Here is a 144,179-nt window from a genome sequence, read left to right on the forward strand (position 1 = left end):
CTTTCCCATATGCCTTCATGATTTACAGGGTCTTGATTATAGAACATGTATCATGGAAATCCACCCCTTTTTTAATGTCTATTTTTGGAACATGTATTTATAAGTTACCATCACTGGTGTGTATTAAATGATGTTAAAACTGTAATTTGTCTAGGAATTTAATATTTGAAGTGGTCTAGAGTGTTGCTGTTTCAGTTATTGTTTACATTGCTGTTATGGTTGTATCTAATGGTACAATCTAATGTCATTTTAGTTTTTTCCATTTGATTATTATTTTAAGCAACCCTGGATACTACACAATGGGAAATAAAGTACTACTAAATAAAATAAAATGCTACTACGAACTATCAAATAGCATATGAAGTGACTTGTGAAAAAACACACAGTCTGTGTATGTATAATGGGAGCACTGATTTCATCTGCAAATGGCATTTAATTCAGCACAGGAATTCCACTGATGTCCCTCCCAAAAAACCCCTAGAGACTTCTGGGAACATTGTGGAATGTGTCACTAGGATTTGTGAAAGTAGGGATTATGGGGTGGAAATTCGCTATACAGGATGCTTTCAGTAGTTGAAGCAAAATCTGCTTACAAAAGTGTGACTGGTTTTGTAATTTTTTAAACTTATAATAAAGTTTTTTTAAAAAACAATCTTTTGAAAGTGAAGTATTTTTTTTACTGCTCATAGCAAGGTGCCACCACCCTACCCTAATTCATCTATACTTATATACTGTATATGTTGTGCACTCTGAATTCAGTAGATTTAAGCTCATCTCACCCAATTCTGTATGAAACTAGAAAGTTGGCTCCTAGGCTGTTTTCTTTAATACACCCATTGCAAGCTCAGGATTCAATATTTATTGTATACTTTATGTTCTTCTGTTGCCTTTGCTTACATAGACTGGATGGTGACTAGAAGAGTTAGTAATGCCTAAGACAGATTTCAAGCGGAATGAGAGAAATCATCCCAAATGTGCTGAACTGGTAAGGAATATAATATTGAAAGTAATTTTATAACAGTAGCAGTAAAATTTTAAGCTGAAAATAAATAATATGATTTTTTTTATTTGTTCAGTTGTAACAAATTCTAATTAAAAGTAAAAACAGCAGTAACATAAACTGCTGTAAAACCAGGGCAAACTCCAATTATTAAATGAGCACATATACAAACACAAAAGCCCTCATAACCGTCAGAGATATTTGGTATGTTTCAACATATCAAATCAAATCCTAATGTTGTTCTTTTGTCCACTTTAACTAGATTTCAAGAGAGAGATTACCTATGTTCTTATTTTGTGAAATAAAAAATGCATTTTTAAAGTTGCTAAAATAAATAAATTGGCAGTGATGTGCAATCTTCTTTGGATCAGCATGCTAATGCAGGGCTGGGTCAAAGGAATGGATGGAGCTGGGAAATTTGACTAAACTTAATTTTAATGTAAATTTACTTAAAGTTAGCTTAAGTCAATTAAATACAGTTAATCATTTGAACACAATTAATATGCTTACCACTACCCCACCCCCTTTTTAAGCATGTTTCCTGTCACATTAACAATAACTGAAAAATTGCAATTTGGTTAGCAAATTTTGGAGAGTCAATATTTTGGATGGCTTGTTACCTTATAGTCATAGTTATATTTCTCTCACCTAAGAGTTTGTGATTTCACAAGAAGGTATTCATTGACCTCCTTTAAGTCATGGGAGAATAACAAAAATGGTAAATAAATGAAAGCTATTAATATATTCTATAATGAACTCTGTGTCTAGGTGTCACTCCTAGCAGCATATTCTTTACTCCTTGTATTAACTACTGTTATTACTGTTCATTCAAAAGGTATAGAGTTTAATTCACATTTGCACGTGGTCAGACAATCCAATGGCTTAACAAACTACATCAGAGACAGACTATATAAGAGATCAGATGGACAGATACACACACACACTTACCAGAAATTAATAGCCATTTAACTAAACAGGACTCACTTGCAAGGGCATGCATAGGGTTATGCTACTAATATCAATTATTTTTCTATTCCTCAAGGCATCCTAAACAAATTTGGCAAGGTAAGCACAATGTAATGAAAGACCATTGAGTCAAGAAACATAATTGTTACATCATATACTTGCAGAAATGGGTGGTCTAATATTTGGATCATGTATTTATTTATTCGTAAAATTTAAAGTACTACCATCATTAAATTCTATGATACCAAAATATCACTATTGCAAAGTTCTGATGCTAGATGTCTTAAATTATAATACATTCAGGCTTTTTACTATCAAGTTAGTGAGGGGGGAAAAAAATCTAATTAAATTTCATATGACATACTTCAAATGGCTGTGACACCTTTATTCCTGTCCACAACATCTGTTGTGTGTAAGAAGTATCTGAGCAAGGAAGCAGAAAAACATTACATACAATACTGGAGGGGAAGAAAAAGCAAGACACAAAGGCAGATAAAACATTAATCACAAAAGTTGGGATGTTAATCATGTTCCAGACTTCAAGATTTATAGCATTTGGCTCCCTTCCCTCAGGCAAGATTACTGAAAACTGGCTACAGTACATAAAAATGGAATTCTCCTCTGAGCATTATATGTTATTTTCAATGAGCAAACAAGTGTCTTTGTGGGTTCCTCTGTGTGTGTGTGTGTGTCTGTGTGTGTGTGTATGTAATCAGCAACTACATAAGCTAATATACAAATCAGCTGCATTGCTTTTCTGAAATGATGAAACCAAAAAGCCTCAATTTAAGCAATTCATCTAAATCAGCAAACAAGCTGCAGGGGGAAAAAACATCTAGGATACCAAATAATGTTTTGAAGATGATTTTAATATCCTGGTTTATTGAAGGCTGCCAGTTTTATGATTTTATGATTTCTACAGAATGTGAATGTATGGTTAAGTAGAGACTTCTTGATTTGATTGCCTGTGGTGAAAAAAAGAACTGAAAAATGTATGGAAATAGCGGAAAGCATGTTTATATTTCAGCTTATTGTATGATCATGCAAATGTGGTCATTTTCTAATTGACTGTTGATTTCCAAATATTTATTTTTTTGTTGGATAAAGAAGCAAATATTATACTTTCTATCAAGATCTCACTGTTCTAATAAATTGTAGTCATATGAAACAAAAGCATATTATTGCAGTTAATGATAGTAATTTTTTGAGTATCTATCAGAATGATTCTTGCAATCATCTAATATTTTCCTTCCTGAGGGTAAAAAACAGAGGCTTAATTGTTACAATCACTGACGGCATTTTGCATTATTTTGGCATTGGAATACTTATGAAATGGAATAAATGATATTTGTTGATGAAACAATTGATTTATATGTCTGGATCTAATAAGTAATAATAGGATTGTAACCTTCCTTCCATTCTCAAAGTATTACTGTTCAGGAACTTCACAAATAACCATCTTACAATACAGGACTTAGAATACATGCTGAGAAGGATGATGTGATGTGAAAGGTCTCCTGTGCAAGCACCGAGTCATGTCTGACCCTTTGGGGGGATGCCGCTTTCGTGATGTTATCTTTAATTACAATACTAATCACAATTTTGAACCTAAAAAACCCACAAAATTCCAATTCTCTTTAGAGAAATGAGTTAAATGCTGCACCTCAAGACCTTGAACCTTAGGCTCCCCACACTTATTTGAAATTCACAGGATGACACTACAAGCTTCATTAATTCATGCAATGGCAAGCTATATTTATTAATACTGTGAATTCTGGAGTTAAAGCAGCTTGTTGGCCTTGTGGGGTAAACCAGATAGGAATCATAACCATATGCGCTAATTCTACTTTATTGTAAAGCTACATTGACAGAATCCTTTCAAGTCTGAAAGTACAATTCTCCCCCCACCACCGCATCTATCTCCTATACAGTCCAAGACAATAGGAAGGGTCTCTTCTGAGCCTCTTGCCCTGTCCACTATCCAGCTGTGGGTTCTTCTGTCTCTTATCTGACTGTTCCCTTGACAGTGTCTCTTTGCCCATTCTCCCAAGGTCTTTCCCACATACATTACACAGCCTTTGTCTCACATTACTCAAATCTTAGCTATTCTCTCAAACATCCTTCTTAAATCTGGCATCCTTCCTAGTCTCATGCCAGCTCAGTATTCTGAGAGTTACAGTCCTAACATGGTTGGACTAACCTCAGATTGGAAAAGATTGGTTTATACAGACTTTCTAGATTTCTGTTCCATGCCCTCTAATGAATAACTTCTCTGCAATATGAAGAGTTGCCATGAGTTCTTCATATTGCAAACCCTGCTTCTTCTATTTGTAACCTCTTGAACTTCTTTCTGGTGGTAGTGGTGGTGTTCCTAGATTTCCCAGTATCTGCATCTGATCTAGCAAACTCCACCTTGTTTTTCTGTCTCATCTTGATGACTTAATTGCTTGTATTTGTCAGCCAAATTGCAAAAGATCTACAATCTGAGAAATGCAGCCACAAACAATGCTTTTGTATTAATCATGGCTTCCATTATATGCCTTCTGTTTTTTTGCTAAATATGCACAGAGAGTTTAAAGAACTCAAATCAAGATTAAATTGTTGGCTGGTAGGATAGCACAATTGCATCTGGCTATTAGCCTAGTAAAACAAGCCAGCAGCTCCAGAAAACAGTATTTTGGTGCAGAGAGCAGGGAGTAACATCATCCAAATCTACCAGCCATACATTATGAGGACCAGGCTTCACTGGCTTATAGTTTCTGAGCAATGAATGATTAAAAAAAAACACCTATTGGCTTAGTATTTGTACAGATAAAAGGTATTGGACAAAGATCAGTGAACTAGGTTCACATCTACCCTTAGCCATAGAATTTCACTGGAAAGAGTTGGCACAGCTACAACATATCACACAGGATTGTTGTGGGAAGAAACTAGAGGAGGGAGTACCATATATGTCCCTTTTGCTCCTGCAAAAAGGACTGAATATAAATATAATAAATACATTTAAAAGATTAGCTATGTAACTGACAAGGATTGATTGATTGATTACATGCCATCAAGTAGTTTCGACTCCTAGCAACCACATAGGTTTTTCTCCATGATGATCTATCCCTAACCTTCTCTTTCAGGTCTTTCAGGTCTTCCAGCAGTGACAGTAGTTGTAATAATAGCTGACGGTAAATCATTATTATTATTATTATTATTATTATTGACTTAAGCTGTTTTATTGGGGAGTGGTCAATGTAATAAAAAGTGTTGGCAGTTTTAAGAAATTTAAAATGAAAATTGACAGTTCAGTACTATGAATATCTACTAAAATTAAAAGAAACATTTTAGCCCACAAGGGTTTTCCTAAGTCAAAACGTAGAAATAGCTTCTGGCATGTTATGAGGATGGCCATGAAAGCTAAGGAAAATTCCTTTACCTAAGGCTGATAGCACCCCTAAATTGAGAACTGTTGGTGATCATGAAGATTGAGTTACTTTAGGTCTAAAGCCCTTAACATCTGGGTTTTGATTCATGTGCTATATTATTTTTAAGTGTAAAACTGCCCCCAGACCCACCACCACCCAGTTGAAGACCACTGTGAAGGCATAAAATTAAGAGCAGGTAGAGCTATGATGAAGAGCCATTTGTGCAAAGGTTTGAATAATACTTGCTTCAGAAGAGTTATGAAGTATTATAAAAGCTAATTTGGCAACTGTAGAGCAGCTGTGTTTTTTAAGTAAAACAAAAACATAGAAAAGTTTAAATCCAGGTTACATCAGGTAATGTCAACTGACTGAGTAGGCTGTTAAAATAAATAAGCAAAAGTACAGCTTTGTTATGTATTTTACTTTGAGGAGGAAACATGCCTGCATTCTAATATTTAAATTATTTAATTTTTAATTTAGGATAGGTTCATGGGTCACCAGGATTCAGTAGGAACCACACGCATCTATACACATGATCTATCATCATCATCATCATCATCATCATCATCATCATCATCTTTCTCTGCTTTAATGCATTTCAGACCTCATGCACAGATATGAAAGATCTATGTGCATGTGAATATCTAGACAATATCTATTCAGAGAAAAAAATATTCCAATTTTATCATATTCAAAGCATGAGAATTACCTTAGTTAGATAAATGCAATTGCTCAAAGAGATTTGTTTTAGCCTTCCAAGGTTCAGAATGACTTAAAACTGCACAGTAGCAGAACACGTAACAATTCAGTGGTGAAGCACCTACTTTGCACACAGAATCCCTGTCACTTCCAGTTAAAAGATCCAATAGGAGAATATAGGCAGCTGCTGTTAGATAGCAGGCTATAATGACAATAGTCTGAACTTGTATAGACAGTTTCCTATATACGCTTTACTGAGTACTAAAATGTATTCCTAGAAGAAAGAAAAGAAAATAACACTTGAAGCTCTTTCAAAGCCTAATCTCTGGATCAGAGGTTGTTATATAGTGAGGCTTTCTTCACATGAAGTGATGTGATGGCACTCTTCCAAAACAATGATAAAAATAAAAAGCAAACACAAAAACCAGCTCTTGTTCCTTTTTTGCCTGCCTGCCAGAAAGTTTTTGCCTGCCACTGAGTTCTATAAAAGGGCTTCACAGGCATGCTATATGCAAATCTATCTGCTGTTGGGCAAAAACCTTTTGGACATGAGATTTTATCAATAGTGGGTGGACTAAAAGGGAACAAGAGCCCCCAAATCTTTAAGAAAATATGAATACAAAATAACATTTTGCTTCTTCATCAAATGCCTATGTTTGTATATATTTAAAACATGCACAGCATCAAAAACTGCACTATTTGGCATTCAAAAGTAGAGCCACAAATATTGAGAAAAATATATAAGAAAGCAGACAAACTTATCAACATTCAAAATATAGTGGTTAGGTGGAAAAAATGCAAAACTACCCAGTATTATTCTTTACCAATTGTTTTCAAACTCTTAACAGTTTTTTTTTTGTTGTTGTTGTTGTTGTTGTTTTTTTGCTTTTAAGTTCTGTGTTTAATTCTCTTTTATTTTCCAAACAAAACATCTTTGGTGAAAAGAAGGATCTAGAACAAAATGGGGCTAATTTGAGATTTAGATAAGATATTTGTTTACTATGGCATTGCTTGTTTGGCTCATAGAATATATTTTAATGATCAATGGACTATATCAAACACCTATTCCATCTGTAACAATCCATTCAGAGGTGTATGGGTGTTTTAACATGCAGGAGAGTGGTTGTTTTTTTTTCCTGAGATTACAAATATTATTTAAATCCCTACATATACAGTAGCACATGTCTGAATTCCAAGCGAACTCTGTGATGGCAGAGAGCTGGCATAAGATTATGCAACTGGATAATGATTTATAATTCAATTTTCTCAGAAGATATTTTCTGTAAAGATCAAAAGCCTAGGTATTAGCCAAAGTAATTCTCTAGTTTACCTTTCACACAACGGAAAACATTTCTTAATCTGTGTGGTACAGGACACTGAAAAACCATCACAGGCAAAGGTTTCCATTTATAGGATTTACATGGAATTTAATTGAGTTTCAGTTAAGGGACTAGACAAAATTCTTCCTTGCAAGCTTTGGACATTAGCAGTGCAATGGATTATCCATCCTTATACATGCACAGACATACAGTATACAACTTAATGTATTTTGAAACTCTCTGCAAAGGGCAAATAGCCATAAGAAAAAAGTGAAAATGGAGATATGTGCAACTGAATTTTGCCCTGTGTGTTGAGTAGCATGTACGTCTTCCTCTATCTTTGACAGTAGGATCTTTAACAAGGCAGAGTCAAAGGAATCCCAGAAAGAGTTAATACATATGTGGACTTTTGGAATTTTTAAAAGCAACCTGGACTATCTCCCTCATAGCCTGATGAATTGGGTTTGCATATTCACATGTATAAGATAACAGGGTTTTTCATGGAAGTAGAGAAGCGGTAACAAACATATGATGTCAGGTTGGTGTTCTTTTTACATTAATAGTTGTATGCTGTGCTTTACCAGGTGCTATTACTCACATATTAGAAAAGGAACAACTATCTGGAGCAGTTGTGATACAACTATATCAAATTCAGACAATGCAGTTTTATCATCTGTAGTCAATAGGAAGTTAAATTGTCAATTAATTCATAGATCCAAGGTATGGTTGAATCAGTAGGATTGACTCAGAAATACACAGTATTGGTTTATACAAAAAGAGAAGGAAAACTAAGGACTCTAGTAGGGTAATGTTGAATCATCCCACTCCAACTGATCTTGCCTGCTTGCATTTTGTTTGTCTCCTTTATTCCCAATGGCTTCTTCCTCTTCTTCCTCTTCTTCCTCTTCAGTCTCATCTGACTCTGCACTGGATGTATCATCTTCATCTTCAATTTCTTCCTCATCACTTTCTTCTTCTCCACAACAAGGTTCTTCATATTTCTATAATATAAGGAAACATAAAATGGAGCTGCTGATAAGAAGAAGAAAAAACCTTCTGAAATTTATTTATAAACCTTAAAAAGAAAATGAGACTGTGTGTCTGGTACATCTTTATTTTAAAAGGGAGATCAATTATTAAACAGTGAGCATATGTGCTTGTACAGAAATCAGCCTTCAAACGTATAGCCATATTTGATAGCACTAACTACCAACTGGGAAAATTATAGACTGACAGATTTACCGTGAGATAAATGAAAGTGACCTCCATAGTAAAACTCAAGAAAGCTAAAGGATGAAACTAAGTAACAAAAGGAGTTATTCAATCATATATACCTGACATCTTTCCCATAGGATCATATTAAATAATTAATCGGGTAAAACAACCCAACTTGAATGTCATCCACCTATACTTGATTAATCAAGCACTTCTACTCATTTTTTTCAATATACCATTGATACAGAGATATTCTTCAATAATATTTTATTAGATCCAGTGTGTGAAAAAAGGCCATGCTATAAGTACCAAAAGTATATGACCTTTCTGAATGACTGAACAAAGGCATTTTCATTAAAATGTATGCAAAAAATGTATGCAAAGTAATTGCTATAACACAAACATATTATTAATAACAATAGCTTTTGCATCCCTCTAGGTAAAGTTTAAAGTTAACCAAATATGCTTGAATCAAATCTGGTATATTAATTCCACAAAGCATAGAATCCTAAACATCCTATATCTGGATATCTGGATATAACTTTAGATATAGTAGGTGGATGCCTCTTTCAGATCTTCTACCACACATGCCAACATCAGAAATAAGGTCAACCTAAAAGTAGGAAGGAGTTTTCCTTTTCACCAAATACATTTAGTGAATGTTGGGAGGAGGGGCAGAAGATGATTTCTGAAGAAGACTCTTGCACATAAATGAAAAATAGCATTGCTAACAAGGCTATAGCACAGTATGGTTTTGCTACTTACTTCCATAGGGTTGACTGTGATAGTGAGAGCTGAATCATCCCAGTCCATTTCATTTTCTTTACTAGTTTCATGTTCCTTTGAAGTGTGATGGTAAGCTGACTGAATTCTGTATGCCCCCAGAGCTATGATGAAGACTAGGACACTGACACAGATTATTATGATAATGGTAGCCATACTTGGAAGTACTGAAATGAAATAAATTGGGACAATTTAATGTATTCTTCCAGTACCATTCAGGTATATTTAGTGTTGTCTTAACTGTTAAAAGTAGCTGTTGAAAGTAAAAATGAAGCTGTTATATTTGTTGTTATAATTATAGCAATTTACAGCATTTATAATGTTACTTAATTTTAATTGCATATCTTGTTTTATTGTTGAACTTGAAAGTAACCATTTTAAAAAAGGATAACAATACAATTCTCCAATACAGAGTTGAAGAAAAACAATAGAAATTTCACCTGTGGTGAGTGTCCCATTTAAACTGCCTTTTGTGCATAGAATCTCCTAGTATAATTATATAATGCCAGCTCCTGAGTCCCATGATCAGGAACCACCCACACAGTCAGTGAATATGTGAATGGGGAATATGTTTTCCATTAGAATCACATATATAATACAATCATCTATAAAGAGGGACCCTTGATGCACAGAACTATTTATGCAAAAACATCATCCTCAGATACTCACTTTGTATGCATGGATACTAGGAGGCATAACACATGTAAAATCTATGGAGGAGTTTAGTTGTTGCCACCATGCTTCTTGCTCATGCCATGCTCACTGAGCAAGCAAAAAGGAAGAGGTAACAAGAAGTGGGCAAGAAAGTTTAAGGAGGCACCCACAATACATTTTCTTCTCTAAGTCATTGTACTTGGTTAACCCAAAAGCTTGAGAAAGGAAGAAGAATAAATGAAAACTCTGGTGATGCCCTAAGAAGTGAAAGTAAAGATGAATGGGCATGAGTCTATGATTTTCTCCTGCAATGCCAGTGGCAATTTGTTTTCCTGCCAGAAAACAACCTGGCATATATTTGTAACAAATGCATGGACATAACAACATTGAAGAAAAAGTCAAAGGACAGGGGCAGCAAATGGCCACATTTAAGCTGATAAGAAAATATAAGGATTTATCAGTAAAAGGAAAGGAGGTGTCACAACAGAAACTAACGTTAGGAGCAGCTCTGCATATGGACAGAAAAACAGAGGAGAAAGCTCAGTGAATAAAAGATGCCAAAGGTATATACAAAGACAGACAGACAGATAGGTATTAGACTGCTGTAAATAAAAAAGGCTCTGAATATTTAGGGAAGGAAAAAAATTGACACTGCAGAACTGGAGACCAGGATGGTAGGTCCCTGAATGGCAGAGAAAATGCAGCTATTAGAAGACAAAGGAAAAAGTTGGGGGAATTGGGTATTCACTAATATGAAGAAGTGCAACAAGCATATGCTGATAAGACTCAAAAGCTTGTGCCGGTAGCATAGATCAGGAATATAACAGAACAATTTTCAACAGTTACCAAGTCCACTAAAAATTAATCCTTCCTGCCAGTACATATGATGACAAATGATACTTTAGAAAGCAGCTACAAGCATATTGCCACAGATTTTGAAAACCTTGGAAGAAAGCTCAAGGCCGTGAAGATGCAGGCATTATTCTCATGCAGTAGGACAGGAAAAGGAAAGAAAAAATGCTTGCTATGCAAATAGTGCTGATGGGAGAGATACAGTTTCCTGGATCATGGTTTGAGTCATCTAGATGATGAACTGCTGACATTAGGATGGTTATACCTCACAAAATGTGTTTGGACAAAGAAAGGTAAGTTTGATTAGGAAGGCTTTAAACTGAATTCTGCATGTGGCAGAAATTAACACTCTAATCTAAAAATTCTACAATAGTGCATTGTAGAAAGTCAACCTTCTGCAATCCCAAAGTTCAAAAACATTAATACCCTTCCTATCTTGCTTCTTCAAAGTCCTACCTTCACTTCCATAGAGTGTCACAGGGAATACCATGGTTTGCATGATTCTGATCTTTGTAGGTATACATACAACACAGCATCTGAATATCTTTTCCAAGGCCTTCATGGCTGTTCTGCCAAGTGCTAGTCTGTGGAGTATTTCTTGACTGCTTGTTCCTTTACACTTGAATGATTAGAAAATAGTAACTGAAATATACAATTTCTTCAAGAAGAAAGAAATAGAAAAAAAGAATAATTGTACTTATATGACAAATATTGATTTCTGTTCAAAAATTAGATGAATTTGACAATAAAGTTGAAACATCCAGGTTAAAAATAAGCAGAGGAAAACAATAAAAACAAATGTTGTTTGTGCCTACTCACATCTACCCAATGAAGAAAAATAAGTGGATTATGCTTCCCCAAAGAAACTTGCAAATCTTTCAAAGAGGTACAGTTGTACTAATGGGAGACTTCAATTACCCTAAGTTTTTTGGGAAGCCAAGTTGTCAATTGTAGCCCTTCCAGGAAATTCCTGACTTACTTTGCTAACAAGATAAGGAATGCAGAAGACAGTCAGCTATTTTTGACTTGATACTAATCAATGAAGAAAACTTAGTTGAATAAGTGAAGGTAGCAGGAAAACTGGGGGAAAATGGCCACATAATTCTGCAGTTCTTGATTTTAAGAGAAAATAAGTTTGGCATAGTTAAATGCATATCTTGGACTTCAACACCCACCTATTTTTAGTAACAGCAATAATAAGTAGGATATCATGGCAGAAAAAGCAAATGTGAAAAAGACCTGAGGATAGGTGGGAGTTTAAAAGAGGAATATATTAAAAGTATAATTGCCAACAATTCCAATGGGGGTGGGGGGGAATAGAGGACAGCAGAAGTAGCCAGTGTGACTATACAAAAAGCTTAGCAAACCTCTGAAAATAAAAACAAGAAACATTGAAAAAGGAAAGGGGGCCAGGTTATAAAGACAGGAAGTATGGAACGGTTGAGTTGCTCTCAAGAAAGCAAATGCTCAGAATGAGCTGAGGTTAGTGAGAAAAAGGTTATTCAGATAAGTTCTAAATGACTGCAAGTAACAGAAAAGGTAGAGCTACTTAACTCTTATTTTGGTCTTCTCCATAACAGTATGTGATACTAGAAAATTATGAAGAGCAGATAAAGAGGCAGGATTGAAGCATGATTCTGATATAAACATGGTAAGGGAATACCTTGTTATTCTGAATGAATTTAAATTTCCAGGACTAGATGAATTGCATCCCAAGATATCAAACGAAGCAGCTAATAGAAGGTTGAACCCTTATGTTTTATTTTGAGAAATTGTGGAAAACTGGTGAAGAGCTGATAAAAATGGAGAATCCAGAGAAGTACATATGAATCAGTCAGTTTAACAGATACCTGGGAAGGTTCTATGGCACATCTTAAAGAGGTTCAGAGGGTCAAAAGAGCTGTTTGTATTTTACCATCTTCCCAGATGCATGGTGGCATTCTTAACTTAGTTGTTTGACCTCATTACTGAAATATTGAATGCTTTGCCCAGGCTGTTGGTTCTGGGCAATTTTAGTCTTCCCTCAATTGCCTTATAGACCATTGGACTTTCAGACAGCACTTGTGGGGTTCCCCAGCAATGCAGAGGGCAGTTTGGTTGGGTGTCTGGAATATGAATGTTCTAGATAGGATTGCTCCTAAGGGGTCTCTCCCTCTCTCTTTTAGCTGATACTAAGAAGCTACAGGAAACAGCAGATGATTCATTGTGATGCTGGTGAAATAGGAAGAGTGAATGTGACCAGGTGCATATATAAGCTCAAATATGAGCCTACACCATGGCCATATTGATGGTGAAGTGTCAATACTTTTCCATACTTATAATTCATGGAATGCAGCACTTTTTAGAGTGACTTAGACCCTGGTAGGGAAGGATGGGCCAAAAGAACCATTAATGGGCTGATATCTGCATAAAATAATTCATGTTTGCTTTGAGTTGGAAGTTGTGTGCATAGAATCTGAGCAGCTGACAGGAATGACATTTAGGAATGTTATCTGGGAGGTTTTTGAGCCTGTGGATCTCAATGAAGTGAACAGGGTTCTTGGGCTTGATCCCTATCCCAACTATCTGGTAAAAGCTGCTAATTCCTCTACTTTTCTATATGTTTATTAATGATTTAGATGAAGAGGTGAAAGATGTGCATATCAGATTTACTGATGAAACAAGTTTGGGTGTTCGACTTAACTTCACAACTATATTGCTAGGATAGAGAAAATAGGTTGAAAGTAACTAAATCAAATTTAACAGAGTCAGAGTTCCTAGATGAATAGGTAAGGTGAATGCCATGGACAGAGTGTACCTTGATCTCAGCCAAGCATTCAAGAAATTTCTAATGATATATCTATTAATAAAATGGTAAAGTATGAGCTATGTTATATATTGATTCATAATTAGCTGAATGCCTGCAACATGGAAAGAACTCATACATGGCTCCACGTCAGCTTGGAGAGTAGTACTGAGTGGAATACCACCTACTGGGCCCTGTGCTATTCAAAATGTTATTAATGACCTGAATGAAAGGGTTGAAGGGATGATTATCAAATTTGAAGATCACAGAAAGGTAAAACTAACAGCCAGGAAGAGATGATTTTAAAAGATCTAGACAGGCTTGAACAGTGGGCCAAAATGAACTAAATGATGTTTAACAGGGACAAATGAAAACTCCTGCATCTGAGGAGAGAAAATGAAGGACACAAGTATAGGCGCAAGAAAGAGACCTACTACAGGCTTGGTAGTAGTACATGCAAAAAGGATCTGGGTGTTCTAGTGGATCACAGGCTGAAGATGAGCAAACAGTGTGATGCAGATGACAAAAAACAAATGCTATTTTGGGATGTATTAAAAGTCCAAGGGAAGGACAATTGTCCCATTATTCCACTACATTCTCCCTTGTTCAGGCCCTATTTGGAAACTATGTCCAGTTCTGGACACTGCAGTCTAAAAAGGGTATTTATTTTAGTCTGGGCTGACTGATTTTATGTTTTTAGTTGTTTTTATGATTTTTCTAGTTTTATGTGCCACCCAGAGTCCACTGGAGATGGGTGACCAATAAATTTAAAACAACAACAACAACAACAACGAAATATACAAGATTGTGAGAGGACTGGAAACTTAAATCTTATGAGAAATGGTTAAGGGACCAGATATGCTTAGCTTGCATAACACTAAGGGCAGATATAATATCAGACTTCATATAAAGGAGCAGAAAGGAGGGAGCAGATTTATTCCCCTTCACCAGATATATTCAAACAGAGGCTGAAACTGTCTGGAATGCTTTAGCAGATCCTGCACCACTAGAGGACCTCTGAGTTTGCAATTCTAAGGGCAAATTTCTTCAGTTATGAAAGAAAATTCAACACAGAGATATAAGACGGGAGTATCTGGCTTGGTAATGGTATTTGTAAGAAAAGATCTTGGAACAGTAGTGGATTGCAAACTGAATATGAGGCAGCATTAATGTTGCTGCAAAGAAGGCAAATGAAATTTCAGGATGCACCAACAGAAGTATAATTTCAAAATCATGGAAAGTATAAGCATTCCCCTATATTCTGCTTACGTTAGATTTTACTTTGAATACAATGTCCAGTTCTATGCCCAGCATACTAGGAGTGATTCAGTCAAACTGAAACAGGCTGAGGGAAGGATAAGAGGAAAAGTTAGTTGACTTGGGCCAAAGAAGGTAAACTGAAGGAGCTGAGTAGTTTAATTCTGAGGGGAAAAAAAGAACCCACGAGGCTACATCACTCTTTCATATTCTTGAAAAAATATCACTCAAGTCAAGATTTGTTCTCTCACTCCAAGTATAGGATATGAAATAATGGCTTAAATTACAGGAATTCAGATTCCAGCTGAATGTTAGAACAGCTTTTCTAACAATAAGAGATGTTGGGCTCCTCTTTACTGGATGTACTACTACCTCAACAGAAGGTAAGGTTAGGTCAATATTTGTTAAATCCAGCAAAGCAATTCAATGCATATAATACCTGGGCCTTGAATATTGTTTGTGCTTTCCTCTGGGTGATGGACAGATTGGAGAAACTGTGGCTGTATTATCATATGATTTGTATATTCCATGGAATTAGAGTTGGAATTATGTAGAATATTAACCTAGAAGACAACAAAGACCAATGTTACAAATGTGGAAGTATTCATATAATATTAATCAGATTTTGCATAACATTCAAGTGGAAAAATTTAATTCAGGCAGAAGTATTATCAGTTCACGTTTGCATTTGCTCCATATGAGAGCACTTAATCTGGAGCTTGATGATTCCAGATTTACCAACTAAATCAGAGGAAACGGTTGTGAAAAAAACCCTCTCATATGGTTTCAGGGGTGAAAAAGAACTTAGAGAGCAGTTAATCTGGACTTAATCAATTTCATCAGGAACACAGCAAGCCAGTCAATTCATGCTGGAGAGCATGTAAAACTGCTTTTGGAGACAGAGAGATGATATGACCTGCCCAGCTCCTATATAAAGCAACCTATAGCACCTTATCAAGATGACTGCAACCAGAGCCCAGCACAACCTTCCATCGATTTACATTGGATTTCTATACCAAGTATTAATTCGATTTTTAACCCATCTTTCAATGTGACTAACAGAAATTTAAAGCTAAAATCAAAACTACGAACTAAAAGAGCTAAATGAAAATTAGTATTAATATTAATACTACATTGATTTATCTATTTATTTCATTAAATTTGTTACGGCCACCCACTTCAGTGGACTCTGGGCAGCTTACAAAATCCATTATGTAGTTAAAACAGTTAAAAACATAAACAAGCCCAGGCTAAAACCAACCACAATAATAAATTAATAATTTATTAATAATAATTTACTAAACTTACATGTCTAGCAAAAAAAATATGCCTGTTTTCAGAATTTTGAAATACCAAGAAAATGGCAGCCAATCACAGTTGAGAGCATTGCCAGAAAAGTCCCTCTCCTACATGCCAAAAAGGCAAGACTCTGAGACCGGATACATTTTCAAAAGGATTAATAGCTAGATAAGTTTGTAACAGGAAAGTAATCCCTTAGCTAGTCAAGCCCTAAGCCTATAGCTTCTTATTAGTTTGGATATTTTGTACCAGTTTCAAATCAATGTTTAGATTTCTGTATGGACCAAAAAGATTCTTGTTTTATGCTGTTTTTGTCTAACAGCTTTAACAGTGAAATTTTATATATCAGATACCTGCTATTCAGAGGTTCTGCCTCTAAAGACTCATCCACTAACAGTAACAATAGAAGGCTGGAATGGATATGTAGTAGTGATGGTAGTACTTTATTTTTCATGCACCTATAGCTCATCTATTATAAAATACATACAGTTTGGTACAGTAACTCACTACCTTGAAATCACAAGTTACTTCTCTATTTATCTGTAGTAGGTGATAAGCAAATAAGAGGAATGATCCACTACCAAGACACATCTATGAAAAAAGGTGCGTCTCTCCATCTGTTTGTCTGGTTCAGAATGTTCATTAGAGACCACTTTCAAATATGGGCTAATAACAGTAATGGAAATCACAGAAATTCCTTCACTTTCTTTAGAAAGAGAGGCTACAGTGTGATTCTTTCTAAATGCAGTGAATTGGGGAGAAAATGCGTATGATATTATAAGCCAGATCTGAAAGAAATTACTGTGCCGTGTTCCTATTCAGCATGCATTGTTTCATTCCACTCTCACCCACCAAAGAAGACTTCTATGCTTATGAACATATTTGGTCTTCCTTGGGTTATTTTTATCCCCACTTCCATATTTTCTGTATTCTGCAACTTTGGGAAGTTTCTAACCCTGCTTATAGGTACAAATTATTACCTAAGGCCTAACAGTCAGTTAGCTGAACTCACCATTAGTATGGGTTATATGGAAGAGCAGCAATCTAGAAATACAAGGAAGGAAAATGCTGGGCGAGTCCTGTTTCATTGCAAACTGGAAGTGCTATCAAAGCAAAATAGGAGATCTCTAACTGTTAAGAATAGTTTATCATCTCCTTACACTAAGCCAAGCATAGATATTATACATGCAAAGGTGAATTACAGCAAAGAATTACACCAAAAACCATAATCAGGATTTCCTGTAGTGGAATAAGAAAGTCCACTACACTTTTATACCAATGAGGGAATGCTGTGAACATTTAGTGAAACTGATTAAAATGTTAATTTACACAAAAAAAGGATGGCAGGATGATCAAGAAGAAATTGGATGGATTATAAAAGGGCAGTTGCAATTTAGGTTTGTGTTCTCATTGTTTCCTATTCCTTCCTCTGCTTGCTCTCATTCCTGCCCAATTTCACTTACACTGAGGATAATGGCTGCAAAAAAGAGTTGCTACAGTCAGCAGCTATTACTCTTAATGGGAGAAGCTGTCTAGATTGAAAACAGGAAGTCAAGGGACAGAGCTGGGAAGAGCAATCCTGGGTACAGAGGCTTGACATTCACAAGAGGCTTTGGCTTTAGAGTGGATTTGAATGATGAAAAGTTGATTATAGAGACAATGGTAGCCAGCCGTTTTAAAAACTGCAGGGTAGACAAGCTTTCATAAAGGCTGAGAATGGTAGTCGTACCCTGTCAGTTTTCAACCATCTTTACTAGCTCACTTTTCTTTCCAATGCTTACCACCAATCGTGAAGTCCTTCTAAGCTTGGGACTCTGATATCTGAAGGAGTGCCTCTTCCATTCGATTCCTGAGTTATACTAGCACATTTAAGATGTCACTCCAGGAATCTCCTTTCGGTACTTGGGAGCAGGCTTCTTCTGTAGCAGCCCCACCCCCAATCCAGCTATGAAATACCCTGCCTGGAAAGGTCCTCCTTTATTATAGGTGCTAAGCAGACCTAATCCCAGCCCTTTTTATATTTTACATATTTTATACTGCTATATAACATTTTAAAAACGGTTATTGCTATAATACTTTTAGGGTTTGTGGATTTTCTTGTTTTAGTTTCTGTATCTTCTAATTAATGGGTAATTTTAATTGACTCATTACACTGTTTTTGTATTGATTTACATGATTTTAAGTTAATTTCTATTTTTATTGTATCCCTTCCCCCAAACTAGAGGGCAATGAATACATTTTTTCAAAGAAAATACAGTTCACATGATCCAAGATATCTCAGATCCACCATGCATAAGCCAAAGTGTCTAAACAGTTCATGAAAAATGTACCTCTCAAAATCACAACTGTTTCTTCATGGTAAGTAAAATCAGGAAGGAGATTTCAGTGGGTTACAGGCAACAGGGAAACCTCTGGATTCTCATTACTATGCTCGTAAAGCCAAGGAGGGAATCTTTCCTCCCTTACAGAAATTGTACAAATATTCAAGTATATTATATTTTACACTCTTAATGTAAATAAATATCTAACAATTATTGTAATAAATAAAAACAAAACAGCACTTTCTCCAAAGATATCCATGCGCAGCAATGGGAGGTAAGAGATCTTCATAATTCTTGCTTTTTGCTCAGTATAAAACTAGTTATGTAAGAAACTTTAGTCTTTGAGAATGGATATATGTGGTCATGCTATTTTACACAAAAGAAAAATGCTTCTGTATGTTATTTAGAAATATACAATATAGGGATGTATGATTATTGTGCTACATAAATATTTGGCTGGGAAATTATAACTAAAAAATATTCTATTTCAGTCTAGCCTACCCACATTCCATCACAATAACATTAATATTTTAACCTCGATCAAATAAACCAACGTTATATCCCTTCATTTTACTTCTAACAGTCTTAACCCTAGTTCATTCAAATATTGTCATAGGATTTGCTTTCTCTTCATTTCTTCTTTGTTCCATGGCACAGAGTTCTTCAAGGCTTTAACAAGCCTCTTTTGTAAATCCAGCAGGAAAAAAAATATCCAGGTCACTCTCTTGATTTCCATTTTAAATTTTAAAACCTCAGCCAGGTTCCTTTGTAGATCCAGTGGAACATCTTTTTTTAAATCATTCTCTTAGCCTGTCAGTTGTAAATCTACTTTCAATATCATCTCTATCTTGTCAGATAAAATTTGTTCTATATCTGACATTTCTGCAAAAACATCTTTTGGACATAATCTATCCATAGAAGCAAACATCATTACTGACATTGTTGATATTGTGGCTACTATTTTTTGATTCCATTCTTCAAAAGTTTCCTTCAGTATTTTTATTGTCATAACATTTTGCACCATCTTACAGGCCTGTATATCTTTCCTTTACCTAAAATCTTTAGTCTCCTCTAGTGTCCAGATTTTGAAATCATGAAATTATTTATCCATGTTATATCTTGTAAAAATCAGAATAGGATCTATTTCCCGTGAGAAGCTATTTGTACTCTTTGTAATTCCAAAATCCTATTGTAAAAGTCTTAATATTCCAATTTTATCTGGACCCTTAGTTGTTTATAACTTTCTAAGGTAATGTTTTGTTTTGTTTTTTGCTATTTATAACTGTTTATGGCTGAGCTCATTCCACAGAAAACCCTATTTCCTCAGGAGTCATAGCTTAAAGTAATCCCAGATGAAGGTATTACAACTGTCATCTCATGAGTCTGTACCATCCAGCTTAAAACTCACAATGAATGCTAATACTTTTGTTCTCAAAGTGTCCAGCAAACTGCCCATAATAGCAGTCAGGCAGGACTTTTGGGCTTGTACTACCCAGTAGGGGACAGATCACCCTAAACAGGACTGCTGGTTGGCCCTCTGCAGAAATAATACATGGAGAGAAGTATTAATGCTTCCCTGCTCTTACCACCATGGTATACTAGTAGCTCGCTAATAGTCAAGTTACCTTCACTTGTCTTCTGCTAGCATTGCTCCAGGTATCTTCTTAAACCTTTCATCTAACAGAGTACCTCAGTAAAGCAAGGAGGCTCCAGCACTGATGCACTGGGAGAGGCTGCTCAGAGCAACTCTACTATGTAACTTGCTGTCTCCTTATTCCATAGTATAATTAGGTACTGTACTATCAAGCTGCCTGCCAGATTACTGGGACATTCCCCATGGACCTTCTAGAAACATAAAGTGGATGCATAAGCTCCTTGTGGCAGCAAGCTTAATGGATCCATCCCTGCTACAGAGGTCAGTAGTGGCATAAAAGCCCCAAGGTTACCAGTAGTTATCTGATCATGATAAACAACTGGCATTAATGTTCTCCAGCTTCATTTCACAAACTAGCTGCTCTGAGGTGAAAACTTGATGCAGTGTGTGGCCCTCAGTGTAAATCAGAGCTGTAATCATCTGGGACAAGCTCATGGTTGTCAGAGCAACTATTTCTGGACTGTTCCCAAGTCTATCTCAAGGCATTAGCTTAAAAATGTGTCTACTGTACAGAGTTCTGTACATGAGAAGCAAGCCCCCAAGAATGCTGATTATCAGTTTGAAAGAAACAATATTTGCTAGGGAAAGTATTTTCTATGTGAATACTGTACAGATGATAATAAACTCATTTCAACCTCTGGTTTTAAAAATTCATTAATGAAAATTCATTAATCAAATGAATCAAATCAAATGAATTGGTCAGGTTTATGTCTGCACTGGTACATAGTAACATATTTAGAAATAAGTACATGTTCACTAAATTATCTGGAAATATTTTTTCTTGCCTGTGCCCAAGAACTTTTATTCTCTAATATTTAAACAATTGTTAATTATATTTTTAACATGCTACTCACCTCTAAATTAAATTCATTGCTGGTGTAACGCCCATTCAACTCTGAACACTTGATTCTAAACTTTCTATCAGAGATGGAAGATGTGTGCCAATTACGGTAACGAATTTGCCGTAATACCTTTTCGTAGTTTTTCATAGAGTCCACACCTGAACCAGTAAAATCAATATAAAGTATATTAAACGTTAGAAAAAAGAAAAGGCAACTGTGTATGTTTGAAAACACATTATCATGAACATTGATTCAATGCCAACGGTTTTACAGGAGGTTTCACAATCATTTGCAAATGATATGATGATGACCTCACATTCTCTACATCTTGATAAAGTAGAGATATGATGCTTTACTATAGCAAAAAGTATATGGAGAAAATATGGTTCTCCAGATACTGTTGAACTGAACTTCCTAGTGATTCAGCTAACATGGCCAACAGTAAAGGATGCTGGAAGATGTAGTTCAACAAGAAACCATAAGTTCTCTGATCTACTTCTTACTTTCTGTAGTCCTCGTTTTCATTCAGATAAAAACTAGGTTGAATCATCATGTTTGATGGGTCAATAGTCAATGGATTTGGAATTCTTCATATTCAACTGTTTTATAACTTCTGCCATGCATTTTATTCTTTTTTAAAAATAGGTGCAACATAGCCATGTTAATTTAAGATACAGATATTAAAAGTTAGGTTAAGATAAGATACAGAAATGAAAAACAAAACAAAACCACATACCATATATTGAATATCCTGCTGTAGAATTAGTAGCTTCTATGTGTTTCCCTTGAAGATCTTTCTTGTCCAGTTCCAAACATTCTTGCTTGGGATCCAGTTCTGCCCCAATTACCAAAATATCACAAAAATCTAAATTGTGATCCATTTCTTCCAACAGAACTGGTTTATGGACTGTGAACAAAAAAGAGATACCTCAAATAACACACTAAAAATTGTCTAAAAGCATAATTCCTGAATAATATATGATATCTGAAATGCTGCTTTTCAAAATTTAATTCATTTACAGGGCTTATAGGCCACTATATTCAGCTGACACTAAGCAGTGTATAACTCCCAAATAATATTCTATTACTGACAAGGACAAAAAGGGATAACTTATGCAATATTGCCCTTGAAAAGTGCAGAAATGAATTGTTATCTTAGTAAGAGATTAAAAAAAAAAGATTCCTTTCCTTGGGTCAAGCCTGATTCTTGGTGACTAATCTATGTGATTTTACCGAAATCTTCCTCTGGAATTCTCAGGAGGTCTCCCATCCAAGTACTAACCAGACCTTACCCTGCCTGCTTAATGAAGAACAACCAAAGTTGGCTGGTGCTGTCACCTTCTGAGGCAAAAGAGAACTACATATTGATCATTATACTGCTTGTTAGTGAACATGTATTGATACTAACTCAACAGACATAGATCCTTCTGTAGTTGCATATTTCCAGATAGACACACAAAAACACATACACACAGAGAATGAAATGGAAACAGCTACAACATCCATCCATCACTATCACCAAATACAAATACATATACATATACATATATATATATATATACACATTGCTCACTTGGCAGCCATGTATATTTATCTTGTATTTATTTTGTATTTTAACTGTTTTAATTGTAATTTTAAAAATTGTTTTATAGTTTTATTGTTGTAAGCCACCCAGAGTCACTTGCTGAGATGGGCGGCTATAGAAATCAAATAAATAAATAAATAAATAAATGTGTGTGTGTGTGTGTGTGTATTGATCAAATTTATCACCGCCCGTCTCCCAAAAGGGACTCTGGGTGGTTTACAATAAAACATAAATAAAAATATAAAACTATAAAACACTATAATACATAATACAATAAATATAATAAAAACCACGATGGCTGAAAGTTCTTTTTGATTTGCAGGCAGAGCTGGGTCCTGCTAAGAAACTAACCATTTCCAAGAATGGCTACTCTCCCTCCCGCCCCAAGCATAATTACAGAACCAGGTCTTTAGCTGTTTCCTAAAGTCCAGGAGGGAGGGAGCCAATCTCACTTCCGGGGGAAGGATATTCCAAAGGGCAGGTGCTATTGCAGAGAAGGCCCGCCTCCTGGACCCTGCCAGATGGAATTCTCTTGCAGATGGGGTCCATAGCATGCCCTCTCTGCACGACCGGGTGGGACGGGCTGATGTGATGAGGAGGAGATGGTCCCTTAGGTAACCTGGATCCATGCCATGTAGGGCTTTAAAGGTGATAACCAACACCTTGAATTGGACCCGGAAGCATACTGGCAACCAATGCAGCTCGTGCAGCAAAGGAGTGACGTGAGCTGATCTTGGGAAACCCAAGATCGCCCACGCAGCTGCATTTTGGACCAGCTGTAGCTTCCGGATACTCTTCAAGGGTAGCCCCATGTACAGCGCATTGCAGTAGTCTATATGGGAGATAACCAGGGCATGAGTGACCGTTTGAAGGGCCTCTCGCTCCAGGAAGGGGCGTAACTGGCGCACAACATGAAGTTGCACAAAGGCCCTCCTAGCCACAGTTGCCACCTGCTCTTTGAGCAGGAGCCATGAGTCCAGGAGGGCCCCCAAGTTACACACCGGGTCTGTCTGGGGCAGTGCAACCCCATCCAGAACTAAAGATGACAATTTCCCAGAAATTGAGGAGCCATTAATCCACAGCCACTCCGTCTTCCCCAGAGTGGAATACACACACACACACACACACACAAACACACAGTATATACAGTATATACATTATATATATAGATATATACACACACACAAATTATTGTATAACCACATTTTATATATATGTATATATATATATAGTTATAGTTATAGTTATAGTTATACAATAATTTTAAAAACCCTACATACCTTATAGTAATTAAACTAAATATAATTGGGGGGAAAAGAACTAATAAAAATATCCACATAATACCCATTTACTACTAATTTCATCCTTTAGCTTGTCATTAAATACAGACCATGTAGAAGCATATTGCTTCATCTTGTTATTTTTAGAATACAGTATAAAGAATTTTGAAAAACAGATAAGATTCATATCTTTAATCCATTTCTTAATATCAATAGGTTATGTTTCTCTCCATTTATGTTAGCTTATCCTCTTTGCCAAACTCCAGGTAGCAGTAGAGATCTTCATAAAACGAAAAAATCCATATTTTAGAATATAATTTAACACCATATTTATATCATTCACTATTATTATTTTAGGACTTAAAACAAATCAGAGGAGGTCTGGTATCACTTGTGACTTTCATGACCAATGGCATCACTAAGAACATGAATTCTTTTTCTTCACTATGGAAAATTACTATCTTCATTAAATAAATGCATGCAAAGGTTTATATTTTCTGGTCCACTTTGCATCTAATAAGAATATTGACTTTAATTCTACCTCTAATGGGATATCTTTGGACAAGGAGGAGGAGGAGTCATTTCTGTGGCAGAAACATATTTCTAGAATTACTGATTTAAATATTAGGTTCCCAGCTGAGATTATTGAAAAGCCTTCTCCACAGTTGTTTGTACACTCTGGGCCTATTAAGAATTCACAATGAATTGAATGCTGTGCCCACATATCCACTGTGAATATGACTGGCAGCATTGCTGCTAACCTACATATGTAACATGAGTTTTGGATTCTAAAGGATACTATTTACTGAATATGGTGAAACTATAGGGAAGAGCTTCTCAGTTACCTCTATTTGGTATCAAAAATGTTTATCAAATACTCAGAGGATCTTTATATAAATAAAGGAGATAAGAACTGTAAATAAACCATCACTGTATTTTAGATGTAATTGTTTTCATGTTCCCTGAGAAGTAATTCTTGATCAGTTTGGCATTGATTCCTACAACAGCATTATTTATATATTTGCAGATGTTAGGAAGTAAAGTTTAAACATGGGTTTCAATATTAATGAAAATCGATCATGCTGAAAACCAGTTCTCAGGGAAAATATTATACTGATAAAATGCCATCATTCAGTGTTGCTTATTATGAAAGAAGTGTGTGTGTGTGTGTGTGTGTGTGTGTGCAAAATATCTTAAATTTCTTACTATAATTAATAACAACATAGCACAGAGTAGCTTAGAACTATTATCAAATTGCATGTTTATTTGTAATGCAGAGAGAAAGGCTATGGACAAGTGGGTAACAAGTATTTGTAACATGAATTATTCCTGAGCACTACAAGGAACACTGTTTAATGAAAAGTTTAGAAAAACAAAGCTGCTTATCATTAAAGATTTCAGCTTCTCTGAGGTTTTAAAATACATAATGCTGGAAGTAATCCAGAGATTTTCCAACACTAATTCACCAATTGGTCATAAAATGTATTTATACAAAAGTGACTTTTTGTACATCATTCTAAATCAAAATGCAATTTTGTTGAGCATAGCTGAGCATGATGTGTGAATCCAACTAAAATGGTTTCTGCATATCATTAATTAAATGAACTCTTCCCCATTTAGAATGAATTATCTTTTACAATGAAGGCCAGGGATACCTGTTTCTGTCACTTCAGATAGATGACCTCTCTGTGTCAACACACAATAAATCAAGCTTAAATTGATCATTACATTTATGCGCCCATCTCTTTTTGTACACAGAGGAAGTTTTTAGGTGTTATCACTTCTGCACCAGTAAGAATTAGGCTGTAATGATTACAGAAAATTAAATTACTGGGGGTACAGGTTTGGCACCTATCTCTTCCAGACCTAGTAGTCTCTGAGAAGTTGGTTCACATAAACCTTCTTTCACTAATCTGATGCACCAAAGTGCTTAATCATATTCTCCAGCTTCCTTTTCTGCTTTCTACCTGTCCTGAACCACGTGTTTAATTAAAACAACTTGACATAACCAGGAGAAATCAAGATTGTTCAGCAGACCTAACTAGGCAATAAGAGTACAATTTACCTGGTTAACTTTAAAAATCCCTATCTGGCACCTAACAGATAACTACTTAGTCTTACCTTGCTCTATTACATGCTATATGAAGAGTTCCTCTTGAAAGTGATTCGTGGAGTTCCTCATGGTGTATATATAACAACTTTTCAAGCATTGTTGATCATAAACAGTGCAGGACAAGTTCATTTGAGAAACTGCTATCTTCATTACAGACTTATCCAGTTTTTTATAGTTTGGTGTGAATATTAGTTATTAGTTAGTTGTGGGTTTTAATATTTACTATTTTTACTGCCTCATTTCTAATTTTTATGTCATTTATTATAATCAATCACTATTCTTAAAATGAAAATCAGTATATAAATATTATAAATAAATAAAACAACCAAGGTTGCTCTGGTCAGGTTGTTAGTACCCAAGGGAGGAAGGTATGGGAAACTTTAACTACAGCACTTTAATTACAGTAGCTATACATGTTGCACATAACAACATTGCCAGTGCTATCTCTGAATCTTCCTCCCCCTAGTGAGGAAGTTTAGTGACAGAGCAAAAAAGTAACAGCTGTTCTTATATAAAAAGTTTGGTCTCCCCCCCCTAAATCAGTGTTTACCAGTTATTCACCTTGTTGGCTGAAGGGTACCAAGCTGAGGAAGGCTGGAATAAAATATGCTACTGCTTCTCTAATTTATTATGCACTGTATTGAAGGAAAATAATATTTATGAGGCATAGAACATACTACTTTGCCTAAACTAATCTTCTTTTAGATTACAAAAATCTATATAACTGTAGTGAAATCAGAGCCATTTTAGCAGACCCTGTTCCCCTATGTTATTCTTTTCACTGCTATCTGGCATTAAGTTCTACTGTCACAGAAATCATAAGCTTAAAGAAAAACAACAAACCTCTAGTCACAGTTTCCTTCAGATCAGAGGGATGTTCCATTTTAGAGACCGTGCTGACAATTCTGACATCCTGTAAAAGAATCACACCTCTTTCATGTTCAAATTGTGTGGCAGGTCTTGCAAAGTGATCCATTCCAGTTATTGTAATCTTGGGCTCCTTGGCTTGTAACACCATTACATAGGCATCTATATCTGGAATACTAATGCAGGTATCTTCACCAAAACATCTGAAAAAATATATCATTCATTAACTTCATGCAAGATAATGCCTTCATTCTTTCTTCTTAAGAAACACACAGTTGAAAGAGAACATTTATCCCAAAATTTGTTCTACTTGTACACTTACTTTTTAATGCCTACTCACTGACCAGCTTCAGAATTACTCAATCTCAAGTGAGCATTTAAATCCAATTTCTCAAATTATTTATGAGCAGCACAGCATTCCATTGACAGGTACGATCTTTAAAAAGGTCACTGCACCCATACAACTTAAATTCATAAATAACATAACAAACAATCAATGGTTAAATCTGATTAGATGGTGTCTTATGCATTTTTCATTACATACCCCAACTGATACTTAACAGGCTTGATACAGCTATCTTGTTAAATGTGCATCAAGGACCTAATTGCCCATTTTATACTGAATGCATCAGGAGGCCATTTCCTACACATCCCAGAACTCCATCTGAAGTCACTGGGCATGCAGAAATAGTTGAAAACATAGTAACTGTAATGATTAAGCTGCTGGCCAATTTATTAAAGTAATCTTCCAATTTTTTTTTAAAAAAATCCTCAGTATGAGATTTACTGAGGCCTTTCTTATTTAATCAAGCTTAATGAATTTAACTTACTGGACTTTGGATGACACTTTAAGGCGGCGAATACCTGAAGTTGGAAACTGTCTTGAATTGATATAAGAGACCTTTTGGAGAGCTTGATTTATATTCTCAATGTCATCTCCTTCTATAACAAGGACTGACTGGGAAGGATTGAAGTGATACTGCAGAGGTGGGGAGAGGATATAATTAATATTTACGAAGATGATATAGAACAACTCATTATAAAACTTAAGATGTTTCTGAAGCCTATGGTTACACTCTTAACAAAGTAAAGAAAATATGGTTATACCCTTAACAATGTAAAGAAAACCTGTCATTTTATTAGCTAATACTTGTTTCATCCAAAAAAGCCTCTGAGGAATAAGCACTCATAAGTCAATCTCTACCACAAAGTTAGTAATTATTGTGGCTATAATTAACTTGAATTAAAAGCCAAAGCAACTACTATGAATCAAAATAAGTTTCTCTTCAATTCAGATTTAACCAGGGCACTTCATCCTAGCTAAACCTCATGGCTATGTAAATACAAGGTTTAAGTTATCTCTGGATAGTTGGTTTTGTTAGTATGCTGTTGATATGTTTATTGTATTCCAGTGGATTATTATTATGAATATAATATCATCTCCAAAGCAACTTTTTTCCACTGAATCCAAATTGTTACAGCCCTACTGTATATAAAGATAGGGTATTCATCTGAAGTTATCCAGAGGTTGCTGAGAAACAGCTTCCAGTTGTCTGAAAACAGGTTGAAAGCTGTAGTTCAGCAACATCTGGAGACCATTATGTTTCTTATGTCTGGCACAGCTATTTTTATGATGGTTGGGGGCTGTCCTAACAGAAATTGGTATTATAAAAAGCTGCAGCTGCCTATCTCCAAAATCAGTTTGATCTCTATACATTTATTCTAAGGCAAGATAGTAAAGTTTTTAAGCTGAACGTATATCTTCCACTGAATAGACCAAAATTATAAAATAAGATTTTTGAAATACAAGTATGTTACTTCTCATTTAAAGTAGGTGGAATAAATTTTTGATTGGCATGCCTATATTCTTAGTTTCGTCTTTTTTAAAAAAGGAAAAAAATATACAATTTCTATACATTTGTATACACACAGAAACAATTGGTATACAAATATTCTTGAAAGCTAGACACAATCTTTCTTTTTATTGTTCTATTTAAGTCTCATCCCAACTGCAATTTCGCCAAGGCATTTCACTGTCAGGCTAACTCAGAAACACTGCATGAGATGTGTCCCTGACAGCTTGTTTCATTTTTGCCACCTGTTGTCTCATTGGCTCTGAAAATGGCTGAAAAGGTGAAAATGAATGAAGAAACTTGCACCATGCCAGCTTGTAGATCAGAGACTGAAAATGTTTTGAAGCTGAAATATTAAACTCTTGGATTCCTTTCCCCAATCCACAGCTAGTTCACAGAGACAGCTGCTTGTCAATACCAGATCAGCTGCTGGGGACAAAATGGAAAATAAGCAATTCTGGCTCTCTCTAGCAGATTTCAAATAAACATCAGCCTCAGACAGGGCAAGCATAGGCATTCGTAAAGGGTTGGGCAAGTGGTGAACTTGCATTAGATGTTGGGATGCGAGTAGTAAGGATGGATGTTGAATTGTGACATCCCCAAGCATGACTATTCATTATAAACAAACTGTTAAGACTGCTTACAAAACTCTCTCCAGCAGCTGTGGTTTATTCAAAAACTGCCTGAGCTTCAGAGGGTGAAAAGGTATTGCTAATACATAACATACACAACAGCTTCACCTTTTAGATAACATATTCCTTCAGCAAGCAAGAGGAATCTTTCTGAAGAATAGTTTCTGGGTTCAACTGGTAGCTATACAAGATTCAGGGAAATTTCCTTCAGCAACTCCTGAAGGCAAAAAACAATGATTGGTGTAATCTTGAACTAGCTTTGGTGATTTGTCAGGGAATGTAGCAGGGCATCAACTCCAAACTGTTTTGAAAATGATGCTTGTGGTTGCCAACTCACACTGAGAATAATGTATTCTTGATTGATAAATATGACATTGCCACGCCAGCCCATCGGCACATTGAACCTGTTGTTGCGATCTCAGTGACAGTTGGGGAAATCAACTGGGTCTAGCTCCATAGATCCTTCCAAAGACCTCTTCACTTAACATAAATGAATAGAGAATAGGATTAGAGCAGTTTTCCAGTTCTTGTTGTTTTGTAAATCCTCAGATCTGGATGAAGAGTCAACACTAGTTTGTATCCATTACCCCATATGTAATTCACTGGAACTGATTTATGTTTTGAGCAAGGAGTAATGTGTTGTACAAGAAGAAAACTGACTTGACCAGTGTCCTCCAACTTCAGTTAACTTCAGTTAATCCAAGGTTGACTGCATCATCTCTTCAGCCTAGCCATTTGTTTGGTGATGATTGGGAGAGGAGGAACTGTGATAACTTGGATAAGAGTACTGTCCATAAAATCCTTAAACTTCTTTGACATAAACACGGGCACATTGTCTAAGATGATAGTATCAGGCAATCTATGGGTTCCAAATAAGTAGTGCAGTGCCATTATTGCTGCAGACATTTTTGTATAAGAGTATACAATCATCATTAGTTCTTTCTCTGAAATAGTCCCACAAAATCAATCCAAGGTGTCTTGATCATTTCCCAGGGGAATATAGGTGCCATTGGGAATTATACCAAGTAGCCTGGCATATCCTTCATGCATTTACCATTTTACACTGCCCAAATCAGTCCTTGACCACCAAACATAACTTCTTGCCAAAACATTCATAATTGTTTCAGGATGTGTAATGGTTTGATGACCTCCTTATATAACAACACAATTTCCCCACTAGAAACAAACTTTATGAGAATATGTCTCATGTTGCTGGTTTTGAATGATTTAAATTCTTCCAATAGCTTGTCAGCTGGCCAACCCTTCTATACCCAATTTAATGCATGAGTTACTTTGGGGTCTCAAGCAGGCAATTTTGCAACTTGATCGGCCTGAAGTGGTGACGGTAGGAGGGCCTCCAGCATTAAGGCCTCCAATAGTGATGGCAGTACAAAATCTGGCATTTTATGTGGCAGATGAGTCAGAATATCAGCTCTGGTTATTGTTCATTCTGGCTGTAGGCAAGTGAGTAATCATTAGCATTAACCAAGGGACTCTAATGCTGCATACAGATATTAAGGGTATTGTCCTGATCAGACTATGAGGCGGCCAGGCAGATTTAATATCAAAAAATACTCTTTATTAAATAACAATTTACAATAAATAAGTCCTTAGAATCAAGAAGAAAACTGGTTTCCATCAAGACCAACTGGGCAGCAACAAGGAAACTGGCAAGGTTTCCAAGATGGCAACTGGATACTAGATGCCACTCTAGGGTGGGAGATTCCCAATCTTTTTAGATCCTCACCCCCTAATTTTGGCCTCAAGTTGGGGTACTGGGGGAGATTGGAAGAGCTTGGCCCCCATTCTTGATGTGTGGGTGGCGAGAACAGGGAAAACCCTCCCGGACAAAGTGGCGGCAACAGCAGTAGGTGGCAGGGAACCCTGGTTGGGTCCTCTCAACTGCAGTGCGGTAGTTGCTATTGCTAGCACTACCTATGGGCTGTGGGTTGGAACTTCCCACCTTTGCTGGAGCTCTCTCCTCCCTTCCAAGCTGGAGCCTGGTCCTGGCAGCACGACGAATGGTAGAGCAGCAGGCCGGTTCTGCTGGAACTACCCCCGAGTAGCAGTGTGGCTCGGGAGCAAGTCGTTCCTCCCCCCCTGGCAAATTCTGGGATGGAAGATCAATCCCAGTGGCACGGCATGTGGAGGAGCTGGCCCTGGTGGGGCGATGAGTAGCACGAGTGGTGGAGCAGCAGGCTGGCCCTGGTGGAGACAAAGCGGCAGACTGGCCCCGGTGGCCAGGCGAGCTCTGGGATGGCAATTCTGCTAAGCGTGGTGGAAGACAAGGCGGCATATTGGGGCCTTGGAAGCATGAGCTCCAGCTTTGATCCTGGCATTAGCTGGGATTTTGCTGAGACCTTTGGAGGAGTCTGGTGATTACATCAGTGACAACGTTGGGGGGACTACCTGGAGCCACTGACTTCTGGACTATAAAATAACCTTTGATCTCTGGTTTGTAAATCTCCAGAGTAGTTGGACACTGTATGACGTGAGGCCTGAATTAGAGTTTGGCTATCCCCTCCCAATTCCCTTATCCTACCAATAATTGGGTGTGGTAGGGGATTAATAAGGTCCCTCCAAAGTGAATGGGGACTCCTTCCCTGCAGGTGACAGACAAGGGGGGAGCCGGAGTGTGAATGTGGTGTGTTAGAGCTCTCACCCCCTGAGTGAGAGACAGGGGGTAGGGAGGAGTGGATGTGATGCCCCTTGTTGCCTAGTGAGAGAGGCTGGTGGGGGGGCATAGTGAGTATACTGAGCGCCCAGGTGATGGTTGGGCCTATCAGCACTGAGAGCAACAGCTGGTGCGCTGGGGGACTCAGCATCCCCTCGTGGCTGTGGGAAGTATGTATGATTGTATGATTGTATGATTGTATGAGAGGATGGAGGGATCCTTACTTCAAGCCAGGAATTCTGGAGGTCCAGAACTGGAGGCAGCTGGACTGGTGGAGCCTGGGGGATATAGGGCAGGACATTTCATCAAGGTGATGACGGGCAGGGGATGTTATGATGGAAACCAGAGGTTGAGTCATCATAGAGGAACACATTCCAGGTGTTTATTACCTGTAGCATGTTCCGACCCTCCGGACAGCAGACTCATGGGGGCCCTGGCCTCGGACTGCTGCTTAACACCAGGTCAGTTAACAACAAGGCCCCCCTCATATGTGATTTGATCACAGAGGAGGGGGCAGACCTGGTGTGTATTACCGAAACCTGGCTGAGCCTGGAAGGAGGAGTGGCTTTGTTGGAGATCTGCCCAGTTGGGTTTCGGGTGTGGCACCAGCCGAGATGCCAGGGCAGGGGAGGAGGGGTGGCAGTTATCATCAGAGAGTCTCTAGTGGCCTTCAGGAGCCCTGCTCCACAAATGACTGGTTGTGAGACCCTATTTTTCAAGCTGGGTGCCTGAGAGCAGTTGGGAGTGTTGCTGCTGTACCAACCTCCCTGCTACATAGCAACCTCTCTGCCTGAGCTGCTGGAGGCTGTCTCAGGGTTGGCAGTGGAGTTCCCCAGGCTTATGGTTCTGGGGGACTTCAACCTGCCATCCCTGGGGTGGGCCTTGAAGGCAGCCTGGGAGTTCATGGCCACCATGGCAGCCATGGGCCTGACTCAGATTATTTGGGACCTGACTCGAGATAGTGGCCTCACTCCAGACTTGGTTTTCTTGTCAGAGCAGTGGCAATGTGATCTGAGGGGAGAGTTACATCTTTCCCCTTTGTCATGGACAGATCATGCCCTGGTGTCCATGAGATTCTCATATGCCACCCTCCTCCGCAGGGAGGCAGGACCTATTTGATTGGTCCACCTCCGGCAACTGATGGACCCAATGCAGTTTCAGAGGGAGCTGCGGGTTATACCTGAGGACCTGCTGCACGGTCTGGTGGAGTCTCTGGCTGCAGCCTGGAATAGAGAGACAGCCAGGGCACTGGATAGGATTGCACCTGTGCAGCCTCTCTTGCCTCATTCAACCCAACACTCCCCTTGGTTTACGGAGGAGTTGAGGGTTTTGAAGAGGCTTAAGAGATGTCTAGAGCACCGCTGGAGGAAGACAAAGACTGAACCCGACTAAACACAAGCTAGAGCCACAATTAAGGCCTACCTTGTGGCGGTAAGAGCGGCGAAATGTCAGTATTTCTCCACTCTTATTGCATCCACAGAATGCCGCCCAGCAGCCCTGTTTAGGATCACATGATCCCTGCTAGGGAAAGGGGTCCCAGAAAATCATCTACAGGGCCGTGCTGAGGAGTTTTTGGAAAATGGCTCGGCATCGCTCTCAGTTGGATTCCAAGCATGAAACAGGGTCTGGGGAGATGCCTAGGGAGCGTACTTACCCAGTTACCTGGGAACAGTTTGATCCTGTTGGACCTTAGGAAATGGACAAGATCCTCCAGACTGTAAATGTCAATTAGATTCGTGCCCCTCCTGGCTGGTGAAGACAGCTCGGGAGGTGACATGTGGTTGGGCCCAGTTGATGGTAAATGCATCCTTGCGGGAAGCGGTGTTTCTGACAGCCTTTAAGGAAGCGCTGGTGCGCCCCCTCCTCAAGAAACCATCACTGGATCCTACCAAATTTTGTTCAGTCTCCCACCTCCCTTTTATGGGGAAGGTGGTTGAGAAGGTGGTAGCACTGCAGTTCCAGAGGATCCTGGAGGAAGCGGATTATCTAGACCCCTTTCAGTCAGGTTTCAGGCCTGGATATGGTATGGAAACAGCATAGGTCACACTTCTGGATGATCTCTGGCAGGAGCAGGATAGAGGCAGTGCATCCATCCTGGCTCTCCTTGACCTCTCAGTGGCTTTTGATATCATCGACCATGGTATCCTTTTGGGGCGGCTAAGGGAGTTGGGGGTGGGCAGTGTAGTGTTGCGCTGGTTCACCTCCTTCTCCAGGGCCAGTCCCAGTCAGTGTTGATAGGGGAGATCAGCCCCACAGCCCCTCTTTTGTGGGGTGCTGCAGGGATCAGTACTCTCCCCTCTCCTTTTTAACATCTACATGAAACCGCTAGGTGAGATCATCCGTCTCCATGGGATGAGGTATCAACAATATGCTGATGATACTCAACTATACATCTCCATCCTGGGGGAAGTAAGTGATGCTGTGACTGCCCTTTCCAGGTGCCTGGGGGCTGTTGGGGTCTGGATGGGGAACAACAGGCTACAGCTGAACTCTGGTAAGATGGAGTGGCTGTGGGTTAACGGCCCCTTGGCTCCTAGGAATTTGCCATCTTTGGTTCTGGATGGGCTTGCGCTGCCCCAGACAGACCTGGTGCATAACTTGGTAGTCCTCTTGGACTCACGACTCCTGCTCAAAGAGCAGGTGGCAGTCATGGCCAGGAGGGCCTTTGCACAACTTCATGTTGTGTGCCCCTTCCTGGAGTGAGAGGCCCTTTGAATGATCACTCATGCCCTGGTCATCTCCCATATAGACTACTGTAATGTGCTCTACCTGGGGCTACCCTTGAAGAGTATCCCAAAGCTACAGCTGGTCCAAAATGCAGCAGCGTGGACAGTTTTTGGTGCCTCAAGATCAGCACACATTACTCCCTTGCTCCGTGAGCTGCATTGGGTGCCAGTTTGCTTCCAGGTCCAATTTGAAGTGTTGGTTATCACCTTTAAAGCCCTACATGGCATGGATCCAGGTTACCTAAGGGACCCTCTCATCCCTGTTACATCAACCCTTCCCACCTGGTCATGCAGAGAGGGCATGCTACGGACCCTGTCTGCAAGAGAATTCCATCTGGCCGGATTGGCCTCACTTCTGGACTCCAGGAAATGGCTGAAGACCTGGTTTTGTCACCATGCCTGGAGTGGGGAGAGGAAGAGCCACTTTTGGGGCTGGTTGGTTCCCTAGTCCTGCCAGGACCATTCTGGTCTCCTTTGCAGGGAATTAGATCTGCCATCACTTGGATTTTATTATATTTTATATGTATATTTATTGATAATATTCTGTTTTTATTGTATTTTATACTGTTTTATTATGAACCTCCCAGGATCCCCCGACTGGGGGAGATGGGCAGTAATAAAAATATGATAAATAAATAAATAAATAAATAAATAAATAAAAAGTTGCAGGAGGAGACAGTAGCAAAACAGCAGAGCAGGATTCTCTGATAAAGGCTGGAAGGCTGGGAGAAGCTAGGGCACATGTCACTACCGGAATTGGGATCGGATGACCACGAACTGGAGCACCACTTGAACTAAGTTGGCACTGGAATGCTGGGCAAGGCTGGACAGAGCCCTCTGGATAAGTCTTTGTTCTAATGACAGGACTAGACTGGACTCGGTGACTCAGGCTGGACTGGAAACTCGGAACTGGAGACTTGGAACAAGGCTGAGAACTTGAAGCCAGACTGGTCTCAGATGGAGGCACTGGGCTGGGCTGGATACTCTGGATTACAGACTCGAAGCAAGGCTGAGGACTTGGAGCAAGGCTGAACTTGTCTGAAGATTCATGATGAGGCTGGAAGCTAGGCACAAGACAAGACTGGCCTGGAAGTTCTGGACTAGGCAAGGGAGACATGACTGGACTGAACCACCAGATCTAGACAAGGTTGCAAACCTGGTTCACAATGAGATAGGTACAAAACTCCTGAGCAGTGTCGTGCAACCAAGACGCAGCTAGACTGGACTGGAGATCCAAGGCACAACAAAGCTGTATTGGATACTTTGGACTAGGCTGGGAGCTAGAAACGTTGCAAGGCTAGACTGAAGACTTGAGGCAAGGCTGCAGACTTGAAGCATGACGAGACTGGACTGGAGACTCTGGACATGGCTGGAACCTTAAAGCGGGATTGGAAGCACACCTGGAACATGCACAAGGTGAACATGGAGGACCGAGGCTGGAGGTGAGACTGAGATTGCTGGGTCCAGTGAGGAAAAGATCATCAGTGGCAACAGAAGCAGGATCCAAATCCTCTCCAATGGAAAACGCTGGTGCTGATTCCTCTCCGGTAACAGACGCTGTTTCTGATGTGGGTAAGGGCTCTTCTATGGGAGCTGCAAGCTTGAAGGATTGGTTGTCTCTGGCAGCTTGCTCTTCATGCATCTGCCTTTTATGCCAATCCTTTGTGCACCTATTCCCTTCTGCAGCCAATCAAGCTGCTTTCTCCTTCGCACGCTTTTCTGCCCATTGTTGGCGCACGCTGATTGGAGGATTCAAATCCTCCTCTGAAGACTGGCCAATCAGCGTCTGTGACTCTTCACACGCTGCTGACTCATCTCTGGGTTTTGCTTTCCTGGTTTCAGCCCAGTAAGTTTCTATTTCCTCCTCTGACTCAGAAAGAGTTTTGTTTTCTGAGTCAGAGGCTGGCTGGAATCTCACAGGTATAGGCTTTGTATTATGAAAGATTCCCAAAAGTGATCTGAAATCAGTATAAATTTCAGAAGTATGGCCTAGAGACGCTGTGGAACTTCTTGACTCCTGGAATAACAGTTGGGGCTTCTTTGTCAATTAGAACATAGTTCCTTTCAGTAGAAGACAAAGTCCTAGAATAATAATGAACTGGCACCTCTGTGTCACTTGGCATTGTGACTAAACACAGTTCCAATATTATAAGGAAAACCAGAAGTAATTAGCAGCTCTTTTTTTTCCCCTCTCATAATTTATGGCAGAGCAAAGAAGTAAATAATTTCTTAATTTTTGGAAAGCATCCACATGCTGTTGAGTACAATGCCACTGAACCCCTTTTGCAGTAAACAAAAAAGCACTGCAGCCAAAGTTGTCTCTTGTGGAAGGAACATATGGTAAAAATTGAGGAGCAGTAAGAAACCTTGAAGCTCCTTTTTTGTCTTTCTAATAGGTACATCATGGGTTACCCAGCCATCTTTGACTAGATTAATATTCAAAGCATCAGTATGGAAGCTACAGTAAGAATGCACTGTAATACTGAAAATTCTGAAAATTCTGACTTCACATTCTCTTTTAATTGAATACCAGATTTGTCAAAATGCTGCAGAATTTCCTGAAGTCTAGTAGCAAGTTATTCCACTCTTGATTCCATAATCAGGACTTAATCAAATTATAGCATCATGCCCAAGATTTCAGAAAGCAGAATCTCTGTGAAGTATTAGAATATTCCAGACACCACGAAAGTTCCAAACTGGAATCATAGAGCAGATAATATCCCATGATGGCTAATGATAGTTGGACATCTGCTAAAGTATCAGCAGTAGCCAGTCCCTTGTGTATTCATGTTTTCTCAAATGTTGTAATGTCTCCTCCCTATCCCCCCACCCTCAGAGCAGCAATATTAATAGATGCTGTATAGGTGCCTTCTTCACAGTGTATCTATAATCTTCACAAAGCCTAATTTTTATATTATGTTTTACACTGACCAGGGGTATCTATGGGGGTGACAGTGAAATCAAAGCCACACCTCTTTTGTGCATGTGTTAATGTCACATGCATTTACCAAGGAGTGGGGCTTTGATCATGTAGTTGTAACTACAATTTTGACTTTTTCATCTCCCCATGAACACTCCTGGTACTGGCAAAGCACACATAGCCCATTAGACCTCAATAAGTGGTTCAAAAACTCCTCGTTTGATAAAAAAAAAGTCAAACCCTTCTTTGATGTTTCTTCATAAGGCAAAAGGTAACTTTCCTGCTTTAATGTGATTTGGCTTTAATGAATTATCAAAATGGAATAACTATGGCTTCCCTTTGTATACTCTTAGTTTCTTGCAGAACTTTTCTGGATATCTATTAATTGCTTCTGTTACTTGACCAGTGGTAATTATGTATACCCTTCCTATATGGATTCCTAGTGGTAATAAGCAATTCTTTTCTTAAAAAAAATGTTCCTTTTCTGTATAAATGACTGGAATTTTCCCTTGGAAATAACCATATTGCACATCTACATTACAGCTTCCAGCAAGATCAACCTTCTTCCAGTTGTAGTCACAAAAAAAGAATGACTTCAATAACCTGTGAAGAGGTTTTGCTGGTTATATATAGCCCAGACTTAAAGTCAAGATTCACCTCGTATTCCTGAACTTTAATATTCCTACAAACATTCCATCATCTTGAGCTTCTTTGTTACAATATTCTGACCATGGTAGAGCTGCTGATGTTGATTACCCTGTGAATAGTCAAGTTCATGTGAAACAGCTCCAACTCCTTAGAAGATTTTCTTGGATTCATGCTAATATGTTTTGAATGGCATGGTCATTTATATAGCCCCTTTTCTTACCCACATTTCATATCACTGAATTGCACACAGAGCATTGATGTAACCCACTTCAGCCCAAACAGTGATTTTGTATGCTAGGACCTTTCTGAAAGGTGTATTTTATGTATTCAGCTGAAGTCATTACTCTGAATTTTCTGTCTGGTTGATGTGGATAGCATTAACATTAGTTATTATCTTCCTGATTTCTGTGACTTGCAGTGATACTGTTTCACTGGCTAATGTTCTTTCTTGAGCCACTGCAAATGCTTATTTTGGTTCAGACAAGAGCTGAGGTGCTTCTTCATAAATCCCACATACAAGGTGATCCCTTAGCATTTCTTCTAAAAAAATCCCCCAACATGGAAAAGTTAAATTACACAGCTCTGTGATATAACCAGCAATGTATTCTCCAGATTACCAAACTTCCTTGTGAAATTTAATTATCTTTAAATCTATAAATTTAATGACTGATAGTGTAGGTGAGAAATGCTGCTTCAGCATTTTCACAAGTTCATCAAATGTTTTAAACTTTGATGAATCAGGAATAAGTCTGGGCCCACCAATAGACAAAAGGATAGGGTTTTGTTGGTTTGTTTAGGGCTATCTTTTTTATTTACTTCAAGATAAAAGGAAAGCCTATCTGCATATGAATCCCAGGAAGCAGACTAGCTAATCTATTATTATTATTATTATTATTATTATTATTATTATTATTTATTAAAAAAGAAAGTCAGACTATGCTTAGGTTTTCAATTAGACATTATTTCTGACTGCATATCCAAGCACTTGAATAGAGTATTTAACTGTCAGTAAATATTACTTCCATTGCCAGTAATGTTGTGTGGTGATGGAAAGAACTGCAGCAGCACACAGAGGCCTGACAGTCAGTGAGATGTAGAGGTTGAACTGTTGGACTAAGATCGGGGAGTTTGGGGTTCTATGCAAGTTCAGCCATGCAAGTTTGGAAGGTGACTTTGGGCCAGTGACTCTCTCTCAGTCCACAGATTTGCCATGGGAAAACACAGGAGAGGATGGTAGGTTTGCTGATTTGAGCTCCTGAATGAGTGGGAGATAACAATCTAACAAACCAACACAGTATCCTTTATGAATTAACTGCTAAGAGGGCTGACAAAATTCCTTCCAACAGCTACAGCTATTTCAAAACTACTGTACATATGTAAAATGTATTACTAACACCTAGTATCCCAGCTTGTATAACAATGATAATAATGGTACTGTGTTTCCATTGCTAAGGAGTTAAGCAAGGATTAACAAAGGGATGTAAAAATTTTAAATAAATAACTTTTTTATGTGTGCATATTTTATGGTATCTGAACAAAATATCTTTCATTTAAGTTAAAAATGTGATCTTAGCTATTATCTTTCTTATACATGATTATTGTTAAAAATTATAGTTCTACTGAATGTATTTTGAACATTCAGAAAATATTTTAATAATTTGAGAATATTAAATACCATTCCGTTTACTGAGAAACAGCTATATTTCTTAGGGTCTGGACTGCAGTCCCACACATATTTTTCTGAAAGTAAGTCTAACTTATATTGAGCTAATGTTTGAGTAGACACATCAAAGTATTCAATATTTCATAGCATTCTCTTCGTTATTTATATCACAGCCATTCTTTCATTAGGTATTATGCAACCTAATGAGTGGGTAGGTTGATATGAATGGACATCTTGTTCAAATACACAGGAATTATTTACAAAATATCCCAAACTGAATTTAAAGACAGAACAAATTTATAATACAATACAATGCAATACATTTTGGTAAAACTTATTTACAGCTTTTTCAGAGTTTGAGAGTGTTGGTTTGCTGTAGCAAACCCATTGAATGAACTTGTAGAATCTTTAATGACAAACAAAATGAATATTCTGTTTAATTACCATAAGTCTTGTTTTCAATATACTGTATTTTTAATTTAATAGAAAAATAAAATTTGTGAAAAGCATAGCTCTCAGTGATTATGGTATATTGAACACACTTGCAATTAAATAGTCCCTTTTTTTCCCAATACTTTTCTATTGTGTCTTAGTCCATCTGGGTGTGGCTGTAATATGGTTTGTTTGCATGAAGTGTTTTAGAAGTTCTGATGAATTATTCTTAAAAGAAAAAAAAAGTAATTTGTGTCTTCTTAGTGCTGTGCCTAGAACTTGACTGGACATAGAAATCTGAGTAAGTCCTCAACCTTGCAATCTGCACTAGAATAGGAAGCCTTTCTGATCATGCTGATATGTTATGACCTCAAGAATCAGTATGCTGGAATAGACAGGAATTTATCTGCTGAGGACAGTTCTAGTTATGAAATTTTTGTGTTACACTTCCACATCTTGCAGGGTTCTTTTGGTGAAATCTTTCACAAGTAAGGGTTCTGTAATTTTACATCCCTGTAAATACAGTTGTGTGTGTTGCATCTCATGGGAAACTCAACTGCTTCTACACAGAATCATTTCACTGACAGAATTAAATGGAAATCCTTAATGGCTGTAAAACACATATGCCATCTGATTTCTATAGGTTTATACTACAAATAACATAGTCAATGTTCCAATGTTCCACTTCTACTTTGTCTTTGCATGACTTTATGACAAATTAGATTGCTTCTTGGAGTGCTTTTGTACTCTATCTTGTGCTCTACACTTCATAAATCAGTTTTAGATGTTAGCAAAGATGATGTCAGTTCATCCCTCACCTTTATTCCTTGGCCAAGACTCTCCAGGGAATTAATATCCAGACCTTCCTTGCAAGCCTGCAAGCAGGAAATCACTTTCTGACTCTTAATTTTGCCTGGTCGTATGGTAAGGCTGGCAAGACTGCCATGGAAATATTGAGCAAATCTGGGCTTCGTGACTTCTCCTCCTATTAAAAAGGAACCACAAATTCTCATGGATAATAATTCACATATGCAGATTTATTTAGGAATATCAGTATTTTCAGCACTGTCTTATATGTTTGAAATAGGTGGTAACCCAGCTGCTATTTTTATCACAAACAGAATTGTAAGTAAAAAAGATGGCTTATGCACCATTTTCCTGGAGTTAATAATTCTGCTTATAGGTCTATCATCATTTACCACACATATTTTAGGTGTGAAAATATATCCTAGCCTGAAACACAGCATTAAAAAATTCATTTCTGTAGCATATGATAGAAAAAACTGTTCAGTTTAGAAACAGGATAAATTCAACATCTCATCAAGTTAAATATCTGAAGATATTCATGGTTCAATATAGTAAAACAAAAAACTGGAAATAGCATGCCAGATTTAAAAATAACGTATCAGCCAAATTAAATCTAAGCTAGGAATAGGTAATCTCCCTGAAAGCAATACAGAATTAGATATGTTAAATTAATAAAATGTCTACCCATCAAATTTGCTTAGCTTCAACACAAATTTATATAACACTTCTATGCTTCTCTATGATGATTGCTTGAGATATAGATGAAGAAAAAATAAATAGCTGGTTTCAATAATATTGGTATGAAAAAAAATATACATTTTTATAAGCAGTCTGTCATATGCAAGTAGATTGGCAGAGTTTCCATAAATGCACATGATTTTCACTCTGTTTTAACCATCCTTATGTGCAAGTGAATTCTTGCATAGATTTTGAAAGGATCAGGATACTGACCAAGGACCAGAGATTGGTGTGTGCAGGAAGAAAGATATGCAGAATGTTTTTATCTATGAAAAATAATAGTGGCAAAAACTACAGATCTAAAATATGTTAAAATTTTTCACACAGTACCAATTTCATGAGCTACAATTAAATACGTGGTACAGTTCTGCTCCATATCAAAGTATTTTGGCCAAATAATTTCTGAAACTTATCAGAAGCTTCTACAGATAATATACTAAGTTTGTGGGGGTTTTAAATGTTAAAATGCTATATTATGCATATATAAATATTAACAGTGAAATAGTTTTGCTTTGGAGAAAGAGGCTAAGTTCAGAAGAAATATGATTCAGCATATGATGGTATCAGTTATTATAACTGACAACTAAACATCCGTTTGCTTAAGATTGGGTTATACAGTAAGAAAAATGAATGAGAAACAGATATTTTTTCTGGACTTGTGTTTCACAGACTGATTTAAGTATGGGTATTTTTATATTAAAAATATTCACCTTTTTAAAATAACTTTTAGGAATAAACAGGTTAGCATCACTTGTGTGAAAGCATTCCAGATCTTCCCTAAGAAGGAAATAAAGCAAAGTCTACAGCAGTGATAAATGAATTTGAATCCTTATAGCTCAAAATATCATCCAGCTGAACAGTAAGTCTTCTCAAGGAGCTACAAACACTGGTCATATCTGTCAGTGAAAACATCAGCCAGAAAACAAAATTAAACAAAAGAGACAGCCCAAGTGAAACTTATTCATACATCCAGCAAAAAAAGACTGAAACCACCTGCATCATAAAATTAATGATAAACCTTAGTGCCAATGTACCACCTGAGCCCAGCCAAATGCAGCCAAACTTCACAAGCATTTAGTTACTTGCAACAATCAGTACCATGAGTATGACAATTTTTGCAAATCTGAAATGGCAAACACATTACCTTTTTTTCTGTATCTGAATATGCCATGACAAAATTAACCATTTAAGCAGTTATGAGAACAATCTTTTCTTGCCAGTGGAGCGTCAGGACATTGATACAGATATCTGAACTTCCCTCACACTTTCATAGAATCAAAGAGTTAAAAGGGACTCTTTTGGCTTACAATTTCAGTCCCCTATTCAATGCAAGGAATCCCATTTAAAGAATTCATAATAGCTACTGGTCCAGCCTCTCTTTGAACACAGCCAGTAAAAGGAAGCTCACCATTTCCCTCAATAATTAATTCTGTTATGAAGCTGTTCTTACTATTATTGTTAAAATTCATATAACTGTAACTTAAAAACATTCTCTTTTGTTTTGCACTGGACTCATAATTATATTTCAGTTATGATTTGGGCAGGCAGATGTTTAGCTTCCATGTATGAATTAATTTCAATTGTTTTTTAAAAATGAGGAAAATGTAAAGAAAATAAAGGGAAGGATATCTTGGGGATAGATGCCAAGAAAGGTGTCCATGGTACATTAGTACTGATTGGAGACCTAAAGAAATAAGGTCTCAGAGAATTTTGAGTTTTACTCAAAGAATTAGTCCTACCAGGTGCAGTCCTTAGGATGGAAACTGAAAGTCTCATGGCTTCTACTCTCACCTCATTGGATAGAAGGCCAATTGAATTCTAGCTAAATATTCTGGCAGATCTTGATACAGAAAGGTTACTGGTAACTTAAAAAAGAAAAAGGGAGCAGTTATATCTTGGCATTATAGAAGATGTTTTCAGTTTAATAGGAAGCTTGGTTTGCCAAAATTACAGATAAATATTAGTGCAATGAAATGATGTGTTTAGAAGAAAAACAGTATTACTAAAGTTGTTTTGTACTGTTACATAAAACTACAGTATGATCATATTTTTTTCAATTGATGTAACTGTTTGGAAGCTGAAAAAAAGAAGTGCAAACAGTAAAAAGAGGACAATTTATTGTTTTCTTTTGTCCAGCACTACTTTCATTTATCAGTTTGAAACTTTTATCCCAGTAGCATATTTGAGAAAATTTTCTTAAAGATATAAGTTGCTTGCTAATAAGCTGAATAATAGGGAAAACTGCAGAGAAGCTATACACTAGAACAGTTGCATGGAAAAAAGGTTGCAAATTAAAATCCATACATTTCTGGAAAAATCCATAATCCATATAAAATCTGATAGTAGAAAGTATTGTTTCCCTGGCACCATTTTTTAAAAATATTCTATCTGATATTTGATGGAATGAAATAATGTTCAAGTATCTTCAATATGCATATGGATCAAATTTCGACTGATCAGTACATCTGTATTTACAGTATGGGACAGTGATCTATAATCTTACTTTGTTATTCTTTTATGGTTCCCCTTCCATTAATTAAAAATAAATAGGTAACATATTCTGAAAACCATAAGACACAGCTTCAGAATGCTACAGAGATATACTTTCCATAATGATCTTATACCTATGCATACTATCTGATTAACTGACCTTCTATTCATGCATTAGCCAATAGTAACCATGGTCAATTGAGGATATCCATGCCATTTCTGTCTTCCCTGTGTAGGTGGCTGAAATTACTGGTGAGGTTTTTAAACACGTTTCTGTGAATTAAGTCACAGTCATTCAGCCAACCTCAATTAAATATATTATCTATCAATAAGAGATAGTCGGAGAAAAAGAGGGCATATGAAGATTTATATATACACACACACGTACATACACATATACATATATATACATACACTTTTTATTTTATACCGCCAGTAGAAAGTTAAAATTGTTAAAAGTTAAGTTTTAACAATTTGCAAGACAGCATAGTGTATAATAAACGAAGCATAATTTCTAAGGCCAGGTATGAATGAATGGACTAAAATAGAAAAGGCCTAGGAATTTGTAACAAAGATTAATCTGAAGAATTGATTTGAAGGAACAGAAATCAGATAGAGTCATATATATGAAATAGGTGGCTATACAGATCTGAAAAATAAATAAATAAATAAATAAAATACAAGCTCAAAGTACTGTTTTCTCACTCCACTGAAAATTTCTAAATTGTTCAGTGAACTCTTGTTTTCATAAAAATAAAATAAAATAATAATAATAATTATTATTATTATTATTATTGCATATGCACTGCCTGCATTTCTACATCAAACTTTAGGAAGGTCCAAATGCAGTTCTGTTAACTTGTAAGTTAAGTTTGTCTCAGAGAACCACATTTCTCTGGTGGCCTTGTATAAATTATGATTTCATTAAATACATCCCTATATTTAATACAAGTATCAATACCTTTAAATTTCAATTTATGCATTCAAAGGAGTGTAATTACCTTGCCAACAGGCGCCAACAGTGAGTTGCATTGCTATGTGTGATGGATGAATAGGCCAGTCATTAGTTACAAGGTAAGGTTCATATGTTGTACCATCCATATACAAAGTAGCTACTGGGAACTCAATGTTGACAACATAGTAGTGCCATTCTTTATCACAAATCTAAACAACAAAAGAAAAGGGAAGACAATATTACCTGGTTTCATGAACAAAGTTCTGGAGCATGATAAAGCTAAAAAAAAAAAAGAATACTGCTATACTTTAAACTGGAGAAGACTTCAGTGGTCCTGTTATATTTTTATGGATATAACATACAATGTTTATTCCAGAATTCCTTTTTGCATTAAAAATTGTAAAAAAGAGAGATTACATACAAGATTTGACCAAATGCCATGTGATTTAGCCACATATGCACATTTAAATTTAGCCACATATGCACATTTTTGCCAAGTAACTATATGCTATTATAGAATGTAATGCAGCAACTGGAAGAAATAAGTAAGTAGATTTGCTCCTAGGATTTTGGGGGGGGGATTCATTTCCAAACACCAATGGGAAAGAAGAAAGGGTCCATCTCCTCCCCTTCTCAAATATTCAAACATAAATATAAGAACAGATTTCTCAGGGGTAATAATATCTATATTAAGGAGCAGGGATAATTTCACTCTACAAGCTAAGAAATAAATAACAGTACAATTGCCATTTCTGCAATACAACATGAAGATTCTCTGTATTTTCCTTCACAATTGGCAACAGCTGGCTACCTACAGAATCTATTCAGTGGATTTGTTTGGTTATAATGCATAGAATCTATTTGTTTAAAATGCTATAAAATTGTAAGCAGAAGCATGATGAAAATCATAGCTGTCATTACCTGTAAGCTAACAGTTATTACCTATTAGTTATTACTGTAGCTACTGAGTATACTCCATCAATTGCATTTCTTTAAATTCTACTGTGGCCAAACTGTATCTAGGATACTAGGTCCAGTTCTGCGCACTGTATGCTTGGAAGGACTTTATCACACTTGAGTATGTCTAGAAAAGAGCAACTAATATCATAAGTGCCTGGAAGGGAGAAGCTACAAGAAGTTGGGCATGCACAGCCTGAAGAAAAGAAGACTGTGTGGAAACTTAACTATCTTCAAGTATCTGAATGGCTGCCATGTAGAATGTGGTGTAGAATTGTTCAGAGTTGTTTCAAGTGACAAGGCAACATAAAAAGGTTTTAAATGACTATGGTGCAGATTTCAGTTGGGTATCAGGAAAAAATTCTTAACAGTAAGATCTGTTCAGCAATACAACAGACTGCCTCAGCCAGAGGTAGATTCTTCTTTATTGAAAGTATTTAAACAGAGGCCAGATCTATCAGGGATAATATAGTGGTAGATTCCTATACTAGGTAGGGAGTTGGACTCAATGATCTCTGAAGTCCCTTTCAAACTATACATTCTATGATTCTGTTAAACAGTAGCTTGTTTCAGAAGATCATACAGTTTTCATCTAAGATCAGCTGCCTAAGATAAAACAGCTTTATTCAAGATCTAGCTCAGAGTTTCCCCCCCCCCCCATATCAGATCTCTATGTAGTAACCATATTGCTAGAGTTGTGCAGTGGGTTTTTTGCATTGAAATCACAGTGTGATTAAAATAGTTTGCCCCTAAGATCACCTAATGGATCTTGATGGTTTTCAGCAAGCACTTGAGGTTTATCTCAGTGATCTGGTAGGCAATTTCTTCCTGTGCCTTGTGGAACTCAGTGACAGTGAGAAAACAGGAGATTGAGTGGCCTATGTTTGTGAGTTGATCTCTGATGACACTAATCAATACAGGAAAGGAGAAACACTTTTCATCCATTATTCCCCTTTCTCCAAATGTTTGCAATGAATTTCTTTGCTCAAAAATACATCAGAAAGTATTGTACATGTGAAGAGTCCCAAAAATGTGTATTAGGTAATGTCTAATACACATATTATATGAACATATGCTCATTATATGATTTTTTAAAGAAAAATCACCAACTTATACAGAAAGACAGAATTGATAGAAGCTGAAACTGACAGATTCATCTATCCCTTAGTGGAACAAGCATGTTGATCCTTGATTTCCCTCTTTGGGTGTTTGCTATACATTTAATGAGAATGCATTTAATATGCTCTTATCTTTCACATATTTCCTTTCTTTTTTTACTGGAAAATTTGTTAGTCATTTGCACAACTCCTGTGATGCCACTGTAGCTTCACAAAGTTTCAAAACTCTGACAGGAAAGTTCAACATCAATGACTTAAATCATTACAGGTTATATAGGACAAAAAATTAAGGTACAGATGTAAAAATACCATATGCTTTGTTGGCAGGACAAGTTGGAGGGGTGCTAAAAAGAGGTCGCAATCAGGGAGAATCCTGAACTTGGGGTAAGTGAGCAGTAAGAGTGCTAAGGAAGGAAGAACACTGTAGAACACCTGGCAATGCTCAAAGCAGACAATTGATTTAATTACAGCATGAATTACAAAAGCATTTGCTAAAAGAAAACATTTGAATGCAGATATGTAGTCCTATTGCTTGTCAAACTTCTAAATACTCAGTCAGTGGATGTGTTTTTCAAACTATTTATGAACTCTCAGGTATGGGATAAATCCAGGAACTTGGAACATCCAAAATGCACAGGAACAGCATTTTCTGAAGTGACTGAAATAGGTAGAGTAATCCTAAATACACTCAAATCTCTCCAAGAAGCCCAAATTTTGGGAATGCAGTTGCTGAGGCTGGCAGAGAAGAGGAAGAACAGTTCTGATGTCATATTTCATCCTCCTAAGCCCAGAGCCATATGCCTGAGTGGATATACTAGTTTTGCAGCCTTGTAAGAAATAATCCGAAAACTGACTGTACTCACCATAGTGAAGTTATTAAAGATAATGGAACCCATATAGAAGATGTGTTAATTTGTTTAAATGACACTAGAACTTACAAATACAAGTTATTTGGCCAATTTGTGGTGATATTACACACATTTGATTAAAATATACTGTAACATTATAATCTATGGCACTAATGGGAGTTACTTGAAAGCAGAGCAGAGCATCTATAAACATTCATTGATAAAACCGTTTTCTTGAAAGGATTCTAGCAATCTAGTATATTAATAAGGAGTTTCTCCTACTTTATCTGTTTTTAGCAGCTTCTGTCCTTGATTATCCCTTTTTCTAAGAAGTCCTCTTTCAGATTTTCTGAATTTTTGCATTCCTTTTTCAGGAACGCATACGGGCCCTAATAACATATAAGGTAAGTCCAAATGAAAAAAAATAACACTGATGAGTGTTATTTGTTTCACCTATTTCCTCAACAAAGTCACACATGATAAGTCTCTGTGAAAAAAGTAACCGCCTCTATAGATTCAGTACTAGTTGTGACACCTTTAGTTGCAATCACAGCAACTAAAAACTTCTTATTGGTGGTCACTCATGTAGGGATTTTGGTCCATTTTTCCATGACAAATGTGTTTTTCCTCATTCTTTTATACCCTTGTGTATTTAGGATCTTTGCTTAGCAGATGAGTAATTTTGTGCTTCAGTTTCAACTGATAGACAGATGGACTGATAGTCTCTTGTAAAATTCCCTAATACAGAGTATTATTCATGCTTTCTTCAATGGTGGCAAGTTGTCCAAGTCCTGAGGCAGCCAAACATTCCTTAACTATCCTACCATCTTCACACTTGGCAGCTTATGTGAGGCTCTTACTGTAAAAGGCAGTGTTTGATTTCTGTCAGATATAATAATATCCAGACATAACAACACCCAGGTGTGTTATCTAAATTAGGCAAAAATTGGTTCTGATTATAATTCATCCTGACTGGCAACCAGCCATAACATAGTAAGACTGTAAGCAGAGGTATGTCCACATATACACACAAGATGTCAAAAGCTTCAGTAGCCTGGAGTGGGCAAGTAGGCTGAATGCCAGAACCCAATGTGACAACCCTCAGGGAGAAGCCCAAGCAAAGCCAAAAATATTTTACGATTGGATTGCATGTATTAATGAGATAACATCCCTGCTATTGTCAAAACAATTATGCCTCACATAATATAAGCTGTAGAATACAAAAAGAAAAAGTGTTAAAATTGTGTGTCAATGTGATGGTCCCAGTACCAGGATCTTAACTTAGAAATTCTCTAGACAGTTCATCAGGAAGCTTAAAGAATTCTTTATGAATAATCTGATTAACATAGGACAGTATCAAAGCTCTGAGTGAGGATTTTGGCACCAAGCATTCAAAGTGATTCTTTCTCTCTGACCTCAACCCCCATCCCTACTCCCTGTCTTGTCAGCAAGTTTTTTCTCACTCCCGACCTTCCCCCTCCCAGCTCATTAGTCCATTGGGATTGTTAAGAGCCCCAGGTGTCTTATCAGTGGCTGTCCTTGCTCTCACGACTGAAGGAATGTCTGCGAAGCTGCATGAAGTGAGAGATGGAGCAGTTTCTATTCTGCTGAGACAGTGGCAGTACTGCATGTTCCTGCTAGAAAATAATCTCCCAAATGTTATGGAACTCCAGTACAAGGAAAAAAGAGACAGTAATTCTGCTTATGCAGCTTACTTCCCCACCTTTCTTCTTTTTCCCTCCTGAAAACATGTGACATTAGTGGCAAGACAATGGGTGAAATAAGTATGTCTCCCTTTTGGCCTATTTATAGTTTGGGCTGTGTTCCTGTGTATCAACAAAACTCTGACTTTTCATTTAACATCCTTCTTTCTGTTTTTTCCAGTTCTTTCTTCTCATAAGCTCAGCAACACTGCAACCTGTAATACTTTTTTTTTTTTTGCACTTTAAGCCACTATTTATGATCAAGATGATAATGAAAGAGACTATAACAGTCCATTTACGACAAAGTGATATCAAAAGCAAGCACAGACCTCTGACTTTCCTGAATATTAATAGCTGCTTTAAAGGCTCACACCACCTGATGTTACCCTCGAGGCCATGAACGTGAATGAGGCTATTTCAGAAAGTAGCAGTGCCTTGTGACATTGGAGGGGAAAAAGTGATTATATCTTATTTCATCTCTTTCATTTTTAATATATCTGGTACACTTCTGTATATTCATGTGAGGAGCATGGAAATGATGGAAAACCTAAAGTGGGTTTCTTCTTTATGAGAAGCCAGGACTACAGATCTGCCCTCTTTCTAGAATAAATATTACACCTAATGACATAAGCTCATTGCTTTAACTCAGCACATTTACAGAATTTATCACAAAATGCCCCGTACCCTGAACAGCTCATTTGCTTTCAATCCCTTCTAGACTCTGTAGTACAACACAAGTTACAAGGCTGACACATAAATCTTCACCAGTGGTGGAGAATTTCAATTGATGAGTCTGTCTCTGTTGAATTTCAAGATGTCACCATTGTGAAAAGTTGGTTAACTCCGGCTCCACATTTTTAGTTAACTGCAAGGGACTGGACAACACTGTAAGTTAGGACAATTTCCCTCTGATCCTTTGCTGGAGGGCTTTAGAATTATCTTCTCAGCTACAACACTGAGATCAAACATTCTACTCAGCTACTCAAGAAGAACTATGCTCTCTAAATCTGCCTCTGAGCATGACACATCTTTCCAGAGAATATCTTATTTTGTATTTTGTAATGTATCTGAAGTTGTGAAGTTGTTCAACTAACAGGACATGTGCTAGAGAAGGAGACAGATGGCTGGAAAGAACAAGCCTGTGTGTATTTGAGAACCTGAAAAGGGCTTTCTTGTGGATGAAAAGGAGGCTTTTTCTGGTCAGCTCAAGCACTGAAAAAATGTACCCTGTTGAGTCTCTCAATGATAAATACTTGGATGGGGACAGAACTTGCCTTTGGAAAGAGACTGACCAAAGAGATTCTGTAATAAGCTATAGAAAGGGAACTGACCTAATTTTTAAAAATATTTTGGGAGAAGAATTAGTATCTCCATTTATTGATAAAAGGAAGTGTAATAACTAAAGAAAAAATGTCCCCAAGGTACAGTATGGATCAATGTGACATTAATGTGATATATTCTGCAAACCTGCAATGTTAATAGCAAATTAGTGTGATGGGGAGAAGAGATTGGTGAAGAAGGATTACGCACCCTACTTGCTGAAGGCCACATCCTCAGTTCCTGCATGATGCACACTGCAAATTGGAACTTGCGCTCCATAATATGCAGACAGATCTAGTCCCTTTCAGAGAAACAGCTTTGCTTCTTTGGATGACAGATGTTTTATTGGGAGACTATTTCCCGGTATAGCCAAGGAAGAAGTTCTAAAAGCACTGTCATATACAATGCAGACTAGGTAAGAAAACATCGAGAGATATTAAGCTGAAGTAGGGATGATTTGAAAATCAAATGAATGGTGATATGGCAGCCTGATGATACACCTTGTTGTATGAAAAAAGGAGACATTGAAGAAAAGTAAATCAGAGAGAAGGGCACTTGGCAGCATTGCACCAGTGGATGGAAAAATAAGAGGGATTTTGTTTAGGGGAAACAAGGAGATGGTCAGGATAGGCAAGACATTTACATGCTAGTCAGAATTTCTCATCCAGAAACTTCATTGGTAGACAACTAGTAGATGTAGGCTTTATAGCCCAGTGGGAGGAAAGGATATTAAGGCAGTTTTTTAAAACTACAAAATAATATCCTGTACAAAACAGCTTTTTGAATACGATTTCACATTATATCCTTTTATGTTGATGGAAAGCAGCTAAACAGATGTAAAAGACTTCATGGAGAAGACATTTACTGTTAGAACATCCTGCAGAAGCAGCATGCCATCTCCACAACACAGAGTTGTTCCCTCCAAAGGTAACTGAGGCTTCAATTTCTAAAAGCCACTTCATTGGTACCCTCTTCTCTGGAGAAGTTTGTGCTTAGATAATAGAAATGACCTTTGAAAAATAAACTGAACAAAAAAAGGTATGCACTTATCACTTAGAAATTCCTTAGGCTCCAAAATTTAGATTGAAGCTTTGTTCACTTGCCCCCAAACTGTGCGATAACTGTACCTATTCTGTTTGTGAAATGAATCATTGTGTGGGAGATGGATGAGTTTTGCATGGAGGTGAACAGAAGGTGAGAAGGAAAAGATACCCTGTCATGCTTGTAGTGGATTAAACGTATCATTCCTTATGAGTGTACAAATGCTTTATGGAAACTACTTTTAGATTTCATTTCAGAAACAATATTTTTTTCTGATGTTTTTCATTTTGCTGCATGGTACTGTTGCCTATTAGAAAACAGTTAATAACAACTGTTAACAGTAAAAGTAGCTAATAAATAATCAGTATCTCTAGATGACCAGAGTTGAGGAGTCATATACAGTACTTAGTGCTTTCAGTTCACAAGCTTATTCTTTCTGCTATGGATTCACTCTCACTCTCCTCTTAAAAATATGCCTATTTAAATATTATCCACTGGGGTTCAGGGTAAAACACTCAAGTAATTATTCCATGAATTAATCTTTTCTACATTGTTGCCAGATGCTAATGTCTAAGCCGGTTTCAGGGATTCAAGGTCTGAATTCTTATACTTACATTCAGCTTACTATACAAATTGCAACTTAATGTTGTCAAATTTCACACTTCCCTTAATATTGCAACTCTTCAAGCTGGACACCATCCAGATATACTGTACGACTCTCAGAATTCTCAGCAATTACCACGGTGTCTAGAGAATAAGCTGTCCACAACATTGGGCTACAGAGAATTAAAATCAATATGGAAAATTTCAGCTTCTATATAGTCTATATATTCTGAAAGCTGCCAGCAGAGGGTTATTCTGCATAACCAGGTTTTCCCCGCACAAGTACTAACCATTAACTGTTTCACATGGGCAGGAAGGCACACTCTACCTGCCCCCAGCCAGGAAGCCAATCTCCACTCTTTTTTTTTCTCTGAAGTAGTGTTTTCCAACTTGTGCTGCACAAGCAGTACAGTAAAACATCAAGTAAAACATCTTCATAATTGGATAGAACTGCCTGAGGAGTTGCCTGGAGGTTTGGAGGAGGAGTGGACGATTTGGAGATGTTTAAACAGATAGCGCACTGGTTTGGCCAGAACTAAAGATTATATGGAAAAACGGGGGTTTCTCCCTGAGGGCAAGGATATTTGCTACGTATGCAGCAATATTTGAACAACTACCCATCTTTTACAGTGCCCTTTGGGACCGACATGCACACAGAGTGACTTATTGGTTGGAAACACCTCTGCCATCAATGTGGCCCGACATTGGGTTAGAGTCATATAATTTTTATATTTTTATTAAATGTTTTTAACTTTTTGACTTTTTATTAATATTGTCCCCCTTTCTATTTCCTGCATTTCTGACATGAATTGAGACAAGAACAGTACTTTCTGGTCTGGCTGCTCTGCTTCATTTCAATGCATCCACTCCAAATGGCTACTATGTGCTCTGGCAGGAATCCCTCCCTGATCACTGGCTGTTGCCTTCCATGGCCATTTGTTCTAAGGTCCTGGCTGCCTGTCCCCTTCTGAAGGGAACTTCACTGGTGGACAGTGGTAGAATGCTCATAGGTTGAAACCCATAGTCTGGTCATATAGAACATCTGTTCTAGGAAAATTGGCAAGAACAGTAATCAAAGAAAAAATAACTAAGGACTAAGAAAAACATTTGTTGCTACAGGAAAGTCAACACTGATTTACAAAGGAAAATACAACCTTACTAAGCTTCTAGAATTTTTTGAAAGAATCAACAGGTTTATGGATTGGGTCAACACTGGCATTATACACCTGAATTTTCAAAAAGCCTCTGACAGACTTTCTCATCAGAGCATTGAGTAATCTCAGTGCTCATGGGTATTAATTGTTTAAAAGACATAAAGCAAAAAGTAGGATAAAATGGTCATTTTTTTTAATGGAGGTAAGGGAAGTTACAGAGAAAAAGATTGTCAGAGAGCTGTGTTAGGCTGACACTTTCTAACTTCTTCATAAATGTTGTAGAGATGTGTGAGCTGGCCAAGTAGAGAGATGATGCAAAACTATTCAGGGCAGTAAAAACCCGGTGACTGTGAACATCTCCAAAAGGATTGCTTTAAACTGGGAGAACAGTCAACCAAATGGCCGATATGGTTAATTTAAGTAAGTACAAAGAGATGCATTTAAGGGTAAAAAAAACCCAACTTCACATATACACTGATGGAGTCTGTAACAACCCAGGAAAAAGATTTGTTCTATGATTGTTTGTTTTCTTGGCTATCAATGGTATTCTCAGCAGTCTTCTCCAACACCAACATTCAAAAGCATCAATGTTCTTTATATCCTGCTTCTTCAAAATCCAACTTTCACTTCCATAGAGTGCCAGAGTCTTTCCATTGCCTGCACAAATTTGATCTTTGTAGATACAGACATGTTACAGTATCTGAGTATCTTTTCCAAAGCTTTCATTGCTATGCTACCAAATCTATTCTGAGTTGTAATGATTGCTGCCTCCTTTACTATTGACAGTTGATCCTAAAAGGCAGAATCTATCTACCATTGAAATGATCTGCAAGCTCGAGTATTGGAAGTCAAGCAGCACAGTGAAAAAAATGGAACAATGATTAAGTTAAAGGAAGACCAGACTAATTAACAAGTACAGCAACCAGCCTTAGAATTGACAATGAATTTAATTTAATTTAAACATAGTTCCATTTTTTTCACTGTGCTGCTTGACTTTCAATACTCGAGCTTGCAGATCATTTGCAATTCATTCATCTTCTTTCAATCCAACCTCAATCTATATTCAGCATTATAGATTAAGTAAATAGAGAATATTTTATAAAAACAAGATACTATGATAAATTTCTAATAAATAGAATCTTTGAGATCAACTATGTTATCGACCATTTTTATAGTTTTGGGCTGTCTGTCCCCTTCTGAAAGGGTCAAATAGGGGTTAAAATAGTCAAAAAATAAATATCAACATTACTGCTACTTATATTTATAGTATTGATAGAATTAGATGTTGAATCAGTTGAACAAGCTGCAATATCTTTTCAAATTGTGATACCATTCTTTTTTGGTTTGGGGTAATTCATGAAAGCCAATTTATTGGGCACAGGTTAAGGGTTCCAAGCTATATTAAACAATGTAGTAGCAGAGTTATTGCATTTACAGCATCTGGAGTTAACCACAATTGACTCTTCAGACATTAACCTTCACTGACCTGGGACCAATCTGTTTCACCATGTTTCATCCAAACTGTCCTGCACATAACTTTCACATGAGGATAATGAAATGTTCTCGGTTTTCATTTTCTTAAGGATGTTTGTCATGATTGGTACAATCAAAGGACTTTCTATAATCAAAGAAGCACATATTGACTTTGATTCAATTATCTCTTGTCCCTCAGCCTTTTCTAAAATCACTTGAACATCCAAGCATTTCCCTTTCCATGTATGGCTCTAAACTGCATTGAAAGATCCTAAACATACTTTGCTAGCAGGTAAAATTGATGATATTGTGAAATAATTTGCCCATTCTGTTAGGTTTCCATTGTTTGGTTTTCTCCTATTCCAATCTGTTGACTACTTTGTCAATCTCCTGATTTGTTGTTATACTTTGGTTAGAACCTTTATTGATTCTTCTGTTGCCAACCATAGTTCTGTTGATATTCGATCAATTCCTGTCACCCTCCAACTTGATAATGACCAGAGTGCCAGTCTAACCTCGTATTTAACTTGGATGTTGGTCCCTATTGTACAGAAGTTCAGTATATTCCTTCCGTCTTGCTTGATCTTCTTTGAACCAGTTACTATTTGTCCATTTGTGTCCTTTATATACATAATTTGAGATTAAAACTCCTTCTGACTTCAGAGATCATTTGAAATATTTTCCATATTTGTCTTGTGTTTGCTTTTGTCTTCAGTGTTTTAATGCTGCTTTTTGTTTCTTCTAATAGCTCTTTGAAATTCTTGTTAAGTTTATTAACATTTCTTGTTAACATTCCTGGAATGTTGTCTTCTTTTTCTTTTTTTTATAAGAATTTTATTAAGTTTCAAGCAAAGATAAAAACTACAAAAAAAACAAAAAACTACAAAAATAAAAAAAAAGTGAAGAAACAGAAAAAAGAGTTTTCAAGAAATTACAAGATGACTTCCGACTTTCAACAACAAGAATATACAACAATTTCCATAATTAATCCCTTACTCTAGAACTAACCAAAATCATATTATTTCTATAAATCATCCCATAAACATATTATAAAAATCACTAAAGACAATTTCTCTTCCTCCTTATATATAAAGAAAAACAAACAAATATATAAACCTCTAAATCAAATCCCCCCCCCCACAGAGGAACCCATTTATTTATTTAAATATTTCCTTCCTGCCACTATTCTATATATTTCTGGCCACTATAATAAAAATCAGATTATGAAAACATTTAAATTATCTACTTTTATACTTAATAATACTATAGCAACCTTAACCCTAATAAACCTAAAACCACTTATTCTTATACCTTATAAATCTTTTTAAAAAGCAAACTTTAAACCATTAAAGAAAAATGGAATCATACAAGCCTTAATATCAATCCAAATACATATTCTTAATTTCTTATCCTACATTAAAATATACCAGAGTTACTTCTCTCCATCTTGTGCCTAAGGCATTTTTCATAATAAAATTAAAATTAAACAATCCAACTGCCTCCCTTAAAAGAAAATCAAATTGCTCAGTAGAGAAGCTTCCACACAACATAGCTTTGTTCTCAAAATAATTCTTCAGGAAAGCAGCTTGGACAGTATCTTGCAAGTCAAACTTCAACTCCTTCTTCACCAAAGTATGTTAGTCATCTGGCATTTCTTCAAAGAAATCATTCTCCCTCTCAGGAAAAAAAAATCCTCCTCTTGATAAACTTCTTCATCCTCCCACAGAGCGTCTTCAGCCAGTTGACACATTTAGCACTGATATTTTCCACGATATTCGGAATATCTTGCATAATGGCTTGGTGAGCGTCATAGAAAATCTCTTTGAAATCAGAACAAAGCCCAGAATGAAGCTCTGCAAAGATTTCCTTAAGGTTGTCCATGTTTCAGGCAGTAGATAATAGCACCCACTAGATATTTAACTAAAGTAGATCAGAGCTAATGAGTTAATGAAAGGCTTGCGAAGTTATTGAATAAAATTGCCAAAGAAAAAATGTGCTAACCAGCAACTACAAAGAGTGAACAGAAAAATAAAGTCAAAACAGCAATCCAACATGTATTCAAATTGTATTCAAATTAAATACAAAAATAGTAATGGGTAGATGATTAATTATTCTCAGTCCACCTTAAAGTTAAACAGAAAATAAGCCAAAGACTAAACAAGAGGTTTTTTAAAGTTAATCCAGAAATAATGATAGGCACCAAGAAAATCTGCTTTTTCTTGTTGTAGAAAGCCTCTATTAGGGTAAGAAAACTTAAGAATATAAATTGGGTGATTTAGAAGAGGGTGGGGGGCTCAACCTAATGTCCATTAAGGCTATGAACGTGGGCTGGACATGATGGCTTTCCCAGCCTCCTGTTGTCTCTTACCAGGTCTTAGCTGTTTTCAATTCTCAGGCTGCAAGGTGATGTTTTGGAGGACAAAATGGGATGATTCCAAGCTTTTTATTGACTCATAAAATAACTCTGGGCTTCAGGTGAAAGTCTGAGCTCAAAACAAAAAAACCCCTGTGTTGTCAAATCTTGTCTGGAGCTCATGGACAAGGCTGTTCAGTCGACCATGTTCCCCACCAGAAGTCTGGAAAGTTGTCTTCTTTAACTTTGGCTTTTTTTCTCTTCATGGCAATCTGTTCTAATATGCCTATTCTGATATCCCTATCAGCCAGGTTCAGAAATTCCTGATGCTCTTTTTGAAATTGGTAGGTATATGCTGAAGATCATATTGTGGAAACTGTTGGGCTTTGTTCTTCTGCTTTAGCTTGACTTGAAATTTGAACAAGAACAGTTTGTGATCTATTCCATAATAAGCCCCTGGGTACATCTTTGCTGTTATAACTTTAGTCTTCCAACTACTTGTATTGATAATACAATTAATTTTATATGATGATATTCAGAAACATACATACATACATACCTTATTTAGGTTGTTTGAAGAATGTCCTAGCAATGAAGAAATCATTGGGTTGGCAGAAATTGATAGGTTGTTTTCTTGCTTCATTTCTCTTTCCTAGACTATATAGTCAGACTAAGTTTTCCTCCTTGCTATTTCCAACTTTCCAGCATTCCAGTTTCCAACCACGAACAGCATATCTTGCTTGATTTTTCTGCAGTTTTAGACTGAACCTGACATAAAACTTGCTAAGCTCCTCTTCTTCTGCATTAGTGGTTGGAGCATAAACATGGATGACTGCCTTGTTAAAAGGCTGTCCACAAAGTCTCACTGATATTACTTGGTCATTGAGTACATTGTATCTAAGTAGTTTCTTTGCTATTGTCAGGCCTTTGAGGTAGGCCAGGTAGGAAATGGACTCTACAAGATTAACTGGAACTCTATTGATATAGGGTATAGTAATAGAATCTTGAAAGCCTCTCAGCATTTTTTGTCCGTCTTATACCAAAGAAGGTTAAGATGGAGTCAGCTGAAGTTTCTTTTTGTTGTTCGCTTCCTGTCCTGAGCTTAAGTCATGTTTTGCTAATGCCTCCACATACCTTCTCCAATGTCATTTCTATGGTTCTTTACAGCTACGTCCTTCCTGACTATCAAAACAGTGCTATTCCTTCTTTGCTTTTTATGTCCTAAGTAGTAAGCAGTATGATCTCCTAACTGTAAATGTCCAGTTCCAGTCCATTTCAGCTCATTGATAAGACATCAAATTGTAGTCAATTCATTTCAGTTTTCACTGTGTTGAGCTTTCCGATGTTCATGCTTCTTATAGTCTATGTCCCCAGTATGATTCAGTCTTTTCAGCTTCAGATTTCCTTTTCCTGAATGGCAACAACAGTTACCACTAGAAGGCTTTAAACTAACTAAACAATTTCTTCTTGTCCATCTGTGTGGCTTTCTTGGTAAAACAGGAGTAGCTTACCATTGCCTTCTCCCATGGAGTATGAATTTATTCCTTTTCCACTGTCACTACAGTGATCATCTGCTGACAGCATTTTATTATAGTGTTCCCACCTAATATAAGCACCTGTTTGTTTAAGCTGGGCAGATGGGAAGATCTTTACACCTTGAAGTATATACTCTTTGCAAGTACTCCCAGAGTTCTTTGCACATCCATCCCAGGAACCTCATTGCCACCAAAATGTGGCAGCATAGATTTCTGGTCTGCAGTTTTGCAATATATTAAATGTACTGCCTTTTTGATATTTTCATGGTAGTAATCTAAATGAAAATTATTTTGGGGAGGAAAATTATTTCTAGAGGAAAAAGCTTTACTGGTTATGACATTACTGACAGATTCTAAGGAAACTAAATGTGTGAATACCAATTATTCATATATAAACCTGCATTATAAACTTTTAAATTGCCTTTTTTGTGAAGAGCTGCAGGCTAGATCTTACTAGGGAATTATATCTTTGATTTATCGATTGTGCTTTGAGAGTGGCTGCCTTGATCAATGCAAAGGGCCCTATCACTCTGCTTTTGTCTAGTAAACTCCTTTGGCAATGAAGAAAGTAACAAAATGAACTTTTCATTGGTTTTCATTCACTGACATCTTCTTTCCCCACCTTTGAAAATATGATTAGATGACAATGTGTAGAGGAAGGTGCAGATAACTTTGAAGAAAATATGCAGGACAGTTAATGCAAAATAAGAGACAAGGTAGTCCTTAGGAATGAGAAGAAATGAGAAATTAACTCAAAGTAACCCACCATGAGTCTCTTTTGAATAGGAAGAGGCAAAGGGACATTGATTCTGCTATTATACCCTGTTTCCTATCAAGGCCAATCTTGAAAGGTTAACAGAATGTAAGAGAAGGATAGAAAGCTAAACTAAAATTTGTTTTTTGTGCTGACCCTTGAATTATTTATGTACTAATGTTTCCCCATAGTATGCAAAGCAATAGGGCTGTGTAAAACTTCATTTGGAAGATTCAAAGGTGATTCAGCTCAATTATCTCTTAAAATTGAAATGTCTAATTGAACTGCTGAAGTGACTTTGTGTAGTGAATCAAATCAAGTGCCCTCAATTAGATTCAGAGATCTGATGAACTTTTTCACAAGTGAACATGCACTTTTATGAGATCAAATTACTGGATCGCAAAGTTGAATTGGTTTTTGTCCAATTCATAAATACAAAGCAGCTTTCAAAAGAATCAGATTATACACGTATAGACTAATACTTTCTGATAAAATACTGCATGCATTGAGACAACCACAGAAAGGGAATCCAGACAATCCAAGTATCAGAAAAAGGAAGATCTTTCAACCATTTCAGATATTTAATAAGATAGCTTTCCTAACCACAGCATGAAGTTAATTCCATAAGTGAATAGCCATCAGCAAAAAAAAAAAAAGGGTCCCAACTGTTAACTGCTGCCATTCTAAGTGCCATAAATATTAAATGTCAGAGGCCAGACAGCCATCAATCATTTATTTATTTATTTTCTATCCCTCCTTTATTATTTTTATAAATTACTCATGGTGGGGAACATACCTAATACTCCTTCCTCCTCCTATTTTCCCCACAACAGCAACCCTGTGAGGTGAGTTGGGCTGAGAGAGAGGGACTGGCCCAAGGTCACCCAGCCGGCTTTCATGCCTAAGGCAGGACTAGAACTCTTGGGCTCCTGGTTTCTAGCCCAGCACCTTAACCACTAGACCAAACTGGCTTTCAGCTATGTTATAGTTGTGTCCTGAGTGAAGATGCTGTGCTGAAACACACATTCTCTATCCCTTACACAATGGCTTGAACAGCAGTTACTCTTTCTCTAGTTGAAGAAGCACTTTAATGCCAGGAATCCCATTTGGAGGGCAAGTTAAAAATTTTCACTATATTCACTAGTTTATATGCTTACTTCTCTTGGTTTTGTTCCCTATTGCTAAAAGAATAGTTTAATTGTATAATATTGCATTAATTTAGAGGTTTGTTAGCTTTTCTTTTCTTTTCCTTTGTATATAATAAAAATGTTTTTAAAAATCTGAGCAGGGAGTGAGATGATCTCCAAACTCCCTTTTGACCCTATGATAATGTCTACTATGAGTAGGTTCACAAGCAGAGTATGGCATTTGGGACTGCAGAATGCATACAGTTTTGTAGCTTGCCATAGAAATGTCCTTGTTGTCCTTATGCTTTAACTTCGTGGATGGTAATTAAAAAAAATAACTGTATACCATTAAGTGTCCAGTGTTCTTATCTGAGCAAAAGTGAATCCTGTAATTCACATCATTGGGAGAGTAAGAATGGTTTGAAATATCTATACAGTTATTATTCATTAATGGTACTTCTCTTATATTTTAAAATTCAGTCATTATCTTTCATCACAAGTTTTATTTATACCTATTACTGTAAAGTACATTTGATTTGATATTTGAAATCTTAAAAATTGTTAGTTGAATTAAAGAAAACATAATCCATATTTTTTAAAAACATGTCCTAACAATATTTTTCCCTTTAGAAATTGTTGAAAATAAACTAAAAATAGTCTGTTAGGAGAAAATATAGCATATTCCTTTTCAGTCAGAGGAATCATTAATATACTAATCCTTGTATTTCTTCCACAGTAAAACAATTATTTAAATGTTAATTTTGTTATAAGGAATTGCATTTGATCAGAGTCCCTTTAAGCACGTTTGTGTACATGTTTGTGTATACTGTCAGCAGGCAGTAAAAGAACTGGCAGCTTGTTTCGCTTCAAAATGTGATTTATACATATGTAATGAACTAATAATATAACAAATATTTTATTAGAAATACAGAAATGCATTAATTCTTTCTCTTTCCACATGCATTCAATCTGAACACCTAGCATAATAGTCATAGCCTACCAAAGCATTAAATCTCACTGATAGTAATGTTTCACATACACTATATGGGAAACCCAGAAATGCCAATGTTCTATAAACATTACAAAATATAAAGATTAGTAGGTACATTATACCTTCCAATCTCACTCCTTCAGTTATTCCTTCTCTCCTACTGCATATGAACTTTTAAAATCATCTTCATGGTTGGAAAATCAGCAAAATCTTTATATGTGGGCTATGGGTTTCTAGCATTTAAATAGTGAAGATGCTGTTGAACAATGTGTACAGTATGACTGTCCTAATTTGTACAACCAGTTCATTGGCTAGCTGTAAACTCCTTGACTTCAATAAATCCCTAGGAAATACTTGTTTTGTTTTATTTTGTTGTTTTTATATCAATAAAAATGAGCAGAGAGAGATGTTGCAGAATAATGGACAGAAAAGAACGATGATACCAGAATCTGACTCCTCACAATAATAAAGCAAACTCAAAATTCTAAAACACTTGGAAGAAAGATAGAAGCCTAATTCACATAGTAAGAAATTTTTCAGGAAATCTGCAGAGTATTAATATGAGTCAGCGAAAAAGAAGAATCCTTGAGATATTTCATAAATTTAAAGCAGGAACAGAAAGATAGATTATGTGCTCCAGTTCTACTAATTTATTGAGAAGCACACAAATCTGTCACTAGTTAGATCATGTGAGAGCAAAAGGCTGTACTATTCCTGAATATTTTGTCATGTCTTTCACTCCTGTCTCACATTAATTCTACATGAAATTCCCATTCTGAGCTAGGAAAAGGAAGACTGTTTGGTCCAATTCAGTTCCAAAGATCTAACATTCATGAATGTTCTGTGTGGTTGGGCATTTATTTAAATCTGTATTTCAGTTTGGTCATATTGTGACCATCTCCTTCAAAGTACTTGTATTTATTCTAATATGGCTAAAATGAGGAGAATTTCACTGAGTCATGAAATCTGACTTTGATGGATTAGGCTATGCCATGTTCCTTGCATGGGGGCTGTTGTTACATCTCGTTCATCATTATCTTATTACTGACTTTATTTGTATACTGCTATTATTTCCAAAGTAGTTCAGAGAGGTCTACAGGATAAAATCAAAATACAAACAATAAATAACATTTATAAGAAAACAGGAAAAAATCAAATGGAAGTGCAGTTTTTAACCGTACAATTAAAACTATAACTTGTTTCACATGATTCAAGTATAGTTCATGTTCTCTGCCATCGTTTCTTTTTCAGGCACAGCCAATATAAATGTGATTGCTCTTTCCTACATTTTTAACCATTATTTTTATATGTCTATTCTTGACAGTTCTCTAGGAAAAGGAATAATTCAGCTCATGCCAAGTAAAAGCTGCCCATTTTACCTTGAGGCTCAACCTGAAGCAAAGTTCATAAATCCCATTGATTTGCATTAAAAAAAAAACCCACACACAAAAAGTTATAATTTGTTTTGCTTTTTTACTGGAATTGGATGATATTTTCAAGAAGAGTATGAAGACTGCCTAGCTTCAAATCAATATGTGCAGGCAGCTTGAGGCTAATTTAAATTCTGGCTTTTTAAACATAAAATATTTTATCTAATTTTGTTTTTGTGCTTTGCAATGGGTATTCATTGCCCTTACCTTTCTAAGTCTGATGAAAAATCATTCTTCCAAAGTACTATTCTTCTGTTATTGGAAGACTAACCTATCCTTTCTCTCCCTTCCTCCACCACCTGATCTTTATCCCTTTTCTTTACAGAAGTATGAAGCAATGCTTAACAGAGGAATGAAGTGTAGCATTTGCTATTCTTTGTTGCTGCTTGAAGTATAGATTTGCTTTGTTGCTTCAGGGAGATCCTGCTTTGGCTCAGGAAATCACAGAATTGATCTGATACATATGTCAATTAACTGCTCATAACATTTGAATTATGGAGGTTAGGTTCCAATAGCCTACACAATTGGAATTAAGATTAAATCTTTATGCTTTCTTCTATGGGATTCCTGAAGGTGTGCAACAAAAGTCCCTCTCCTGGGAGTCATGAAAAATTATTGCAAGTCATTGTTTGGCTAGATCAGCTTTCCCTCCAAATCCCATTCAATAGGCTATGATGCCCTGATGCCAATAGGAGCTGGGAAAGGCTGATCTAGATGGACTACTGTTTGAAGAGGTATCACAGGTTTTTCCTATGTCCACATTGATTTTTCCAAATATATTGCAGGGTTAGGGTTTTATCATATTTCTCAAGAAATCGGAACAGTAGGTTTTAAACACTATAACTTAATATGAATTTGGAAGTTTATATACTGTTTTTATTTTGAATTAGTCAAATAAAAGTTATTCACTTTTTCTCAATTTAGATAAAATCATAGCATTGTCTAAAGTATCTGCTTCGCATGATGCCAAGTTAAGCAGCAGGTTTTCTTTTGTTAAAATATCTGATATAAAGTTAAAACTGAGAAAGGATAAAAAATATCCAAGCAAGATGCAAAAACTGTATACTGGAAAAAAAAATCAATGACTGTCCAATGGCTGACTTTATTGGCACTAGCATTTAAAGTCTAAAGCAATGAGACTAATTTACAGCTCTTTAAACTGTACTGGAAAATTCCAGATGATTCTGACATGCACTGGCTTTATTTCTCAAAATGTATCTGAAGAGAATGAATGATATACAAGCAATGTATTATTAAATCACCCAAGAGATAGTGTTATCTGTTGTAGGGAACTTGAACAAAACAACAAAACATTGCTGTCTGAAGTAATTTCATAGCTTCACTAACAATACGAACAATGCTGAACTTTAGAGAGGTCTATGGGGAAAACTAAATCACAGAGAGCATAATGTGTGAAATACATGGATTCTCTGAAAGTGTTGGGGCTGGGGAATTCTGGGAGCTGAAGTTCACATATCTTAAAGTTGCCAAGTTTGAAAAACACTGCTCTAGAGTGTGTATGTGTAGGGAGCAGTATGAAATGTCAGGAAAAAGCAAATCATAAAAATGGCTTGTTCCCCTGAAGTACATAACTAGTGGTATCTGGATAGCTAGCCCTTAGAACCTTTTGTACATTTTGTTCTTTTGTTTGTTAAGTTATTTGTTAACTGCCTGTCATCCAATAAGGCTGAAACAATACCTTAGCAGAGATAATAATAAAAGCATACATGACTGCAATATATCAACAGAATCAAAGGTTTCAATGCCACATTAAAAAAAAGTTGTCTAAAGTCAAAAACTGTAATATAGTTGCCACCCACAACTCTTTGTGGGAGGCATTCCGCACCTGGGTGCCACTGCAGAAAGGCTCCTCTTCTTTATAATGGACTAACATAACCTTGATTTTAAAAAAAAGCACCTGGACATTCATTTCAGCTGAACATCTTAAAACATGGGCAAACAAATATAGGAAATACTGAAAAGTTCATGGAAAGGGCATACAATTTTGTGGCATAGAACACTGAAAAAGTAAATGAAAGCAGAACAACTATTTTGGCTCAGCTCTTGTCTTATACTACACTGTGGATTCATGGAATATTCATAGAATGTTAAAGTTTACCTTGAAAGCTAAATTCTACATTTAAATTAGGCGTTTCTACATTCAGGTTTATGTAAGGAAATGTGTAATTTTGCTTCATTTCATACATAAAGTCTTTGAAATGTCCTGCCAATTTAAAACATTGCTTCAAACACCTTAAACTGAGCTGTCTTATATCAGTGATTATCCCCAGGGTTGTTTTTTTTCTTACAGCTATCATCATTATTAGATTTATATATTTTAAATACACGTTTTACTCTTTTAGTAATATAGATTGTCTGCAGGGTTGCTGGTGTTGCTAAGCTATCTTAATACATATTCAAGAGCTGTTGGAGGCATTTATTATTCAGCCAAGAAATTGCATAAGGGACTGAAATGACCTCTGCACTTCCAATATAATATTTTATTTATTTATTTATTTATTTATATATATATATATATATATATATATATATATATATATATATAGTGAACTATAGTGAAATTATAATAGTTATATATAAAATAGGAGTTTTTTCAGGAATGGTCTAATATTCATTTTGAAGTTTTTAAAAATGGGTTAAATACTGCAATTATTTCCTCAAATGCCATCAGTTCTTTTTGGGGGGGCGGGGGGAGAAGACATTTTTCATATTGAGAGGCAAGAGTGAGAACATTCAAGCAGTTCTTTAATATGCAGCATTCATTTTCAGGATAGCTAATTTCAGTTCTCAAGACAAAATAAAATAGAATGTAGAATATACACTGAGAATGAACCTTTGTTGAATCTCTCTAGAGAATTGGCTGTTCTTCTAGCCAAATGCAGTGGCCTCTGGCTAGAAATGAATACCTTTAGTTTATAGATCTGCTCTGGTTGGTCAGTCATGAACTGCCAGATCTTTGACTGTTTCGACCATGTTGAGTCCTGCACATCCATTTAAAGGACCGGTTTTAGGGAAATGTGTTGAGATAATCATCAAATGTCAGTTCTGTGTCATGACATTCTGAATGGTCAACTTGTATTTTGTGATTTTAACATCTCAAAACAAATGAGCAAAAAATACAAGCAAGTGTGATCTTTAAGTCAAAGAAGCCATAATACAAATCTCCTAGAACTAGAAGCAGATTGATTTTGCAAATCTGAAAGTGAAGTCATGAAGATGAATAATTTCTGATTTTTTTTTTCTTTCAAGCTTCAGAAAATAATAAACTCTTAGCATGCACTGACAAGCTGTGTAATAATTAATAATTAGTTATATGTAGGCATATAAATTTAACTATCTGATGCAAGATTAATTAATTAATGTCTGATTAACCCTCTTAAGACAGGGGAGAAATACTTTAGGTTTTAGTAGTGTATAATCTTAATGTACTGTAGTGTTGGCTTGATTAATTTGATATGCTCTGTTTTTTTCTAAGTTTATATACTTATAAAACTACAGAAAAACCATTTGGTTTATCTTATTCTTATCCTTCAAATGCAGGACAAGCTGCCCTATTCCTGAAGTGAAGGCTTTATTTTGGGCCCACAGGGTAGAAGGTGGAAAGTTCTAAACCTCCTCCCATGGAACTCAGTGGACCTACATACTCTGCCCGCATTTTCTGCCTTAGTTTAGCTACTCGGTAGTTACTGCTGCCACAGCCTATCTTCCAGGGGGTATGTGATCTGGCACCTTTCTCCTAACGCTTTTGTGTGAGAGACATAGGGGTTCCCACAACCTGTACTACCCTTCTAGTAAATAAAAGGTAAGAATAGAAAGGGGAAAAAAGGAAATAATTTCTGTAATGCAACTCTTCTTTCCCCACTTGGATAAATCGGTCTTGAAAGAAGGAGAAATTGATCTTGCAAACGTTCAACTTTATTAACAAAAAAAATTCAAAAGATATACCATATGAAGTCCAATTTGCAAACATATATTCTATACCCTCAGGAAACCACAATGAAATCACCATATCAGTGATCCTAGGAGAGAGACAGTTTTCAGGTTATATATTAACTCCTAATAAATGTATAAAGAGAAGAATAAATCTTGAACTCAGTCTGAAACTATGCCTTACATGAACCTTAATGTTAACATCTAATTAGAGCAATTAATTATTCCTTAGAGATAACTTGAATGTCAAAGTCCTCTGCTTCCTTGCCCCCAGCTTCTTGGAGTGATCCCAATTTTTTATCACAGCTGTTGGAGAGATAGCAGTTTCCATTTGTTTTCCAGGTTCAGACACAATGCCTTCTTGTACTGTCCCTAGAGTTCTGTCATTTTCATTAAAGGATTCAAATCTAAACCCAGAAAAGAGGGAAGGGAATGTTAAATCTGTCTTTTCTGTATATCATAGAAAAAAACATATTTTTTTGTGTGTTAAGTTAAATTTAGATTATATCTGGAATTTAGCCTAAATTTAGCCTGAATTTAGACTGGAAGAGAGAGGATGTAGTATCGTGAATGCAGGCTGATCATTCACAGCTGGGGACTTGGAACATGGGAACATCAAAACATAGAACACTTAATGCAGATAAAACATAGAACATTCTCAATAATAGATAGAAATAGACCTAAAATATTTGTTTCTTAGCTCTGGAACAGTTGTGCACTCTAGAGAGTCATGGAGATAACCTTGGAGAAACCATTCGGAAGCTGTTGAGAAAGGTAGGGACAGAGAGGCAGCAGAACAAAACAAAGTGATGGGTGGGAAAGACAGGGTGGGCTGGTGCAGGAGCAGAGAGGAGGTAGGGCTGTGGAGTACCCCCAAACTCATTGGCAGGTTTCATGGGTCCCAGAAGCCAATTTTTTTGACCTTCTGTGTAGTTTCAGTGACCAGAAAGGACAAGGGGAACTTAAGTCTTTTTATGCAAAAGGCAGGGATGTAACACTGATAAGCACATAAGTATGTCTCTGGGGAAAAAAAGGAAAAACAAAAGAAAAAGAAAAAACAAAACATTTCACCTATTTAATATTAAGCACCTGTTTTAAAGTCTGAAGTTGAGAAATAAAGATTAAGTTTTGTTATGCTCATATACCACATGGTTTCTTTTCATGAAGTTCTCTGTAGTGTGGATACCCCAGGCAAATCTCTGTCTAGGCTGCACCATCATTTCTATAGAAGGGATTAATGCTATGACTGGAATTCTCTATTTTATCTGCAGACTGTTATTTGATTTTAGTTACATGATTTCCAATATGTTAAATAGTCAGTAGTTGTGATCCAAGAAAATTAATTTTCTCTTTAAACTCCCACATTATGAACCCTGGTAATATAATAAATATATTTTTAGAAACCATAATATGTGAATTGCTTTACCCTGATTGAAGAAAACAAAGTGTTCCCAGTGGAGAGCTTCTGGCTAACATAATTAGAAATTAGTTGGCATATCACATATCTTCGTGACTATATATAAACCTCCCCTGAATAATTTAAATAATAAATTCTGCCCCAGTGGAAAATAGAGCTCATATCTCTGAATTTGTTAAATGTTTTCATTTCCAGAGACATGTGCTTAGGGATATTACTAATAATTTTTAAACCTTGCCATAATCTCTGCAGGTATTATTTATGTAAATCCTCATCTACAGCATGAATTTATATTTCAGATGCTGCTCAGCTGCTATTTGCATTTACCTTCCTGGCTGGAAGTATAATACATTTCCTTTCCCTTTCTATTTTTTTTTTTAAAAAAACTTTGAAAATGAGATCTACAAATCTGGATGGAGGATTATAAAGGCTTTGGTTATTCTATACTAATATAAGCCACTGAAGCAGGAAGGAAACTACTGGCCAACAGCTAGGGATAAAAATACTAGCAGGATATGAGTGATGCACTTCCTTTAATCCTAATTAGAACTTTCTCATCTACACACCTGTTTCAAAACACCAAAGCCCATTTCGTCTTCATTCAGAAATATGCACATTCTGGCCTCATGCTAGAGCCATGGTGTGATGTTGCAAAAAACTCCACACAGTCGTGACAGTCTTAGATTTCTATATGCTCTTCTCCTTTCCTACTATGGAAAACATTGGGGTTTTTACTCACTGTGCTTTGGTGTTTACATCTGATCTGAGGGTTCTGTCTTAGCTATAGTTTAGTTAAAAACAACAACAAAAGCTTCCAAGTTTTTGACACTGCTTTGTTTAAGCAAAACCAGAGTTAGAATTAACTACAATTAATGGTTCACAGGCAGCACTGAAGTGATCAGTTAAAAAGCAAAGCAAGATCTTTACTTCCTTGTTACAGATAAAATAGACTAGGCCAATGTGCATTCTAACCTTAACCCTAATCCCTTCTAAATCATGGATGGGGCGAAGTTCAATTGCAGCATAATAATTGTGTAGATGCCCTCTTGCTTAAGAACAACACAAAACAGAACTGCTGCATCAAGGTCCACACAGTTCTGTATTTTTGGAATGATTCCAACCACAGACCTTCTATATAATTATTTGAAAATTGCTTAGTAATCCATTGGTAGACAATTGGGAGACTGTTTTCTATTTTGTTGAACAAGGAATTAAAGGAAGTTTGGGTCAGCTTTCCATCTTTCTACTTCTTACTCTCTGTGTTTCTCAACCTTGGCCACTTTAAGATGTGTGGACTCCAACTCCCAGAATTCCCCAGCCAGCCTTGCTCTTTCCCCAGCTACCCTTGCTGGCTGGGAAATTCTGGGAGTTGGAGTCCACCCATCTTAAAGTGGCCAAGGTTGAGAAACAGTGCTCTAACTTTTTAGTAAGGTGCTGGGGACAATACAGGATCTCATATCCAAGAGGTTTTGGAGGATACATTTTAAGCTATTCCAACCTGATGTTGGTTTGGGATAGAAAGAATCTTGGCCACCCTTACAGCAAACATCCCTTTGGGTGCATTGAGAGAAGTGTGGCTGCCATTAAAATTTCTTTTTAATTGCACTACCTTCTTGCTATCTTAAAGGAAAACAAAGGTGCTCCCTCAATTGCTGTATGAAGTCCAAATACGCTTTTATTGAAAGAATGAACAATTGGTGATGATTCAGTTTAAATTTCTGCATTCTATTCTTAACATTCTCAGACTGTGGCAAATGGAGTACTATGCCATGAGACTGGAATAGTTTCAGTAGAAGCACGAGTCTGGCTCTTCTTCAGTCTTTAGTAAAATCTGTCTTTGTTTCATGTGGCTTGTCTCCTTGAAATATGGAAGATCAGTTTAATTCTACCTGGGAAAGAATACACAATAACAGCTCCAGCTCTATGATGTCTAGTTTCTAGGATTTGCTGTAGCATTGGGTTTTGAAAATGCCGAAAGAGCAACCAGACAATATATTTGGGATTCAGCTTTCATAAAAGGACAGGAGTTCAGTTTCTGTCATTAGCATGGCTCACTAATAGCAGCTTTATCTTCCCCATATGAACTTCTGCATACTGTATCACATTTCTGAAACTCTCTTTGCCCAGTATAAGTAGTCTGTGTAATTTTAGTGGTTTATCAGAGTGAATAAATTGAATCGTATTGCAAACAAGATGGAGGTGTCCTGGATTGGGAACCTGGCTGACTCCATTGTAAATGATTCTGGATGAGACTGAACTCTTCCTCAGAGATCAAATATATAGCTTGTTCTATTGAAAACTTGGTTTTCATGGGAGCTAGAAGTGACTTATACCAGTTTAGATGGGTATGCCAGCTACAAATCCAGAAAGAGTAGCATTAGTTGACATATACTAGACATGTGCTAGACAGAAATACATCTTATAACATAAAAGAAGTGTACAATATATTTCCAACTTTGAAGTTTTATCTGATACAGAATACAGGTAGTCCTCACTTAATGACTGTTTGTTTAACAATGGTCCAAAGTTACGACAGCCTCAGAAAAAGTGCTTTACAACCTGTATTCACACTTATGACTGCTGCAAACCATTGGACCACCCCCTGCAGTCACGTGATTGCAGTTTGGGTACTTGGCAGCCAGGTCACATTTACGACTTGTTGCAGCATCCTGAAGTCACATGATCATGATTTGCAACCTTTTTTGCTGGTTTCCAGTAAAAAGTGTCCATTGTGGGAAGCTGGATTCACTTAACAACTGCAGTGATTCATTTAACAGCCCGTGATACGCTTAACAACATCGTAAAAAAGGTTGTAGAATCGAGTCCAGTCATATGGTGACTCACTTAATGACCATGCCGCTTAACAACCAATTTTCCAGTCCCCATTGTGGTTGTTAAGTGACGACTACCTGTATAGCTAAAAAGTATGAATGTGTCACTGTAATATGGTACCACTAGCAATGGGTTATGGACACACTTCTGGGTTGATTACTCTTTCAATCTTTAAAGCATTAAACATTTAGGCTACATTATTTGAAAGACTGCTTACATATACATGGACCTGCCTATAGTATCCACTGTCTCTCAGCACAACTCATCTCACAAGGTTGTTGTGGGGAAAACAGGAAGTGGGAGCATTAGGTATGTAGGCCACCTTGAGTTGATCAAAATAAAGATGGGATAAAAATTAAATAAATAGTGTGCTGTGCAAATTCATACAAGTTACAACTTTCCTTTTTGCTACAGAAGTTCTGAGTAGCAGTGGTTCATGTGCTCCTAGAATGGAATACTTCTAAACATGTTTAATGTTATTTTCCAACCAAAGAATTACATTAAAAAATAGAGGACCAAAGCTTCGAGTGAAGGGACTCGTCCTCATCTATACAGTAAATTATATGCCAATGTTAATCTGGTGCCTATGTTTTTCACTGAGCATAACTGATTGTAAAGCCATTAGATTCCATTATCTGATCTTTTAACAATAGCAGTGCTGCAGCTCTTGTCTACCCAGCCTCTCTAAGACAGAAGGAACCATGAAAAGAGGCACATGACCCCTGGGATCTGAGCCAAATGCATTGCTGAAATTCAGTAGCAAAGGCAAAAAAGCAAACAAACCCCGGCTTGGAAATTGAAATAAAATCCCATTCTGTTCCTTTTGGGACATAATTATATATCACAACTGAATCCACCATGGCCCTTAGCAGCCAAGATTCTTGAAGCATTTTATTTCTGCTCTAAAATCACATTTAGCATGCCATGCAAGGAACATCACGTCCCAGAAAGACAGAGGCAACCATGCAGATCAGAATACATATGAGCTAGCTTTTAATGGTGGTCCAGATGTGAGAGTCATGTGATGTGTGGCCTCCAAGTGACAGCTTTGAAGACTGTTGTTTTTCACTGTTTCTTCTGTGAAGGGAATGCTTTATTATCCAAAGACTAACCACATCTGGAACCAGAGCATCACAGAGTTAGAAGGAGCAATTTAAGCTATCAAGTCCAACCCTAGCTCAGTGCAGGAATCTAAATTAAAGCATCCTCAAGAGATAAGTGTTTCAACTTCTGCTTCAATACATTTGCTCTCCTTCAGAATAACATTCCCCCAGAAACCTGAACAGCCCTTTTCCTTTTGGCTTTAAGAAATTTATGAAAACTTGGTAGTTTTATTAGGTCCTAAGGCTGGGTGGCATGACTGCTCTGTCCAGCAACTGTGTGTTTTAATTATGCACTTGGATTGTGCATTCCCAGTCTTAGATATGTGATTTTATGAATTTATATGAATTATGTACTTTGTTATTGTTTTCATCTGGAATTATAAAGATGGGAATTATGCATTGCTTAGTTCTGATTGGAGCAGGTTACAAACTCTGCAAATAAATGCATATATAACCTACCATCTCCTTAGATAATTTTTTCCATTAACAAATTGCTTTTGCCATTAGTCAATATATAACTAATGACTGACTAGTGCTACAGTGAATTTACTGCTTGCAATATTATATCTCTCAATACTCTTAGCTTTATAAGTGCTATTTCTCTTTAGACATTTTTCATAGTTAATATATAGTGTGATTCTTTCCCTTCTTCCATCCCATCCATCCCATCCAATACAAATGACCTATTGTATTACCAGAGGATAAAGATTAATGCAAAATCTTTTCAAGTCAGTTCGGCCACTAGTAATTTCATAAACACTGTCATGTAGTTTTCCTGTTTACAGTATAGAAGATATTTGCTATTGCCTTCTTGTTTTTTTTTTCCCCGCTTCCCAGTCTAGTATACAGCCCAAGAATTTCCTGGTGTCTCCCATCCAAATACTAATTAGATATGACCTCACTTAGCTTTTTAAGAGCAGCTAAGTTTGTCCTAAGTGCTAAATAAAGCCAGCCATAGGATAAATAAAAGCAAGCAAGCAAAAGAAATATAGGCAGGGAAATAACTAGAAAAGAAAAGATGAAGATTGGATGAACTGATGCTTAGAACTAAGTTTTTTCTACCCAAAATGTAACTTTGTTATTTATTTATTTATATATATACCAAATTTATTCACCACCCATCTCACTCAGAGAGCAACTCTGGGTGGTTTACATAAAATAGGAATAAAACGTTAGTTAAAATACAATAAAACAATACAATAAAAACAATCCTCTTAATAAATAATATGTTCCAAGAGGTAGATGGTGAAAAGTTCTTAATTTAATTTCCAGGGAGTGTCTTTAGGGTGCTAACCACTCCTCTTCATGCCCTAAGTGAGATGGCAGAGCCAGGTCTTCACTCCTTTCTGGAAGGATGAGAGAGTAGGGCCTGCCTCACCTCTGGGGGAAGAGTATTCCATGGGGCAGGGGCAATGGCAAAGAAGGCTCTCTTCCTGGGACCTGCCAGATGACATTCTTTTGGAGACAGGACCTGCAACATGCCCTCTCTGCCTGACCAGGTGTAATAGGGATGAGACAGTCCCTCAGGTAACCTGGACCCGTGCCATGTAGGGCTTTAAAGGTAATAACCAACACCTTGAATTGGACCTGGAAGCAGGCTGGGACCCAATGCAGTTCCCACAGCAAAGGTATTATGTGTGCTACCCTCAGGGCATCCAAAATTGCTTGCATGGCTGCATTTTGAACCAGTTGTAGCTTCCAGAGTCCATTTAAAGCATATGTCATGCTCCAAGATCAAATGTTCCCAGAACATCTGATCCAACTCGCATGAATGAATGGAATCAACACGGGTTGAGACTTGCGAGTCAGTAGAAGTGGGACGGGGGACAAGCCGGGAGCATGGAAGCATTTTGTCTGGATTATCTCTGGCATCCAAGGTCAACTGGCAGAGACATTGCAGACATCTGCACAGAACTGAACAGGCTGGCACGAAAAGGAGGGCTGCATACCGAAGAAGGGGGAGTTGAATTCATTGGGCTGTTTAACTTGGGGAAAGCACGGGAACTTCTATTCGCAACTTTTTCTCTGTACTGCACACTACAATCCATTAAAGAGATTTCTACTTAATGCGTATGAATCGGATTTAATGGTAAGCTGAGTAGGCAGTCATCACAGTGCATTGCAATTGTCTGTACGGGAGAGGATGAGTGACTGATTGGAGGGCCTCTTGATCCAGGAAGGGGCAAAGTTGAGCAAAGGCTCTCCTGGCCATGGCTGCCACCTGCTGGTTGAACAGGAGTTGTGAGTTCAGGAAGATCCCCAGATTCTGCACCGGTCTGTCTAGGGCAGTGCAACCCCATCCAGAACCAAAGATAATAATTTCCTGGATACAGAGAAGCCCCCAACCCACAGCCAGTCTGTCTCACCAGGGTTTAGCCAAAGCCTGTTGTTCCCCATCCAGGCCCTACAGCCTCCAGGCACTGAGAGAGGGTGGTCACAGCATCACTTACGTCACCCAGGATGGAGATGTATAGTAGAGTATCACCTGCATATTGTTGATACCTCATCCCATGGTGGCGGATGATCTCACCCAGCGGTTTCAAGTAAAAAGGAGCGGGGAGAGTAGTGAACAGTTAACTATGGACTTTCAAGAAAAAGCTGTTTTCATACATAAATGGAAGTGCTAATTATGTGAGAGTAATGTACTCAGGCACATTGAAATATCTGAATGCCTCTTTTCCCATTTTATACACAGAATATGTAATGAATACATTTAGGAATGTGATCCTTTGTTTATAATAAGAGATCAATTTGTAAGTTATATACCCCCAACACTAAGCAAAACTACTTTATTTAAATAGTATCTTCTGGCTATTTAATTATATACTATAACAATTTAGAGAGACAGGTTGATTATATAGCATATATCCCAAACAGAGTAATTAGTTATCTGTTAAGCCTATGTGATAATTATTTTGTCAAAATAAACCATTTTATAAGCATGCTAACTCAAAGGAAAGACTGCTGGTATTATTGGAGTTCAATATCCCTGGTACGTTTTCTGAAGTCTAGCTGAAATGTCCTAGACAAATTTAAGCTTTTAAAGAGAATCATACTCTGAATCCAGAAAATGAGCACTAAAAATTCTACTTCTTTCTATTAAAATATGTGTATCTTTGAGTAGCTAGAAGTGTTTAAAGTTGTTTCTTGTTATACAATAACTAAAAATTAAGTGCCAGAACTTCAACATTTTTGTCAGGAGGAATGCACATAAATATAAATATGATGCACATAATTAAAATATTTAACAGATTTATAGACATTTGTATTTAGAAGATACTAATGATCTACACAGGTTTACTGATAATTTACTGGAAAATATAACTGAATTTCAGTACAAAGGATGTCAGTTCTATAAAATAATATGCAGTTTGTAGCTGATAAGATCTATGTTACTAATCTATTAAAATTGAAATTCCCTTGCTTAAAATAATGGAGTTGTACATAACTTAGTAATTTATATTAAACTCAAGTTAATGACAATAATCTTAAATCAAAGAAAGTATACAGGTCAGTTAATTTTATCTATTGTACTTACTAGTAGTAGATCGTTTAAAAGAGGTATGATACACCCCTCTTCAAATTATTAAGCCAGGTATGTCTTTTTTCCTACTCATGCAACTACTTCATAAACTGTTCCTATCCTTAAATGAAAGCCTGGGGATTTGTGCTTTAAGAATTGAAAGATATATGAATTCTACAAGCTTCCATGCATTGTGAAATATGTCTTTCAAAAGATCTGTATAGTCTTTTTGGTTGATGAGGACTTTGAGATACATATTTGGAGCTCTGCTCAATGGAACCTCAAAAGAAGCAGGCCTATAACTAGTAGTGCACATTATGACCTCATCTTTGTTACAAGGTTCATAAGTTCTAGAAACAGCAAACCTTGTTTAGGTTCTCACAAAAGAAAAATTAAGTCTGTCCTTTATAAATAGATTAGAATGAATACTGATGTCTACTTCCATTTCAGAAATGGATGGATGGAAGGAAGGAAGGAAGGAAGGAAGGAAGGAAGGAAGGAAGGAAGGAAGGAAGGAAGGATAATATTAATAAACATACAGTAATATGCATTAAATTCATGTGTTTGGCAATAAACTGTATTATGGCGTAAAACATTCTAGGGACCCAGAATTTTTTTTTAAAATATAGAAATGGATTAGAGAGTGGTCCAAGGCATACTGTTACTCATATTTCCATCTCATTTTTTTTTTTTTTAAATAGCAACTTGAAGTCAGTTAAAAATATAAGGTCAGAACTTCCTTCACAATTAACAAGTCCCTCATTTTGGTCATTGACCAGCAAGTTTTACATTCAGTTCTAAAATTAAAACCATTCTATCAAACCAATAGTTTAACTTGTACTATAAGAATAACTGGGATTTATGGGGCTAGCATAAATGTAAAAGAACACGGCCAGTATTATACGTGTCCATGTGTGTGTGTGTGTGTGTGTGTGTATACAGGATTTAAAAATCCACTACTGTCCTAACAGCCAGGAACCATGCTGAGACAAGGAATAGGTCTCTAGTGTTTTATTACTGCTACATTAGACAGAAAATCCTAACAAACTGAAGAAGCGTGGGAAAAACCCAGACATATAAACCCCAAAAGTCAAGGTGGGTCTGATCTGTGTCTCTTTGAATGGCTGCTTAACTCCTCAGTACTACGCATGCATTTTCCCCCCTGGATAGGGGCCCCCTCCTGCTCACCATCAGTACTCATGACAACTACAAATACAACCATACACATCTATGTAAGAGAAATACAATTATATATAATGCTAAAATGACTAAATACAAATGGCTAAGACAGTATATAAAATCACTAAATTTTTAAGATCTACTAGTATTTCAAACTGATTATTAATAGTGTGGATGTAATTCTATGGGGCAGAAATTGAGGTAGGGCATAGAAATGACAGATAATCTAAAGACTGAATAGGCATCGCTCTAGTCAATCTGAGGGCTCCAATGACCAAGAATGTACATTGTGGCAAATAGCTGTAACATTCTGTATAAAATAGCATAAAATAAAATTAGCACCTAGCTATGTCAATGACATGCATAGTCAAATGGAAAATCATAATACGCCTTTTCTGGCTTATTTTGATCCACAGGCAAGTGCTGCACTTTTTGGCAGTGTCAAACTAGGAGGAGGAGGAGGAGGAGGAGGAGGAGGAGTCACCTTAGTACAGGGATAGATGATGATGATGATGATCATTATTATTGCAGTCATGCTGCACTTTTGAGTTTCAATTTGTCTCTGAAAGACCAAAGAGGGTGTTATAAAATAGATCACTAAAATGGGCAGGGCTGAGAGGTTTTTTTCCTGATCTTTTGCCTTTGGGGCAGTATATGAAAGGATTTAAGGAGCAAAATTTTATTAACAAAATGGAGAAAATCTTGCTAGAAAATCAATGGTTTTGCCTCTGAATTTTGGCACTGTAATCTGCAGTTTCCCTGTGGGCCACCAGAGGGCTGTCAATACTTTGCCTAGTCTTGATTGTCCTTGAAAACCTGTTTCAGATCTCAGTTCATGGCTGGAAGATTCCAGCCAAACTTGGTTGATTCTTCTGAAAGCAAGCGCAGAAATGCAGAAAATGTAAGCAATATTCTGCCACAAATAGACACTATGGAGGCTAGGGATAAGAGAAGAGGGTGGGGCTGCAAAAGATTGTGAAAGGGTTGAAATGACTGGAAATACATTTTGAACCATGATTCCTGGTCTCTCAGAAACAGCAAGCATCTTATATGGCTACCATTTGGGCAGAGACAATAAATATATACTTCCTAGTCATGTTTATCCCTGAGTCAGTGACAGCCTGATCCATACATAGCATAGAGGGAGTTTTTAGGCTGGCACATATTTGAATCTGCCAAATAATTTAGTGGTTTCATCTAAGAAATTTCACTCTAAAGTATGAATTGTATATCAAAGACCTCAGCTGAGAAAGAACACTTACAATGACATCCATTAAGATAACTTGCTATTACTTCTTAAGGATCACATGTAAAGCAACTAGACATCCAGCTGATTCTGTGCCAGAATTGCTCATTTGATATGTTATTTCCCCCCCTTTTAAATTAAATTAAAGTAAGGGATTCATAAAATGTTATTTCACTGCCATACACATTTTCATATCATCTTCATTTACCTGATATCTGTAAGGAATGCCTAAGACCAAATAAAAGACTCAGACTCTAAATCAAGTTTAAGCTCTGGCTTTTATTTAGAATAGAATGCACACCAGTAAAAAGCTGAGAGTGAGGGAAGTGCGCCAAAAGTTGAATTAAATAGTCTCACGCCAAACAGCACTCCACCCCCACACTCCCCGGGTGTGCCCCACGAGTTCCACGGAGTGACAGGCCATCAAGACTTGATAGGTGAGGGGTCATCCAGCCCCATTCGCCCCGGGCATCACCCTGTTTAACTTCCTGTGAGGTAATGGTCCATTACCAGGCAATTAGACCTCGATATTCCTCAAAAGCCCGGACGCGCCTTTCCGGACCTTGCCCTGATCCTTTCTTTATCAGGGGCGTCAATGGCCGATTACCGGGTGATGGGACCTTGTTTGTTCAGTAGATCTCCCAACCCCATTACCTTCTTTGTCCGGTTTATCGCCCGCACCTCTCCAGCCATTGACACGCATCCGTGCTTTGTCATGCGAGCCGTTACGATGCCGCAAACATCGCAACGGTGATCATGACATACCGCCCCCCTGAAGAAAATCAAGCCGAGGGCTTGGAGGGATATGCAACGTGGAATTTGCGGACTAGCTTGGGGGCCTGAATGTCATGGGCAGCGACTCACTTAGGGTGAGGAAAGTGTTTCCAGCGCACTAAGTATTGGAGAGATCCACGAAGCTTGCGGGAGCTGAGAACCTCCTTGACTTCGAAGTGCTGCTGTCCGTCAATCATGACAGATGGAGGGGGGGGAGTGCATGGATGCCACCGGGAGGGGTCACTGGCCGGCTTGAGTAAGCTGCAGTGGAACACAGGGTGCAGCCGCTTCAAATTATGAGGTAGATCCAAACGCACCGTGACCGGGTTCACAATTTGTGTAACCTGAAAGGGGCCAATAAATTTGGGGGCCAGTTTCTTGGAAGGCTGAGGTGACTTGATAAATTTAGTGGAGAGATAAACCAGGTCCCCTACTCGAAAAGGTGGCTGTTGGCACCTGTGCTTGTCAGCCTGAAGTTTGTATGAGGTCTGTGCCTCATTGAGGGCGTCCTTAATGACGGGCCAGGAGTCTGCGAGTTTAGAACCCCAATCACAGGCCACCACTACTGGAGACAGGGGCTGTGGGAGCTCGGGAATGGGGATGAAGTCCTGACCCGATACCACCCTGAAGGGGGTTTGTCCCGTGCTTTGATGCACAGTGTTATTGTATGTAACCTCCGCGAAAGGAAGCAAATCCACCCAGTCGTCCTGGTGGTAGTTGATGTAGGAGCGGAGGAATTGTTCAAGGATGGCATTGAGGATCTCAGTAGATCCGTCAGTCTGGGGATGCCAGGAGGTTGACAATGCTTGCTCGGTGCCAATTAATTTCAAAAAAGCCCGCCAAAACCGTGAGGTAAATTGTGTGCCCCTATTGGTCACCAAGCGAGAGGGGCAGCCATGAAGGCGGTACACATGCACCAAAAAGAGCTTTGCCAGCTGTTGCACCAATGGGATAGAGGCACAGGGGACAAAATGAGCCTGTTTGGAAAAATAGTCTTTGACTACCCAAATGACTGTTTTCTTTTGACTGGGCGGTAAATCCATGATGAAATCCATAGAGATTTCATCCCAAGGGCATGAAGGGTTAGCCACGGGCTGCAGCAGCCCCTGGGGTTTACTGGACGGTCGCTTAGACATTGCGCAAACAGGGCAGGATGCCACATACGTTTTGACATCCTTCCTCAGTGAGGGCCACCAAAATTGGCGTCGGGTCAAGTGGAGGGATTTGAGAAATCCAAAATGACCAGCCTGTTTGCTGTCATGAGACCGGCTGAGGATAGTTGATTGTTGCAAGTCAGGGGCGTATAAACGTCCCTCCACCCAGGCGAGGTCTTGTTCCATGGAAACCTTGTCAGGGTTAGCAAGGAGCCAGGGATCAGACTTTAATGCGAGGGCAAAATCTGCACGCAACCCACCTGGCATCTGTGGTTGCCTGCGGCCTGGAGCAGGCTGCACCGGAGTCGTTCGCAAGGGGGGGGAGGCTGTTCCCGAGCGCGGCTCCGGGTGACAGCGGCCAAACCCAATTGAGACTCAGAGAGCACAGTCCCCACGACGTCGGAGACAGGCTCCACATCCTGGGGCAGTCGGGAAAGTGCATCTGCCAAAAAATTCTTCTTCCCCAGAATAAACTTCAGCTGAAAGTTAAAACGGCTGAAAAATTGAGCCCAGCGAATCTGCTTAGGGCTGAGGTGCCTGGGCTTGCGGAGCACCTCAAGGTTGCGGTGGTCTGTCCAGACCTCAAAAGGGCAAGTTGCCCCTTCTAAAAGGTGACGCCAAGCCTCCAGTGCCGCTTTTACTGCAAATGCCTCTTTTTCCCAGACATGCCAGCGCCTTTCCGTCTTGGAAAATTTCTGGCAGAGATAGGCACAGGGCTTCAAGAGTCCGGCAGAATCCTTTTGTAATAGGATAGCCCCAATTGAAAAATCAGAGGCATCAGCCTGCACGACAAAAGGCCGTTCGGGGTCGGGATGGGATAAAATTGGCTCCGCTGTAAAGAGAGCTTTCAACCGGTCGAAAGCAGCCTGACAGGTGGGAGTCCAATTGAGCACGGCCCCTGGGTTCTTTACCTTGCGCATCTCCCCGACGCCTTTGGTCCGCAACAAATCAGTCAAGGGCAGGGCAATTTCCACGAACCCTTTTGTGAAGGATCTGTAGAAATTTGCGAATCCCAGGAAACTTTGGAGCTGGCGCTGGGTGCGCGGGCGCTCCCAGCTCAAAACAGCCTGAACCTTTGCAGGATCCATTTCGATGCCCTTATCTGAGATTCTGTAGCCTAAGTAATCCAGGCGCGACTTGTGGAATTCACACTTGGAAAGCTTAGCATAAAGTTTAGCGTGCCGGAGCTTGGTGAGAACCTGTCTCACCAATCTTTCGTGTTCTCTCTCAGTTTTGGAGTATATCAGGACATCGTCCAGATAAACCAGTACTCCTTTGAACAAATGGGCATGCAGAACCTCATTAATTCGTTGCATGAAAACCCCCGGGGCCCCTGCAAGACCAAAAGGCAGTACCTTATACTGGAAGGAGCCCAAGGGACAGTTAAAAGCTGTTTTCCATTCGTCCCCCTCCCTGATGCGAATGCGGTAATACGCCTCGCGGAGGTCAAATTTGGAAAAAACCTTTCCAGTCGACAAGTGTGCCAACATATCTTTCACGAGGGGGAGGGGGTACTTGTTTGACAAGGAGGCTGAATTTAACCGCGATATTCTGTACACAGTCTTAGGGTACCGTCCTTCTTCTTGCGGAACAGAACAGGCGCTCCAACTGGCGAGTTTGCTGGTTCGATCAAGCCCCGAGCGAGGTTTCTATTGAGGAAGTCCTGCAACACTGCCAATTCCTTTTGTGTCATTGGATAGATTTTTGGCTTAGGCAATGGGACATGAGGGAGCAGTTCAATGGCACAGTCAGTCTTGTGATGGGGGGGTAACTGGTCTGCCTCCTCCTCCCCGAAGACATCAGTGAAGTCTGTGTATTGTTCCGGCAACCCTCCATGGGGGAAGTGTGAACTTGAGGGTCAACAATCTCAGCCCTCCCTACAGTCAAAGTGAAGGATTTCCCTTTAGCAGGTGCCTGATAGAACCCATCCTCAAACGTTATCATACGGGTCCTCCAGTTAGTGTAGGGATTGTGGCGAGTTAGCCAGGGGATTCCCAGAACCACTATAGGCTTGCCCACTGTGGTGACCACGAATTCTATGGTTTCCCTGTGAGTGCCTATTTGTAGGGTAACATTTCCTGTACCTGGGTGGCCGCCCCCCCGCCCCCACCATGGAACCATCGAGTTGCTGGAAGATCAGCGGCTTCAGGAGAGGGAAACAGGGTAAATTTAGCGCAGCGACTAGGTTGAGGTGGATCAGGCATCTGGAACACCCGGAGTCCACCAAAGCCCCGACTTCGATGGTCTTGGAGCCGTAGCTCAGTTCATTTTTTATGGCCAGGATGGGACAGTCCGCACTCACCCTGGTGGTATTGCGCCCATTCTCCACCACCTGCCCAGCGGTGCTGTTTAGGACAGGTGGAAGGCGTTTTCCGCCGGCTGCTCCGGGGCGGCCAACCTGTCCCCCGCAAGGTAGATGTCCTCTTCTTCATACGGGGTTGCTAGTGCCCCTGTCAGCCATCGGGGAGGGTTGGGTGGTTTCTGCGGAGCCTTCTGCGTCGGTCTAGGTGGGCGATCCACCGTCCTAGCCTTGTGGCATTCTGCCGCATGATGACCTGCCTTACCGCACTTGATGCATTGCCCACGGGCAAAGCGACGTTGTCTTTTGGCATCCCATGTCGGGCCCGAATATGGCACTGGCCCTTTCCCACTGGGAGGATGCCTGTCTCTCTTAGTCGCCAGCATGAAGGTGCGCTGGGCATGTTCAGCCTTCCCGGCAAGACAGATCCAGTCATGCAGTGAGTCCGGATCGTCTCTGTACAGCGCCCATTGCAACACCTCTTGCTTGAGGCTATCCTTAAACATATCGATCAGGGTGGCCTCTGACCATTCAGGGACCTTCCCTGCCAAGACCTTGAATTCTAGGGCATAATCTGCAACCGATTTCTGCCTCTGATTAAGTTCTTTCAGAGCACTTTTAGCCCTCTCCTTTGCCAGGGGGTCTTCAAAGTACCGCTTCAAGGCGGTCAGGAAGGTGTGAAAGGTAGTCAGGGCTGGGGCTCCAGACTCTGACATTTGTACGTACCAGTCCGCGGCTCTGCCCTTAAGTTTTGTGGCAATAGCCGAGATTTTAGCCCCTTCCGATGCAAAACAATGTCCGTATTGCTGTACGTAATTTGTTGCGTTGGTTAAAAAAAATGACAGGTTCATGGGGTCGCCATCAAATTTTACTGGAAAGTCTTTAGCGATCCCACCAACTGGAGAAACCCCAACCTGTGAGTAGGGGTAACCCCCACCAGAATAAAACCACAGGGCCCTGGGAAAAAGTCCTGCGCCTGGCCCCTTCCTCTTGGGGCTGGCGATAGGGTGGGTGGGATGCCGAGGCCCCTCCCTGCACCCTGCACAGCAGCATTCTTCATGAGCTCACTCACCACAGTTGGCATGGATCGCAGCATGTGTTCTAATGATTGCACCTTGGACTCCAGAGCCCTGATCCTGTCCGGTGTGACGGGATCGTCCATCCTCGGTGCTGCCGGTTGTTGCCCGATCGGCAGTCCTGCGAATTCCCTCTCGGGCGTCTGGGGGTATTGAAGACTCCAAGTGGTGTGGGATGTCCCTGGCCAGGGGTCCGCTACGCCGTTCCACCTGAAGTGTTGTTGACTCATGACTCCCTCTTCCATCGGGGCCCTCCACTCCGGGCTGGGGCTCCAGGCTCCAAACTGGGGTGCAGTGTGGGTAGGGAGGGAGCTCATGTCCCATCTTGGGAGCACCGATTCCAGAAGCTGTCTGGTCGCCTCCCCCACTCGTGTTGAGTCCTTCGTGTCTCCGCTCTGAAGCGCCAACTCCAGAATCGTCCCCAGTTCAGTCATCGCTAGTTGCTTCTCTCACACAAAAAAATTCCTGGTAGAGGCTAGTGAGGTTCATTCTTAAAAGACTCTCAGCTTTATGTAAGGAATGCCTAAGACCAAATAAAAGACTCAGACTCTAAATCAAGTTTAAGCTCTGGCTTTTATTTAGAATAGAATGCACACCAGTAAAAAGCTGAGAGTGAGGGAAGCGCGCCAAAGGTTGAATTAAATAGTCTTGTGCCAAACAGAGCTCCACCCCCACACTCTCCGGGTGTGCCCCACGAGTTCCATGGAGTGACAGGCCATCAAGACTTGATAGGTGAGAAGTCGTCCAGCCCCATTTGCCCTGGGCATCGCCCTGTTTATCTTCCTGTGAGGTAATGGTCCATTACCGGGCGATTAGACCTCGATATTCCTCGAAAGCCCGGACATGCCTTTCCGGACCTCGCCCTGATCCTTTCTTTATCAGGGGCGTCAATGGCCGATTACCGGGCGACGGGACCTTGTTTGTTCAGTAGATCTCCCAACCCCATTACCTCCTTTGTCCGGTTTATCGCCCGCACCTCTCCAGCCATTGACATGCATCCGCGCTTTGTCATGCGAGCCGTTACGATGCCGCAAACATCGCAACGGCGATCATGACAATATAATATATAGAAAGTGTTAAGAAAATAAAACTATTAATAGAAGTTTAGATTAGATTTTTCTGAAAATCCTAATTATTCCAATATTCTCTAACTTGCACACTCCTGACCAAATGCTGGTGCCAGAGCAGGAAGCCTAGCTTGATGTTGAATGATCAGCAAGACAAAAGGAAGCAGTATAAACAGATGGAAACTAGAATCCACAGAAAGAATTACAGGCTGTAGATACCATTTTGCTCACTGTTCCTTTCCTGGAAATGTTAATTAGAACTTTAATAATGGAACCTTTTTATCATATTGACTGTGTAAGTTGTAAATTGACTATCATGAACTACAACTGCAGAGTATCCCTCTTTTGTCATGCTGTAATTTTAACATCCAATCTGTTTGTTTCAAAATTGAAAGAGCACCAGCATACCTAATCATCCTGGCCTAATAATATTTAAATGAAGCACACCCCAATTCCCATAGATACCTCTTATAAAGCATTCATCTCTTTATCTGTTATTAGACAATGCCTTTTTCCCTCTGTCTCTTTTTTAGCATAAATCTATCACAAAGGCTTTAGAGTCATTACGTGGGATGTGAAAAAGGGCGTTCACTGCATCTCAGCTTTGGAATCTCCCTTATCTGGAGCTCAGGTGAGCACTAATATTCTGGTATATACCTAAAGATGTTTTTTGTCTCTTAAGGGTATATAAATAACTTGTTTATTATAGTGTGTTTTACATTGTGTGCACTTAGCTAATTTATTTTTGTTTTACTTTGACTGATTTTTTTAAATCCTGTTTTCATACATTGCAACCAGGCATGAGATCCTCTGGATATGGGGAAGACTATAAATATTTTAAATAAATACATTTTAAAAGTGTAGTTTGTTATACGTTGTATGTTGCTGAACTAGAACGTCTAACAGCCCAACCAGCATGCAAATGGTAAAGGATGCCAGAAGTTGTACTTTGGCAACATCTGTAGGGCCATAAGTTCCTCATCTCTGATTTAAGATATTATATTACTTTCAGTATAACAAACATGTACTAAAATTGCTAGCATCACCATCATAGTCTGTGTTAAAGCAAAAATGGCTCTACCAAAATCAGTAAAAGAATAACAGAGAATTATAAGTAATCTACTTTAGGAAACCTAATTCAGAGCTAGAAGGTAAGAAGCTAAGAGGTTTTCAGTGCCAGAGCAGATATAAAATCAGGATCCTTTCTATTAGAATCCCAGTTCAGTTTAGGAACATTGTCACAGCAAAACCTGTTTTACTTTCTAGTTTATTTTGATGTATTGTTGGAATGAGTTACCTTGTGAACTAATAACTACCAGGCCAGCACTGGCTTCAAAAACGATTTGGAAGTGCTTTGGACCTCATGAGAACAACCGCTCTCAGCTATTCATTAAGGCAGACTGACTTTTTTACACTTTGGCATGACCACAAAAAAAGATCTTACTTTAAAAAAAAAGCTACTTATTAAAGTCATAAGGTGATTCTTAAAACAATGACACCTTTTCTTCTGGGTTGTACAAATGTCTGAAAAACATTGGGCTCCTTAATGAATAGCAAAGAGGTATTGTGCTCTCACTCATGCAAGATCCAAAGCATTTCTTTCAATTTACTTGCAAAGTGTTCAAAATCCTAATATCTATCCATTTGAGAAGATTTATTACAATCCACTGTGTTACTTTTCATCTTCTTCAATACCAACTCCCTACCCTCTATGACAGTGTTTCTTAACCTTGGCAACTTTAAGATATGTGGACTTCAACTCTGGACTTCATGCTGGCTGGGGAATTCTGGGAGTTGAAGTCCACATATCTTAAAATTGCCTTGCTTGAGAAACCCTGCTCTATGAGGTCCCATAGCTGTCATAGGCAATCAGCTTGAAATAAACAAACAAACAAATAAATAAATATACATGCGCACGCGCACACGCACACACACACACACACATATATAAATATATAATGTACCACCAAGGCTGGCTGAGTAGACTGACAATATTTTTAGAGCTGCCCTCCCCTTGTTTACTTTGTTTAGTGACAGGAACTCTGTGGAGTAAGTGTGCTGAAGGAGAGGAAAGGTTCAGTAAAATAAAGGAAAAGTCCCTGATAGCACCTACTGTAATCTCAGATCACTTCTACCTGGGTGGGTTGTACCATTCTAGGATCAGTGCTCCAGCCTAAAATTTACAGTATTTGAGGCTCCTGGAGATTGTTCTGGCACTGGGCAGCTTAGCTTCCAATTCAGCTGCTGCTTCAAATTTAAAATTCTGTAAATCTTCTGACACAGAAGATGAAGGAATCTTCAGGGTTGCTTTTCTAAATCACACCTGGTGGTGAATATCTTTTAGCTCCCCAAATATTATTCTCAGTTGAGATATACATCCTGAAAAACTTGGAGGTGAGAAAAAAAGATGGAAGACTGAATTTTGGTAATGACAGGAATATGTTAATTTTTAATCATAGCCTCCAATTCAGTGGTGGAATCTTATTTTCTCTAGTTATTGTTGGATTCTAACTTCCATTAATCGAAATTACCATGGCCAATGTACAGTAGTTTGACAACATCTGGTAGATCACTCATTCAGTCATAATTCATGATTTATGTGAGATTAGATATTGCTATCTGCATTAGAAAACTGCTTAGGCCAGCTGTCCCAAACCTGGTGCTCTCTAGATTATTGAACTTTAAGACCTAGAAATTTCAGGTTGGTAAATGCAAGTTTAAACTTTGCTGTATTGGTACAGTCTTCATGCAACACTATGGAATAAATTTTAGGGAATAATTATAATAAAAGGTAATTTATGTACCTGGTCAAGCTTCCAGTGAAATTCTGCAGGACGGAAGGTATCAGCTTGGTCAAAATCTTTCCGTAACAAAAACACTAGGCGACAATTATGCACATAAAGTGCATAGTGGTGACGATTCATTTCTAAAACAATAAATAGACAAAGATGAAAAATATATCAGCCTGGGTGATAATTTATTAAAATCAGATTATATAATCAATTTATTTGAAATTGAATTTCCCCAAATCAATCCATGATTCAGTGTAAGAAAGACCTTGAGGCTAATTCTTATAGCAGTTTATGTTATTTTTCAATATCTACTTGTATTGAACATTTAAATCTGGGAGAAGGATGAAGGAAGTACAGATTCTGAATTACCTGTCTTATCAGAATTACACAGAATAGTTTCTTTCTCTGCCCTTAATCCTGGACTTGGGCCATGTTTCATCCACATGGTGATGGTAAACTGATCAGTTAGATTCTTTGGTACTATTCCATCAGGAATTTTGGCACCTTGCTTTCCATCAAATTTAAAAATCATGTCATTGCTGTCCATCAGAAGACCAGCTGTCCAGTTATTTGCTGCACTATGTGTTGGTAACAGGTCAATGGCCCCTGATGATGCTCCTGTAGATGATACGTAATGAACAGTTTGATGAGATACTAATGAGAAAGCTGTTATCTGAATTCACTATACGAAAGCCAGAATCACACTTCATTGTCTCATTTAAATTGAGACATTAAATCTATGTAGAGAAAAGTGAAACAAATGCTGGTATTTCCCATTTCCATGTGCAGAGTAGGTCTAATATATTTAGCTTTTTCAGAGCAGCCAAGGTATGTTTAGTAGGTAATATTTTAGGGAATCTGCCTAATCCATTCAGCCCACTGTAGGCAATGATCAATATTTTAAAGTGAGCTCAGAACTGGATCAGGGAGTACAGCAAAATATATGTATAATGTGGTCAAACCACTTCCATTTAAGAATCTATTTGGACATTCTGAAGTGTGCTATTTAAAAGGCAGCCTCATGCAAGATGCATTATAGCAGGGAGGGTAAAAAATTGTTGATTTTTATAGACAACTTTTAATATTTTAAAAGGCCAATTAGAGATGTCAGACTCTGATGTTCTTTTAAAACACAAGAGTCTAAGAGATTTAGGCCATAATCCTGTACAGCCATTTACTTGGAAATAAGTTCCATTGAAGTAAATGGAATTTTATTTTGACTTGGCGTGTACAAATTTGCTCTGTAATCTAATGACAAATTTCACTGTGATAATAATAAATATATACTGGTTAAAATTAATATTTACAAAATGTAAATATGTAAAATAAGTTTCTTGGTATAATAATTTGTTATATAATTGTAACTCTAAAAATGTCCACAATCACAAACAAGTTCAATTTATTTCAAAGTAATTCAAAACATTTACAGCAGGGTTGGAGCTCTACCCCTAATTTCAAAAGCTCTTCTATAGCCAGAGTCCTGGAGGCCCCTGCAGGACACAGGGTCTTTCCATAAAACTCCCTCGGTGCCACCATGCACTTTTCCCCATTCTATGTCTCTGCTGTAAAACTAAGTAGTAGATTCAAGCATAATCTTTATTTCCAGGAATTATTCTGGGCCCTACATGTATCCCAGAAACATTCTCAGAATGAAGAAAAATGATTGCAGGGAGAGTATGCAGAAAAAAATATATGGGGTAGTGAAAATCTTGCATGATTAGAAGGGTGGCAGCCGCTTTGTGGGAATACCCTCAAAATTCCAAGTGTTCCCATTAGATGAAAAGTTTAGGGACTTTGCTTAATGAAATCACTTTAAATTTCTGGCAAATATCTTCTCTTCCTTCCCCAACCCATTCAGAGAGAGAAAGAAAGATCCCGTTCAGGCCTCTGCCTAAGCCTACAGAGAGCACAAAATAGGATGAGCCTGGATCATGAACACAGGAAGGAAGCCTGAAGAGCATTTCATGACTTTTGGAATCTGAATAAAGCAGGATCCAGAATCCTACTGATAGCTGGGCTTACATTCAAACCAATGTGAGCACAATGCTTCCTTCCTGGAAAGAGGCAGGGAAGAGGCTGCATAGCAATTCCACTCCCTCCACCTTTTGAGTTTTCCATATGTTTAGGTCAATACCTGAATGAAGTTAAAAATAAAATAAAATCATACCAAAAAGAGATGAAACTGACAAGCTGCTGTAAGAGAAAAAAAAAATAGTACCTCTACCCACTAATAACATTAGACCCCCTTACTCCTGGCTTCAGCCCTGCTAGCGTCCAACATGTGATCCTTGAACGACTATCCCCAAATAATTGAAGTTCAACAGAAAAGAAATCTGCCTTTCAATTTCTACATAAATACCAGCATTAACACGATCAGCTCAGAACTGCCATTATTATATATAAATTAATTGAAATTCAACATCTATACCGCATAATTTCTGCAGGGATTTCTCTGAGTATGTCTCACGATCACAGCCTTTTCCAATATAGTTGGTTTGAAGCTCAACAGTGGCATGGATAGAAGAAACAAGTCCATCACAAGTCTCCAGGTGAATGATAGGAAATAAAGGTATGCTCCCAGAACCAGGCTTGTACTCCATATGTCTTTTCCAGTCTAAAAATAAGAACCAACAATATAACATGATTTATATCTTCCTAGAGTTATTTATATTTTGTGCATTTTTGCAAACAGGATGCTTGTGTTTTAAGAAACCCAATACCTAGACAGAAGTGTAATTTAAAAACCATGTCATAAAATGAGTGAAATACAACTGCAGACTCCTTTGTTCTCAGTTGTTTATACAATAAATAACTTAATGTCAATCAAACTCAACTGGATTGTTGGGAAGCTGTTCAAAAGCTAACCAGGGTGAGATTTTATAATAAAGAGCTTTGTTTTATTTCCATTGAGGTCAAAAGGGGTACACACTGAAATCACATATACATTTTCAACCTGTTCAGGTGTTGGGAATCACTACATTGCTATAATGACTTTCACTTCCCAGCAGATGTTCATGTGAACGTATGCAGGAGATAAGTTGGGCTGGCTTTTCTCTTGCAGACATTTGTGTTGAATGCTGAAATGCTACAGGGAAACTTTAAACATCTGGGTGATATCTTCAGGGAATAAGAGTCAGGTTTAGATGATGCCTGAATGAGGCTTTACTTTCCTGTTCTTTAGATTCTAGCTCAGACCTTGATTTTTCCAGGAGGCATTTGATATATCCTGTGAATCTACATACCCTACTGCAAACAACCTGCATAGATAAGTTTTAATAAACTTCCTCATGTATTCAAGGCATATGAAAGAATGCTTTGGGGCCAGTCATATCCCCATCAGGAACCCTTTGTGCATTCTATGAAGGAAGACCCTGATTCCTCTAATATTATCTCCACATGTGGAATGCTCTACAAATACAGGACCAGGACTACTTCATGTCTTTAATTATGAAGCAGCAAACACATACATACTCTAGAGAAGCTCATGAACACATTTATATTTCAGCGGGATTGATGAACTTCACTTATGTGTAACTATGCATACCTGTGTATTACTAATTCCATCTCTGCCTCCATTCTTTTGCCCACCCCCACCCCCAGTTATCTTCTTCATTGCAAAAATTTAACCCATGCTCTTCTTACCAAAATACACCAATAAACAAACTATAAATTTCACAAAAGCATTTTATATTAATGACCTTTTGGTTCTGTAATATTCTGATTCTGAGGGACATAAACATTTGCTAACAGTTTGACAATTCTGCTAAAAAATCAACTTTGCCTCTCCCCACCCACAAAAATTCTATTACAAACATTATGGATGAAAGCAGACTCAGAATCACTTGTCACAATGGGTCAAATATAATGATTTGCAATAACAATCACTGCTGTAAGATGAATGTTATCACTCAATGGGCTTGGTCTAAAGATAAGCTTAGTTAGATTTTTCTAACTAAGAATATGGCTATGGACATATGGATTTGTTCATATATTCATGCATATACAGTACTCATAGAAGGGTCTGATGAGAAAGAGCCATATATTTCTATATCTTTTTAAAATTGCTGGGTTCCTAAAATGTTTTTAAATTTATGCCATAATACATTGCTGAATACATGAATTTAATGCACATTATTGTATATTTATTAATGTTATCCTTCCTCCCTCCCACCCTCCCTCCCTCCCTTCCTTCCTCCTCCTTCCTTCAAGGAAGGAAGGAAGGAAGGAAGGAAGGAAGGAAGGAAGGAAGGAAGGAATTATCATATGATAGAGAAAAAAAAACTAATGTACATTCCTAGATTAATATGGATTAATATGATTTAGGGTGCCATATGAAGAAGTTATATGGCAGTTGTTCACAAAATAAAGGAAACCATCTTGTGTTAAAATTGCCATAAATTCTAATATGTTAAAGTATTATTTGCAACCTGAAAATCCAACTCTATTTTAGTTCTGTCCAGTGTTGAACATTAATACTTTTATAGTCCTTGGACAAAAATAACCAGGTCATGTTCAAAGAAAGTCCTCTGAGGATTACTGTACTGTAATCAGAATAACTGAATTGCAATTAAATGATTTCAAATCAAGGCTCAGTCATAAAAGGCTCCTGTTTTTAACAACACTGCCAGCTTTTACCCAAATACTATCTATATTTGTTTGCAAATATATATTAGAGACCTTGCATATTGAAGTCAAAACAACAGTCACTAAAATTAAAGATTCAAAACAATGGTCGCTAAAATTAAAGATTCCTGTTTGCACAGTGAATTTAGCACAAAAATATTGCTTAATTGTCAGAGACACTTAGATGTTGCAGCTCATTCTTTAAAGTAATAGTCCCATTTAAACTGTAATCAGTATACCCAGATATGTCTTATGCAAGATTTTCAAGACAGAGTATGTTGCTGATATGCAAATCTCCATCAATGCTATTCAACTTTGTATACATAAGATGGTGGCAAATGGAATATATTTTGTTTCATTTCAAATATTCAGTCACCTTATGTTTCTAGCTGAGGACAGAAATGATAATTATGCTATATTAAGAAAAAGAGAGTCACATGCTAAGATTATTTCAACCCTTAGAATTTAAATTGCAAATCTTGCTGTGTTTATGGTTAGTACCTTAATTCCATCTTAAAACATTTGCTGAGGTAGCACTCAGCAACACTCATGAAAATAGTGTTCTTTCTTTTAAATGATCCAAAGTGGAATTGTTTTTGTTTTTGCAACAAAGATGATCCCAGAATTTTTTTTTTTAATCCTTTCATTGTAATCCTATATTGGGGTGGTTTACCTATTATAGAGACAAATAAAAGGCCATTTTCCAATAGTTCTAATGGACAGGTCATGTACAAGGAAACCTGGGTAATAAATCAGTGCACACCTCAGGACATTCTAGGATGGAGCAGTGATCAGCTAGCATTTTAAAAGACCACACTGGGAACAGATGCTTCTTCAGTTGGATCTAACAGGGTGGGCAGAAATTATCGGAGAAAGGTGGTCCTGCAAATAATCCAGATGCATGCCATAAAGGGCTTTATGGGTGACCAGCATCTTGAATTGCACTCAAAAGCTTGCTGGAAGCCAGTGCAGCTATGGGAGCAGAGGTGTATCATGGGTGTACCAAGGTTCAGTAGAAGTAACCAGGCATAAGTAACCATAAGCTGCTCTTCCTGACCTGGGAAAGGCATAATTGGCACACAAGATGTAATCGTGCAAAAGTCCCCCTGGCCATGGTTATCACTTGTTCCTCAAACAGGAGCCATGAGTTCAAAAGAACTACCAAATTGTACACCAGTTCTGTCTGGAGCAGTGTCAGCACATCCAGAAGTAGAGATGGCAGATTACCAGTTGCAGAGGCTTTTAAACCCAAAGCCAATCAGTGTTGCTAGGACTAAGTTTAAGCCTGTTCTTCCCCATTCAGACCCTTACAGTCTCCAGATAGAGAAAGGACCTTAACAGCATCATATGGTTGGCCTGGACCAGAGAGGTATAACTGAGTATCATCAGCATATTGATGATACTTCACCCCATGTCAGTAGATGACCTCCCCCCGTGGCTTCATGTGTGATCAATGCTGTCTTGGTCCCATACCCAAGCCTAAAAACTAATTGAAAGGGGTCTAGATAATCTGTTTCCTTCAGGGTTCTTCGGAGTTGCAGCATGAACATCTTCGCAACAACCGTCCCTAAAAAAGGAAGTTTGGAAACAGGATACATATTATTTAATATGGCTGGGCCCAGCAATGACTTCTTGAGAAGGGGGCAGACCATCGTCTTCTTCAATATTGGTGAGACCATTTCCTCTCTCAAGGAAGAATTCAGTACTGTCTGGACCCAGCCACATGTCACCTACTGGAAAGCCTTAGCTAGCCAGGAGGGATATGGATCTAATACACAGGTAGATGAGTTTAATGCATCAAGAACCCTGTCTACTTCCTCAAGTACGATGGGATCAGATTTCATGTGGAATTTTGTGTGGAGCATTGTCTTTGATTTTTAAAATCAAGCCTTTTTTCAGCATTTATACTACAAAGTTTCCCACCTCAAAATGACAGGAAACCCTACTCATATTTCTGGCATTTGTGGTTAGAGGAGTTTACATAGAAGGGGTTGTAAGCCCTGCCCTGGATAAGGAAGTGTTGAAACTCTGTTAAAGAACACTCCAGAGAACAGTATTGTCCCTCAGAGTGTGTGAATTGGGACAATATGCAAAGAAGCAAGATTTAGATATGACAGTCTTAAAATATAATGTGTAAATAATCAAGGAACAGTAGCTATACATTAGTTTGGTGTAGAAAACATACTATTTCTTCATTTTTGAATACTTTACTTAAAGGAATAATGGCACTGCATAGATCAGAAGGTCACACAATTGGTACTGTATATTTGAATCTTCTCTTTCTTTCTTTGCTTCTTTTTTGAAAGTCCTGTATACTTCAGATTCTAAAGTTTAAAGAATTGAAATGAAAGAATACAAACATCCTGCAATAATTTGTCAGTGCTTAACCTGCTCTGAATTTTTAAGGACAAAACTCACTGATTTCAGTCTCAGACAAGCACTTTTGACTTCTATAGCCTTAAGTTGTACATACAATATCAGTATATGTAGTCTTATATTGTACATCATCAGCAAATGCTTTCCAGAGAAAGCTTACTCATTAATTCACAAATGGTAATATGTAAAAGAAACATGCCATATTTATATTTCTATCCATTCAAGATGATACACTTCTTGCTCTCCATAAAAATCCCTTTTAAGCACCTGGGAACATTGGAAAGGAAAGTGACCTAGATATGTTACCTCGGATACTCTTATATTACCTTTGCATTGATCCCAATGGAACATTAAATAGGGCAAACCTGACATCTAATCAGTCACAAAGACAAATGCTAAAAATAAACCCTTGACTGTTATTGGATGCAATGTACAAAACCCAAAACATCCCTAATTATTCTTTCTTTTGAAAAAAAGAGATTTACCTTCGATTTACATGAGAAAATAATTTATTCTCTGTATTTTGAACCAAATATAACTCAGATCCCATGGGCTGAATTAAAACATCATAAGGCTCTATTCTAACTCACCAACTCATAACTTTAAAGACTCAGCCTAAATTCTAGATTCTAATGGGATTACTCTTCATATGTCTTTCTCAATTTACTAAAGCTTAGCACGGATGCAAGAGCTGCCACAATGGGAAAGTTAGAATTTGAAATGACTCTTTGTGCTGAACAGGACACTGCGATTCTGCTCCAATATCTCTGGTGAGAACATTCTAGCACACACCTGTTTTTAAGGCTTTATTACAATTATAATTATTTGGGCTAGTGGCAGCTCAATTGAATTGGCCCTACTTCTACTTTGAGCCTGCCAATTGCTCATTTATGATGATACCCAGAAGAGATTGGAAGGTGGTCAGGGATTGCATTCACCAAGCTTCTGTCTAAAATACTTCAGCCATATCACTAGTGATGTCTTTAAACCAGCAGTAGTGGCAGCATTAGGCATGAATGATTGTTGGTTTTATTAACACCATTGGTGGATCACTTTCCCTGCTGATGCCAGGTGTTTGATTGTACTGCAGCTGATCAGTTAATTATGTATTTACAGCAAGCAGCAATCTCAGATGACCTTGGTTGAAACCAAAAAGCCAACAGGGTTGGGCAGAATAAATACTTGGCTTGAAGCCCACCCCAGGGAATAAGAGAGCTGTAGGGTTAAGTGGTACATTAAAAAAAAAATATATCCTGAAAGAAGGAAACAGCTAAAGGGAGATTTTTTATTTCTTTTCCACCAGCACAGTGGCAGCACATAATGAACAGTAGCTGATTTCAAAAAGCTAAGCATGGTTGGAATGAGTTGATCCTTAGATGGGAGACTATAAGGAAATTCTATGGATATAGGCTCGATGGAAAGTTTTTTTAAAAAATCAGAAGGCAGCAGTGACAAACCATTATCATATTGTTGAGAGGATTACATGGATGTGTCCAGAAGTAATCAGGAAGCTTTGACTTACAGGAAGCTTTCACTTTATCTAAACTTTTTATGCCAGCCCCTACTGTCCTTACTTTACTGTCCATAAAAAATGGACAGATTTATATACTTAGAATAGCAGTGCTAACAATTCCAGGCATTTGGGCATATTCCTCTGCTCAGCCCCTCTGAATTGCTGCTTGGTGAACTTTGCCCCAACATGCCTGCAGCAGCAATGGGCTAATACTAACAGGACTATAGGTTGATGCAGTGAGACTACAAGCACTACTACAGTATTTTCCATCTATCTGTCCTTTGCCTTACTTCCAGCATACATGTCTTTGAGTAGGACTGAGACATGGAGATGGTGAGTTGGTCAGGCACAAAATCTCTGAGACTGGCTGATTATGCTCTCTGTGCAATCAGTAAGTCACAGTACACTAGTTTTTTTCCCCTAAAACTGCAAGCAATTGGGATGCTAACCTCTCATTAGTAAAGTACTATAGATTCTGGATAAAAACTGGTAATGAAGCCCATAGACAAGGGAGTCAGGTGTTTCTTACTGATAGCTTAATTTAGGCAACTTCATAGTTTTTAAATGAGATTAGATTATAACTGGCACTGAACAGATAAATTATACACTCTATTTTTAAAAGTTTAAACTATTGTTAAGCTTTTGCTATTTTCATTTCTGATACTTCTTTATTTCCAGTATAAAATGTATAATTAAATTAACACTAACACTTACAGGTAATAAAGATACACAGTTATTACCTTGCCATCCAGGTTTACACACAGGCTTAACTTCAACGCGTACCAAGACATCTTCAGTTGCACGTTTCTGCCCACAGTCAAAAGCTGTTACCATTATTTCATACTGATGCTCTTTGTCATAACTGAGTTTTTCAGTATTTCTGATATTCCCTGTAGGTACAACACAGAACAGGAAATAGCTATTATTCCATTGCCAACATACTAGACTCATGCAATTTACTATAAGAAAGCCTATAATAATTGCCAGTGGTATACAAAAGGACCTCTATATAAAGGACATGGGGACAAAAAACTAGAAGAAAGGCTGACCTTCACAGAAACTTTTCTTAAATTGTACTTTTTTTCTTTTCCTCAGAATTCTTCAGAACTTGACAATCAAACTATCAGGGTAGGACATGACACTCAGATTAGGTTCATCAGACACAGAGAAAATAGCAAAGTGTGACAGGTATAATTTGAAACAGAAACATACTGAGTGCAGTCCGAGTGGTGAAAATGTGTACTACCCTCTGCATTAAGGTCACACTCCTAGAACAATGCAAGATGAAAGGATATAGGATACAATCTTGCTTTGATGGCTCAACATGACATGTACCACCTTGAAAAAAGTCCAGAATAATTACTTAGAAAATGTTTTATTGGTTAACTAGCATACATCCATCAGATCAATGGCAAACACCAGAAGGGAAACACAATTTCTTTTTCAGATTCCACATGCCATTCACGCACCCAGGTAGTAGCCAAGAAAGGAGTACTTTCTCCCTTATATGTTTTGCATACCATTTTTTTTTGTAAATTGGCTTTTTAATTGTGACATGACAGTGATATCTTTCATATAAGGAATGGCATCTTGCTTCAAGAGGAACAATCAGATTTCAAAAATAGGTGAATATTACATGGGACTCCTGAGATTTGTCCCAGTAAGATGGATTTTGCAAGATCAAGGTTGTCTGATTATTTAATTCACACATAGGGAACCTCACACATTGGGACACAAATGTTGCCTGCCTACCTCCAGAGCTTCTTCATATAGCATATAATATTCTTCCCCTACCAGATCTTCCCTACCACAAGTTTGATAAAAAGAAATAAGCCTGTAATATTTATAAATTATACATATCCATAATCTATAACCAGAAGCATTTGCTGCTATTCCACTAGCTCTAAAATATATTTTTTAAAACTTTAGTGACTTCCAACTCTCAGCATTCTCTACTATTGCCATGATTGCTGGGGAATTCTGGGAGTTGAAGTCCACACATGTAGAAGTTGTCTAGACTGGGAAAACCTACATTAACTTCTGCTGATCTCAAAGGAAATTATTATTTAAAGAAATTGGTGTATGGGATGTCTTTAAGTGATTTCACTACTATAATGCTGTGAAATCCTATAACAAATTGACTTCCCTTACTGCAAACTGAATTTAAATTCTCTCAATCATTATCAGTGGGAGACTATTTTAAGATCTAATGGATGTGTGGGGAATATTGTTGAGGGGATCGTTGAATAGGGAAGGCTAGTTCAGTCAGTCTTGTTTAAAGTCTTGGGAAGAATCTTGTATACTTATGTATTTAAATTTGAATAAATTTGAATAAAACTAAAGTCCATTGGAGTAGGGCGGCCAATAAATTATCAACATCAACAATTCTGTTCTTCCATAATTGACTGGTGTCCAGGAGCACTCTATCATTGTAAGAGTTCCTCAGAGGTGTATTGAAAGTGGCCAAAGATTGGACTAATTATCAGCAACAATGGCAATCTTTCTTGTTGTTCCCTTTCCAGGCTGCTCACCTTTGCATGACTGCAATTTTTATTTTTGGCTAGTAATGGCTTTTGCTAATCTCTATGGCAAATTTGACCAGTACTTAGAAAATAATGCCATTTTGCCCTACTGGATGAAAAATAATGTTCTACAGAAATAACATCAACTTCACCAAAGCATAAATATGAAAGGTAATTTGCCTGGTAACAAAATATAACACTGCTCACACAAACATGAAAGGAAGACAGAGCACAGTGGAAACTTAGTCTAGAAGGACAGAGGGACTTAACACTTAAAGCAGGCTCAGTAATGAATGAATCCAACATTTTAATCCAGGTCCTTTTTACTGAATGGCAAATGCTTTTCAAGCTAAATCTTGATGTGGTTAAAACACTGTCCATTTCATATTATACACATTAATTTGTCTATATTACTGCACTAATTAAGGGCTTGAGATCACTTATACCCACTGCTTGAGATCAGGCTATCCATCATAACAGACTAGCATCCCCAGCGCATATAGTGCTGCAAACAGAATAATATCAGCATATTTCCTAAGGATTTATTAGCATTTATAAACATCTGATATTTCTATTTGCTTCTATACTTACAGAATAACAACAGCAATAATGATATAAGAAATAAGACATAGTTTATCATGATATTTCTCAATTTGTTATTTCACTTTTTGATGACATAAAATGGAAAAAAATAGCTTTCTCAGTTTTTCAGATCACTGAGTCAAAATATAATAGATTTCATGCTGGTCTGTTATTTTGTTGGGTAACAACTGTGTACCTCTAGCTCATGGAAATTTCATGGTATTTCTATCATGTATATTAACCTAAGTACTACCTACAATAAGTTATACCTCCAAAGCCATAGGAGGGAAAATGCCAGCCTGGAAAATGTTAGGGATCTGATCATGAAGTGTATCAAGGTAGATTGAAGATTAACAAATCCTGGATTAGGCTCTACCACTGAGATTTCTACACACATACTATGATATATGGATTTGATTAATAATATTAGTTGACAGTAGAAAAAATGGATGTTATGTTGTAACCTTAGAGTAAGAGTTTAATGTAAGTTTTCCTTATATCTGTTGTAAAAGAAGTCAGGAGTTATTCCTTTTCTATTTCTCTTTTCTTCTTTTTCTTTTCTTTTTTTCTGCATCTCTGTTCTCTTTCTCTTTATTAGTTTCTGTTAGATTTTATCTCTTTGTTTTAAAATTTAATAAAATTGTTATATAAAAAAAGAGACTTCTAGAGAAATACTGAAAGAAGTAAGCTCATATAAAAGTTGTCTGCTTTTCCAGAGTACTGATGAAGCAGGGGCAAGAAATAAGCATTACAGATGTCCCTGCAGATGGTCCAGCAAAATGTCACATGTTGGCCTGTTTCATGACCCTCAGTTCCACATGGGCAAACATGTTCTCATAAGGGATCTTAGAATATCTTCCCTGTAGTAATGCCAAGGGCAATATATTATACAAAGCCCAGAAAAAAAAAAAGTTTTCCTTATGTGGGAAATGTAAGTAGAGAGAAATAGCTGGCCACTTCCTATAACCAGGTCCTGCTTCCCTGTCCAAAGCTGTTGACTTCCACCTGGAACTCAAATATAATTTAGTCTTTGCAGAAGTGAATGTTTGGCATGGTCATACTTCCATGTCCTTAGTCTTTGGTCTGTGACATTGATGCAATATCATCAGCCATTATTAGTGGAAGTAAACCTGAGAGAAAGAACTGATGATGGTTAAATCCTTGCTATGTTGACCTTCCTTAGGAATAACTCACAATTCTTCCAAGTATAGTCCAGTAATTTCTTTGGTCCTTCTTTGTTGTCTTACCATCCTCTATTTCACTCAATATTGCAAAGCATTTTTTTTTTCTATCCCATCTTCAGATGTTCAAAATATGTGGGTTTCATCTTTCAGCTAAAGGGAAGATTCAGCCTTTACTTGGCCCAAATTGGTTCTTCCTACAGTTCACAGTACTCATAGTAACCATTTCCAAAGCCATAATTTGAAGGTGTCGATCTTCTGTCTCTCATTCTTGCTCATTGTTCAGCTTTCATAGCCATGCACTACCCTGGAAAGACCATTCCTTTAACTATTCTGGTCTTCACTGTCACTGAGATGCCCTTAGACTTCATGAACTTGCCCAAATTAGTAATTGCCTTCTTCCCTAGAATTAATCCTTGTCCTCTTTACTGCTCTAACATACTGTCCATTTTCACCTTTTCTGAGTCCATGAAAACAATTTGCTTACCATACTCCTTCACCATCAACTGTGAGTTCACTAAGCATGCTGATTGACATTATGTTTCTTTTTTTAAAAAAAAATCCATATTTAATCATTAAATCATTATCATCCACTAGTTGATATAAAGTAAAAAGCCCAGAATTCATCCAAAAAACAGGTTTTTAAAATCAATTTTAAATATGTACAGAAAATAATGGTAATGGCCATCATGTTTATTCTTTTATCCCTGAAAAATATGTACTGCATTATGCAATAATCCCAGTTGAGAAAGAGTTTGTAATGTTAAAACTTTGTGTTAGATGAGTTCTGAAGAAACAGTTTTAAACAGTGAATAGAACTTAAAACCGAGTGTGAATTATTTCAGGGTTCCTTTTGGCTGTTATTCAATTCAAGTATTTCCTGTTTGGACTATTTGGTCCTGTTGATATTGCTGATTCTGAAATTCTACATCTGTTGGGCATTTCAGAGAAATCATTTGAGGCTCCATCATCAGTAATCCTTTTTATAAGAAGCTGAAGGAATTTAATGAAATTATATTATTTGTGCAAATTTTGAAAGGACAAACTTGAATTTCCTGTTCCTGTAAACCAGTGGAAGGATTTTAAAAAAAGAAATGTTAAATTAGCCTTCTTTGAACTGAAAATGAAATTAATACAACATAAACATTTCTTTTGTGTATATTCAGTATCTCACAGAATGTTTAAGAAGAGTTGGTAGGCATTGCTTTTTGGTTGGAGAAGCAGTTTAAGAGCTGGAACTTCAACTCGTATGATCTGGATTTACCCTGTAATCTCCACATTTGGAGCTAAAATCTACAATGTTCTTAATGCGACTTTAGATTGCTTACTGCAATCTAAAGTTGCATTAGTTTCAGTTCATTGTTTCAGAGAGAAACAGATTGTTTTCATATTTGGAATTTACCAAGGCATCCAGAAATACGGACTTTTCATACACAAGGATGACCAAAGGAATTATTCTGCAACATTGGAAGAACATATTCCTGCTTTTGTTTACTACTGTTTTACTCTAAGATCTGCAGAAACAACTTACCAGAACCTACATCTGATAAATTAACATTTGAGCAGGGTTCTGATTTTTTTTGTAATATTTATTGTTTCATAAAGTAAATAACACAAAATAATTTATCTAGAGGTTTGCTAAATGGCTTTTGTTAACACATGCTTTATTTATCCCAATTTCCCGGATAAAGTTTCTTCTTACATTCCTCATTTTTGCTATGTACTATTTAGTCAAGCGTAAATCCTTTTGAAACAAAGTATTTGGGATTTAAATTGAACTTGTCCAAGTTAAAAGGCTTAGAGAGCCTGAATCTGAAGCTCAAATAATAAAAATAAACAAAACAGATTTATATACAGCTTCTTTCAGTCATACTATGAAGAAATTAATGAATAAGCTACATAAACTGACACCAGTTAAGGTAATGTTTTATGCATCTTGCCCCAGCTGACTTAAGTAACAATATATCTTACAGAGTGTATACTTTTAAGACATTAGGCTAGCAGAGTTTCCAAAAAAGAAAAAAAAATCACTGGGCATTAACAGTGGTGTTTTAGAATTTGGGCCAAAGTAGTAATTTAGTTAATGTGTAGCATTTAACTCCATTTTGACTTTCTTTTATTACACAATTAATGTGTGTTTATGTCTGTATGTATATTTGATTATGTTTACAAGAATGCAAAATAAAGGAAGAAGAGGTTTTTCTCACACCCCCTCCTCCAAGCATAAATTTAGCCCAAAAGATTCCCAAAAATCTATAGCAAGAAGTCTTCCTCTGTGGCAAAAGGAAAGAAAAAGTTGTGAATTGTCTGCAACCCTCCTTTGGCTGCCTTTTGTGATACCCAGCAGGCAATAGAAATTAAGTTTTTTTTTATTACTATTATTATAACTATATACATGATTTCTCACCTCCTGCTTTTCACTGTCATTTCCTCTCATTTGAGTCTAATGCGATCCCCAGCAGATCTGCTGAGAATTTGAACAATAGTGAATATAACACCATGAGCTGCAACAAGAACTGCAAATTTGGGAATAAAACAGGCACATCCAATGGAAATACTGTTTTCCTTATACAGGGCAACTCTGGATCTAAATTAAGGATCATTACACTCATAATGGGGTGATATGAATGTCTGGTGATCTGTATTTGGTGACTCACAAGTTTTCAAGCCTGCTGTTAATCATACAGTCTACGGTGGCAGGGACATAAATGTCAAAAACTAAAAATGTTGCACAGACATATTGGCACAGGCAGATTGTTAAAAACCAACAAATATCCTAAGGAAATTGTCAGTTTGGTCTCCTTCTTCATCATATTCTGATACCTGTCTTTTTTCCCCTGCAATATTCTCTTAACGTCAGGAAGGGGGAAATAAAGCTACACTGAAGGAAACTATAACCTGCATATGTTGAGACTTGCTGTCCCTGCAACCTATTTTATGACTGCATGCTTTCTGATAGCGTTTCAGGGGAAATTTATCTGTGAAAAGCTTTATTTAGTAATGAGAAGAACTATTAATTCTATTTTGAAGAGTGTTGGTGGACAGCAAATGAATCCTTAGTACCAGAATGGATTCTGGAATATACTGTGTACAGCTATGTCAGTTTTGTACCAGATGAAGTGAGCTGTGTCACTTCCAACTATAACTTGCTGCTGCTACTTCTAGGCTGTCCCTCATGAGACATAGATCCCTGACAGCCATAGGTGGTTAGGAATATTGCCAGACCTAAATCTATTGGTACACAAGTAAACAGAAGTGCTCAAACACTGGAGGCAGACTTAGGATTATTCTACTAATTTTCTCCAGTAGTTCAGTACTATTTCAAAACAACAACATTCCTGGATTAAATCTAGAAATGCTTCTATTTCAATAGTTGCCAAAGATTCTATTTCTATAAGGTTAGAACACAGCCTAACACTTCAGTGGTTTCTAGCATGACTATAGACTAGGGAAAATTCAGGGGCCTGTAGAAGTAATCAAAAATTAATACTATCAGTTTTATACCTTTTATTCTCTGTGTGTTTGTGTGTACCCACATGCATTCACATGTGCCTTCAGGTCAGTCTTGACTGCTGGAGACTCCTTGGACGAGTCCAAGTCCACAATGGCAAAAAATATATATTACAGTTTTTTATGCCTTGTAATATTATTACTGATATGCCAACAGTCTAATATTTGTTTGCATAATTATATAATACAAATGAAGTTATTTTTATCTTACAGGATTTTGAGTTCACCATTTTAATCCTTTCCCATTTTGGGACTACAATATTAATTGATTAAAAATAGTTTTTTAATAGAAGAAAAAAAGATCAGGTCTTTCCAGACTTGTTTATATTTGAAATCAGAATTCTCTGATTTCAGAGCTAGCTTTTTCAAGTAAAGAATTAAAGTTTTACGGGAAAGGTACTGTCATAAGTTCATACATAAAGGATGGTCACAATCCATAATAATGATATATCCCATGGACCTTCTGTAAGCAGTCCCTAGTTATGTACTTAATTTCAAATTTAGCCTATAAGGCAGTGTTTCTCAACCCTGGCAACTTTAAGATGTGTGGACTTCAACTCCAAGAATTCCCCAGGCAGCCTCCAAGAGAACAATATTTGAAATTAGTTCGTTCTAGTGACAGCTAAATGGCTAACAACATACCTCACTCTCCAAGGTCTAGCAGTCACTCTAACCATTAAAGAATTCTCTGTACAGTTGGCCTACATTATAACCACAGTCCCAAGTTACACAGTGCTTTTAATGAATAAACTCCTGATGATAACATAAATCTTAATATCCCCTAAAGCTAAATAAAAAGTTGCAACTGATATATACTGTATATGCTTTATAAGATGGGGTTCTAGGAAACCATTTAATCATTCATGGGAGATCACCAGAGCCACAAAATGCCTACAAAGAAAGGAAATAAATATTTCCATTGAGATCTCTAGCTTCATGGGACTCAGATATAAGTGTGGTAACTGCAGACTAGAAAGGACTATTCTTTTCTTTTAAATGTTGGGCAGTGTTCTGTATTCATTATCACATTGCAGACAAATAACATTAATCAAAGCTAATGAAAATGCAGCAAGAGACTGTTCCATACAGAGGTACTGGCCTATTGAGTCATTATGTCATTATACTATATTATATTAATATTTTATATCCTGCTATAATGCCTTGGGACACTCAAGCAAAAAAGAATAAAACTTAAACAATTAAAATATCATGAATATCACAGTACATTCATTGTTTACTGGCTAGCAGCTTAATTGCCATATTTTGCTCCAACTGAAGTCCCTAGACACTTCTCAAGGGTAACCACATTGTACTACTAAGTTGGGATGTAACCAAAGCATGAGTATCTGATGTCAAGTCTGACTGGCTCAGGAATGGATGCAGCTGGCAAAAGAGATCTTATTATGCAAGTCCCCTGCCACCATCATAAACTGGGAATCCAGAGATATTTGGGGATGAAGGAGCATACCCAGATTTCAGGTGCTCTGTAAAGTGGTAGTGCAGCTCCAACTGGAACAAGCTAAGGCCCAATCCTAGAGCCTGACAACATTATGGTTGTTAAATACTGCTCAGAGGATGTTGAGATAATATATTGTTCCTCATCTTCTATACAGCAAGAAAGGTCAGTGTATGTGTGGCTAAGGTCTTTTGGTCCAATCTACATCACTGTATACTCACTTAAATTAAACCACATTTAACATTTGGCTGATTCCAAGGACCAGTTTAAAAGCTGCTTTGCCACCTTTTGATGATATGTACCAGCATTTCAGTTCAAGTGGAGTCCATTTGTCCTATACAGGTTTGACTTGTCCCCAAAGTCCCCAATGTCCAATAAATGTAAATCCACACTTTGGCATTCATGAGCTCTGCCTAACTGGTACAGTAGGTAACATTTCTGACAATATTACCATGGCAGACCTTCCTGGATTTCAGTCTCTATCTAGATGCCTAAATTTGGCTTCCAGAATTGGCTAATTATGTTTCACAGTGTCATTGGTTCCAACATGGATTATGACCACTCTCTGTTCCTTAGTGCCTTTATAAAGATCAGATTGTCCATAGCCAAAGGCCCTCTGCCCTTTAGACAAGTATTCTTAACAAGAGATGATGTGGGTTTATCTCCCAAGCAGTAGGTCTCTTCTACAAGAATATCTCCCTCATCCACAAAGTGGTTTATAGTGGTTATATTTATAACATTCCCTAAGACCATTAAGAGAACTATCACCTTGGCAGTAGGATGAAGCTATCATATCTCAGAAGGATCCATCTACATGTCACTGTGGCTCCATAAACACCTCTAGCTCAGCCACATTGGTTTCAAAGGAACTGGTGACATGTTTCCTGAAACCCAGGAGCCTACTGCACTGAACCCATATGCAACTTATGTTCAGGGGTCTGAAATTATACATTGTGCACTGTCTGGGAAGTTTTCTTGTTCTTTAGGACTTGAAGCCTAGCCCCTAGATCTGAAACACTGTTGCTAAATTCACCATGATGCTCAGTCTCTAAAGGTGGGAGGTGAGTTGTTTCTTCTCTTTCTCTCTCCCCGCTCTTCTGTAAAATTCCCTCATAAAATTCCTAATCTCAGGATTCATATTCAGAAAATGGAAAATATATTCTGACATGGGCCAGAATTAATTCTGAGGAAGCATGATAACAAGGATAAAAAAAAATTGCAGTGCTCAAAATAGCAAGCTTAAAAATTAAAAACTACAGATCTACAGATGATCTGGAAATTACTGTATATGTGCCTTTGTTTTAAAACACTTTCCAGTAAAGAACAACTAAGGTAATAGCTCTTCATTACATACTTTAGATTATACTGAATGCCTTCTTTCATAGAATATGCAAAGTATCTGTCTTTCAATCAAGCTACTGAAATGAGAGCAGGACCCATATGAGCATCTGTAGAGCACCTAGTGGGGCAAATGATAACACCTATATTTTACCTGCATCATGACATCAGCATGTAAATAGAGCAAGTTACACACTTGTGGAAGACATCAAGGTGTTTTTACACAACTGCATTATTTCTGTGACATTATTTTCATGTCACTGAATAGGGATTCTCTAACTGCCATCTGAATTTCACCAGTCCTAACTGATATATTATCCTCTGACTGTCAGCTCTGCACTATGAAAAAGCAGTTCAGATAGAGGTACAGGTCAGAGTCAAATGGGGAATTGCTTTCTCTAAAGCAGTGCAATGTAAAATGGCTGCTAAGAGAAAACAAAAGCTCTGCACACTTTTTCAATTTATAATTTTGGCAACCCACAGATGGAACTTCAGAAATAAAAATGCTCACAACTGAGATGAGAGAAATAAGAATTTACTCTAGTGGAAAACATATGTTACTGCCTTTCCTTTCAAACAGGATATAAACTGTGGTCATCTTGATGAGATTTTCAAAAGTAAGCAAAGTTGAAGTTTTAATTTGAACTAACTTATTATTTAGGTCCAGTTCAGTGTAGTGGCTAGAAACTAGGATTATGATAGTTTCAGGCTAGAAACTGGGAGACCCTATGTTATAGTCCCGCCTTAGCACAAAGCCAGCTGGGTGACCTTGGGCCAGTCACTTTCTCTCAGCCCTAGGAAGAAGGCAATGACAAACCACTTCTGAGAAACCTCGCCAAGAAAACTGCAGGGACTAGTCCAGGCAGTCTCTGAGAATCAGACACAATTGAATGAGTATGTATGTATGTATGTATGTATGTAAAATATAATGTTTACATTACATTTCTTGCGTCTAAAGGTTCCTCCAGTTAATTTGACCTAAATATTAGTTGATTCCTTCATGCTCATCCATACTTAGTAACATGGTTTTGATTGTTTACATTTTCATTGGAAAATTAACTGCATTATAATGTGATACAAACTACAAAGAAAGATGGCTGTTACAGATTATTTTGCTTTAAAAATGTTTTAGAATGATCACAAAATGGTACTAAAGTATTGGAAATGCAGGGAACATTGGGATGGCATATACTTTTTAATAAATAAATACGGTACATGGTGTTTGCATTATCATTACCAGTATCATAAAAAACATGAATGTGAGTTATAGCAAGAATGATACATTTGTCCACTCAAGGTGTAATAATTTAAACACACCATTTTGGATTCCAATGTTTCCAATCATATTTTAATTAAAAACAAAAAGGGTTCAAATGCAACCTTGGGAAAAGACACCTGGATTTCTTCAAACAAATAAACAATTACTGTACATTTGCCTCCCCACAACTATGAACTCCCTGAAAAAACAAACAAACAAACAAACAAACAAATGACTTTAGTTACACAGTAACTAAGATCAGGAAAATTGGCAATGCAACATCTGTAAACCAGAAGGCCCTTAAGATACCTCCTAGTTAAGGTTCTACAGAATCTCAACTTTAAATTTTTAAAATAAAACATCTACAGTGATTAAAATCTTGTAACATATTGACATTCTTTTATCAGTAATATAATAAGACATCAGAATACTTAAATGTTTTGGATAAATATGTTGAGACCCTAAGTATGAGAATCTTGTAAGATTTTAGCCATTTTATTTTTTTTACAAAAAGTTACTCTCCTTACTATTTCTTTAAATGGATTCTGGTGCCTGAAGAGCTTGCTGCCTTCTTGCCTAGAAGTTAATTTTCTCTAAAAAGTGATTCTCATTGAATCCCTTAAATGATTTTTTAAAAGAAAATAGTTCTGAATACTAAACAAACATTGAAGAGATACTCAGAATCAATAACAGAATCCTAAGAGTATTCTACCAATTGTAAGCAGGGCTGTCCTGAGTGGATTGCAAGTGGCTGACAACGATGGCTGAATAGAATTAAATGAAGCCATTTCTTTATTCAGGGTAAGATTGGAAAATTAGCAGCTACCATAACTCCAACTTTGACAGAAAAATAAATGCTTTATGTGTGGAATGTAAGCACTCACCATTCCTGTCAATGGCAAATGGAATGTCGGTTGTGACAATTTCAAAATTGCATATCTGGCTGTATTGAGGAGAACAGTCTTCATCCATGGCTTCTACCTGCAACACACTATCATAGATCTTTCCTTCTGTCACAGTAGCTTTATAAGATGCTTCTTTAAAAGCAGGAGCAAATTCATTAGCATCTTTCACTTGGATATGGACCACAGCTCTAAAGAACAAAAAAACAAAAACAAACCCTGTTACTGTCAATTTCTACTTATTTCCTAAATTCACTGCAGCATCAATAGTTGCCATTTGATGCTTAAATTTTATCAGAAATTGATGTTAAAAATAATGCAATCTCTATATGAAAGATGGGTAGAAAATCTAAAGTTTAAAGACCTGTCAATAGTCGATAGAATTAAAATATTGTATTTTAACAAACTACTTGTTTAAAATAATTCTTTGGTTAAGGTAACAGGCTAGAAAAGAGGAGACTGTGAGTTCTAATTCCGCCTTAGGCATGGAAGCCAGCTGGGTGACTTTGGGTCAGTCACTCCCTCTCAGCCCAACCCACCTCAGGGTTGTTGTTGTGAGGAAAATAGGAGGAGGGAGGAGTTCCCAGCTTGAGTAGTTTATAAAAAAAATAAACATGGGATAAAAAAAAATCTAAAAATAAATCTTGGATTAACTTCACTTCTCACTGCACTTCTGATCAGTTTCTACTTGTTTGTTTGTTTTCTTGGTAGTTCCTTGATTAGAGTATTGTTTTCTGCTTGCTTGTTTGTTTGGTGTTAATCCCTGCTTAATCCTGCTTAATCCTAACCCTAAACAGGGATTAACACCCTAATCAAGGAACTACCAAGAAGGCAAACAACCAAGCAGACAAACAATCAAGCAGAAAACAATGTCCTAATCAAGGAACTACCAAGGAGAAAACCACACCCCCACCAACACTGGCAGGGCAAGCTACTGTATATAAGCAGGGAGCAAACACCCCACTCACTAGCACTAGTCAGGTAATGAAACGTCTGCAAGCAAACAACCAAGGTCAGAGAGCACCAAGGACTCCACAGTTCAACCCTGAGCTACACATGTTCTCTTCTATTGGAATCAAACATTAGAAGGAGCTCTTCAGTCTGAATTGTAAATATACAACCTACAACCCAGACTCCTGGTTGTCACTCACTTGTGAGATTTCTTCCAGTTTGTTCCACTAGGCCCTATGCCACAGTCATATGCCTGGATGATAAATGTGTACTCCTTCTGCAATTCACAGTCAATTGGACTTCTTGCTCGAAGCTGACCTTCTCCAGATGTCTTGTTTAGAACTACAGCTTCAAAGGGCATTTCCTGTCCATGGATTTTAAAAGCACAGATTTCACCTGTAAGGAATAACAAAAAAAGAAAAAGAAAAGATCCAGAAAGAATACATGGCCATTATAACCCATTGCTTGAAAAATGCTAGATATTTATAACATTCTTATGTTTAAAAGATAATACTGGCAGTTTTCTGAATACAATTCTAAAAAAATGTTACCAGCTGACATTGATCATTCACAGAATAAAGCAGCAGTTTAAAAAATGTTGGATATTTAATTTTCTTTATACTTGGTAGAAAAGCAAATCCTATACTACAGACATCACTGGGATGTTTATCACTGTAAGCACTTTGTTTTTTACTCCAAAAAGAAAAAGAAAGAAGTATGTACCATTTGGTGAAATCTACTGTTTCATAATCATTTCAAAATGACCACAGAAGAATGATTGTTTTGTAGTTACGAGTCAGAGAAGCCTGTATTTCCTTACTAAGTATTGATTTTTCTAGATCTTGAGCCTTTCCTTGTTTAAATAAAATCAAATTCATACACACACACATACAGGTATGTACGTACATACAAGCATAGATACTGTATACGCATATTCAGGTCACTATCCTCCCAAGCTTACCATTTTCTGAAAAGAGATATTTACATGGCAATGGGATTATCCATATATTTTTTGTACTTATATAGTTATTTTTTTAAATGCAAAAGCTGGCTTACAGCTAAACCTCAAAAAAACCAAGATTATGGCAACCAGCTTGATTGATAACTGGCAAATAGAGGGAGAAAACATAGAGGCAGTGAAAGACTTTGTATTTCTAGGTGCGAAGATTACTGTAGATGCTGACTGCAGTCAGGAAATCAGAAGACGCTTAATCCTTGGGAGAAGAGCAATGACAAATCTCGATAAAATAGTTAAGAGCAGAGACATCACACTGACAACAAAGGTCCACATAGTTAAAGCAATGGTGTTCCCCGTAGTAACATATGGCTGCGAGAGCTGGACCATAAGGAAGGCTGAGAGAAGGAAGATAGATGCTTTTGAACTGTGGTGTTGGAGGAAAATTCTGAGAGTGCCTTGGACTGCAAGAAGATCAAACCAGTCCATACTCCAGGAAATAAAGCCAGACTGCTCACTTGAGGGAATGATATTAAAGGCAAAACTGAAATACTTTGGCCACATAATGAGAAGACAGGACACCCTGGAGAAGATGCTGATGCTAGGGAGAGTGGAGGGCAAAAGGAAGAGGGGCCGACCAAGGGCAAGGTGGATGGATGATATTCTAGAGGTGACGGACTCGTCCCTGGGGGAGCTGGGGGTGTTGACGACTGACAGGAATCTCTGGCGTGGGCTGGTCCATGAAGTCATGAAAAGTCGGAATCGACTAAATGAATAAACAACAAAAACAACATAGTTATTTTAATTATTCTTATTTTTTGTATGTCTCCCCTACAGCTAAGAATGAAGAATTTAGCCATATGATTACTGGTCTGTATTTTGTCATCCAGACTTCAGGAAACTTTATTTCTCTTCTTTCACTTCCTTGTTTGTTTGTTTGTTTTAGTTAAGCTGTATGGCCAGTCAGTCTCCTGGGCATTATATGTTATGTTATCCTTTACTCAGGTGGTCCTAAGGAGGAGGCTGCAAGTGCTAGCAGCAAATTGCAGGAAAAAAAAAAAACCCTGGCTTTTATTAATGCCAAAACAAAAGTCACTGGGATTACTAAAAAGTACATTAATTATAATTGGAATATAAACAATAATCATTCAAAACAATAAATATTTAGGAGTCACCTTCTAGTCACCTACAGCTTTAATAAAATATGTGTTGTAATTATTATTGTAATCTCCTAAGGTTGTTATGTTTAGGGAACAAGTAATTACATATATAAAGTTGACTCTGAGACAGGGATTAATATTTTTAGACAGTCATACTCTTATGAGCTACATAACCTAATACACAGAAATTGAAGCCTGGACAGCAGAAATGAAGTCTATGCGTCCTTCTTACTGATAAGAGTAGAAAGATAAATTTATGGTGTCAGTTGTTCAGAGGACCAAAGACCTGTTGTTACTTTGAACAATTTATGAATAAAATGTTTACAGAAATAGATTAAGTATGGAAAATTATAATCACTTTTTTATGCCTTCAAGTCAATCTTGACTCCTGGTGACTGCCTGGGCTAGCCCCTGCAGTTTTCTTGGCAAGGTTTTCAGAAGTGATTTGCCATTGCCTTCTTCCTAGGACTGAGAGAGAGTGGGTGACCCAAAGTCACCTAGTTGGTTTTGTGCCTAAGATAAGATTAGAACTCAGGGTTTCCTAGTTTCTAAACTGGTGCCTTAACTGTTGGACTAAACTTTACATATGACAATCCTTTATTGAAACTCTTATGTAAAACTTTATATACATATATGCATATGTGAGAAGCCTATATTTCACCCCTTACACCCCAAGTCGAACAACTAGAGACTATACATCAGCCGGAAAGAGGTTGGGTGGGGTCTGGTGAGTGTCAAAGATACTGTCCTAGATAAGACCCAGAGCATCCAGGAGTACATCAGTAAGTTGGTACCTAAAGATGAGCTGTTGAGAGAATGCCTGAGGGTGCAGTCATGGAAGGAAGATCAAGCAGAGGAGGTGCCATGGCAAGACAAGACCCTGCATGGGATGTACCATCAACAGATAGGTGAGGTGGCTGATATTGGGAAATCCTACCTGTGGCTGTAAAGGGCTGGACTAAAAGATAACACTGAGGCACTGATCATAGCAGCACAAGAACAGGCACTAAGCAGCAGATACATAGAAGCAGAGGTCTACCACACTAGACAGGACCTGAGGTGCAGGCTGTGCAGAGAGGCCTCAGAGACATTGTGTACAGGAACATCTGCACAGTGTATGGGCTAGACCCTCCCAAGTGCAGATGGGAGATTCCATAGAAGGCTGTGGAGAATGACAGGACTAAGATCCTGTGGGACTCCCAGATCCAGATGGACAGGGAGGTACTGGTCAATCAACCAGACATCATGGTAGCAGACAAGGACCAGAAGACAGAGGTGGTGATAGATGTAGCAGTGCCAAGTGACAGCAACATCAGAAAGGAGTATGAGAAGCTGGAGAATACCAGGGCCTGAAGGAAAAATTAGAGAGGATGTGGAAAGTGAAGGTCAGTGGTCCCAGTGGTGATAGGGGCACTCGGGGCTCTGAACCCCAAGCTGGGAGAATGGCTTCAACAGATCCCAGGAACAACATCAGAGCTCTGTCCAGGAGAGTACAGTGCTAGGAACAGGTAAGATACTGCGCAGAACCCTCAAACTCCCAGGCCTCTTTATATATTCTTTTTCTTTTTTTCTTTTGTTTAATTTTTCCTTTGTTCTGTTTAATTAAAGGCAAAAAAGCATGAAAGAAACAACAGACATCACTGTCCTAGCTCTAAAGATTACAATGCTATATTTCTAGCAGCAAGGTAATGTAATTCCTGCCATTGAAAAACTATTTAAGACTAAGGTGCTGAGTCTTTTGCTCGAGCTCTGTGTGTATACGGATGTAAGAGCTTAATTTGTAAGAGCTAGGCTCCATGGTCTAAGGATACGTCAAATGTTCTCTTGTGTCTAGAATCTGGTCTTCTGTCTATAAAAATTCTCATAAGAAACAGCTAGCTAAAGTACTGATTAAAACTAACTAGTACTGAGGGATCAAAGGCCTCCTTAATTCTGGCTCCAACAAGGGTATGATAAAGGAACCTCAGAAATAAAGCATCATATTAATTCCAATTTACAGAAAGACTGAGTTTATTCCCATAAGAGCGCTCTGTACAGAAATCCTTTTAGCCAAACCAATTATTTTCCCAATATTTTGCTCCACTTAGAAGAATATATCCATTGGCTAAATTTAATATCCATTTTGCCATCTGTAGTTCAACACGGGAAGTTTATTCATATCCCTTTACAAGGCCACCTCTGCCCCTGTTCAGAAAGCTTGAATGAATCGGTTCCTCGTGTTTTGTTGTGTGGTTCCATGTGTAACCTAACCTCCATTTAACAATGCTCTTGTTAATCACCCAGTCCAAACAGATGAGGAAAATCTGCTTTTTCTACCAACAGATCTGCCTACAGAAATAAGTAGGAGAGTTGCCAAATTCTGTTTAGTAACAAATTTTGTGAGTATATGGATCTATTTTTGGAATGGTCAATCTCTGGGTCAGGTACTGCTATGTGTTTTACCAATTTGGCCTCTAACTATAAATAAATGATTATAACTTCTCTTTGACTTATGACTGTGCCTAATATTTAATGTTGGAGAATTGCTTCTTTTCAGGGGTTGGGTGGCCTTCAAATTGAATGCATGCATGCATGCATGCATGCATAAATAAGTAAGTAAGTAAGTAAGTAAGTATGTTGATGGTCCTCTGCTGGAGGAGGGTTGGTGACAGTAATTAACATTCAACACCCCAGATTTTAGAGATTTTCCTAAGTCAGCCACCCAAACAGTGGATAGGTGATGTGAGAGATTTAAGAGGGGCAAATCATTACACAAGTTTTTCTCAAACATGCAAGGATGTCTCTAGCTATCACAGAAATTTTGGAAGATAAGGGCAACTTTAAGCATATGGAAAAACCAATATTTTGTCATTTCTTCTAGCAACATCCTCATATTAATACTGCTGACTTCATTTTAGTTTTAAGCATTTTCTTATGCTTCTCTACGATGCTTCTAGGAAAGTAGCAATGGCATAATGGAGACATTCCATTTACTAAATTCATGAAAATAGGTCTCAGCATGCTTTGTGATAATGAAGTTTCCTCACAGATGTACAATCCATCAATACAAATCATGGTTTCTGAGTTTTGTTTTTATTACTATATTGACCCCACAGCCCAGTTTCTAGCAATACAACATTCTCAGAAATTAAAAAACTTGGCAGTTTTTCTAATAAAAAGTGTTTTATGCAAGTAGATCAGGGTTTTTTGGTTTACTTTAGAAATATTTCCAGCATTTGTCTCATTTTATTGAAAACCACACACAGTACCACTCATTAATTATAGAACAGATTAAAATTACATTAAACCAAGGAATAACCACAATATCCTAAATACTACACCTTTAAAACAGCACAGATTTTCAATTAAATTGCCTTCAGCAATGGCAAAAAAGATTTCAGCAGAATCCTTTCATGAGAAAGTTTAATACTTTAGGCTAAGTTACCAAATGAATCAAGTCATTAAAAAAATAATAACTAGGTGAAAACTTGAAACATTTGCAAATATTCTCAGCCAAAGGATTAGTGATATACATACCCAAAATAAAGTAGCAGCATTATATCACTGCAGGATGATAAAATGCTTTTAGAGCTATGCATCTGTAGTGAATAAAAATCTAGTTATCTGCAATGGTGCATACTAGAACAAAAATGGAATAACAGAGATTTAGACCTCTTTTATAATTTATCTAGGCTCTTGAACAAAGCACCCCAGCACTAACTGCCATTCTTGCAGCCCCACAGAGTTTTGGGTGCAGCTTCCAAAAACCTTGTAAAAGTTGCCACTGAATTTTATTTTTTAATGCGAAGAAAATTAAGTGTATATCAATCATATTTATTTTTTATCTTTAAGTTATCCACTTTTTGTCCTAGCGTCAACCAAATTGTGGAATGCATGTTATTCTTGATAAAGTACTGTATCAAGAGCCCAGAGCCCTGGATTGACAAACTGTTGAATATTCTTTTAAAAAGGACACATTTGGGGGGGAGGGGAGAATTTTGGATTTTTAAAATATCAGCTCAATAGGTGTTGTCTATGTTATTAATCCAAATTAAACACTTTACTCTAACTTCTTGTTGTTTTACCCTGTTCCCAATCTGCAGGGGAAGCCGTGTGTACTTATCTAGCCAAATTAGCACTATCAGCACTTAAAGCAAGAAAAAAAAAATGAAAACTTCTGTATATAAGCTCCTCTGAAGAAGATGAGAGGGAGGAATAAAGGAAGAAGGTTAAGAAAGTTTAAGCAGGAGGATCAGGTTTGGATGGTGATACAGTGATGGCAATATATGTGATGCAAACAGGAAAAGAACTAGGAAGGTAGGACTACCTTATCACTAACTAAGCAAAGGATCATGAAGAACCACTAGATTCTATATCCTTTCATGACAGTTTATACTCAGCATTGCACTATGGATTATGATTGACAGAAACTTGTAGTTAATACCCATTAATCTTTAAAGAGAAAAACAGTTTTATAAGTCAAAGGCATCATATTTTTAAATTGAAAAGGAAGTAATTAATGGATTAAGAAAAATAACTAAACCATATGGAAGGATTATGAAGTTTCTTTCAGGCAGCAGTAGATATTTTGTGTCAACCACTAGAGAATATAAAAACATCAGTCTACAGATACGTTTTACTGATAAATAACACTGCCTTTTCATCTAAACTTAAATAGTAATTATCAATATAATACATTTTTGAGTCTTAGTGAATGTTTGCAATGAATGTCTTCTTCATTGATCAAATATATTTGTATACTAATTATACTTGTTATACTAATTTATTTATCATCTTTTGAAATATGTTACATTAACATTTTACTAATGAATTAATGTATATCTTTCAAACTGATTGATTGCATTCTTGGACTCCTTTCTAGTGATATACTGATCATTTAATTGATATTTCCCCTTCTAATAAATTAATTTAGTATTTTTTTCATTATTCATTTAAAGAGAAGTAACTCTGCAAGAATTAATGCACAAATAAAATATTAAGGTTTTATCTGGGCGCAGTGACCTGGGAGTATGTTAGAGCCAGTTCAGTGGCTGTATTGACTGCTATAATAACAGATAATTCCCTCTGCTATGAATTTTATTGTATGATTTTATATGATTTTACATTGCTTTTAATGCTTTTATTTGTTGTACTGGTTTGCTGTTTTTATATTGTTTTTTTTAATTGTTTGTGAGATGCCCAAAGCCTTTTATGGAGATGGGCAGCTAGATAAATTTGATTAGTAAATAAATAAGTGGTGAAAGTGTTTAATAATTATGCTAATGTAATTTAAGGGGCTAATGGAAATAACAAGCTGTATAGTGATTTTATAACTGAAACTTGATAGGATTCCAGTAAAGAGTTTTCCGAGCAGACAAAAATGTTAAGCATGTGATAGTCAACTGTTCCTCTATTTTTTTGTTTGTTGAGTGCTAACTTTGCAGTTCAAGGTGCTGGTTATCATCTTTAAAGCCCTACATAGCATAGGGCCACGTTATTTGAGGACTGCCTCTCCCTGATGGTATATGCCATTTCACAAGGTCAGATAGGACCCTCCATTAAATGTTGCTATCAAGCAGGATCTAGTAAGCTTGCCTTCATAGCAGCCCTTGCCCTATGAAATCCCTTCCCCCTGGGATCCAGCAGACTCCCACCCTTTTAGCCTTCTGAAAGGCCATAGAGCTGGCTCTTCCCCCAAAAGTTGGGATAGGGTGATGTTGGAGCCTGGGGATGGTTTTGTATTGCAGAAGGATGGCTGAGGCAACAGGTGTTGATTTATTGCTCTGGTTTTATTATTGTTGTGAACTGCCCAGAATTCTGTTTAAGATTCGTGGCCATGTAAGTCTTTTAAATAAATAAACAAACTTTGATTTTATTGTGGTTGTAACAAATGGCAAACACAGTGACCTTTTCTCAATCCTTCAACTTAAATATCTGTCATAAGTAGGTAGTATCTTTCTAAATTATGCAAAATTATTACATTTCATAAATACTGTAGTTGATGACCTCAGTTACTGAGAAAACAAAAGCTAGGGAATATATAGATTTACTGCTCTACCTGAGTTATTCTGCTGAAATGTGGGAGTGATGTTTGTGTTTTATTCTTTGTTTGCTTGGATATCTTGTATTTGTGCGTGGAAAGTCCACACAGAACAAATAAATAAATATGGGACAGATAAAGGTCACACAATATCTAGAGTAATGTCCAAAGGATAGATGATTTTTATACATTTCTTTTACAAATAATGAGTTGTGGGTACCTTACATTAAGATAAGAGCAATCATTGAAATTATTAGCATTTTATGTCAAGTATCCCTCTCTTTTTTATAGGAGATGAATGAAAAGGAGAATAGAATGTTCAATATATATATATATTGTTTTTTTAAATATGCTGGGATAAAACCTAAAATTTTCCAACACAACTTTATTTGTAGATGTTTGGGTGTTATCAGTGCTGAAATAAATTAGTGAATAATGAAATAAAATATATTTTGGTAATGAACATGTCAAAATTAGTAAAGATTTTGTACATATCATATAGCTATGAATTTTAGAAAAGGAGGAATGCAAGTGTGTGTGTCTGTGTGTGTATAAATTATTCCAATTTCAATTACTTTTTTCTCTCTGGAAATTAGACTCTCTGTTATTCAGCATGACTGAGCATTTTCAAGCCAGGTATGATTTGACAACCTGAGGTTATTAAGATTGAGGCTTTCCAGTATCAAAACCTTTATAGTACATATGGACCATGCTGGTCCAGTGTGGGTTGGTAGATAGAAGTTTTTTGACGTCCCAATCTATAGCTGACTGGCCCAAAGTCATCCAGCCAACTTCCATGCCTAAGGGAGAACCCTCCTCCTAGTTAGCACCTTAGACACTACACTACACTTGCTCTCTCATAGACAGACAAATACGCAGACACACAGTACATATATATGCAGTAGACCCATGCATTCATTAATGCTTTACCGTTGATGAGGTCAAGAAATCTGGCAAATACCTCAAGTGAATCAAATCCCAGGAGTTCTTTATAACAGAAAATGGTAGCAGACATAGAGATATGCAATGTAATGTGAGGCAAGGTCCTTAAATAGAAGAAAAAGTTAATTGTATCATAAAGAAATAAGCCTAAGTGTTTATTGTGAAGATATAAATGATCTCAAAAGAACATTATGTTTCTTTCCCTCTCTTTGATCGTAGCTTTTCCCAGGCTTTTAATGCTTCTAATGCTGAAATTGAGTCATCATTATATTTTAATATTAAATTTGAAATTAATGGAATGGAGAACATTAAAATTAAAACTCAACATGTGCAGCACAAACCAATAAAATGTAATGGTGTTAAATAATAAATTGTTCCAATAATTTAGAAAGGGCAATAAAAATATGTACATTTTTTAGTTACTCAGACCTCAGTAATGAAAACCAACAAATTAATTCCTGATTTCAGAAATAAATAAAACTATAATGTGGTCATGGTTGTAGAAACAAAAACATTTCATCTTTGTTAACAGTTTCTTTAGGTTCAAGTTTATATGTAACCAAGGAAGCAGCATTGAGATTGCATTGCACAATGTGCTTTTTTCAGAAAAAAAAGTTTCACTGAACTTAGCAGATTATACGTTTAACTAGATTGCAATGTGACTGATATTATGCAAGTCACAAAAATATAAACACCATTAGAGTTGCTCTGATCATAACTGCACAAGAAAATGAGAGGGAAGGAATAGCATGAGCCTGAGGTTAGGTTCAATTTCTATAACTGGTAAACCCCAAAGCGTCCCTACTTGAAGGAGAAAAAGAGCAAGCTTTGGTGAACATGTAACGTCAATGTTGGGTTATTGTACTGAAGTCTTTGTGGTGCAGACTTTGTAAATAGTCCAAAAATTGCAGCTAGCCCAGAATGTGCGAGTGCAGTTGTGAGTGGTGCCTCATGAAGGTCTCAGATAGACCCTGTGTTGAAATGGCTTCACTGCCAGTTGTCTTCCAAGCTCAATTTAAGGTGTTCAGAAGGGACTTACATAATTTAGAACCATATAGTTTGGAACCAGTGCTTTCAGGATTGCCTATTTCCAGACAATCTACCCCAAGCTGCTGGAACAACTTTTGCATTATTTTCTAAATGCTGACAAAGCACCTTAGACACAACACTACACTTGCTCTCTCAATCATAGACAGATACACAGACACATACACATACAGACATATAGTACATATATATGCAACTTAATCATTCAGACTTTGTGTAGATCAAATCACAATGTGGCTATTGGTGAGATGTCAAGATTAAAGATAGACATTTTGGGTGTCAGTAAACTGAAATGGATTGAAATGCCACTTCACATCAAATGACCACCAGATCTACTACTGTGGACAAAGGGACCACAGAAGAAATGGAGTAGCCTTCATAATTAATAGTCAAGTGGCTAAAGCAGTGCTTGGATACAATCCAAAAAATGATAGAATGATCTCAATTCAAATTCAGGGCAAGCCATCTAACATCACAGTGATCCAAATATACGCCCCAACCACAGATGCTTGTAGAGCAGTTCTATGAGGATCTGCAGCACCTACTGGAGAACATGCCTAAAAGAGATGTTATTTTCATTACAGGAGACTGGAATGCTAAGGTGGGCAGTCAAATGACACCTGGAATTACAGGTAAGCATGGCCTGGGAGAACAAAATGAAGCAGGACATAGGCTGATAGAATTTTGCCAAGACAACTCACTCTGCATAACAAACACTCTCTTCCAACAACCTAAGAGACAGCTTTATACATGGACTTCCCCAGATGGACAACACCGAAATCAGATTGACTACATCCTTTGCAGCCAAAGGTGGTGGACATCTATACAGTCGGTAAAAACAAGACCTGGAGCTGACTGTAGTTCAGATCACGAACTACTTCCATCTATACAGTCGGTAAAAACAAGACCTGGAGCTGACTGTAGTTCAGATCACGAACTACTTCCATCTATACAGTCGGTAAAAACAAGACCTGGAGCTGACTGTAGTTCAGATCACGAACTACTTCTTGCACAATTTAGGATCATGTTAATGTTTTCTACTACAGATTAAAGTTACTATGGTAACTAATCATTTTGGCTGGGTGAAAAGATTGAATTCAACTGTCCCCTTTTCAGATGTTGATTTTTGCACCGGGGGGGGGGGGGAAACTTGCCTTGGACTTGTTTTAGTTTCTGTTTCTTTTCTGTGCAGGCATGTAGAGAGTCAAGCTGTTCTCACTAAGAATGCAGAAGCTTTTAAATATGTTTTGCTTTCTGTAAATAAAAAATATTTTTATAGAAATGCCTGGTGTGTGACTTTTCTGATCTCTCCTGGGCCAAAGTCTTTCCCAGCAACCTCCAACAGGTTATGTGCCCACTAAACAGCCCAGTAAGCCCAGTAAAACCCAGAGAGAATAGAGAGATCAGCTCCACACCTCATGCACAATTTAAAGGCAGGTAGCAAAGACCTGTGAAGATTTTCTTTGGAGCCACCTGGAGATTTTCCAGCAACTGCCGGTCTAGAGGACAAAGAAGCCAGCTGAGGTGACTTACAAAAGAAGGAAGAAGCCATGGCTACCTCCCAGCCCTCAGTGATGCCTTGGAGCGCCTATCAGAGACCAACTATTTGAATTGGGCCCTGAAGATGGAGATGTATCTTCACAGAGAGAATCTTTGGCTGCCAATTGGTGAGCAAACTCCCCAAAATCCCAGTGCTGAATGGCTGAGATAGGATGAGTGGGCTAGAGCCACCATTATCTTGGGAGTTGAGGACAATCAGCTAGTCCATGTGCAAGGTATGCAGTCTGCAAAGCAACTTTGGGACACTTTAAGAGATTTGTATGTAAAGGCAACAGCAGGGATTAAAGTTACCCTGACAAAAAAGCTGTACAAAGCCTACCTTGCAGAAGGAGATAGCCTTCCTGAGCACCTGCATTATATTCAGCAGCTGTTTGTTGAGTTGCAGGAGAGAGGAATGGAATTTACACCTCTCACAAAATCCTATATCCTCCTGTCCTCACTGAATGAAACATGGGACACGCTGATTTGTACCCTGGAGGCTATGCCTGAAGCAGATCTCACCCCATCGTATGTTACACAGCGCTTACTCACTGAATGGGAGAAGAGAGAGGAAAGATCCCCCCCCCATCTCTTCTGGAAAGCTGCAAGACCAGAAAACAAAGGAAAAGGAGGGAAAGGAAGCTGAGGCCACAGCACTAGCCAGCCAGTGATGCTTCACTTGTGGTTCAGCTGGACATTTGCAGAAAGACTGTGCCTTGAGACTCAAGAGTAGAAAGACAGAGAAGAAGAACACAATGGCAACACAGAAGAAGGCTCTTCAGACAACCCAAATTGCACAGGCTGCTGAGAAGGGTAATTCTGATGTATGGGTGTTAGATTCTGGGGCCAATTGTCATTTATGTAATTGTAAAAGCTCTTTTGTGTCACTGTCTAAAACTGAAAGACAAAGTGTATCTTTGGCTGATGGGTCTGTGACCAAAATTATGGGACAAGGTGACTTGTATTTATCCTGCTTAGGAGAAACTGTAAAAGGTATGTTGTATGTGCCAAATTTACAATCAAACCTTTTATCTGTGGAACAATTGGCTGCAACAGGGTATATCATAACATTTAAGAAAAATGGTTGTGAGATACATAAAAATGGAAAATTGTGTGCTACTGGTATATTAAAAGACTCCTTGTGTATTGTGCAAAATGCAAGGAAGCCAAGCTGCAAGGCTGCAGTTGGCAACATGCCATATCATGACCAATGTGTACACCTGATGCATAGGAGATTTGGTCATGTTAATTTCAAGTATATAGTGTTGGCAGATGCTGGGAAAGCCTTTAGCCCAGGAGAGGTCAAAAAAGTCACACACCAAGCATTTCTATAAAAATAATTTATTTACAGAAAGCAAAACAAAAAAACAAACATATTTAAAGGACTTAGCTCCCTTTGGAGCAAGCCTTGCTTGCCTACATTGCCGGCAGAGAAAAAAGAGGAAGTGAGAACAAGTCCGGGCAGGTTTTCTCCCCCCCCAGGTGATTTGCATGAAGCACTGAGAGGAGACAATCACTTGCAACCTTTTCATCCAGCCAAAATGACTAGGCACAATAGCAGCTTAATCTATTAGTAGGAAAAACTCAACATATAGCACAAATGCCACAGCTGTGTGCTGACCTAAAGATAAAACCCTGTGATAAATACTTAGATTGTGTAATTTGCAAAGAATGCAAAACACTAAAAGCTCCTGTGAGTAAGCACAGTGACAGAGTTACAACTAGACCTTTGGAAATTGTACACTCTGACATTATTGGTCCTTTTGCTCCAAGTCTTGGACAAGCAAGGTATGCAATGACCATCATTGATGATTTCTCAAGATACACATTTATCTACATCTTAAAACATAAAGATGAGGCATTTGAGAAATTTAAAGGTTGGGCAAATAGAAAATTCCCTAGGCCTGTATCTGTACTCCAATGTGATAGAGGAGGAGAGTACCTTTTTCACAAATTCAAAAGGTTCCTAGCAGAAAAGGGGATAGAACAAATTCTTTCTAACCCTTACACCCCTCAGCAAAATGGTGTTGCTGAAAGAAAGGGCAGAACCTTGCAAAATGAGATGGAATGCATGCTAAAAGATTCACATTTATCTTTTAAGTACTGGGGAGAGGCAATATCTACTGCCTGTTATATACAAAACAGATTGTATAACTCTGTGATTCAGGACACTCCATTTGTTTTATGGTGTGAAACCAAAGGTAAACCATCTTAGAGTGTTTGGTAGCACTGCATGGGTTCACATTTCAAAACAGCAGAGAAGGAAAGGAGGCCCCACAACAAAGAAAGCCATCTTTGTTTGGCTATGAACAAAGCCAGAGGAGCTACAGGTTCATAGTGGGAGAGAAATTGATAATTAGCAAAAGCGCTTCTTTTGCTGAACAAAACTGGGGGAGATTAAACTCTAGCTCTCCAGTTGATCTGACCACCACAAGAGAACAGCAAGGACTTGCTGATGGTGATCTTTTGCCTGATGAGGACATTAAACCAGAAAAGCAAACTGAAGATCTGTCTGATGAGATAGATGCTTCTCAGGAAAGTGATAAGAGTCAAAATTTAAGTCCTGTATTACCTCGCAGATCTCAGAGGAGTAATAAAGGCATTCCTCCATCATGTTTTCAGGCTGAAACAGTAAAGGCTTTTCACATATTCACAGAACCTGAGTCTTTAGAACAAGTGAATGCTTTACCACCTGAGATTGCACAAAATTGGCATTCTGCCATGCAACAGGAATTAGCATTCTTGAAAGAAAATAAAACATGGAAACTGGTAAATCTACCTCCCAATGAATGCTGTCTGGGTTGTAGGTGGGTTTTTCAAACTGAAAAAGGATGCTGATGGAAAAATCCAAAAATATAAAGCAAGGTTGGTTGCAAAAGGGTTCACTCAAAGGAAAGATTTAGACTTTGACAAGACTTTTGCACCAGTTACTAAAGGTGGATCAATTAGATTACTGTTAAAAATTGCTGCACTCAAAGGAATGTCAGTTCACCACTATGACATTCAAACTGCATTTCTCTATGGTGATTTAGACCACAAATTATACATGCAGCAACCCCCTGGCTATGAAAAAGGGGAGAATCTAGTCTGTGAACTGCAGAAGTCAATCGATGGGTTAAAACAAGCTTCTAGATCCTGGAACCAAAAATTAGATGAAAAAGTGCAGAATTTTGGTTTTGAAAAAGGAAAAGCAGATCCATGTGTATATATGAAGAAAGACAAACAAGGCTGTATGTATCTGTGCATTTATGTTGATGATTTGCTGCTGTTCACACCAACAGAAAGGCAAAGGCTTGATTTTGAAGCCTGCATGGAGGACCATTTCACATTGAAAAGCCTTGGAATTGTAACAACCTAGGCTTGGAAATAACACAGGAAGAAGGATGGTAGCTTTCTGTTAAACCAAAGAGGAGATAATCTTAAAATAATGTGAATGGAAATACAGAGTTGTCAAAGAAAATTGCTTTGCATCTTATTCTGTCGTATAAAAAGGGGAGTGTTAACGTTTTCTACTACAGATTAAAGTTAATATGGTAACTAATCATTTTGGCCGGGTGAAAAGGTTGAATTCAACTGTCCCCTTTTCAGATGTTGATTTTTATACCTGGGGAGAAAACTTGCCTTGGACTTGTTTTAGTTTCTGTTTCTTTTCTGTGCAGGCATGTAGAAAGTCAAGCTGCTCTCACTAAGAATGCAGAAGCTTTTAAATATGTTTTGCTTTCTGTAAATAAAAATTATTTTTATAGAAATGCCTGGTGTGTGACTTTTCTGATCTCTCCTGGGCCAAAGGCTTTCCCAGCAATCTGCCAACAGATCAGAATAAAGAGATTAGGGAAGACCCACAGACTAGCTAGATATGAGCTCACTAATATTCCTAAGGAATATGCAGTGGAGGTGAAAAATAGATTTAAGGGACTGGACTTAGTAGTTAGGGTCCCAGAAGAACTATGGACAGAAGTTCGCAACATTGTTCAGGAGGCAGCAACAAAATACATCCCAAAGAAAGAGAAAACCAAGAAGGCAAAATGTCTGCTGAGACACTAGAAGCAGCCCAAGAAAGAAGGAAAGCAAAAGGCAACAGTGATAGGGGGTGATATGCCCAATTAAATGCAAAATTCCAGAGGTTAGCCAGAAGAGATAAGGAATAATTTTTAAACAAGCAGTGCGCAGAAGTGGAAGAAGACAATAGAATAGGAAGGACAAGAGACCTCTTCCAGAAAATTAGACACATCGGAAGTAAATTCCAGGTAAAAATGGGTATGATCAAAAACAAAGATGGCAAGGACCTAACAGAAGAAGAAGAGATCAAGAAAAGGTGGCAAGAATATACGGAAGACCTGTATAGGAAGGATAACAATATCGGGGATAGCTTTGATGGTGTGGTCAGTGAGCTAGAGCCAGACATCCTGAAGAATGAGGTTGAATGGGCCTTAAGAAGCATTGCTAATAACAAGGCAGCAGGAGACGATGGCATCCCAGCTGAACTGTTCAAAATCTTGCAAGATGATGCTGTCAAGGTAATACATGCTATATGCCAGCAAATTTGGAAAACACAAGAATGGCCATCAGATTGGAAAAAATCAACTTATATCCCCATACCAAAAAAGGGGAACACTAAAGAATGCTCAAACTATCGAACAGTGGCACTCATTTCACATGCCAGTAAGGTAATGCTCAAGATCCTGCAAGGTAGACTTCAGCAATTCATGGAGCGAGAATTGCCAGATGTACAAGCTGGGTTTAGAAAAGGCAGAGGAACTAGGGACCAAATTGCCAATATCCGCTGGATAATGGAAAAAGCCAGGGAGTTTCAGAAAAACATCTCTTTCTGTTTTATTGACTATTCTAAAGCCTTTGACTGTGTGGACCATAACAAATTGTGGCAAGTTCTTAGTGGCATGGGGTTACCAAGTCATCTTGTATGCCTCCTGAAGAATCTGTATAATGATCAAGTAGCAACAGTAAGAACAGACCACGGAACAACGGACTGGGTTAAGATTGGGAAAGGAGTACGGCGGGGCTGTATACTCTCACCCTACCTATTCAACTTGTATGCAGAACACATCATGCGGCATGCTGGGCTTGAGGAATCCAAGGCTGGAGTTAAAATCGCTGGAAGACACATTAACAATCTCAGATATGCAGATGATACCACTTTGATGGCTGAAAGCGAAGAGGAACTGAGGAGCCTTATGATGGTGAAAGAAGAAAGTGCAAAAGCTGGCTTGCAGCTAAACCTCAAAAAAACCAAGATTATGGCAACCAGCTTGATTGATAACTGGCAAATAGAGGGAGAAAATCTAGAAGCAGTGAAAGAGTTTATATTTCTAGGTGCAAAGATTACTGCAGATGCTGACTGCAGTCAGGAAATCAGAAGACGCTTAATCCTTGGGAGAAGAGCAATGACAAATCTCGATAAAATAGTTAAGAGCAGAGACATCACACTGACAACAAAGGTCCGCATAGTTAAAGCAATGGTGTTCCCCGTAGTAACATATGGCTGCGAGAGCTGGACCACAAGGAAGGCTGAGAGAAGGAAGATAGATGCTTTTGAACTGTGGTGTTGGAGGAAAATTCTGAGAGTGCCTTGGACTGCAAGAAGATCAAACCAGTCCATCCTCCAGGAAATAAAGCCAGACTGCTCACTTGAGGGAATGATATTAAAGGCAAAACTGAAATACTTTGGCCACATAATGAGAAGACAGGACACCCTGGAGAAGATGCTGATGCTAGGGAGAGTGGAAGGAAAAAGGAAGAGGGGCTGACCAAGGGCAAGGTGGATGGATGATATTCTAGAGGTGACGGACTCATCCCTGGGGGAGCTGGACGTGTTGACGACCGACAGGAAGGTCTGGCGTGGGCTGGTCCATGAAGTCACGAAGAGTCGGAAGTGACTAAATGAATAAACAACAACAGATAATATACTGAACTAAAATGGGTTTGTAAAATATGTTAAACAACAAAAAATGTTATCTAGATTAACAGTTATCAAGTTTAGCATGCCATGCTTAATCTATTTTACCTTAAGATGGGTGAACACAGCCAATGGGTGAAATATAAACACTCTTACCAAGAGAAAATTATTCTTAATCCAATTACCTAGCTTGGATGTTGAAAGTATAAGAAAGCCTTTTTTATGGGAAGATATAGAGAAAGAAGATGCCTGAGAACATGTGGAGATATACCCTTGCCCACCATGTTCACAATTTCTGCTAATATTTCTGGCAAATGTAATTTCAGGTAAACAGATATTTAATTGATAAACATATTGGTTCATCCTAATGGACTGATTTAGCAGCTCTTAACTTTGTACACAAAGTATTTCAGAATACATAGATTTGGTTTTGTGCCTTTTGTTTCATTATTTGGGGATGACAGAACCCATCTGAGACATCTGCCTTAGAGCCCTACTTATGCTCCTGATGGAAAAGGTCAAAAGGCCATTTGCGCTTTCTATCAAAGTTTTGTATGATAAAATAAACCCAAAACTTTAAAGCAACAATTATGATAGTTGGAGCAATTATGGAAAAACCCAGTAATATTTATTCTGAGCTGTAACTTAAGTGAAAATTAGCAGAAAATATTTTATAGATGGCACATTACCCTATCAATAATTACAAAAATAGATAAAACAAAAAATGCCATAACTTATTAAATATAACATTTTAATTAAAATATTGGGGAAGCGGTGAGGAAAACAGTTGGATCTAAACAGAAATCAGAATCCATTTCTAATGCTTACAATATATTCATCGCAATTATTGTTGTTGTTGTTGTTGTTATTATGGCACAGTGGGTGGGAAAAGTATAATCTGCAAGCCAGTAGTTTCTTAATGGTGCCTTTACTGACTCTTATTCTTTTTATTTATTCATCTATTTTTAAAGTCTTTTTAAAAATTTTTAGCAGAGTTTATCACAGCACAGTTTGTTGCTTCTGATATTTGAATTTTGCACAGTTTAGTAGTTATTTTCTGTTTTTTTTAATGACATCGTATATGGTATATTCAGTTAACTTCAATTATTCATTGAAAATTGTATTTTTTATCACATTTGTCACTCTTTATTCACTGATTTTTTTCTTTATCTTTCCTTCTTGTTTGTTTCTGTTTATATAACTTTAAAAAAAAATGTTTGATAAAAAAATGAGGCAAAGAAAAAAAAGCCTTTTGTGCACAGTTCTAGTCTGGTTCAGTTGTCTTTTAGAACCAATCATATCACTCACATTTTTTCTCTTTTTTCCTCTCATACATATACCTATTTTAATACCTATTTTAATAACATGGAAGATATTAACAGATTATTTACTTAAACAACATGATATTCATAAATGAACACTTGTCAAGGCTTTACTACGCTTCTGAAGATCATTTTGTTTGACAGTCCTCCCTCCCTCTTAACAAGAAACACTGAAGGCAATGGCAAATTAATTATAATTGAGTGGGACTGTTTGCAAATAAATCTTTTCCCCTTAAGGTTAATGTGTTTGGTTCAATTGACACAGTTTTCCTGCTCACACCACCTGCTATTCTTCCCTACCTAATAAATGTGTTGCACAAACACAATTTGTAACACAACATTTCTGCATTCAGTTGAATCAATGAATAACCTAAATCCCATTGATTGCAATGGATTTTCTCTAAATATATTTAATTCTGAATAATTTTTGTCTACGCAATTCGATATGGATTGCAGTGCATAATAACAGTATACCAGTTGGGTTAACAAGGCTGGTCTCATGCAGAGGACAGAAAAGTCTAGGAAAAAATTATGTAGTCAACCTACAACTTGGCTTCTGTTTGGTATTTAGAGTTTGGGATTCATATATTTCATGAATGGGTCTATCATCCATGCTCACTTTTAGCAAAGAAAAGAGACAAGTAAAAGTCTGGAAAACTTTATTTTAAAATAAGCTCATATATTCTTTCAAAGAAATATAAGAAGGATTCAATATACTGTATAGAAGTTCATTTATAGAGGCAAATCAACTTCATTGGATTAGTCATGCTTAATCTCCCCAATCCACAAATACTTCAGTATATACCCAAGTTGTCTGTCATATTCTAAATCCCTAAATAGGCAAGAATGTTAGTCTCCAAAGATCTCTTTATGTGATTAGTCTGAACCGGTGTATATGATATTGGAAAGACCCTAGATACTTATGTTCCTAAATCTGAATGGTTGATTTTTATTTTCTTTATTTATTTACAGGGCTTATAGGCCACTCCAATCCACAACATCTGAGCAGCATACAACATCACAATACATAAATGGGATTAAAATCATATAGTCAGTATAAGAAGCAAGTATACAAGGTCCCTATGGAATTGAGAATCACAGGTGAAACCTTTAATAATAATAAAAGACCCCAAAGGAATTACAACTATTCAACCTTCCTAATTTCCTAATTTGATGAAATAATCAGGCTTTCACCTATTTTCTAAAATGCAGGAGAGATGGATCCAATTACATTTTGGGGGGAGAGGAGAGGGGGCTGGCAAATGAGAAGACATACTTACATGGCCCCTGTAGGGGACAAATCCTAATTGAGGGAATGTGTATTGAGCCCGCTTTACTGGATCCTACTGAGCAGGTAGATGTTACTGGGAGAAAGTAGGCCCATAGATACCTAGGTCCCAAATAGTTAAGGGCTTTAAAGGTGACAGCCAACACCTTGAATTGCATCCAGAAGCCAACTGGCAACTAGTGCAGCTCTTAAAGTAGAAATGTTACAATGAGATGTACCCATCACTACCCAAGCTGCTTCATTTTGGACCAACTATAGCTTCTGAATTCACTTCAAGGGCAGCCTCATGTATAGCACATTGCAATAATCCAATCAAGAGGGGACTAAGGCATGATAGATGATAAATAATATCTGCTGTTTTAGGAAGGTTGTGTTTGGTACACAAGATAAAGCAATACAAAGGGCCTCTTGGACATAGCTACCATCTGCTGTCAAGCAGAAGCTGTTCAAAATAACTGTGCTGGGGGCATGCAGCTATGTTCAGAGTTAACAATGGACTCTCATTAGAATCAGCAGGCCTTTGAATCTAAGGCACTCTGCTTGCTGGGATAGAGTCCCAACTTGTTCTTCCCCATCCAGACTTGGATAGCTTCCAGACACCTGGACAGCTCTTTGACAGCATCATTTATTCAGCTAGCGGTTCAGACGTACAGTTGGGTATCATCAACTTACTGATATCTGACCCTATGCCAATGGATGATCTCACTGAGGAGTGGGGATACCACTGAGCTCTGTGGCACTCTCCAGTTAAGGGGCCTAGGGTATGATCTCTCTCCTTCCCCTAAACTAGCATCTTCAGGAAGGAGAACCACTGTAATATAGTGATCCCCACTCCCAACCCATGAAGTCAGCTAAGAAGAATACCTTGATACTGAAAAACTCTGAGTAATCAAACAAGACCACATTATTATCCTGATCCTGCCAGAGATCATTAATAAGAATGATAAATTCTATCTCCATGCTGAACAGGTCCAGGTAATATGTTTTCTCCAGGAATCTCTGTAGCATTTCATAATGCTATGTTGCAGTTGTCAGTGGAACTATCAAGATGCAGTGTTGGTTTAATTGTCCAACTGTTTGGAGCCTATTCGGTGTATTTGAAACTATTTATGCTTGTGTATACTAACTTTCTTGGTAACAAAGGCTTTCTACTTGGAGGACCAATCCTTTCTTTTTTAAGTCAACCACAGTATCTTTTGCTATCATAAAACTACCATCACAGATCATTTCAAGGAAAAAATGTCCTAAACTATTAATGTTTCTTTAGATTAAGACCAAATACAACTTAATCTGAACAGACTTCACAGCCAACTCTGCCTGGCTTTGGTAGTACTGATACGATTTTAATTAAAGTTTATATATCTTGACATCCTTGTTACTGTTTTTAAGGATGGTACATAGCTCAACCAGCCAGCATTTGCTTTGCAAGGAGAAAATTCAATCCTTAGAAATGTCTTGGCAAAAAGGAAAACATGCTTAAATTTTATTTTTCCTTACTAGATTTTACAATGAGCCAGTAGTCACTTATGGATCATGAATCTCATAGATTACTGGCATTACCAACTAATTAAATGTTGACACAATTTAGGTAATAAATTTAGTTTTGTCAAGGAGAGGTTTTGAAATGTCAGGTCCAACAAAAGTGCAAAATTACTGTTATGCCTAAAAGTAATGGAGATCTCATATGCTAGCTTCTTACTAATTAGCAAATGAACATTTGGCAGAACTTGATTCAGCAAGCTGACATCTGAGCAATCTGCAAAGCTAGGAACATGCCAGCAAATGTTACTGTTCCAAGCAAAGAAAATTACTATGTAAAGAAAGTTATCTAAAAGCAATAACAAAATTATTAATGCGACAGGCTTCTCCTCTAATAAAAATGTTGAAGGGCAAATCCCTTTCAAACTAGATAACCAGAATACCAGCCAAAATCACATCAACATAGTGCAACTTGTCATAGGGTGCAGCAGCATATTGAAGTAGGTGCTGTGAACTCCTTCAGGTTAATATCAAAAGGAACATACCTGTAAATGTTAAACACAATGTGGATGCACAAGTAACAATAGATAAAAATAAGAAAATGATTAAAAAGCCATGTTTCCAATCAGCAATGAAGCTTACCAGGTGACTTTGTACCAGCAATTATCTCACTGCACAAAATTTCTCAAAGGGTTGTTGTGAAGATAAATGAAAAGAACTTCCTTTATGCATGCATTACTTTGAGCTTCCAAATGAAATGGGATGTACATTTAAAAATAAATGAATGCTTTTCACTTTTGAAGTTTCTGAAATATAATTAGGAGGCAGGACTTTCTTTTTTTTTCAAATATTTTTATTAAGAATTTTAATTACAATAGTAAAAACTAATACAAACTAAACTTAGAGAAAGAGAATAGAAAAAGTGCAAAAAAAAGAAAAAGAAAAAGAGAATATAGTAAAGAAAAAGAAAAGAAATATATAAAGAAGTGACTTCCAATCTTCATCACCATAAGTATAAACAAATTTAATAACTCTTTACTCCGTATAAGGTTAAACAGATATCTCTTCATCCTGTATCCCATCCCTTATCTATTAGCAAATCCATAAAATATCAACTTTTCATTCCTGGTGTCAGCAAAAAGTCGATAAAGAGCTGCCAGAACATTGTAAAAAAAAAAGGCTTATTTTAACCTTGATCAAATAAATCAACTTTATATTCCTTCTTTTTACTTCTAACAGTCTTAATCTTTAATTCAATCAGATATTGCCATATGATTTGATTTCTCTTCAATTCTTCTTTATCCCATCACACATATTTCTTCAAGGCTTTAAGAAGCCTCTTTTGTAGATCCAATAAGAAAACATTTTCCAGGTCATTCTTTTGGTTTATCATTTGTATTTCCCTTTTAATTTTTAAAGTTCAGCCAGTTTCTGAAATCCAGTAAAGCGTTCTTTTCCAAATTATTCTCTTGGCCTGTCACTTCTAGTTCCACATTCTGTACTTTATCTTATCAGATAAAATTTGTTCCACATCTGTCATTCCTTCATTGACATCTTTTAGACATAGTCTATCCATAGAAGCAGACATCATTACTGACAGTGTTGATATTGTAGTTTACTAATTTCTGCCTCCATTCTTCAAAGATCTCCTTTAATATTTCCAATGTTATAACATTTTGTATCATTCTGTAAATCGCAGTATTAACTGAAATCAAGCTTTGTATTTTTTTTCTTCTGCTTAAAATCTTTAGCCCCTGGCAGTGTCCATTTTCTAAAATCATCACTTATTTTTTGTTATGACTTTCAATTGCCAGGATAACCAAAATAAGTCTTTTTCCCACAAGTTGTTTTGTATAGTTAATTCCAAAATCTTATAGTAAAAGTCAATATCCCAAATTTATCTGGACCCTTAATCTGTTTATAACTTTCTTAGATCAAAATCGTATCAGCTTTTTGCTATTTCAAATTCTTTAAGTTCTAAAGCTTGTAATTATTATTTTTTGTTCAGAGTTGAAGATAAACTCACCTGTTGAAGACTTTTCAAACTTGTCATTCCAATAGTCTCTAATAGCTTTAAAATGGTTAATAGGCAATTTATGGAAGTGATTAGAAAGTGAGGTTTGTGAACTTAGTGTCCTTTAAAAGTCTCTGCCACACTGGTGAGCAAGATTTTATTTATTTATTTATTTTTCAAATTTCTATCACCGCTCTTCTCTCCTGAAAAGGGGACTCTGGGTGGTTTACAATAAGATCAAAATTAAAACATAAATTACAATATAAATAGGTCAATAAAATGATAAAATAGATATAAAATCCAAGTGGCACAGATATTATTTGTTGGGGAGAGATCTATGGTACTAGCCACCCCTAAGATAAACTGGTGCCCCTCCCACCCCAAGCGAGGCAGCAGAACCAGGTTTTCAAGTTCTTCCAGAAGGCCGGGAGCGAAGGGGTCTGTCTCATCTCTGGGGGCAGAATGTTCCAGAGGGCAGGTACCACTGCAGAGAAGGCCCACCTCCTGGACCCCACCAGGTAGAATTCCCTGGTTCGTAGCATGTCATCTCTGCATGACCGGGTGGGACGGGTCAATGTTAGGGGGATGAGGGGGTTCCTCAGGCAACCTGAGATGGCTGATCCTGTCATCTCCCAGTGCTCAAACCCACAGAAAACCACTGTCCTGTGGTCTCCTTGCAAGGAAAAGCTGTCAAGAGCACATGTGGGTGATCTTCCATCCTCTCCTTATCTGGGGAGGTTTCAAGGAACCAGTCTACTCACCAGTTCCTTGGTCTTTGCTGTGGCCATCAGCTCTGCTTTCGCAGAGCCATCTTCAGTTTACTGTATCTCCCCCAGAAGTGGCAGGACTCACCTTCTTGGTATGTATGTATGTATGTATGTAATAGAATTTAGAGGCTGTTCAACTTCAAGTGACTCCAAATGAAAATATACATATAAATGATTGATGATGCAGTACCAGATGATGGGCTCCTCAGGTTGGATAGCACTCAACATGCTACTGAGGAAGACCTGACGATATTTCAAAGTACTATTTGTATTTATGGTATGACTAGATTCCACATTTTTGTCACTAGATTGGGAAATTTAAAAAAAAGTCTATCTACAAACCTCACGTAGGTGTTTAGGGTCCATAACTTTGGTGTTATCCCAGAAATAAAAGTAGTATGAAATACCTGAATATTTATTTTCCATACTGGTGTTTACTATGCCCCAAAACTGTTAACAGATAAACCCATTTATCTAGTAATCCCTTAATCCCTCAGACTGGGTGGGTGAGTTTGAGCCAGTCACTCTTTCTCAGCCCTAGATTAGGAGATAGAAAAACATCTATCTACCAGCCCACATAGGACCAGTTAATAAATTATGCTCTATAACCTTCAACAAAGAGGCTTTCATCCAACAGCAGATTGATTTGGGCTGATTGTACATATCTAAAAATTATTTTAGTTCCATGAATTATTTCATTACAGATATTCAGGAAGACTTTGACAATGTATGTTGTTGAACCAGAGCAGTCAACGAATTGCAATTAATTTTCAGCTTACATTTCATGTTCAGTTTAAGCTAGCAAAGCAAAGACAATAAGAAAATACATATTTTTTCTGAGATTACAATAAATAATTCTAGAGATATGAAAATTAGTGACTTTACATAACTACTAATTATTTTTAAATATGAAATGTCGCTGTAAATATGATATTGTTTTGAATAGAATATTCAAATATTTTCTATTCTATTTTGACATTTCTAACAAATAATCACATACATTTGAATAATCACAGTACTGAACAATCCTTAATTTGTTCGGTACTCTAAACACAACCTGGAAGCATTACTATAAAAGCTAATTTCTCACAAATCTTGTATTACTGATAAAAGATGTTCTTTATTGTTATACATGTAATGCTTGTATATAAATAATAACTTGGAAGAATTCATTATGCACTCCTGTTGAGAAAGAGTCTGTGTATTTTTATCACAAACAGGATCCATACATTCCCATTTTCTAGAAGTTATTGATTTTCCAAAGACCAAGACTAGTTTATATGGAACATTTTATATATCCCCCTTGCCCTTTAGAATCTATCTATATACCACTAAAATTTTTGTGTCTGTTTGTAATGTTCAGTTGGGTGAAGAGGTGCATCATAGGGCAACAATTTTTCATCCAAGGTACCTCAAATGGGCTAACTTACAGAATGTGTTTACGGAGTGCATCCAAAATCCCATCTCGAAATTTGGCAAAGTTGCAGCCGCTTCAGTGCCACCATGCTGCTGCTGCTGCTGCTGCTTCAGCAGCGCTGCACTGCTACATCAGCCACAGTCACGTGATCATCATTTCCAACACTCCCTGACAGCTTCCCACAAGTTAATGGAGAAGCCAGCAAGAAGTCCCTGACAGCTTCCCACAAGCAAAGTCAGTGGGGGAGCCAGCAGGAAGTTGCAAGTCCAAGGCCAGGAGGCAGGTAAGGGGCTACTGCCAGGTGGGGAAAGGAGTGGGTGTGTGAGAGGTGTGGCAAGGGTTGGAGATGGTGTGTTGGGGTATGCTGCAGATCAGGGTGGTTGTGCAGGGATGTATGAATGAACAGTGTGACATGTGTGCAGAGGGACTGGGAGGGGGTGCGTGCATAAGGAAGGAAGAGGGAGGGAGGGAAGGAGGGAAAGGAGGTGGGAAAGGAGGGAGGGTGGAAGGAAGATTTCTGATGCTCCCTGCCAGCTTCCCACAAGGAAACTCAACCAGGATGCTGACAGGAAGATGGAAGCCGCTCCTGCTGCTTTTTTGCCCACCTGTGGTAATTCTGTTTTCCTAGTTATATAAGGAAATATCTCTGTAATGATGACCCAATGAGTCACAGGTTGTCTAGTACACTACTAAAACTCACTGTTTGTCTGTTTGTAACCTTCCATTGGGCAAAATGATGCAGCATAGGGCAATGATTTTTTAATCAACATACCTCAAATGGGCTAACTGTCATGCGCTGCCTACCGCTGAGTGAAACACAGACACTGATTCAGGGAAGAGCAGGTTCAGGTTTATTACAGCATAGTGCTAAACGAGAAAAAAGCTGAGAGTGAAGGGAGCGCGCCGGTGCGGGGTTTAAATAGCCCGTGCCGGTCAGCGCCCCCCCCCCACTTTGGGTTGCGTCGTCCCCCCTTTGTCCTGCATGCTTCCGTGCCGGTAGGTGAAGGGTCTCAAGGCCCCTGCTGGTGCCCCGGGCTTCGCCCATAATCGGTTTCTTTCTCCGGCCGGTGATTGCTGTCAGCTGGGCGATCTCCGTTGCGCTTTGCTGACAGCTTCAGGTGAGCCTCGTGATCCGCTCTGTCTTTGTCTTTCCTTCTTCCTCTTTTGTGTCTTGATGGCTGGGTCATCCGGCCGGGGTCATTCCCTTCTCCTCGGGGTCTGTGTCTGTTGTTGTGCGTGCTTTGCTTATCTTAAATCCCTTCCTCTGCTTCCTAGGTATTGTCATGTGTGCCGTTGTGCTGATGCCTTCAGCTCAACGGCACTCATGACACTAACTTAAAGAATGCATCCAAAATCTACAACCTGTTACTCCCATGGGATTGAAATTTGGAAAAGTTGTTGCTGCTTCAGTGCTGCCATGCTGCTTCACTGCCACACTCCTATGGTCAGCCATGGTCATGTGATCATCATTTCCAATGCTCCCTGCCAGCTTCCCACAAGTCAGTGGGAAAGCCAGCAGGAAATCTGAACTCTTCTGAGTTGATGACAGCACCATACAACATTGTGGTAAATAAAATACAATAAAACAATAATAAAATAATAAAATATTTTTTAAAAAAATTGTCAGCCTAATTATGCTACATGGAAAGAGAGGGGCAACATCATTGTCAACAGATGACATCAAACATTTTTGGGAAGTGGCAAGGAGAAGGAGAGAACAAGAATCGGATGAGGTCAGGGCCACACAACTCCAGGATCAAACAGTCAGGACAAATAACATGCAAGAAGGAGAGACAGAACAGGAGAGGCATGTGCGTCTCCAGAATGACAACAAGAGGCACAGAAAGAGAAGAGAGTAAGAGACAAAGGAGCAGAGAAATGCACGACTCCAGGATCAGAGTCAAAGAACAAACAGCAAAAGATACGAACAAATGGAGGATGAAAAAGGCTACATGTCTCCAGAATAACAATGAAAGCCACAGAATGAGGACACAAAAAGAGACAGAGGTGGAAAGGGAAAATTAACTGAAGAAATTACCATGGCAAACAGTAATTACTGCGAGAGTTCTCAACCCAATAACTACCTTTGATGACAAGACCTCAACAGAGAAAGAGTGAGGAAAAATGCATGACTTGCATGGTGTAATATTTCTGCTGATGTTGGTGTGATGGTCAAAACCTTTTCTCACTGTTGTGCCTTCCTGTTTCCCTGAAAAAACTACCAATTTCTGCTGTATGAAGGGAAAGGTCAGGATAGGCCATTTTCAATCTCTACCTAATGAACTCCTCAATTTATACAGCAAAGATGAACCTATTGCAATAGAATTCAGGAAGAACATCAGACAATACAACTGCCTCTTCCAAATGACATCCTTTGGTGCCAAAGAAGTCCTTCCAACGAGGAACAGATGGAATCCTTCTGTGATTATCCAAGGATAAATCCATCATTACATTGGACATTTAATGCCAGACCCCAACCAGCAAGCCAATTTTTTTCAAATATATTTCATGGATCTTGAAGACAGTGTAGAATTGAGAATGAGTATACTCCACAATGATGGAATTCAATGTGAGATTGTTGAATTATTGGAGAACCTACTACAACAATGAAAGCCATATATTGTGTCTTGCAAAAGAACACATTTGAGACATGCCAGAAGTGTCCACTGTCATTGATCCTGACTGGAGACCAGCATTTGAACTTAAGAGAAGATTTAATGCACAAATTGCCAATGAAGTCACTGTCATTATATCAAAGAACACTGAATCTGAAATGAGATCAAGGCACATTATGTTGAAAGAATGAGGAAGTGGTTTGCAAATAATTTCCCATCACTCCTGTGACAGCTTTCAATACATACTTTTCTTTCCACTTGGAGATGATGGCTGTCATCATCAGCTCCAAATGATGAACAACAAGAAACTAACAGCAATTAGTTTGGGAATTAATAAACTCATGTTTTCTTCTTTAATTTTCAAACCAAACCAATAGGAATCTGCCTGTGGTCATTCTCTTTCTCTTTTTAGGTAAGGAAATATCCCTGAAACGATGACCCAACAGGTCATGAGTTGTCTAGTTACTTATATTCTTAAAAATACCATTCTACATAATGAAATTATGCAGGCATCAGAGCTATCAGTGTAAAAGGAACTGTCATGTCCCCCCGTTGCAATGCATCACAACGGGGAACATGCCTTTCCGGAGAAGGGAAGGAGAGAGGAAGGAATTAGTGATAATCCTTTAAGCACTAAAGACAAATACCAATTAAGGACAAAGGAGCCATACCTTTGCCCTGACCCGAGAAGCCATCATCCTATCTCCCTGACATCTCCGCATTACCCTGGGGGACACACCTGCGCCAGACACAGGAAGAGGACAGAGGTGATCAGCGCTAATCCCCCTGATCGCCCATCGAGTCTCCGGAATCACACCCTGATCGCCCATCAAGACTCCGGATCAGAACTTTGGGACAATGGGGGGTGGAGAAGGACCAGGTCCGCACCGGGGGTATTTACCGGCTACCTCACATGCCATGTGCTCATTCCCGTCTTTTTCTGTGTATGCATTCTATTCCTAATAAACCGGAAATCCTTAGCCCTGACTAAGTGAGTCTGTGTTTCTTTGGGAATAAGGCAACCATCACAGGAACCACGATATTGCAAGAACATATTTTGTGTTCATAACTGAGAATGGCATTTTGTATTGTCTTTTATTCTACCATATTATCTTAAAAAGTACAAGACAGCAAGCATGTTTGCTTGAAATATTCATAAGTATATCTATCATAAAACAGGATGGTAGGATTTCATGAAAGTCAATTTCAACTTCCATAGTGAGATGGGCAATGTATAAATTTGATAGATAGATAGATAGATAGATAGATAGATAGATAGATAGACAGACAGACAGACAGACAGACAGACAGACCAATACTGTGTATTTCCTGTCTATTATGAATTTTCTAATACTTTATTTGGCTAATTTACATTCGTTCTTCTTCATTATTCTCCTCCAGCATGCAGTTTCCATAACATACAATGGGAAGTACTCCTTTACCATGAAAAGAAACCTATCACCTCAGCATCAAATGAACCAGAGTCAGTGATCCTCCAAATGACTTTTTAATAGGCTTTATTTAAAGTTAAACTTGTCTATCATACTATTTTAAAGTATTTTAGTTCTTGTATTATCAATCAGTTTGAATTACACAGAAAAGCAATAAACGCTTTCTGTTCATTTTTAATAATAGCAGTAAAGGTAAAGGTAAAGGTTTCCCTTGACGTAAAGTCCAGTTGAGTCCGACTCTAGGGGGCGGTGCTCATCTCCGTTTCTAAGCCTTGGAGCCGGCGTTGTCCATAGGACACTTCCGGGTCATGTGGCCAGCATGACTCACGGAACGCCGTTACCTTCCCGCCGAAGCGGTACCAATTAATCTACTCACATTTGCATGTTTTCGAACTGCTTGGTGTGCAGGAGCTGGGATTAACAACGGGAGCTCACCCCGCCGCGCGTCAAGTAAAAAAAAAAATTAGAAGAAATATGTCTTTTAACATCCTAATCTAACTGAAACCTTGCAATGATTTGGCCAGAGCCACATGAACATATTCTGCTATAAAGTTGTATAAGTGTGAGATGACTGCCAAAAACACTGTCATGCATGCCATTTAATTGCTCACACTGACGAGCAGGCAGGTTTGTGAATACAATCTTAAAGATACTGCTGTAGACATTTGGTGTTGTGCAGTAGTTTTGGAACACTATTCCCTTAAGCTTTAGTAAAAAGGTCAGGAAGAATAGATAATCTAAAACATGTTAACAGCATCAAGTTGCCAATCCTTGCTATGGGCTCCAATAACTCAATCAAAAACAGAAAAAAGTGATACTAAGTAGAAAATATATTATTAGATTCAAACTTCATTCTGCAATGAAGACTTATTTTAGGAACATCAAGAACACACATTACTGCTTCTACAATACAGGTTTCAGCCTAGCTCTGATTTCAGTAACTGGAACAATAGGATTCTAAAACACAATTTAGTGTCAGGCATCAAGTTTCCAAACTGTTTATCATCAAAAATCCTGAATAGTGTAACAACATTATGGAAAGATGGGGTCTTTACCATACTATACAATGTGTTGCATAGAAATTATCTGAATATTCAGTAAATTGCTCTGCTTTGATATCCAAGAGCCTCCATACATGAGCTTTTCACCAATTAAAAATATCTATACTGGATTACTTTATGCGAATTCAGTGGTAGGAATACTAAGATTTTTTAACTATCGTCACTACTACGGAATAGTTTGAAGCTTTATATCATTTGTGTTCTAGGTTCTGATCAAATTGTAGCCTTACTCTCAGCTCATCAGAATGTCAAACACCTGAAATGGCTTTATCTGTGTGAAATAGCCTTGAGGATGGCTATGTAAATTTGCAAGAAAATCCTCAGAGATCTGAAAAACATTTACTTATCCTTCTCCAGAGTAACCTATCACAGGAAACAGTCCAATAAGGCAGTCCTTTCATCTTTGAAATCATATCACATTGCTCTTAAAGCTTACAACATTACTCCAAGTGATCTGCTTACTTTGAGCACCATATGTTTAGGGTGAATGTTTCCTTTTACAATTTCACAGCGGACATTGCCAAAGCTATACAGGTGAATGAACCTTTAAATCAGAGGTTTGGATATGAAGGAAAAGGGTTTTGTTTTTATTTTTAAGCTCTTGCCAAAATAAAGAGGTATTGCATGGTTGTTAGAAGCTGTTCATCATTATTCTGGGGAGTAACTGTAATAATGACCAAAAAGATTGAGAGATCACAAAATATAACAAAATCTCTATTTGACAAATATCGACTAACACCTAAGCATATAATTTAGTCTGAAGTAACCTTACAGATCATTAATGTTCACTTTATTCAATTTATGGACAAATGCAAATCATTCTCCATTCACAGAAGAACAGTATCTTACATAAACAAATAAATTAATTGCAGCTCAGGCAGCATCAGTCAATTTCTGTGAAAATTAATTATTCCATTAATAACTATATTGATTTAAAAAGAATTTTAACAGCATGTCAGACAATGCGACTCATTAATTTCACTTGAGATGCCAGTCATGTATATTAATTGATTTTTCCCAGATGGAAATGCTTTCTTGCAGCCTTCAGTTCACTTAATTTCTGTTTCAAATACAGTAAAGCTGTGTGAATTTAAACATTCCCTCTAAAGAATAAAAGCCACACAATCTATCAATCACTGTATGGTCTGGACCATCCAGCATAACTCATTATCATATTTCCTTAATAAACTGTTTTATCTCATTGCATATTCTAGTAAATAATTGTAATTAAAATAATTCCATATTAAAATTGTAAGGCAGATTTTTGTTTAGTTTTAGCATGTTTAGATATAATTGAAAGCTACATCATAATCTCCTCCAGCCAAATTAAGGACAGTCAATAATTTTCTGATGTCAAGGAAGATTCTGGAAGACCAGTTTGTTTGTTTTTTTGAAGCTGAATTTACAAATAGCTAGAACAGGAGAAGGATGTGCTTCAGTGATAGAGTGTAGAATTACAACTAGCTATTGCATACAACTTCTGGTTCTGTGGTCAACAGATGAATCAGCCTGTTAAAATGATGATGTGAAGAATGCATGAAATTACTTTCCATACCTAATGCTTGTTTCCCAGTAATCTGAGCAAGAGCTGGAAGTTGGAAGAATACTAAACTGGCATATCAGTGGTACATGAGGCTTTCAGATAGGAGACCTTCCAGTCATACAAAGAAACATTAGGAATTGAAATGAACTTTCTGAATGCATCCTTAAGGCTAGTCTCTACTGTTGCTATCTTGAGCAACTGTAAATTGAAATAAATCTTATTTTTTAATCTCAAGGTACCAGGTGAATACCTATGAGGGTTTACAATATATAAGACAGTTCCACAAGTTTATATTTATTAACAATATATTTATCATTTTCACTATTTTAATGATAGAGGTCATAGATAGAACAAAGATAATTTATTTGTTATACATCATTTACTGTTTTATGACATTCTTAGTCCCTTTTTAATCTTGTTTGATATGTTTCTTCATCTATCTTTGCATTTTTCTCAATGCATGTGCATTATAATCATAACTTTTTTTTTGGCTCTTATGTTTACTCCTGGCACTTCACCATCTACTTTTACCTCTTAGCAGATGAATGCTTTTGTTTTGCTGAGCCTTGCTGTATCTGTTAAAGAAAATGGTGGCAAATTCAGGAAGTGGCAGAGGCTGTGGGAAGAACCGCTGTGGCTCCTGTAACCTCCTCATTGCCATGGCAGCTGAGAAAAGTCAATATTGTGCAAGCTAACTGCCAATTACATAAAATAATTACATAAAGGATGACATCATCAGCATATCAGTCCCGTCTTGGAGCCATGGCTATTGTGTTCTGTTGACTAACACTGGGAGGAACAGGGTCCTTCTAGTAGTCCTCAGCTGTGAAAACTTCAGAATATGAAAAATAGAAGCTAGCCATTAATTCAAATGACATATGCAAATGACATATTCAAAGAAGAAGGAAACATTCAAAGAGATCCCCAGTGAAGGGAGCCATGCTTCCCTGTACTCAAATTTCTCATTTTGGTTATGCAGATGTCTTCCACCCTCTCATTGGAAGTCAGTTATTTTACTGATTTATTTTTACCCTATTACTTGCATATAGGTAGTGGAACAACATAGAGATAACACTAGAGGAACAGGGTCTTCCTCTCTTGTAATCTTCAGCAAGAAACAGCTTTCCATTTAGTTTTTAATCCAATTATGTTGAAAGAGACTTTCAAATGAT

General features: G+C 37.6%; 1 protein-coding gene across 1 annotated transcript; it reads right to left on the minus strand.

Annotated features, from left to right (window-relative positions):
- Positions 1-8,167: 8,167 nt before the first annotated feature.
- CLSTN2 (calsyntenin 2) lies at positions 8,168-119,623 on the minus strand. The gene is made up of 19 exons (XM_063307783.1): positions 119,539-119,623; positions 110,675-110,870; positions 109,506-109,714; positions 97,515-97,664; positions 90,691-90,876; positions 88,632-88,880; positions 88,275-88,396; positions 45,489-45,651; positions 41,271-41,437; positions 36,889-36,896; positions 35,614-35,626; positions 28,275-28,290; positions 27,735-27,885; positions 26,881-27,107; positions 21,796-21,966; positions 21,072-21,217; positions 15,383-15,506; positions 9,378-9,562; positions 8,168-8,398 (listed from the first exon to the last, which is right to left on the minus strand). Exons 1-19 carry the CDS (start codon positions 119,621-119,623, stop codon positions 8,195-8,197), a joined length of 2,772 nt encoding a protein of 923 aa, XP_063163853.1. The 3' UTR covers positions 8,168-8,194.
- Positions 119,624-144,179: the final 24,556 nt, after the last annotated feature.

Source organism: Candoia aspera, chromosome 6, assembly GCF_035149785.1.
Source record: "Candoia aspera isolate rCanAsp1 chromosome 6, rCanAsp1.hap2, whole genome shotgun sequence".
NCBI lineage: Eukaryota > Metazoa > Chordata > Lepidosauria > Squamata > Boidae > Candoia > Candoia aspera.

Excerpts from the sequence above, each read along its gene's own strand:
- CLSTN2 (XM_063307783.1), bottom strand. The coding sequence starts at position 119,623 with ATGTCTGCTACCATTTTCTGTTATAAAGAACTCCTGGGATTTGATTCA. Across the intron at positions 45,652-88,274 it reads TTCACTGGAAGCTTGACCAG|ATTTGTGATAAAGAATGGCA; the intron begins GTACATAAATTA and ends TTTGTTGTTTAG. Across the intron at positions 21,218-21,795 it reads AGCAGGATATTCAATATATG|GTGTGGACTCTATGAAAAAC; the intron begins GTATGTGGTTTT and ends TTACTGGTTCAG.